Source organism: Wyeomyia smithii, chromosome 3, assembly GCF_029784165.1.
Source record: "Wyeomyia smithii strain HCP4-BCI-WySm-NY-G18 chromosome 3, ASM2978416v1, whole genome shotgun sequence".
In the NCBI taxonomy this organism is placed as follows: Eukaryota; Metazoa; Arthropoda; class Insecta; order Diptera; family Culicidae; genus Wyeomyia; species Wyeomyia smithii.
In genome coordinates, this window is record NC_073696.1 from 132,344,018 (window position 1) to 132,488,196 (window position 144,179).

A 144,179-nucleotide genomic window follows, 5' to 3' on the forward strand; every position below is an offset into this window, starting at 1 on the left:
AAATATAACATTGTGTGTTCCAAAAGTCTTGAAAAATCATACCAAATCTGTTTGTCCCATCGATGATTTTCTACACATATTTGTCCCACTAGATTTTTTCTATTCTAATCAATCCTAATAATCACTTATTCCCATATTTACAACTTGGGAAGTGCTACAGAGCAATAAAAACTTCTCCTTACAACGTTTGGCTACATTACGGGTGTCAGAAATTCGGTACCGAAAATCACTTTGCTTGATTATTCAAATGCGTACCGTTCATATCTTTGTTCGGAATACCTAAACCTTGTGTTTTGGTTTGTAATCTGAATGCCTTTCCTTTTCGAGCATAAGAAGATAAACGCATGAGATTTATACTAATTTAAAGTTATAAGAACTGTCTTTTGTGTGTAGCCAAAAGGGTGAAAGCCTAACAACGTTCAAATATGGGCAATCTGGAAAAAACAATTCCACTTTGTAATTGTAAGTCATCTGATACTTATTCAATTAACTAAACTTTCATCTCGACTATCTACACCTGCTTATAAAGACAACACGATTAGCGTCATCATTTTCGTGAAAAACTGAACAGCCTTGTATCCCCAAAACGAACTTTGTATTCGGAAACTTCGAATGCACGTGGTGGGACTGATATGCGTAGATATTACCTATTGGAAGGAAAATTTCTCGGCATTATTGTCCCAGTGGGTATTTTTATGGAAAAGAGTGTTGAACCGCAAAACATTCAACTAGATTTATTCAACACAGTCTATTGCAAGGTAAAGCTGCTTAAAAACCCATGGCTGCATTTGTTACATTGGCGCAATACTTAAATGCATTGTAAAACTTTAGCATCGTTTTTCTCGTTTGCATGATTTGGAACATGGGACAAATATGCGTAGAACGGCAGAGTAGTGAAGTGTTCACTAGCCTAATACATGCTAATGTCTTGATGGCAGGGTGCGGTACTAGATCGACATAAACTTGATTCACTTTGGCATATATGGGGAAAGAGTCGTTTGAGAACTTTTGTTCATAACACGACAAATCGCGTGCGAAAGTAGAGAATGCTATGAATAAAAGCTCTCAAACGACAAGTTTCCTATATATGCCGATGTGAATTTAAGTTTATGATGAACCCTATCGTCATAGTTCTAACGATACGATCTACGACTGAGTAATATCCACGAGAAGTCGTTCTGTAAACTGCCTAAAGCTTTTGTCAATTATGTTTTCAATAATCGAGATTGGGGTTCATTCATAATTTGGGTTCCCATTTTTTAAATGCTGGACCTCCGTCCTTCAAGGCTTTTCTTCAGACAAATATTAAAAAAATGAATAAAATATAAAAACCTCGTCTTTGCAAAAAATTACGCAGTTTTTAAACGGCACAATCAATGAATGCCTTGTCACAGTGCAGTTCCGCAAAAAATGTCGCAGTTTTAATATTTATTTTGAATTGTCATTTTTGATTTGACTGAAACTTTGCATAGACGTTTCTATAGGCAAAGATGCCAATTTGTGCTATTGGTTCAATTTTTTTGACGTGGGACTACGTCTTTGTTTACTATACTGGGATGCATTCTGTAAAATTGGAAATGAAACTGGCAAATGTTGCGTCAGATTTCAAACGTTAATAACAGCATAACCACATGATGGATAACCAATAACCAATGTAAAGAGATGTTAAATAGATAAAATGTATAACAATTTCGTAATATGCTAGTTATCACTCTAATTTCATTGCTAAGTGGTAAAATTGATAAAAAGTTTCAATAACTAATTTACGCGAATAATGAACCAATTACATGCGAGCATTCCTAGCACAGACGACGTGAATGGACACCATCCCTGTGATATTCTCTGTATCAATATCGAAATAAAAATTGACAGAGTCTCCCCGTCCCAATAGGTCAATTTGTTTTTGCTTCCATGAGCTTGTCTCGAAGGTAAAAGTTTTCCAAAAGTTTGAAACAATCCCCATTCTTGAACAATTTCTCAACCTGCTTTCAGAACCTAATAAAAACTGATGTCTTGAAAGAAAACATGCCGATAAATGCAACAGTACCAGTGGAGTAAAGAACCGCAGGTCTCTCGTCGTCTATGATTGCAGCGGTACTCTTCTATTCGTACATTTCAGCGGTACACTTCTATTTGTACTGTAGCGGTACTATTCGTATTGCAGTGGTACACTTTTGTTCGTACATTTCTATACGTGTGCAATCGAGGAAAAACTGCAACGCTGCTGTTGATGGTGATTGAAAGTTTATGTCATAAATATGATTACCATAAATTAATCAACAAGAATTGTAAATTTTTGCAACGGATATTTATTTAATTTTATCTTCGATATTCACTAAATAATCGTGACCGGATAGTATCGAAAGAGTAAATTCCTAAATATATACATTTATAGAAGAGTAAGAGCCTGCAGATGTTTGTGAATTTTTTGTTTACTTACTAAGATTCATTCAGAATCTGTTTTTACATTCTGTAACTTCTGCTGTTTTACATTCTGTAAAATCATCGGTCTCTTTTTTCGTTTTCTTGATAGTTTTATTTGTTACTAGCTGACCCGGCTAACTTCGTCCCGCCCATTTTTGTGTTTAATTTAGAGATGCACTGAATAGTACTATTCGGCCTTTGGCCGAATACCGAATAACCTTTTTTCCATTATTCGGTGAGACGAATATTCGGCCGTATATTCGGCTGAACACAACGTTGATCGTATGATAACAAAATAACCAAATGGTCATTGTTTGAAGTTTAAATTGTTTCTTTCGCTTTTCATCTGTTCATGTACCTACGAAAATGATTGCACAATAAATAATTAATTTTGCGCCTATGGAATAAGACACGCCAATCCGCACCTACTTTTGTTCTTGTTTGAGTTGTCGTTTAAAAATAATGTTTTTGAAGATTTTGGTTAACACAATTTAAAAGTTTGTGTTACAACTACATCTGGAGTGTTTTTGCAAAGCAAGCAGTGCATGCAATTGTATAAAATGCGAAGAATGAACGAGAACTGAGGATGTAGGGTAAGGAACGGCTTAAGCAGTAGCGCCTATTTTAATCAGTCGCAGAAAACAGACCTCAAACTCCTGCTTTTTTATCAATATCGACAATTTCAATGATGGAAACGAAAACTTTGATTGTCTAGCTGTCTTACGAATATAAAAAATACCGTTAATCACATAGAAATCTGTGAACAAACAGCATTTGAAACAAATCGACCTATATTGCAGCCATTCAGGAGCCACTTCGGGTGCTGCAAAAAAACGCCTGCAAAACAGATAGAAACTGCTTAAAATAGGTTCGGTGTGATTGGAATAGTGTCCCTCGATTGGGAACTTCAACTGATTATTGTTTAAGTTTGCTAACTTAGTTTTACAATCTGAAAACAGGTTCTGACATAGAAAACGATAAAGAACAGATTGATATACTACTGTTTGAATTTCACCCAACGCATTTCGAGTATTTCGTCTGAATACACAGGCGGTTCCTAAAGCTGCTTAGAATATGTTCTCTACCCTAACTTTGGCTCAGAAAAAATATACCTCATCCAGACGAGACATGAATTATTGTGTGGAGATTGCGGCTCGAGTTCCGTCTTAATGAGATATATTCCTTTCTAAGCCTAAAGCAGGTATTAGACGAAGCAAATATTTGCTATTTTTGGTACGATTTTTATTTGCACAAAATTAAATCTGTATTGAAAAAAAGCAAATATTTGCTTCGTCTAATACCTGCTTAAGTCAATCCTCAGTTTTCGTTTCGGGGGTAAAAATAAAACTTTGCACTGTACTTTTATATTATTTTCTGATAATTAATGGCCACTATTCGGCTTATTCGGCCGAATAATAAATTTACTATTCGGCGAGCCGAATATTCGACAAAATCCAATTTTTGCTGATATTCGGCCCGAATATTCGGCCGGCCGAATATTCGGTGCATCTCTAGTTTAATTAAATAATTTTAATCATTCCAAATTCATTGGTTCCTTGCGATTTGTTTATAGTCTGCAAATGCACGACGAATCGGCGATAGAATATGATCAAAATTAAAAGACAAATCGTTTGGAATGATTGTTTTTTTTCTATTTTATTTAATTTCATTACAGTCTACAGACAATGTGTTTACTCCAAAGAGCCTTACTAATAATAACAGCCAAAACTAACACAAAATTCGCTTTAAACTACATTTGTTCGCTTCGCGAGACACATTAAATTAAAAAACATGGCAACAGCTATTAAACACACGAGACATCTTACGCATTGGTTCATGATGGCCATAATCAGTCCTTGCCCGGGAGGTTCTCAGGAACGGGTGCGATCGGAAGTTGCGGCGGCGTATGTTGACGTTCAAAGAGCTAAGTAGCGAAGAGCAGTCAATATTGCCCTGAAGAAGGTCAGCTATAAAGCACGCTTTAAACAGGTTGCGTCTATCCTCCAACAGTTCTAACCTAAACAGCAAGCAACGACTTTCATAACAGGGTAGGTGACGTGGACTTGCCCACCTGAGATGGCGTAAAGCGAAGCGGACGAATCTTCGTTGAACATCCTCAAGGCGGTTCTCCCCATCCTGATTATAGGGTGCCCAAACCACAGACGCGTATTCCAACAACGGTTGAACAGTTGTACAGTATAAAGCTTTCAGGCAGTAAACGTAAACTTCTTGGCAAAGCGAAACAGGACTTCTAGCTGCGACGAGGCTTTCGAAACGATGTATGCAACATGATTTTTGAAGTTCAGTTTGGTATCGAGCAGTGTTCCCAGGTCCTTCACCGTCGATGGATACGTTCAACTACATCCTGTTGAGCTGATACCAGTCAGCGAAGGCTTCCAACTGCTGTTGCAGGTACTGTGCGTCCTCTGGCTGTTTCATCGTGTAATATAACTTCAAATCATCGGCGTAGGAAAGCTTAGAGCACGTAAGAGTAAGGTTGACATTGTTCATGTACAGCCAAAACAGGATTGGTCCAAGATGACTTCCCTGAGGAACACCGGACCACACGGGAAATAAATCGGTGTAAATAGCATCGACCATTTTCTAATTGACGAATTACAAACTATGTGAAGCAGGTCAAGTTAGTCGTTGTCGAACGTTTAGACATAAAACCGTGCTGATCCGGTGATATATACTGTACATATCTCTGAGCCAGCAAGCGAAGCACTATCAACTCAAACAAAGCAGAGGTTAGAGGTAGCACTCAACGCGGCTATTTTATTTTACGATGTCTTACGAGGGAGGGTGAGGGGTTTGAAAAAGTGGAAAAATATGCTTACGTAATTATTGAACGGCCCCTTAGACACTTGTTTGCGCGTGATGCTTTCATCCCTGAGCATTTTGTCTAAATCTTGGGTGTTTTTTACGTTCGGCCACAGAATGATAATGCCGGTTTTGGAGGTCCGAATCCATTTCTCAGACACCACCGAGAGTTTCCTTTGTCTCAAGCCGTTGGTCGTTACGACTACGGCTAACAGCATATCTATTGATCGTAAAAGTTTTTATCGATTTTGAACATTTATCATATTTTGTATATACTGCTTACCAGAATAAATTTTCAATAAACGTTTGGAAGGGAAATATTGCGTACACAACCCTTTTCAATTACATTACCAACAAACTGCAGTAAAATCAAAACAAACTAGAGAACTGTCAGACTTCAGTTCACATTGCGTTCCGCCTGTACATTTTCTGAACTTTCAAGCTGAAAGAGAGACTCGGTATGTTCCTAGCTTTGAACGTGTAGGTAACGAAGAGGAGTTAGCACATCGAGTAAAATCGATGCTGATCTCATATAGCGGGAACGAAGAATCTAGGCTTCAGAGAGGGAGAACTCGAGCTCGAAGCTTGTGTAGTAAGTTGCAAAAAAATATGAAATTTATTAATAAATGAAGCCAGGCATTATTCTTCTGATCTAGATTTCTCCAGTAAATGATTATCATGGGATTATACCAAAACGAATGATGAATGAGGGAATTGAAAAATTTCAAATTGATTTTTATTTTAAGTTTTTTGAAGTTTGCTTTTCAAGCTGAACAGCGCTCTGTTAGCGACCAATCCGATCTTAATGTGAACATTCTAGTTCGGTTTAGAAGCTGCTTTGCATGCTACTCGGAGTTTATTCAACAAATGCGAACTTGAAAGTACGGTTAATTACTTTAAAATTGAGCTGAATAGAATTCTATTCATGATCGGTAGATTGGCTGATTAGTCTATGAATTCTAATTTTATCCGAACTTTTGGTTACTTGGGTAACGAACATGATTTGTATCTCGAGCGAACAGCGAGTAAAACGCCACCTCCAGAGCTTTTGTTGCTTTTCATACACGACCGGTCCTGGCGATAAACGAAGTATGAGTCATTGAGTAATTGATTCGATATCGTGTTAGCGGTGAGCCACGTTTCCGTCAAAGCATAGACGTCGAAGCCACCGTCGCTGAATGCCAGTTGGTACTCCGAAAGAGAACTGTTGATCCCATCGACGTTCTGGTAGTACATCAGGGTTTTAGACAATGCTGTGGCGGTTTTTCTAATGGGATGTTCAGTGCTACACGCAAAAGTTCAAGCTTCAATCATCCAAAGAGTCCTTTCAATTCGCACAGATTTTGCTCTGACTTCGCACAACCAATGCGTGATATGCATAACGCAAAAGTTGTACAAGGAATACATTGACAGAGATCAAAATCAGAATATGTATCATATACACAAAAATCGTAATGTCTCGGTAAACTTCGGCTTCGGGCGAACGATCAGTTTCGAGGCGCTCAAAAAACCGTTCTTTACTTTCGCGAGCCGGTGCGTATCAACGGCTCGTGCATCCCTGAAAATCGTCAGCAACCGAAACAGCCAATAGCGAGCCTTGTTGCCGCGGAAGTTATTGACGCTGGTGCCAGTAACACAGAACCGAATGCATGTGAATGAAACCAGAGTCATAATTAAATGCAAAATGTTTTGGACTAATCTCATGTGTTGTTTATTGTTAATGATTGAATGATGTTTTCAAATGACCTGATTCATGAAAGTGAATCGATCAGGCAATAATTTATTCAATGGAGTCAGTACCCAACTTATCAGTATTGATTGCTGGTTGCACTGTTTTAACGATGCCAACCTTCTGAACATCGGCTGATGCTTTATAAGTGTAGTGGTTTGGAGCTGCGCAATACATTCAAAATACGCTAGAGCATTAAATGCGTTATGCCTAACGCACATGCGTTGTACTAGTTCCAATTTTAATCAGTAAATGCGCTAACTTCGCTCATAAATAATCTGGTTACGCACACTCCAACTTTTGCGTGTAGAAGGTGAAGGGGGAGTTGTTATCGATATGATACTTGCCATGATAGGCCGTCTGGAAGATCGCATCTTTAGCACTAGACTCAGAGCCGGGACGACTTGAACAGCAGGAACGAGACAACACCGTTGGATCGATAACAGCAGGAAGCACGACTGAGCTAGAAAGATAAGGATCTTCCATAGGGCTTTGTTGTATGCGTCCCGGGTCGAACAGCGGTGAAATCGGTAGCCTTGAAGTGCGGTTCGAAGCAGAAAATGTTGGTATGCAATAACTAGGAGCGTCAATAAGCGGACTGGCTCTGGAAACGGAAGGGTCATCAGGGAGCGAAAGGTCAACATAATGAAAATACTTGCCTGAAAAAGCAGACTGTAGGGCATCGGCTACAGAATCGACAACAGGATATGGCCGGACTGTTCCGATCTGAGCAGAGGGCTCCATAGTGTTTTTAAGTATGCGTCGCGGTATCCTCAGTCCTTGCACCTGTTCGACAGTGACGTCACGAGATATGAGGGAGAGAGACAGTCAGAATTTCTGGTTGGGCGCAGCAGCAACAAAATTACCGAGCAATAGAGATAGCGATTTAGCAGTACCAGGCAAGATTGGTTGAGGTTGCGGCTTTTTGACATTACGCTTCCCAAATAGTTAACGGCGTCTAACCGAGATCAGATCCGAAGCAGAACGCTTAGATGATCTAGGTGTCATCGCGCTAGAGTTGATGAGCGCTGAGAAATTGGATTTGATTTCGGCTTTCAATTCATTGAGTATCTCATGCTTCAGGGTTTTCAACTATTTCGGTGTGGGCGGTAAGCACATTTTCCTGTCCGGATTCATATGCGACATGTACAGCTTTTTTCAAGCGTATGTTATTCATAAGAGTAGTGCACGATTTGCACATCCAGAACAGTTGAGAGTTCTTCAGCACTTCGTGGAAGGCAGGTGTAGTAATCCCGACAAATCCACGACAATTCACGTTCGAGCTCGAAATGGCAGTATCACATGAAGGGTAGATCGAGGTCATGATGCTTTCTCAAAAGCTTTTACCCAAAGCAGTGCACAGTGGTCCAATAATGCAAAAAGTGGAACTTAATTCCATATCGCCTTTTAACTTCATCCTAGCTTAATAGTGTCTTCGGAGCAATTGTTTGTATAAATGACCCGCATAATTGCAAATTGTAAAAAAATATTAAAAGTTTACTATACTAAAAATAAAAAAATTAACTTTTTTGTGTTAAGAGATAGAAGAATAGTTTATTCAGCAAAGTTGTTGAAAATTCAAAAATATGAAACTTTGTTGAACAAATGAAAATCCTATCTTTTTTCGGTACAAAGTTATGAAGTACATTACATGGAACTTATTTAAAAGTTAGTTTTTTGTACTTAACTTTAGTTAGTTGCATTTTACACGAAAGTGTAGTTGGGAGGAATTGTTAGGGCACACAAAACAAACATTTTTGCCGAAGACTATATATCTCCAGGAGTTTTCCTTACAAAGTTATATCATATTTTAGCTTATTTTTTCGATAACTTCAAGAATGTATAGGTTAAAAAGGGGCAAGTGGAATCATGATGTCAATAGTTTTTCTTGAAGTTAAGCTGAAGTACTATAAACTTCTTTAGGTTCCATTTGTCCCAATCCACCCATTTTAGAGTACAGCGAACATATGTCACAGTAGGTTTTCATATATCAAAAATACTAACTTTTTTGTGTTAAGAGATAGAGGAATGGTCTTTTCGGCAAAGTTTTAGAACGTGCAAAAATATGAAACTTTGGTGAACAAACAAAATTTCTATCTTCATTGGGAACAGAGTTACAGAGAATTTCATGTAAAAGTTACTTAAAAGTTAGTTTTTTGTACTTAACTTTTGTTAGTTACATTTTACAAGAAAACTTTGTTCTGAAGAAGCATTTGGGCATACAAAACACACGTTTTTGTTGAAGGCTACACAAATCCAGGACTTTTCCTTATAAAGATATAGCACATTTCAGCATATTTTTTCGATAACTTTAACAACGTATAGAATAAAGATTAGGTGGATTGGGACGGATGGAACTTATAGCAGTTTTGAGCACTTGAGCTGAACTTTGAGAAAAAAAATTGACATCATGATTCCACTTGCCCCTTTTTCCTTTATACGTTCTTAAAGTTATCGAAAAAATATGCTGAATTATGCTATATCTTTGTAAGGAAAAGTTCTGGAGATTTGTAGCCTTCAACAAAAACGTGTATTTTGTATGCCAAAATCCTTTTGTAGAACAACGTTTTTTTGTAAAATGTAACTAACAGAAGTTTAGTACAAAAAACTAACTTTTCAGTAACTTTTACATGAAATACTCTGTAACTCTGTTCCCAATGAAGATAGAAATTTTGTTTGTTCAGCAAAGTTTCATATTTTTGCACGTTCTAAAACTTTGCTGAAAAGACCATTCCTCTATCTCTTAACACAAAAAAGTTAGTATTTTTGATATATGAAAACCTACTGTGACATATGTTCGCCGTACTCTAAAATGGGTGGATTGGGACAAATGGAACCTAAAGAAGTTTATAGTACTTCAGCTTAACTTCAAGAAAAACTATTGACATCATAATTCCACTTGCCCCTTTTTAACCTTTACATTCTTGAAGTTATCGAAAAAATAAGCTAAAATATGATATAACTTTGTAAAGAAAACTCCTGGAGATATATAGTCTTCGGCAAAAATGTTTGTTTTGTGTGCCCTAACAATTCCTCCGAACTACACTTTCGTGTAAAATGCAACTAACTAAAGTTAAGTACAAAAAACTAACTTTTAAATAAGTTCCATGTAATGTACTTCATAACTTTGTACCGAAAAAAGATAGGATTTTCATTTGTTCAACAAAGTTTCATATTTTTGAATTTTCTACAACTTTGCTGAATAAACTATTCTTCTATCTCTTAACACAAAAAAGTTAATTTTTTTATTTTTAGTATAGTAAACTTTTAATATTTTTTTACAATTTGCAATTATGCGGGTCATTCATACAAACAATTGCTCCGAAGACACTATTAAGCTAGGATGAAGTTAAAAGGCGCTATGGAATTAAGTTCCACTTTTTGCCTTATTGGACCACTGTGCAGTGGTGAGATAAATGTTAGCAAAACGCCAGTAGATAGGCAACAGCGAGGCAGAGCGACTTGTATGCAAAATTAGTTCACGTTGTTTCTCAAGAACAGCGTTCAGAAATACTTTTCAGCACTTTAAGGTGGAGTAACAACCTTCCCGCAGTTGCACTGTTTATTTTTAAAACTCCAGCTTTTTTTCCTATTTTCTACACGAGTTTAAACCAAAATTTGCCTACAGTCATGTTTCAACGAACAAACACAAGCTGCGACGGTGCATAGACCTTTTTACGAACTGACAGGTGTCACGGATCCTGCTGATGTTGATGTTGCTTTTGCGTGCATTATGTCAGCGGTTCCGAGCTTTCTGTCAGAATTTCATTCATGAATTCAGTTCAGAAACGTCTCGTAAATTGGTCTATAGTGATCCGTACCGAACAAAACAATACCGCTCGTTAATTTATACAGGGCAACATTAGAAACTCACTACACTTGGTCGTTTTTCGCACTTTGGGTACCAATTTTTGTGAAAACTTTACGATGTGCACTATAGAGCGCACTATGTCTACTTACTGAAACGATTATACCTTGAAACATCCGCTAAATACCACAAGAAAAAACATTCGAAAGATTTAAGCAACACGGCACTGATAATGCGAGGTACAATGGGCCAGTCACTGACAACATCCTCGACGTTTGGCTTCTGTACATCACCTCTATTCTGAAAATATCCATATTGGGTGCTATTCAATAATTTTCAGCTGTTTTTCTGGCATCAATCTGATTCCGGGAATACCTGTATTGAGAGGTTTTCAGTTATTTTGGTTGTTTTCCAGAAACTGAAAGCGGCCATCTTTGAATTCAAAATGGTGTCCAGAGTCAATGCTTGGCTTCTACGCATCATCTCAATTACGGAAATATCCATATTGAGTAGGATTTGGTCATTCTCGGCTGTTTACCAGAAGTTGCCATCTTACAATTCGAAATGGTGTCATAAGTCAATTTTTAGCTCCTTGCATCATTCTGGTTCCGGAGATACTCATATTGGGTGGTATTTGGTCACTTTAGGCAGTTTTTCAGAAATAGAGTCGCTGTTTTTGCAGCGATATAACACTGTTTTTGTGAGGTTTGTGTATTTTGTTTTAAAATCAACACTAAAACAAACAAATTTATCGCAAATATAAACTGAGATTGAATAAAATTGTCGATTATGTACAAATTACGGCTGCCCAAAACTTCTACAAAAGAAACGGCAACGCTTCTTATTGCAATAATATCGATAAGAGCTGGAAAACTATCGATTTTATCGAATCATTGACCACTAAGTGTTCTTAGTGCCACCTTACTGCGTATTGCGACCGTAGCGTCTTTTTTAAACATAAAGCAAAATTAGCTTGGATGTCTGTTATCTGTGTTAGAAGGTATTTGGTCACTTAAGGCTGTTTTCCAGAAATCGAAAGTCGTTATCTTGGACTTCAAAAAGGCATGTGAAATCAATTTCTGACCTCTGGGCGTCATTCTGGTTCCGTAAACATTCTTATTAAAGGGTATTTGGTCATTTTTGGCAGTTTTCACGCCGATCGGTTCAGTAGTTTCCAAGCTTATATGGATCAGACAGACAGCCAGAGCTGCATTTTTATATGTTTAGATTTTCAAACTTTACAACCCTCACGCCATTTTGCAAAATTGTGGTCTATGATAGTTACTCTCAAAACTGTCATTCCAAACATTTAACGTCAAGCCGTATCGCCCGCAAAAATTTTAAGCAATGTTTGTCTAGAATCAGATAAAACAGGTTTTTTTGAAGTCCTCTTGCCTCCCTTATAATTCTATGAAGTTGGCGCCTATGACTACAATACGTAATTCATTGCAGGAAAATTATAATATCCCCTAGACATCGTAACGTGTTTTGATATTATAATTACGGAAAAACCCCCCTCAGTCTGTTGCCACTCGCAACAGGCGGATTAAGTAGTACGTGGTTGCTGCAAAAGGCCAAAATGCTTGAAAATCTGCCCGGCATAACCAGACCAGACCATAACCAGAAAATAAGAATCATCTGCAACTGGTACCTTTTGGTGCCCCAAAGAGTTGTAATTGAAGTGGATAGTTGAATTTTCTCTTTTGTAAAACGTTGCTGATAGCTGGGAAAGTCGTGCAAATAGGCATATAATCAAATTCTCGCTATTTTTCTTAGTGTTCATTTTTCGACAGTGGCCAGTGCAGCTTTCAAAAATGTTTTATTTTTTTTTTAAAGCTATGTTGTAAGACTTCCCCTTTATGTTCAGTTCTTCCAGTTTGTCCCAGTTTCGTTATGCGAATGCACAAAATATTAATTTCATTTAGTGTTGGCAGCCAACGGAGTGATAGAGCTATCGCACACGCAACATGATACCTAAGGCTCAATATTGTCTTAAATAAAAACGTCGAATTAGAGAGAACCAGAAGCACTTAGAAAGAAACAAATACGAAATGAATTGTTTTTTGAAAACTTAACTGCAATTTTCTCCCTGAAACGTGTAAACATGGATTTTGTTGTTGACTAAATTGGATATCGAAGTCTACTGTACAAGTTGTTCTGTGACACCAAGCATCTAACTCTTCTAGTTTAGCTGCTATTCCACTTTAAAAGCAATAAGCTGCGCCTTCATTTAGTGTTGTAAGATTCACAAGTAGAAGGATTTTTTCTGGAGAAACACCGCAAGCCAGCGTGTGCTCTCTAGGCCCAATCCTCCGCCCCTCTCCGTCGTTAACAAGAAACAGCATCAACGAAGCAGAACGTCACCACACAACAGCGACGACCCACCCATAGCAGCGGCAGTAGCGTCAACCGACAGCAGCAGTAAGTACCGATCAACCACCATTCAATGAATTCCGTAGAATTCCCGCCAAAAATAGTTACCTTCAATAAAGTTAATTTAATAAAGTTTAAATAATAAGTTGCTTTTATCACACAACAAGTTGCATTTTGCATACGAATTGGAATATAACGATAACCTGAAGATCAAGGTAAAAATATCGTGCAAAATTGATCGCGAAGCTCCGCTGATTCCACAGTATTAAGCCGATCCTGGGACTATAGTCACAGGATCTCTTGCTACTGAGCTTCCCCGGTACAGACAGTAAATAATAAGTCAGTTATAGACCTCGGAACAAAACATGTTATTGAGGAGTTATGATGATGATAAGCTCCATGATTACGAAACGACTTAAGCTTATACCAAATTACATTCGTTATAATGATAATTATTGAAATACGCAATTATGGCTCCATAGTTGCTTGAATAAAAATTATTTTCTCGATGTTTTTAGCACTTTCAATTTTCAATAAAAGTGCATTATTATTTGCAGAGCGGGTTACAGGTGAAAAGGAAGGCCAAATTTTTTTTTTATATAAAGGGGGGGGGGGGGGGAATGTTTGTTATGATTTATTTATGTACTAATATCTATTCAGAATTAGTATTGTGTGTTCTGCCACAAATGGTGACATATCAACACTATTATATATATATTTGTACGCTATTTTATATTATTAAATGTTATTTTTATATTATTAAATGTTATTAGGAATAAAACAAAACTTAAAATAAACTTAAAACTATCTTACTGACTATAAAGTGAGCTAATCGTTGCAATTGAGGACTGCAACGATTTTTGTCGGAATTTGTTGATAATTTGGCTTGACATATATTCTAATGTTTCTACAGTGAGCCTATGTAGCTCGTTCGTGCTAAACCAGGGAGGACGCTTCAAAATCATTTTCGAAAGTTTATTCTGAATCCTTTGAAGTGTCTTCTTCCTGGTTGCACAACAACTTGTCCAGATGGGTATTATAACTTCCAGACCGGGAAAACTGGCAGCGGACAAAGTAAAGGCAGATCCTAACGGGATGTCTTCAATGGATAAATGTAAAGATGTTAGGTTGTTGCTCGTTCACTTGGCGTATCAACACTGACAAACTCTATCAGATCGACAGCCTATTAATTAGAGTGACACTTCAGAAAGTGCACGCTTATTCAGTTTACGTGATAATGAGTAAACAATACTCATGTTTTTATATTTTCTTAATCAACGCTGAAAGGTAGATTTAAATTACGTAATAGGGATATTACAGCTCTTCCTCCTTAAGATATAACAATGTTTGATTGTATAAATTATATTTATAATTTTACAAACTAGATAACAAAATTCGAAAATGTACAAATCATTACTCAATATCATATACAAAGTTTTGATCTCGTTTCGGAATTTTTCTTCTTTCTGATCTCCTGACGGGAGATAATATATCGATGAGCTTTCTCTTTCGACTGTTCTCTCCAGGTTGTTTCGTGATCCCAGTCATTCTGGCTGGAAAAGCTACATTTGGACGAAGTAACCGGTCCGACTCCACCATCCTAAGCTGATTCCTGTGGGCGCTTATTGGAACGCTTCCAATTTCCACCTGGAAGACGTTTTTAGAAAGTTGTCTTAGAAAAGTTGCTTTTATCCATCTGGCATGGTTTTGTGGGCTATGGTTTTTATACCACACCACATTACCAGCCATCAGATTATTTAAAGAATCCGCTACATCTATAGCATTATTATTCTTAGTGCTAAATTCATCATCTGGTGGTTCAAGTGGTTCATGCTTTGTTAGTTGTGTTAAGTATTGTTTGTAGTTTTTTTTGGATTGATTAGATCTATTAGTGTTTTAGGTGTTAAAGAAAAAATCCTTTCTGATGGAAATTGTCCATCAACTGTCGAACAATTACGATAATTAAATAAAAATAAATTAATCTGGTCCTCTAAATTCAACTCGGCAACTTCCGGCTCAAGCAAAAACTTCTTTAATACCTCTTTAACCGTCCTTACAAGTCGCTCCGCCTGACCATTGCTGGCAGGATTATATGGAGGACTCTTGCAAACATGAATGCCTTGTCTTTCAAGAAAATTTGTAAAAGCCTGCGAGTTGAACGGAGGTCCACCGTCTGAAACCAGAACATCAGGCAAACCATATCGAGCAAAATATGCTAGTAGTTTTCTCAAAGTGTTACCCTTGTCTGTTCCCTTCTTCATCCATTCTATTTCCACCCACTTTGAGAAACTATCGACGATAATTCAAAAAGTGTGGTGTTGGAAATAAAAGAAATCTATATGTATTCGACTAAAGGGTCTTGTAGTAGGGATCCATTGAGACTGTACTTTTGATTTGGGAACTATCGCCATACCGTTGCATGCATCACAACTAGCGACAAATTTTTCTATGTCCCCATTGATACCCCACCAATATATGTATCGTCTTGCCAATTGCTTCATTTTTACTATGCGTGATTGGCGTGTAAAAGTTTCAAAACATCGCTCTGCATTGCTGTTGGTATGATTACCCTGTCTTTATAAAGTAAGCATTCGTCAAATAATTCCAAATCCTGCTGATTTGAAAATATATTAGCATAGCGCTTGTCAAGCCGTTTAGGCCAACCACGTTTCATATAAATAACTATTTGCTGCAGAAATTTATCGTTCCTTGTCTCTGAAGCAATTTTCTTGTAGTCGATAGGCAAACTACCACCAAAACTAATGCTTTTGATATATTCTTTATCGTATTCACTAGGAACTGTCTGTTCTAATGGGAACCTAGAACAGAAGTCCGCGTTACCCATCTGAGCAGACGGCCTATACCTTATTTCAAAATTATAAATTGAAAGTTCCAAAATATATCTTTGCAATCTGGTCACATATATTGAATGTTTACCTGCCTTCCCAAAAATTCCTACTAAAGGCTTATGGTCTGTATATACATAAAAAAATTTCCCGTATAAATATTTATGAAACATCTTAATAGTTGACACTAAAGCCAAAGCTTCAAGATGAAGAATAGGGTAGTTCTTTTGCGCTGAATTGAGAGAAAACGAAGTAAAACATATAGGTTTTTCAACCTCGTCAATAATATGAGCTATTACTCCTCCCAAACCGTAGCCTGAAGCATCCGAAACAATTGCTATGGGTTTATTTGGATCATAAAACTCTAAAATATTTGCATTTAATAAAGCTTTTTTACTTTCCTCAAAAGCTTTGTTACAGTTATCAGTCCAGACAAATTTTACGTCGTTTTTCAAAAGATTATACAAATCATACAATTTTGAAGATAAATGAGGAATGAATTTATTGTAGTAATTTATCAGACCCAAAAATGATTTGACTTCTGAAACATTTTTTGGTATTTTTGCCTTCTGAATTGTGGCAATTTTGTCTGGGCAAGGCATCAGCCCATCTTTGCTTATAATATGTCCTAAATATGGAAGAACTGTAACAAAAAATTTGCATTTGTCGAAATTTATTTTAATATTTGCATTACTCAGTCTTTTCAAAACTTCAAAAAGCTTTTCTTTACAATCTTCCAAGTTAGCTCCAGCGACTAATACGTCATCTAAGTAGCAATAAACATGTTCTAAACCTTTTAAAACCTGATCCATCACTTGCTGAAATATAGACGCACTGGATGAAGCACCCTGCGGCAGTCTATTATAGGTGAATAAACCCTTTATAGTGTTTATCACCATAAACTTTCTCGACTTTTGTGTAAGGGATAACTGGGCATATGCTCCCTAAGTCTAAAGCACAAAAAACCTTACACCCAGCTAACCCAGCAAAAAGATCCTGTGCTGTAGGTAATGGATAGGTGTTTGGAATCATTAATTTATTTATAGAAACCTTGCAATCTATTACAAGTCTAATATCATTTTTTTTTTGCTACTAGAATTACTGGAGATGCCCATTCACTGGTTTGTATAGGAGTAATAACTTTCTCACGCTCCAGTTTGTCCAAATACAACAAAATTTTATCCCTCAAGCGATAGGGAACGTCATAAGCTTTTTTAAAAATTGGTCTGTCAGTCTTCACTTCTAAATCCGCCTCAAAGCCGATAATCGGTTTAGAAAAATCTTTCTTAACAAATGACTATAATTTTGTTTAATTTCTAGAATAATTAAACAAGCGCTTCTATCCGTCACATTGTTTACTTGAAGAAAATCTGAGAAAAAAATTCTCCAATTAGGTATAAAAGCATCCAACCATGGTCTGCCTAATAGGGGGATAAATTTGTTTTCACAATTCAATACTAGAAGTTTTAATAATTCAGTTTTTCCCTTAAAAGTAACCAAAACCTTGGTTTCTCCCTCAATAATTAATTCAGCACCATTGACAACAATCAATTGCTTAGTCGATTTTTGTAAAGAATTTGTGAAAAGAGAGAAATACTGTGTTTTATTTATAACCGAAACAGAGGAACCACAGTCAACCTCCATTTCTAATAATTTATTCTCAACTAAAACAGATACAAGACATGGTTCACTTATTTTGTTAATTGAGGATATATTCCTACACTCCAAATTACCTTCGTCCGAATCACTGTCGGTCTCTTCCGATCGCCTGGTGTTTATGAAGTCAGCCAGACTTTGGGTTCCTGAAGTTCCTGGTTTCATTTGATCTACTAAGTGGATAGCTTCCCTTTTTAAATCTTTACGCTTAAAGCATCGCCGCTTGATATGTCCTCTTATTCCGCAAAAATCACAAACCCGAAAATCTTTATAGACTTCCCTAAACCCAGCTGGTTTGAAATTTGTAGAATTCCAGCGCTTATCGGACTGAAAACGTTTTTGATCGGTATATGCTTTGTTGTTACTCCATTTTCTATTTGGCCCATGGAAACCTAATCTTTGTTTAACTGGCAATTTATCCTTCTCTTCTTGCTCTTTTATCAGTTTATTCAAGTTTAAAATTCTTTTCATAGCTGGGCCGACTGGATCACCAGGTCTATGCATGGCTGCTACCTGTTCTATAGACATAGCAGAACTAATTCCCGATGACAAACTTTGTACATTATTCTTTGCTGCTTCCCAAGTTTGAATTATTCTCTCAGCCGACTCAAGCGACTGATCCGCTTCACCGAGAATCTTCTGTTTAAGAGGAACTTCTCTCAAACCTGCCAACAATCTATCACGTATTGCTGTATCTTTAAATAAACCGTAAGAGCAAAGCTCTGCCTGGAGCTTTAGTGCTAATAAAAAATCTTCAGCTGATTCATCAGCTTTTTGTACCCGCTGATTGAAAGAAATACGCTGACATATACCAGAAGCCGTTTTATCTATTCGCATTTCAAGTTTCTCCACCATTGTTGCTAGCGGGATATCTACTAAATTTCCAGTGGGAAATAAAAGTTTCAGTTCCGCATATATATGAGGTCCTCCCAATGTGATGAAATGAGCTTTGCGATCTTCTTCTGGAGTTTTGTGAGCCATGAAGAAAAAATCCAATCTTTCTACCCAATGCGTGAAAGAAGTGCCTTTCCGATAAGGCTCTATCATTGTAGATAAGGTTGAAGACATTTTGCAATTCAATTTCAAAAATTGTAAAAAAAAATAATTCGAAAAATTCAGCAAATTTAAAAAAAAATGTTCCACGAAGTTCAACAAAATTTAAATTTGATAAAACAATTAAGAACCAAATTATTTTGCATTCACTTTTTCAAAAATATCAAACGAAAAAAAATTATCCAAAATTAACCAACACAATTTGTCACTATTCTTTTTTTTTTAAATCGTGACAAAAATCGGTACAAATATAATTACGAGCAAGGGAAAAAAACAAAATAATATTTGTCAACGTTTGCTCATGTAATTTATAAAAAAAAAGAAATGAAATGACTCACCAGCTTATCCGTGGCAAAAGGGATTTATTATTTGCAAATTACTTCTTGATTCTTTTCGGGTCGTCACTACTTTTGCCTTCGAATTACTAACCGCAGCTGCCGGTATGTCCACCAGCTTTCCTTTCGGTATTCAAAGTTTGATGCCGACAATGGCCTTTTGTTCGCTTTTAATCCTCGTCGCCACTTATTATAACTTCCAAACCGGGGAAACTGGCAGCGGACAAAGTAAAGGCAGATCCCAACGGGATGTCTTCGATGGATAAATGTAAAGATGTTAAGTTGTTGCTCGTTCACTTGGCGTATCCACTGACAAACTCTATCAGATCGACAGCCTATTTATTAGAGTGACACTTCAGAAAGTGCACGCTTATTCAGTTTACGTGATAATGAGTAAACAATACTCATGTTTTTATATTTTCTTAATCAACGCTGAAAGGTAGATTTAAATTACGTAATAGGGATATTACAATTCTTGAGTCAAAATCTAGAATTCCTGTTGATAAGAGAGTGTAAACATTTGATATACTTATTGCACTTTGACTGGATATTTTCAATGTACTCCTTGAAAGTAAGATTGTTATCATAAATTAGCCCTAAGTATTTAACTTGATCAGACCAATTTAAGACCACACCGTTCATCTAAATAACGTGTTTATTGGTGGGTTTGAGAAATGAAACTCTTGGCTTACGAGGAAAAATAATTAACTGTCTTTTAGCAGCATTAGGGGAAACCTTCCATTTCTGCAAGTATGAAAAAAAAATCTAAACTTTTTTGTAGCCGACTGCATACAACACGAAGGCTTTTTCCTTTTGCGGAAATGCTTGTATCGTCACAAAACAGAGATTTCTCACAACCTGGTGGTAAATCAGGAAGATCAGAAGTAAAAATGTTATATAAGATTGGGCCCAAGATACTCCCCTGAGGCACACCAGCTCTAACAGGCAGTCAATTAGATTTACCATTTGGATAGTTAACCTGAAGAGCGCGATCAGTTAAATTACTTTGTATCATTTTTGTAAGGTAAAGCGGAAAACTGAAATTTGACATTTTAGCTATTAAACCTTTATGCCAAACACTGTCGAATGCCTTTTCTATATCTAAAAGAGCAGCTCCAGTCGAATAGCCTTCAGATTTACTAGTTCGAATCATATTTGTTACTCTAAGTAACTGATGAGTAGTGGAATTGGCGAAAACCAAACTGCTCATTTGCAAAAATTGAGTTCTCATTAATATGTGTTATCATTCTATTAAGAACTATTCTTTCAAAAAGTTTGCTAATAGAGGAAAGAAAACTAATTGGTCGATAACTTGATGCCTCAGCTGGATTCTTTTCGGGTTTCAAAATTGGAGTGACTTTGGCATTTTTCCATTTCGTAGGAAAACGTGCTAGTGCAAAGCATCTGTTAAAAATTTTTTACCAAGAAATTTAAAGAGTTTTCGGGAAGTCTTTTGATGAGGATATAGAAAATCCCATCATCTCCTGGTGCTTTCATGTTTTTGAATTTTTTGAGAATAGTTCGCACCTCATTCAGGTTTGTTTCCAATACCTCTTCAGAAAGAAATTCTTGGGTGGTGATCTGATCATACTTTTGGTTCACTTCATTTTCAAAAGAACTTACTACGTTCAAATTGGAGTTATGAACACTCTCAAACTGCTGAGCAAGTTTTTGAGATTTCTGTTCATTCGTTAGAAAAATTCAATCACCATCTTTAAGGACTGGAATGGGCTTCGAAGGTTTCTTAAGAACCTTCGAAAGCTTCCAGAAAGGTTTTGAATAAGGTTTTAGTTGTTCAACTTCTTTCATGAAATTCTCATTTCGCAAGAGAGTGAGTCTGTCAACATCTGTGAGTGAGTCAACATCAATTCTGTCAAGCCTATGAACCATATAATTTGGGTTCTTTTTTAGTTTAATATTTGGCTTTAAAAGCGTTTCAGTCACAACTGCAATATGCACATCGTGGACTGTTAAAAAATTGAAAAATTCATCCTCTTTCGCTTTCAAAGAGCGAGCATTCCAATTTAGAAAATTTACAGCATTATTTAAAATCATTGCTGAATTTCAGTTTCATAACAATATTAGTTGTAAATTTCATACCTACTTGAACAGCCTCATACATTGAGTTACAGTTCAACAAAGCGGACATTAACTGCAGCATGGATTGTTGTAGGTAATCAATCTTTTCTGGTGTTGGAATACCTAAATCAATACTGGCTGACTTTTTAGCACCAAACACGAATGGTTTGTTACTGTTTGAATTTGAAATGTTACCTGAAAGGACACTGGCATATGAACAGCCTGGTGTTGCCTGAACAGGATTATTTGTCTGAAATTTGTTATCTGAATTTAAATTATTACCTACAGACACACCTGCTAATGAAAGTGCTGGTGATGTCTGAACAGTATTGAAAGTCTTTTGATTACCCACATTGACAACAGGTTGTCTAGAATTCCTACGTTGTTTGGAAGCAATAATTTTGGACCTTACAGGACAATTTAAGAAATTAGATTTGTGATTTCTCCCACAATTTACACATTTGAAACTATTAGTGGTCTCTTTCACGGGGCAGATATCTTTCGTGTGACCAGTGTCACCACAAATCATACATTTTGCTGCCATATGGCAGTTTCGAGTTCCATGACCATAGGCTTGACAATTCCGACATTGAGTAAGATTATGGATTTCTCCATGTCTCTTGAAATTTTCCCACTTTATTCGCACGTTGAATAAAACACGTGCTTTTTCCAAACATTTCAAATTATTTACTTTGGTACGATCAAAATGTACTAAGTAAGTTTCCTGGTGTATTCCAGTTTGATTAATTTTGGCATTTGCCTTTCGTTTCATCAAAATTACTTGGTTGAGGCAAAACCAAGTGATTCTGACAAACAATCTTTAATTTCATCAATAGTTAGATCATTTGAAAGACCTTTCAAAACAGCCTTAAACGGTCTCTCGTTTTTGGCATCAAAAGAATAAAATTTATACATTTTTTCAGTCAAATACTGTAAAAGATGTTTATAAAAGATGGTCATCAAAAGATTCGGCCAAAATACGAATTTCGCCTTTGCGGCCAATTTGAAAATTAACTTTCACATCCGACAGAAATGATGAAAGTTCTGATCGAAATGCTTTAAAATTTGCTACAAATACCACAATAGGTGGAACTTTAACCTTCTTCGTGGGACTACGTCTTTGTTTACTATACTGGGATGCATTCTGTAAAATTGGAAATGAAACTGGCAAATGTTGCGTCAGATTTCAATCGTTAATAACAGCATAACCACATGATGGATAACAATAACCAACATGTTGATGGATAGATAAAATGTGTAACAATTTTTTTAAAACGCTAGTTATCATTATTACTTCACTGCTCAACGGTGAAAATTGATAAAAAGTTACAGGGAAACTAACGCGAACAATGAACCATTTACATTCGCGCATCCCTAGCACAGACGACGTGAATGGACACCATTCGTTCCCCGTGATATTCTCTGTATCAATATCGATATAAAAATTGACAGTCTCCCCGTCCCAATAGGTTAATTTATTTTTGCTTCAATGAGCTTAGACTAAAATGATTTCTCGAAGGTAAAATTTTTCCGAAAAGTTTGAAACAATCTCCATTCTTGCTATCCTGCTATCAAAACCTCATAAAAACTGAAGTCTTGAAAGAAAACATGCCGGTGAAAGCAACAGTACCAGTGGAGTAAAGAACCGCAGGTCTCTCGTCGTGCTATCCTGCTATCAAAACCTCATAAAAACTGAAGTCTTGAAAGAAAACATGCCGGTGAAAGCAACAGTACCAGTGGAGTAAAGAACCGCAGGTCTCTCGTCGTCTATGATTGCAGCGGTACTCTTCTATTCGTACATTTCAGCGGTACACTTCTATTCGTATGATGATTGTGCCTTGTCAAATACATGTTTTTTGCACAAAAGAATACTACAGGCTAATACTAATATCGCCAAATATATACGATATTCTTTCTAGTGTTGTTGAATATATTCAAAAAATTGATTTCCAGGGGAGGCTGAAAATAAAAATACGTACAGTCGCTGAGCAAACACCTAATTACAGTGTTTAGTCCCACGCAAGGGGATGGCAGCCCTATCTTAACTCTACACGTTTGACAGTAGGCAACATTTCGGGGCTTTATTTAAAAATAAAGCCCCGAGGCAGGCGCTCAGCAAAAGTTTTATATACTTTTCACTTTAGTCGGGAAGACTCTTCACTCATTAAACATCGAAAGAGATAGCATGTTGCCATCACCCTGGTCCCACGTCACCATTTCATACAACCCTAGGGCTGTATACCTTGTAGTATTTATTCTTTCAGGCATAACTGGAAAACTTCACTCCACTTTCACTTCACTATAGAATTTAAGTAGAAATATCTCAAACCAAATTTACTCACTAAACACTCGTTAACGTTAAAAACAAATTTATTACTTTGCGTTTCAACAGGTATTCTTTTTAAAAGGATTGCCTGTTGAAAGCGAAAAACAAAAATTTCAATATCTCTCGGTGGTCTAAGACTTAGCCTCGAGCTGTTGGTAAAATGCGATCGTACTGTAGGACAGTTTAAGTCGATCTCCGAAGGCCAAACTTAAACACTCCGTTTAAATTGTTAGCGATGAGCTGTCATGCGAAATTTTTTATAAGTTCGCTATTTTGTCTTCTGTTGTAAAGATTTTTTTTTGTTTTGAACTTTCTTTTAATTAAATAAATGCAAAAAATCTCTGTGTCGCGTTTTCACCCAAAAAGACTCCCTCGAAAAGGGTCAATAGATTACAACAGCTAGTATTTCACAAAGGTACTGAGAACAAGAATAAGTCTTAAAATCCTATATGTATTAAAATCTGTTCTACCTGGTTTTAATTATTAAACTTATTGATAAATTTGCCACAAAAAAGACCCGCTATAGGAGTACATAGTTTTACCTACTTCGTAAGCTCATCGCGCTAACTGCAATTCTGCAGCGCGCGAATCAAACGATTGCCGCAAAGAACTTGCCTGTGCACGGGCCAAAGATCATCTATGCTAAAGTAAAAGTGGGGAAAACCTTATATTAAACGTAACGGACTGTTGATTTGGTTTAGTCTATATTAGAAAATTGTTGATACGTGTGGATAACGCTGCATAACCGGCGCGAGCCCGAAAATTGTGTAACGTGAAAAGTGTTGAAGAAGAAAAAGCATGGTGATTGAACTAGTGAAAACTTGTGCTGCCGTTTTCGAATCATCAACAACGAATCGCCAGGAATAACAATTTTAACGGACGTTTACGGTTAATACTAACTGGAGTCAAAATCCTAAATATGTAAGATTTTTTTGTGTTAGGAAACATTATAAAAATAGGAACTAGCTACAAAAAATTTTCCTTAGCAATTCAAAAGACCGCTCTTTTTAAAAATTGTACTCCTAAGGAATGTCTTCATTTTCAATATTGCTTCAATAATTTCATTGCGATTGATAGAATGTATCAATTGAAATATATTATTATTAGGTTCGATAGCAAAATCATAGCTTTAAATTTTTTGTGGTACGAAATCAATTAACTTACAATAAATCATCTAATTGAAATCCAAATCGTGATATCAGTTAATCTTTCAAATTTCCACGATGGGCATACATCATGATTTCAAAATTATAAGGCATAGATATAGTAAAATTATCAAAGTTCGTAAATTAAACATATTTTGAATAGTTTTAAATATTACATAGTACCTCAGAAGAAGTTTTAAATATGTACTGATATTCCATCAATTATTCAATCACTTCTGTAAAATATCAATTAGATGTATGGATACAGATACTGCTTTAGCACACACATATGCGGATTTACCCACAACTTTGGCCAAAAAGTGGATTTTTCGTGCAAAACTATAACCTTTTATGCGCGCAAAGATTGTTTATATGCGCCTTTCTTTATTCAACCGTTTATTAGTGCACCCAAGCCCGGTGTGTACCTGTAGCAATCGTGAATGCATCGAGCGCGCAACTTCAGTTGCAAAACTTGTTTTTGAGAAATTAACTCATTCATGCCATGCCATTGCATCTCTTGCATAATGACTTGCGGATTAAACTCATACGAGTCACTGAAGAGGATAATAAACGGTATGTCTGGTGATTGTTGAGAGTATGAGATTCATTCTAAGTCGCACGCACCGTGCTTGATTACATTTAGTAACTAATGAGTCATCATAGGCATTTTAACTTTTAAAATTTCCAGAAGAGCTTTCCCTGACAGTTTGTTTCCAAAATCTGATAATAACATCCATCCATTCTTCTGTTCACTGTAATACTCAATGATAGGAGTATGCATGTTTCGATAGTCTATCAGGGTACGTTAATGAAAAGGTATTCTGGACTGTTAGCTTTGCATATTGCATGGAGTTGTATAGAAAATTTGACTGAATTGGTTTATTTTTGTTCTATTTTAGTTCAATGTACATACTTGTTCAATGCAGCCTAAAGGAATTCTATCTTGGGCTTTTTTTTCATCAACACCTTGGGTTATTTAGAGTGCGTAGACATAATCTAAATCTCCCAGAAACCGTAACTGATTCTGGCTAATTTTACTTAAGTCTTGTGTACACTACTTATTTAAAAAACTCGATGAGCTTTTGTTTAATTTTAAGTAGTGCTCTGATGTATGTGTATTTAAACCACACAGACTTGACCGGTCCCATCTTCATGGACTTCTGCCCATACACTGTTTTGAAAATTTAACTAGAGCGTAGATTCTAAAAGCGTCTCTAACTTCCTATATGTCAACGTTCACGAAAACATTGTCTCATGAACAGGCCCGGATTTGAAGGGGGGCAAAGGGGGCAACAGCCCCGGGTCTTCCGATTCAAGGCCCCTCCTAGTCCTGGTGCGACTTTTTTTGCTCGTCACCTTCCAGAACGTTACCTCTAAATGTTTTAAGAAAAGAGGGCCTCTCAAACAAATTTGCCCGGGGCCCCCAGCGCCCACATCCGGCCTTGCTCATAAATTTACCTACTGGATAATAACAACAATCTATGTCCCTTCTTTTCATCTGAAATGTTAGTATGGGGCCGTTCAAAAATTATGTAAGCAAAAAAGGGGGGAAGGGGGTGTGTGCAATTTTCTTACGTTATCTTACAAGGGAGGCAGGGGGGAGGGGAGCAGCATTATTAATGCTGCTGTTCAAATAACCATGTTCATGAAAGTGTGAATGGTAGAATTAATTAAAAGGACGATTAACTCGAATAAGGACCGAAGGGGAAACGAAGTATTGTACTTGCTTCAGGATGATAAAACTAAAGTAAGAATCTAAATATGCTGGCAATAAGATCTTACTACGAGGGAGGGAGAGGAGTTTGAAAAAGTGGAAAAATATGCTTACGTAATTATTGAACGGCCCCTATCATAGTTTAGCCTATGGATATTCCGTCGCAGTTGCAGGATCAGTTCAAACACGCTGTTTGTTTTAGCTTTAAAGGTATACTAAACGCAATAAACTACGTTCAACTGGAGTACTATCGAGAAAAAAGTAGCAAAGAAAGTAGTGTTTGCAGCAAAAAAATACTTTTGTTATGAATCGCTATGTATTTGCCGTTCTTTATCAAAGCTAACACGCCAAAGCTAAGAGTGTATGTGTGAATTGTTTATCGACACACTTCGAGTCCAGAATACCTGTCCATTAACGTACCCTGGTAGCCTATAGACTATTTGGATGTTTTAAAAGTCAATTCATTCATGAAATTTTAACAGGAATTTCTGAACCACTGACGCATGTAAAAGCGACATTAAAATCAGCAGATTCCGTTGCACCTGTCTGTTAATAAAATTGTATATTATGACCTTTTGTCTTCTTGGCTTGGCATTTCCCGATATTACAATCCTTTTTACGAAAATATGTCTATTCTAACGAAATTGAGCATTTATCACTAGCCGTCGTATTTTTTAGCCCAGTTGTAACCTTACTTATACGATTGAAATGATTCAAATTTGTAAATGTCATTAAAAATAATAATCTTGCTCGGTGCATTAAGCGAAGTGGTCTGTAATTGTAATTATGTTATATTTTGCGGTGTACAATTGTGGGTTAGTCCATATTTTAGCTTTTTTGTTACTTTTGCACAATAATGCATCAAGACTGAATGAATTAACTTTTTGTCAAGCCGTTACAAAAATAAAATAACACTTGTGATGGATTATGAGGAACTAAATGATCTTGAATGTCAAAGTGACCCATAGTTGTGTCTTTTGCTATGTAATAATTTTACACACATCAGATGCAGTGAAACTAACTGCTGATCGAAAGTACACATTAGAACACAAAAATAGACAGTATAACATTGATAGTTGATTGTATATTATGATATTCTGTCCTTTTTGTCTTTTTGGCTTGGCATTTCCCGATATTAAAACCTTGCTGTTCATAGCTTAACTATCGAAGTTACAATCGTGCTTGGTGTGTTCACTTTTTAAAAACCTACCCGATTGGAGTTGCTAAACAGAACTAAACTTTATTACTTCAATTATATTTCGCGATCCCACGATCGCACCTAAAATATGCTAACCTAGCAATACCTTAATACCTGGCTGATGCCCTGACTGCTGCAGAAAATGTGCCTTGTGCACTGGGTCGCGACATCGGTCCGGTGCAGGTGCAGGCCTTCGTCGTAACTACTCTCCCCCTAGTGTTGAGCCTCCTGGTTCGACGGTCAAATTCTAGGTTGATAAAATCCAATTGGTTGGCTATTTTTGTCCTCCTTTGGATGGTGAGTCTGAGATTCATTAATGATTACTGTGGCGGCATGTCGTCTGATCTTGAATAAGACCTAAAAGATAAACAAAAGGATTATGGTGAATGAGGATGAAAATCCTCCGATGAAGGTCCAATGATGTGTTGATGAAGTCGCTAGACGTTTCAGGTTTCTGTGGTGTAGCTCCTTCAGCGTGTGGATATCTGCGGGTTATTCAATGTTGTTTTGAGCTACTTGTAATCCTAGAGTAGGTGAATATATCGGTTGCTGTACTGTTTCAATCACTTCATTTGTGAATGAGAGATTACTAATTGTTATTGAGCAATTTTCGTAGGTGATCAAATATGAACCTAATAGCAAAGATGACTAAAACAAGATACCTGACTCTTGCGGAATTCATCGGACATGATTGTCGCTGCGCGTGAGCAAAAGTCGAACTAATTTATACACTGTTAATATGATGTATACTTAACGTCAAAATCAATTGACGACAAGGCCAAGACATGACTGCTGAAAGGTGAAACAATTTTTTCAGTATCCATGGACGACTGTACGGTGCTGCCATCCGAAAAATGATAATAATGTGAACGAATGTTTAGTTCTCAAACATGAAACTTTGCGGAAGAATCAAGAATAATCAGCGCATCATTTGAAATTGAGCCTACCATCAGAAATTCCTGATAATCGCTATGAGCACGCTCTACAGCCAAGTTTTCCACTTTTGCCGAGGTTAACAGAGCAAAAATCGGGTGCCGGGGTGAACCTGTCCATACGCACAATGGTGCTGACACCTGGCTTGCGGCATATCAAACTTTAAGTTTTGGTAGAATAGGACCTAAAATTAATATAACCCCTCAATATAAACCCCCACTCCGACAGTCAATTTCACACTTTTCTTTCGTACTTTGAATGTGCAAAAAACATGGCAATAGCATTAAGGGCAAAAAATGGTAATAACATTAATCTGCATGTTATCTTAAGCGTCGAGCTTACCGAACTGCTACACCTTTTTCATATACAATAATGAACAGCTCAACGATCGATGACGGACTATGCACGATAAATCGGTTTTGCTCATAGTGACAATTTTATGAGAATTTAAGTCATCAGATGGCAGCACTAACCGTCGGAAATCAGTCGTATTCAAAATGTATGGAAAATATGGAAGTTAGGTATCTTGTTCTAGTTATTTGTTAAATAGTAGACAGTAAGCTCACATGGTGGTGCATAAGTGTAACCCGAAACCCGACTATATCAAATAAGCATTTTTATAAGATAATGATGTCTAATTTCATGCAACTGTAAAAATCACTAACATCTTAATACCATTCGAGACTCAAAGCTTCAGGGCAGCCTCAAATTGGTTTAAAAATCGACCTCGAAAAAAATATCGGGTTCAAGTCGGGCTCGGGTTTCACAGCTTCAAGTTCGGGTTTCCCAAAAATAAAATGTTCGGGTTCGGGTTTGACCGGAAAAAAAATTCGGGTTTGGGTCGGGTTCGGGTTGCAACCAAAAAAAAATCTCGGGTACGGGTTTGAAAAAAGCCAAACCCGACCATCTCTAGAACAAGGGCGAGAATTTTTCATTGAAAAGGTACGTCTGTTTGTATGTGGTTTTGGCATATGATGCACAGTTGAGTAAGTCTGCTAACATAATCGAAATTTCGAAGTTACAGAGTCATAGACGAGCATTTAACACTTCAAAATTTAGTGTTTTAGATTTACATGAGGGCCTATATCCAATAAAGGTATATTCAATCTTTGGGTTCTAAAATATTGATGTTGTAATTGAAGTATAACATATGAAATTTGACGTAATGTTAGTGCTTAAGAAATAGGGAAATAAAAGAAATGACTCTTAATTTCGAACAATTTAATCACGAGCGATACCGAGAACGTTCAAATAGTACGATACCACATTTAAATTAGGTTGAGGCCACGTACATTGATTTAAGCAGGTCTAGTTTTGCATAGTCTTTGAATTTATTTTCTTTCCATAACTTTTGAACCACATATCAAATTGTTATAAAGTTTGTTATTTGTAGGTTTGAGAGATGACTCGTTCGTATGACACTAGTTTTGTTCAAATAAGTCGTGTAATATTTAAAAAACGTGGAAAAATATGCTTACGTAATTATTGAACGGCCCCTAACCCTTAACTACCCCGTTCATCTGATATCAATATTGTTCAAATCGGTTTTGTAGTTTCTGAGATAATGAATTTTCGTGTTTTTCACATTTCAATACATTACAGACTAAGTTACTGTCCGATTACAGTAAAATTCAATAGGGTGTTATGAGGCAGCTAGACTTTTTATTTTACACTAATTTTGTAAAAATCGGGTCAGCCATCTCTGAAACAAGTGAGTTCAAGTAGTCTACGAAATATGTTCCTTTTCATTGCTGGATTTCACATTTTTAAACATAACAGGCAAAGTAATAGTCCGATTGCAAAACGAATCAATAGGGTCTTATGGGGCAACTAGACCTTCTATTTGACACTAATTTTATGAAAATCGGATCAGCCACTTTGAGAAACATGAGTGAGATTAAACAGTCTCCAGAACACGTTTTTTTTAAGGGTATTTTAGGTAGCCCGTTTATTTGAAACTAATTTTGTTCAAAACGGTTGTGTAGTTTCTGAGATAATGATGTTTTATGATTTTTACATTTTGATACATAACCTCTAAACTAAAAATCCAATTACAATAAAATTGAATAGGGTTTTATGGCACAACTAGACCTTTCATTTGCAATTAATTTCATGAAAATCGGACCAGCCATCTCTGAGAAAAGTGAGTGAGAATAAAAAGTTGCACATACACACACACATGCAGAAAACGCTCAGCTCGTCGAACTGAGTCGAGTGATATATGCCATTCGGCCCTTCGGAGCACTTTTATATCTTCGGTTTTGCCAGTGATTCCTATACCTTTCTAGGAGAAAGGCAGAAATACACAGCACAACTATACCGAACATTTAAAACCCAACATTTATTTTTCTTATCGTAGCATACTCGAAACGTAACTGTACTCATATAAAGGTCGGAATCGATTATACATATTTATATCTAAAGTTAAAATGTCGTAAGGAAATGTCCATAAAATACATAACGCTTGAGGAGAAGGGAGAGAGGGCTATCTGACAAAGTGTTGCCACCTATGCGAAGAACTTTTTAGATCTATACAATAAAAGAGGGTTTCTAAAATATTTATTTTTGTTGTAAATCCCAGTGCCGCCTTTAGACGGGCTTCAGTTCAATCTCTACGCACTTGAGGGTTAATGGACGTTCCCTAAATGATTAATTCAGGTTAGCGACTACCGGGAAAAACCGGGAGAATCAGGGAATATCAGGGATTTAATTTTTCGATCAGGGAAATCAGGGAATATCAGGTAATTAATAATGTCATCAGGAAAAATTTTTGAATTGGATTTATTTCAATGCATTCGATGTGGACGCTCACCCTACATCAACACTCTATAATAATTAGGTTACCATGGGACGGGGTGAAATTGATCAATTTTTATAATAATTTCCAATTAACTAGCTTCATGTACATTTTTCCCGAAATAGTATAATTGATCGGCGTGCGACCAGATGGAACCGAGCGCCAAAAACATAATTTCGAGTAATCGGCGATCAAAGTTTAAGCACCCCGTATGTTTCCTGCAAGCTGCAGCAGAGAGTTTATGTTATAATATTATTATAAACTGTTCAAATCATTTCATTTTTTTTCTTGAAAGGTAGATTATCAGTTTTGACATCTACTGGCGTTAAAAACTCAATTTTCAAAAAATTGGCGCTCGGTTCGATCTGGTCGCACGCCGACCAATTTTAAAACAAGTACTGGTGTAGGCTCTAGAAAACCTCTATGGCTATTGGTGAAATTTCTATCGTCTACCTCATGAAATAAATTCGAGAATTTTATAAGGTACTATGAGATAAATCGGGAAATTGATCACCCTTGAAATCCATTCATTCTATTGGAAATGTGCTTTTTTCGATATGTTCATTATAAATGATGATTTCTGAACTGAGAAATATCAATCACAGCCAAGGATGGAAAAAATTGTATCGCATAAAAATCATTCGGATATCATTTCTGAGCGTGCTATTTATATGCTTTCAATCCCAGTAAACCATCGCTATTAAAAATTACACATTCTCATTAGTCAGCCTTTACACCAGAGATACGCCGAGACACTCACCGTTAAGGCAATTGTCAACATCAAAACGGGTGAGCTGTATAATTTTGCATTGCCGTTATCCGTTTTGATGTTGCCAGTTGCCTTAACGGTGAGTGTCTTGTCATTTCTCTAATATACAGATTCCCTAATTCTCATGCATGCAACAGACAACTTAGAGCACAGAAATATATGGTGGCTTTCTTTGATGATTTTGTTCCAGTATTGCCTGCTTTATGCGGAGAGAGCTACATATAGCGAGTGTATCACGAAAAAATCGTAAGCGATTGCACTCGGGAGATCGCAACGATTCTTTCAAATGTTGGTTGCTTAAAAGCGGAACTCAGCTACTCCACGTCGTGCTTTCACCGTGATATACCTCGATGATTTTTGATTATTTTAAATATCACATGTTAATGCACCATGCTACAATTTCCGTAAGCATTGATGATACCTACTTGCTCCGGTAAGCAAACAGTTGAACGCAATCTACAATTCATTTTGATTCATAATTTTGTGTCACTGGCGATAATCTCTCAAAGATTCTCGCGAAACTGTTGAATGCAAGTGAACTTGAATACAATAAATCTAATCGTGTTTGAATCATTCATACTCCAAGACGTGACAAGTGGCTTCTAGTTATTCGTCTTTTAGGTTTTTATTAACCCTCATGAAACATCTGCCTTTCTCGGTACGACGCTTACTAGTGTTGCCAAAAATATTTAATAAAATATATTTTACATCTATGTTGTACGAATATTGGAATTTATTATCAAGTAATTCGTTAGATAACAGTTCTGCCGGTACCCGCATAACTGTCCCATACTGATTTTGGTCACTTTTGAGTTATCATCGGGAATCGACTTAACTGTTATCATATTTTCTGTAAAAAAATTAAAATTGATACTTTTGTATGGAAAAACATGGAAAAAATATCAAGTTGTTTTTGTCCCATATTGAAAGTACCCGCATTACAGTCCCGCTGCATAGTGGTGCAAACTTCAAACATATAATTTTGCTCCAGATTAGTGTATATCGGATTATTTTAGGCATATAGAAGTGTGTCATTTAATTAACTAGACTAGTGTTGTTTTGACGTAGGACTACGTCTAACCGCACTATATCGAGATACATTCTGAGGAAACTAAAAACCAAGATGTAACATCAGAATGAAAGATTTCAAACGGTAATACTGATGTAACCACATGATGGATCACAATAATCAATATGTCGTTGGATTGATAAAATGATGGACAATTTTGTGATTCTTCATATATTATTGTTGCTTAATTGTTAAACAGTGAAAATTGATGAAAAATTTCAAGGTCGTATTTTCACTAACAATGTACCAATCACATGCGAGCACTCCTGGCACAGACTTCATGAGTAGACACCAACTGCGTGCTATGACAACCTCTATATCAGTGGCAAAAAAAATTTGACAGAATCTCCCCGTCCCAACAGGTCAACTAATATTTGCTTCTATGAACCTAGACTATTTTGATGTCTTGAAAGTGAGGCTTTTTCGGAAAGTTCGTAACAACCTCCTTTATCAGACAACTAAATGATCTGCTGCGAGAATGTTATTAAAACTGATGTCTTGAAGGAAAAGATGCTGGCACAGGCAACAGTACTGCACCAAGCCATGTATGAGAAGACCGTCGCTCGTCGTCAGTGCAGTAGCACTCGATTACCGTTTGTGTGCAGTCAAGCCAAGTGGAAACAATGTAGCTGCTGTCGACGTACAGTGGTGCGTGTTTGCACACTACGCTGTGCGGCCGGGGATAAAATAATTCTGTACGCAACAGTATATCACGATGTTGGATGTTGCATACAATATGTGATTACAACTGAACAAATTTTGACCACCAATGCTCTGATCGAACGACGACGGTTGCTAAAGCATATGATATAATAATTGGCATATCATTGTACATTGTACATTGAACAGTAAATTAGTAAAAACTTCAGTTGAAATCCATTTTTTCTAGTTCAGTTTCACAGCTTCAAACAATCACGAGCTCGCTTTATATAGCTGCAACAGATGTTTTCTCATCGTTTTAAAGTGCTTACCCCTGAACAGATTTCAAATACCGATGTCTTAATCGAAATATAATAATTAAAATATCTTTTCAACAAAAGTTGTGTTAAAAATCCTGGACATTCTACTAATCAGAAGCTGCAACCGTAGTGATTTTCAGATCCATGTTTAATGATAAAAACTTCTTTCAAATTCCTAAAATTTGAAGTTGCATTGGGTTGCTGTCTTTTGGAATTCTACATTCTGTTTTTCTCAGATTTATTTAAATGACCAACTATTTAAAAGCCCAGCTATTTAGAAGACAATAGAAAACCAATATGCTTCGCAAAGATTTTCAAACAGATAGTTCAGATAGCTCGTTTAAGCTGTACTGATGGTTATATTTTTCCAGTTAAATAAAGTAAATTCAATATGACAATCCTAGTTGCATTACGCGGTTGTGGCATAGAGAAAAACCAAATTATATGCATCTTGACGTTAGGTTTCAAACATTCGTATTTTTCAATTACAAAAATATTACATCAGCATCTGCAAGAAACTTTTTAGATACTAAACATATTAACATAACCTGTCATTGCCGGACTTGTAATTGAACAACATTATGCAAACATCAATTGGAGAGGTTAATGTTGTTTATCAAACCGAGCTAGGTTTATTTTTGAAGGAAACAGACAGATGACTTTTAAAAAAGGCGTTTTGTTGCTTGTTTTTTTTATTGGTATCTTAAAACTGATTAATTTTTTTTATGGTTCTGCTTGATGAATCAATATTTCAATTGGCATAAAATAAAACAAAAATGAATGTTAACATGTTCATAAATTTCAATGTCAATTTCAAAATTTTTGTAAATCTAGATTTTCCACTAAAAACTGCAACTCTTTATCGTTACTTTTCCAACGAACTTGTAAATGCAGGATTTTTCTATGTGACATCTTTGCTGAGCAGTTGTAAGAAACTGACAACGATGCTGCTTTGGAATCGGCGAGTGAGCCATCTTTCACTAGCGCATTTGAAGACGAAAGAAAGTTTACTTTCTACTAAATCGTTCTTAAATAAGACCTATATAAGAAATGGCCTTTTCGCGTGTTGAAGAAAATTGACTGCATTAGGATGAAAGGTATTAATCAATGTTAAAAACAGTATTTTTTTCTTATTGAATATATGTTTGCAAATAAATAACCAGATTTTTTTCTGTTGTCAAAATCGGACCATGTTAGAAATGAACGCTTTTCTTTTTATGACTTTCTGGTGGCATATGACCTTAACAATACATGGCCACCAATGAACTAGTTTTAGGATTGTAAGTCGTTAGAGGTGTCGCTTGATGAATTTAGGCTCAATAATCTGGAAGTATCCGGAACGCAACGGGGACAGCCTTTAACGACCTAGACACTTGATATGCCCCTTCCGAGTAATTAAAGGTATAGCACGGTACTAAGTACTGCCTTGATTATGTCTATTAGATTACTGGAACTTGTTCCGGTCATATCTCAAGAACCGTCTTACTGATTCCGGTATTTCATTTTGGCAACATAATGGACAAAAGCCTTTATTTTGGTGGTTGTTGAGCTTGAATTGGTTAAAAGCAAAACAAGAAAACTATAAATTATGTTTGAATATTACCGCTCGTGTTTGGCCTATGTGTGCCAAAGTCGAACCGTGCCAAAACTGAACCGTGTCGAAAGTGAAACGTGGTCCAATCGAACAAAGTCTGAATTCTCTAAATGAAATATAAAACTTTCGTAGTCCTACGTCAAATATGCGGTCGTGTCTTGGATACCACCATCGTACTATTTCTGTAGTACAATCTACGTTGCCAATGATACTGCCGGTTGCTGGTTGAATTTATATGTGATGGGACAAAATATGCGAGTACTTTCGAAATGTACCCGCATATTTTGTCCCATTTTGTCTTTTTTTTCAAGTTATATAACGTAAAACCAGTTCCATCCATGGTTTTTTGTTCTCAATGATAAACTTGTGCTGCCATGAAACTGTTATGGTCGTTGGTTCTGAATGTAATTGCTGGAAATCCGAAAATTCAAGGATAATATTAAATCGCCATTTTCTCAACATGTTGTTTTTCATTATGGGACAGTTATGCCGGGTACCGGCAGAGTTGTTCATTAAAGTTTGAATGATTGGTTTTAAAAAAATGTATTGGAATTGTTTGTCATAATTCAAACGCATATATATTCAGTTATTTTCAGATGTGTCAAATAATTATCGGATTGCTGATTACGACAGCATACCGCGCAGTCATGCTTTCTCTTGCGAGATTTTCTATTTTGTCCAGTTTTCAAACGAAAGACTACGAATTTTTTAATTGGAGCTTCTTAAAATCTTGGCAGTGAAACAATTCAGCTGGCAATAGACTCATTTCAGCAATAATCTTACTTTGTTGTAATACAGTATCTCGTTTCATCGATCTCTTATAATTTCTTAGCAGCAATTCCAACACTTTGAACGTGTTAAATCGGTTTTCGGAAACGAAATGGTAACTTTGAGCTGTCCTTGCGCGTAGATTCGAAAACTTGGAAAAATGGGTGTTGGGACATTCTTTAGAAAAAAACATTTGAACACATACTGAGCAAATTGTTCTGCGTTGGCTCAATTTTCCAATGATATACCCAGCAATGTGATATAATGTGTACATCTCTGCCCTGTCGAAACTTTCCTCGGAATCTTGTAGAACACCAGCATAATCAAAGTTGATATTATTGTTCTCGTCTTGTATGATTTCTTGTGTAACTGAGCAATCTTCGTTAGGAGCCAGTATTCTTTTCTCAGCTATTCGCTCTGCTTTCCGATTCTTTAACAAGTCTGTTAAACCCAATAAATGTTCTTGATCATCGAAATCGTAGGATGAATTGGGAACAGCTTGCATATACTAAGATAAGCAAATGTTCTTCAGGTTTCGTGTAAATTGAAGTGGCGTGGGGCGAAGTTGCTTAGAGCGAATTACTGAAAACAGACTTTCTATGCAGTCTTGAACGAAACGAGATGTAATTATGCATTTATGTCCAAAATCGATGAGTCGTTTCGATAATCGAATAATTCCTTTCGTGCACATGGCTAAACCTGATTTCTATGGTTTCCATCGACCTGTATCACCAACTTTTAATTCCAAAACTAATTTAACCATATCTTCCAATTTCGAAATTTTGAAGGCAAATTCATCGTTAGATGTTTTGCTTAATCCGTCTTCCTTATTTCGGTTATTGATAACGTTAAACCAGTTTGCAATATCTTCAATTACGCGTGCTGTAGAGTTAAGCGCAAATTGACCAGTCTCAGATGCAACAACGCGAAGTGCAGCGGCTACTGCTGTGTTGCAAAATTTAGTAGCGTTACAGACTTTCATTTTATCAACTGATGAAATCGGGTTTTCGAAATTCACATCATCCTCAGTCAACCTGTAATGAATGAGTAAATCTATGAACATTATAATCGCGAACACAGACGGAACACGACGAGTGATCAGACAAGACACTTATTGCTCTTACAGATATAAAAGGATAATATAATAATTACCTTTCGTCTACCGGTTTCGGGCTACATATTGCCCATCGACAGGACGAGATCCCATGTCCAATGTTGGACATGGGATTTCGTCCTGTCGATGGGCAATATGTAGCCCGAAACCGGTAGACGAAAGGTAATTATTATATTATCCTTTTATATCTGTAAGAGCAATAAGTGTCTTGTCTGATCACTCGTCGTGTTCCGTCTGTGTTCGCGATTATTGTGCTAGTTCTTACGTTAGCGTTAAATCATTGTACTATGAACATTCCCTCATGTACGATGTTCGTATGTCACGCTATAACTCAAGGTGTTTGCTTAATCCACTACACGCATATTGATAACTGAGCCGTTGCGAATTAGAGTGGTCAATGTAATGTGTAACATGTTACATGTTGAACGTTACATGTTACACATTACATTTCACATGCAACATAGTATGTTACACGTTACAAGTATACTAAAGTCTCTTTTTACGCGGAGGATACGCGCCACGTAAAAGGAAACCGCGTAGATTCCGGAATCCGCAAAAAAACGCGTAAATTCCAGAATCCGCGTAAAAAAACCTCTAGGCTCTAGTTTTAAATAAGGAAAAGAAAAGGCAATACGAACCTGTGACACATTCGTAGTTGGTTTCCTTTTTCAAAATTCACCAGCGTTCTTAAATGGTCTCGAAGCATTTCATTCGAGGTGAGTCCATTCTTGGCAACGTACCAGTCAGGAAGAGTCATAAATTTATTATTAATCCATCCATGAGCCAGATTTTTAAATACGTGCACGGGGTCTGGAATTATTTCCAGTTCTCGATTTTTGTCCATTAGATGCGGAATAGATTGATCCCATTTGGCAGCTTCTTTGCCAAAGTTGACGCCAAGGTCGCTCCACATCCGCTGGTTTTCTGCACCTGAATCGGACGTCAGAAAATGCACCCGTAAACCAATTGTTTCGGCATTATGGATTGTCTCAATTACTAGCTGTTTCAAGCAATTTCTTGGAAAGGAACTAGAAGTGAACTCGAATCCAACCACTTGCTTCGATCTGTCTGATATGCCAACTAACATGAGCACCAAACCTTTGGTTGCTAAGTGGCATGAACTAGGTAAAGTCGTCGTTCCAACCAGTTGCTTTGTATTCTGGCAATACTCTTGGCATTCATCGAGACTCATTTCGTCCATAACCAAGCCACAATCTTTTTGCAGGCCAGACATTGTACTAACTTTTCGTTCTAGTAGCTTAACAATATCCATCAAAATACCTTTAAAAGTTTACATTTTAAATATAAGCTTTTAATACTGTTTCTGATAGTTTACCTGGCTTGAAATGCACGCTCTCTATTTGTCGAAGTAGGGTTCTTTTAGAGGGGAATGGATATCCAAATTGTATAAGCTGATCATAACCTTTCTGACAAGCAAACCGAATTTGCAAACTAGTCATAATGGTTTCTTCTGACCATTTTTTAACTCGCTGTTCTCTACCACACAGAACTTGTATCTGGTCTTCATGGAAAATTTTTCCTAAAGCTTCGTCACAGTCCTTTTTTTAGTCTTCAAATTACAATACATAGTCTTCCATCGATTACAAGTATTTAAAATGAAGAAATACGGGTAATTAGTTTTCACGTTTGTAGAATGCATGAACTAGGCCTTCATTAACTGTGCCAGTTCTGCATTTTTATTGCACATATATTAGCAAAAAATACAAATGGGTATGTCATACTAGAATAATTAATGTTAGAGCGATTGAAGAGTAATGTAGGTCAGTGATATTTTGAAACGGTTTCTGGGGTACCCAGAATAAAAAAAGTGCAGCTTCTTGAAACTACCTTGGGATTTACATCATTTAAGCCCAAGCCAACAGCAAAACTTCAAGTTAATAGTTCCCAGCTTTATCTTAGACTATTAGAACGAAACATAAAATATCATCGCCGTGAAGTATCAGAAAACAAACCGTAAAATGCAAGTAATCTACCATGCACCAAATACATTGTATAAATATCTCTCCATGTTTATTCTTTTTATAAAATTATAATTAATTAATCGACTGAAATTATCGAAATTAACCTTTTCTTTTCCTGTATGGGCTTCCTCTCTGCGACCAGAATCGAAGATCTATTGTGAGATATGCCTGGGTGTCTGCTGTATCCCGCACTTTTGTTAATAGCAATACCTCTATTGAGAAGTGGCATGCTTATTATTATTGTTCATCAGTGCTTGTGTGTGATGTGCTACTCTTCCTTACACGCTTACTGTTCTACTATACCGATACTCGTTCCTCTTGCCAAATATCACCAATTATAATTCCCTGGAGAAGTTTCGTCGTACGTCCTTCTGGCAAATTAAACTGGCTTATTTTTTGTTGAGAGGAAGTCACGCAAAGGTATTTGTAGATTTCAGCGTAAAGGAAGGGTAACTGGTGGGGAGCCTGAGAATAAACCCATGCTTAAAAGTCCTTTTTGACATCGGATGGCCTGGTTCTACTAAGATTCGAACCCACGACCATCCGCTTGACAAAGCGGACTCTGTAACCTTGCGGCTACGCAGCTCCCAGAACCTTATAATTAGAGATGCACCGAATAGCACTATTCGGCCTTCGGCGGAATACCGAATAACCTTTTTTACATTGTTCGGTGAGACGAATATTCGGCTGAACACAACGTTGATCGTATGATAACAAAATAACCAAATGGTCATTGTTTGAAGTTTAAATTGTTTCTTTCGCTTTCCAACTGTTCATGTACGAAAACGATTGAAAATTGTCCGAACTATTGCGCAAGAAATAATTCATCATGCACCTATGGAATAAGGCACGCTAATCCGTGGCGCACCTAGTTTTGTTCTTATTTGAGTTGTCGTTTAAAAATAACGTTTTTGAGGATTATGGTTAACACAATTTAAAAGTTTGTGTTACAACTACATTTTGAGTGTTTTTGAAAAAAAAAGGGGGGAAATAAACGAGAACTGAGGATGTGACTTTGGCTCAGAAAAAATATACCTCATCCAGACAAGACATGAAAGAGATGTGTGGAGATTGCGGTTCGTGTTCCGTTTAATGAGATGTATTCCTTTCTAAGCCCAAGTTCCATCTTCAGTTTTCGTTTACCCCCGTTCATAGAACTTTGCACTATACTTTTTATTATTTTCGGATAATCATTGGCCAATATTCGGCTTATTCGGCATATTCGGCCGAATAATAAACTTACTATTCGGCGAGCCGAATATTCGACAAAATCCAATTTTTGCTGATATTCGGCCCGAATATTCGGCGACCGAATATTCGGTGCATCTCTACTTATAATATATCTTAATTTATTTGAAGTGTTATCTTAAAGATAAACTAAAATTGCTTTATTGAATTTCGTTTTTTTGTATAACACAAAATAATATATGGTACGCATATATTAACCTATATTTAATACTTATTAAAAATTGCAAATTATCGCCAAAATTAAATTTCGATCGATTCGATTTCGTATGCAAAATATACTGGAATATCAGTTTGTATAAGTTGTAAATCAGTTTGTATAGTGTTTGTAGTCCAAATACATAATTATAGGTCTCCAATGTTTATGGGAAACAAGGTACCTACTTCTTATTTCATATTTATATATGTCTAGAACTATCGTTATCTTATTTAAACAATATCATTCAGCCGAGAACGTTGTCACTGTGCCAGAGCAAGGGCTACGTCTATTAGCGCGACTGCTATGTGCGGATCAACACATACGTTGTCGGAAGATGTTTTGACGCCCAAGTGTTATCTTCCAGACGAAGCTTTCCATCTGGCACATACACTATGTAATCTGGTAAAAAATCATTTTAATCTAACGTTGCCTTCCGGCTGATTTTTCTCTATGTACCAATGTGCTTTTTTATTTATCAAAATAAATCAAAACTTCACTTCACTATTCACTTCCTTCCTTCCTTAAACGGAAAATCTCTTCGCGCTGCGACACAAATGAACCATTTGTATCATTATCCGGGGTGTCTAAAATCGTGTCATTATATCCGACATTCCCAGCCAAGTCACTGTCTTCAAGCAAGTTTTCCCACTGGTCTCCTGGCACATTTTCGTACGGAATATTCCAGGAGCCATCCGAATTCCTCTTGCCTTTCGGAAAATGAATCTGAAATTTTTCATCAAACGTAGATATAAGAATTTCATAAGCAAAGCAAATGTTTCTACATACGCTGCACAATCTGGTGTTTGAAAAAATTTTGAACGATGGTATTTCACGCTCGTCCACCACACAAAATTCAATCCATTTTCGTTGCGAAATCGGATCCTTGGGAAAGCGATAGAAATGTAATTCCGGATAAAGCTTATTGCTGCGGCCACAACCTATACCTTGGCACTTCATTTTGCACAAAATGTTCACGCAAAATTAAAGAAAATCAGTTAAATTTGTAGGAACGCAATTGCACGTTTACAGGGCCGGATTCACGATTGTGGGGGCCCGGGGCCCAGTTATAGTGGGGGGCCCAAAATAAAACAAAACTGTTTTTTATCGTACGAGTTAAAAGCATTTATTTGCTATTGAAAAATTACCAGAAATTTGTTAGAATTTTTTCTTAAGTTCTATTTAGAGTTCCAAGCGAAGTGAAAATCTCATACAACATGTTCATTTTTTCACGCTCGTGAAAAATGCAACCTGCAAAAAATTTCACTTCGCTTGGAACTGTAAACAAATTCGAGCCAGCGAAATCGATGGTTGTGGATCTCATCTTTTTCACTGGGGTTATTTCTTTCACGCATGCAAGCGCTAGTGAAAAAAGGAGCAGCAAGCGAAAACTTGCGTGCGTTTCTATTCTGTCAGTTGCAGCCAATTTTCACTTCGCTCGGAGTTTAAACTCGTGAGTTTCACTTCACTTAAACTGTAAACTGCAGGGTGGTGAAATACCTGCGTGTTCCACAAACGGGTTTTCACGACAGATTTCGCAAGCGAAAATTTACGCTTTTTCACTTGTCAAATTTTTCACTTCGCTTGGAACTGTAAACTATGCTTTACGAGTTTTTTGCAGAAAACTTATTAATTAAATAATCAACATTCAACTTCTTCAGTATACTCGTACTCGAAACTTAATAATGCTAAGTTTGACTGCCTTTCATTCTTCACAGTCGCACGCAACCTATTTTTAATAAGTTTCATCTTCAAGTTTTTTTCTTGATACCTGAAAAAAAAAAAACTACCGCAATTTGAAAAAAAAAATGCGATCCACAGGCAAAAATTTGCACACAATTTGAGAAAGACGGCGCAAATATAAGACGACTCTGACAATAATAGAAACTAGGAAAAAACTACACACATCTGCAGGTCAATAAAATCTGCACACGAGCTCAGAAAATCTGCATTTTGAAAAGCACATCTGGTATCCCTGATTCGGACAAGTAATCAAAAGCAATGCATTAAAAAAACTTGTGGGTTATTTTCTTTCTTTGCTTTACCTCCCATGCGCGCTAAAGCTCTAGAGTTAAAGTTTGGCCGACTGTCACTTAAAAGTTCCAATCAAACAGTCAACAGTTTTTTCATCATAGTTTTAACATTGCTGATGTTCGATTGGAACGAGTTTTGACAGTTCGATTGGCGCTTTTAGTGACAGTCGGCTAAACTTTAACTCTAGGCGTTTAATGCGCGCTGGTTCGATTCAAATGGTGTGTTAATGTGTGTCATTCCAAGAGAATCCAAGGTGAACTCTTATTGATGTAGTTGTGATATTGGCGCTCGCGAAAAAATAACACTGAAGGAAAGTGTCAGATTGAAATGGTCTGTTCAAATTTTCTTACTGTAAATCGAACTTTTGATTAAATCTCATTTTTAAAGAGAAAAATCTTTTTGTCGATTTGTGGGGGCCCTAAAAATGTGGGGGCCCGGGGCCCGGGCCCCCTTGGGCCCCCCCATAACTCCGGCTCTGCATGTTTATCCACTTCGTAAAAATAAGCAATGAAAACGGGATTGTTTTTGCAGCACGGCCAACCGTACCTTGTGATAAAAAAATTCAACAGTGCGCTAAATAAAATCGATCAATCAGAGAGGGCCGTCAGTTTGACAGAGCTTTGGGTGATTTTTGGTTTCTCTTGTCACGTCCTGTCCTAGCTTCTATGGTATTCAGAACACTTAGAAGCGACAAACAATCAGCAGCGTTTCTATGGAAAACTTGTACGCGAGTGAAAATAATTGAACGATACATGATGAATCAAAGAACACATTTGCATGGAATATTGCTAGTGAGTGAATATTTCCATGCTTGATCACAGCTAGTTTGGAAACGAAAATAACGATATTTCAAGTTAAAATTTATTCATTTTGATTCACGAGCTGCTTTTTGCTAAATTTGCTCTCATTTGATCATCTTTAGACCGATTTCAATTCGGTTTGTCGCAAGAGCTCAAATACTAGCTTTGTAATTAAAATATTTGTGGTTTCCTGCGAATTCATCGGTATTACTTTAATGGCATGGAATAATTATTGTTAAAAATTACATTTTTTGAGCTTTTATCAAACTTATCTCACTTCTCCAAATTTAACGTAATTACCCCTTATTTAAGATTGCTTTAAGTAAATTCAATACTTTTTTCTTTGTTATTTGTAAACTTGTTTGATCAAATTTGATTGAGTGTTGACTGAGTTAGAAGAATTTTTCGAACATATGGAAAATTGCACCGGGCATTGCATTGCATGGTCGACAACACAGGTATGTGAATCATGCAAAAGTTGCATTTTAGAACACGTAAACATTGCCTAGTGTTGTAAGATCAGTATCTTTTGATTAAAATTTTTTATCATGAATTTCCAGGTGAACAACTTCACTTCACTGACCAATTTCACCACATTCCATGGTACTTAATTTGCTTTTTCCGATGCGAAAACGAAAGAATTAATCAATGCCAAATGAAATGAAAAAAACAAAAAAATAATCGATCTTTTTCAAATTGACTGAAACTACGCACTCGTACTTGACTCAGCAAACTACGTATTTGCTCCAGGTAGAAGATTTTTTCTGAAAAGTAATTTTTCAGAAGAACGTATCCATTTTAGTAAGGCTTTATTCAACCCTATCCCCGTGGAGGGACAGAGTTTTTCTCGATAAATGACCTTCAAACTCTTCTTACTCACCAACCACATGCACGATTTGCAGAAACTCTATTGTAAATTAAAGATTGATCTGTTCTCCAGCGTTTCAAATAGTTCCATCGTTAAAAATTTCGAGTATATTTGTTGAACTGCAATTAAAGCTTAACTTTCAGTTGAAATATCGCGGAAATGGATTATAGCATTGCAGCACTGCAACTTTTTGTTGTGCAGTAAAACTTTCTGAGAATGAATTGCATGGAACTGATGAAACCTTGTACAGGGCTCGTCTAACCATTGATAATAAATATATAATATATAATAATAAATTGACCGTTGATAATGCTACAGTAGTGACTTTAGTGACTAAAATATTAAGAAATAGTGACTAAATTTTTTTTAAAGTATCCAAATAGGTACTAAAAAGTCATCAAGTAGTGCGCGCATTTTATGCTAATTATTACGCTTTTTTATAAAAACCAGTGGTTAGACGAGATTTTTTTTTTGGTTTCTTATTTATTAAACCTAATTTATTTATTATTAAACCTACTCGTCAAGGAAAAAAAGGAATAAAACAAAACTTAAAATAAACTTGAAACTATCTTGCTAACTATAAAGTGAGCTAATCGTTGCAACTGAGGATTGCAACGATTTTTGTCGGAATTTGTTGATAATTTGGCTTCTCTATTTATTTGTTCTTCTCTATTTATTTGGTATATTCACCAACAGGCAGGCAGGTGCCCAAATGGTGTAACTTAAAGCTAACAATTAAAATATCTTCAGAGACTCAATACAATATTACATATTACAAACAATATAACATTTGAACTAGTCAGATCTTGAAAAAAATAAACGATATCGCCGACGAAGAAGCGTTCGAGGTAAATTAAAGTCGAATAGAGCAGATACTCTGTTGAACAACCTTTGGAGACCAACCATTGCGCCAAAAATGCTGTAGTTAGTTCGTTGAGCAGGCAGTCGTAGCATCGAATTGTTTCGCAGAGCACGAGGTCGCACGTTTATATTTACTTGTTCCAAAAGAGCGGGACAGTCTATGCGGCCTTGTAAAAGGTCAGTGGTGAACAATGCCCTGGCTGTGTCTCTACGGACAGACAGAAGCTCTAAACGAATTAATAAGCAGCGACTTTCATAGCTTGGTAGACGGAAGCGATCCGTCCATGGCAGTTTACGAAGAGCGAATCTCAAAAAGCGCCGTTGAACTGATTCTATTCTTTCCACGCCATTGTTGTAATGAGGAGTCCAGACAACCGAGCAGTACTCCAGTATAGAGCGAGATAATGCGCAATACAATGATTTAAGGCAGTAGATATTCGTGAAGTCTTTAGCGATCCTGAAGATGAATCCCAGAACTCTAGAGGCTTTGTCGACAGTGAACGAAATGTGAGGCTTGAAAGTGAGCTGGGAATCCAAAATTACCCCCAAGTCTTTAACTTGGTTTACGCGCTCGATCTCAGTTCCTAGCAAAGCGTATTTGTAATGTATAGTCTGTTTTTTTCGCGAAAATGATATAATCGAGCACTTGGATGGATTAACGTCCATACGGTTCAGATGGCACCAATCGGCAAAAACATCTAGCTGATGTTGAAGAAAGTGACAGTCTTCAATTGTGTGGACTTGAAGATAGAGTTTGAGGTCATCCGCGTAAGACAACCGTGGTCCTATAATAACTAGGTTCACGTCATTAAAATAGAGCAGGAAGATTAGCGGTCCTAAGTGACTTCCCTGCGGTATTCCAGACGTAGCGTCAAAATAAGAGGATTGGCAATCCCTAATAGCAACGGTTAGACGGCGACCGGTAAGGTACGATTGAAACCATAGTAAAAGATTCCCGTTGACTCCAAGATTGTCAAGTTTTGCAACGGCTATGCGATGATTCAGTTTATCGAAGGCAGCTGTCAAGTCAGTGTAAATGACATCCGTCTGGGCACGTTTCGCCATACTGTCACTGATGTACGAAGTGAGGCAAAGTAAATTAGTGGCGGTGGAGCGACCGGCTGTGAATCCATGTTGGTCAGTGCTTATGAAAGCTTTGCAGTGAGCGAGCAAAGGCTCCATGATAACAAGCTCGAACAGTTTGGCAACAGCACAGAGCGATGTGATGCCACGATAATTGCTCACATCGTTTTTGTTTCCCTTCTTGTGTACTGGAAACATGTACGCCGATTTCCAGCAGGACGGGAAGACACCGAAAGCGACAGATAGCTGGAAAACATGCAGAAGCGGAGATATTAGGTTGTCAATCTGCGTTTTAAGAAACGTCGACGGAATCCCGTCAGGACCTGGGTTTAATGATCCTTTTAGTTTGCAGCAGGCTCTAGAAATCATTGTCGCGTCTAAATGAAAAGTGTTCAAAGTTTGACCGGACCGTGGGGTATTACTGGCGGCACGTTCGACGTGATGATCGCTCAGTGTCTCGTCAGCTGGCAAATTTCTCGGAGAAAAGCTGACAGATGTCCTGCGGGGTGGTTGCCTCCTTACCGTTGAATGTCATAGAAGAGGGTATACCACCTTCATGTCGTTGTTGATTGGCGAACCGCCAAAACTGCTTGGGACGAGACTTGAGCTTTCTCTGTAAATCTTCATGATATCGGAGAAAGCATCGTTTCGCAACACTTTTGTAGGTGTGGTTGATTCTCACGTAATGACGTTTTAGGGACAGTGTACGATGCTTAGTAAATTTTTTCAAGGCAGCTCTCTTCTGGGATTTCAACTGCCGAAGTTCTCTCGTTCTCTCAGTTCTCTCGGCCACGGCTGTCGGGGAGCAGAATTCTGGCACTTCTTTGGGACGTATCGATCGATGGCGTAGGCCAATACGTTGGAGAAAGTTTGAGCGGCGACATCGGCATCGACGGAGTCAAAAATAGAGTTTCAGTCGAGCTCGGAGAAAAACTCAGCGATTTTCTGGTGATCAGCCTTGCGGAAGTCGTAAGATACAGAAGCAGATGCAGTGTCAAGGTCGCGTTTCAATTCGGCGTTTATAGTCACTAATAATGGTAGGTGGTGGGGGACTATTCTAACCAATGAAGCAGGGGCCTCGCATAAATATGGGGCCGCGAGCGGGGGCCTAGTGTGGTTGGTAACGTCTCCGCCAACCACGCTCGACGCCTGGGTTCGAATCCCACCGCCGACATAGGTGTCGATGGTTGTGAGGTGGCGTGATCCACTCACAACCAACCCAACTGGTCTAGATTCAATCCTAGCCGACACCGGGAGATTTTCTGAGGCGAAAAATCTCTGGGATCACACCTTCCATCGCATGAGAAAGTAAAGCCGTTGGCGCCGGTCCGTTAATAAACGGGTCGTGAGTTAGGGTCCTGGGTGTGGAGTCGCCTCCCTGGGCGTCGGTGATTGGCCACAACAGTGGCGGAACTAGACCGACGGAAAATAAGCGAGATTAAAAAAAAAATATGGGGCCGTGTCTAAAATGCGGTTGTTCTGGTTGGTGATATGGTTAATTTGAGTGGATGTGGCTGAGCTATAGCAATCCAAAAGTAGAGCTGCGTTAGGATGGATGCTCGAATGATCCAAGTCCGGAAAGAGAAACCCGTCTCGAAATTCTCTCCATGAAATCCGGGGAAGATTGAAATCGCCGAACACCATAACTTCGTCTGTTGGTTTTGCAGTTTCCAACACTGAGAAGACTGATTGACAATGAGCAACAACCAATTCACGCTCATGTACTCGATCCGGAGGTATGTACAGAGCGCAGAGAAACAACTTAGGATCGCCCAGTTTGATCGCTGTCCAAACTTGTTCCAGGCTCAAAGAGGCAGCATCCACTAAAATTTTGGCTTCGAACTTGGAATTAACAGCCACGAGAACGCCACCACCAGTAGATTTGCGACTATTATCGGAGCTCCTATCACAACGGAAAACCTCGTTGTCATTTCCAAACACCTGACATGAAAGTGTGCGGGAATCCAGCCAAGTTTCCGTAAGAACTATGATATCGTAGTAAAGATCCGAGACGGCAACGCGGAAATCATCAACAACGCTGTTCATACCGCCGATATTCTGGTAGTACACGGTGACCTCTTGTTGGCGGCTAGAAAGCAGGCTGCTTGTTGGTCGTGTTGTTGATGTGCTGCTCGAAGTGCCGGAAATGCAACTAAAATGCGAAGCGGTATCAGGCATCGATTGGGACGAGTTGTAATTATACTTGCCTGCTGAAGCAGGTTGGAAGACCCCCGTTCCACATCTGCCCTAAGGACCAAGACGACTGTGGTGAGCGCTGGCTGCAATAGGCGCGACTGGGGCAGAGGAACCGGGGGCTTCCATATTGCTTTCCACATTGCGTCCCGGTTGCAGCTGCATTCCAATATTGAAGGGCTCGTTATCGACGCTGAAATTTAAAAAGGTGTCGGGAAGTAAAGGGCAATCGAAACGCGCCTGAGTCGGATACTTGTTTGAGATAACAGGCTGGAAGACCCCCTCTGTTGCTCTGAACTCAGTACCGGGACGGCTCTGTTGGCGGAAACATTGACGAAGAACGGAGAGATTATCGATTCTCAAAGATGGTAGAACCGAGACAGAGTCAGAGGGGACTTCCATTAAACCTTGTTGCGTGCGTCCCGGTATAGCCATATAAGTCGCTAGCTCGAAGATGGTGGATCGGTCACTGTGACATGGTTGTATAGTTGCGAGGGGGTATTCCAGGTTTAGCTCAATCCCATCATGGGCGTTACTGGAGACGAAGCCTGGGATAGTAATAGCGGTGTCGTTGATTTTTTGGTTTTCAGCGGTACGCGAAATTTTTGTGCCTTATAATCCTCAAATTCGCGAAAGAGAGTACCCTCCGGCCAGGTTTCTGGACCTAGTGCCTTGGCCTTTAGGGATGGATCAACTCCAATTTTAAAGGACACGAATGCTTTACATATTTTCTAATGTTTCTACATTAGTGAGCCTATGTAGCTCGTTCGTGCTAAACCGAGGAGGACGCTTCAAAATCATTTTCAAAAGTTTATTCTGAATCCTTTGAAGTATCTTCTTCCTGGTTGCACAACAGCTTGTCCAGAGGGAAACTGCATATAACTTTGCTGGCCTAAAAATTTGTTTGTAAATTAACAGTTTATGCTTGTATCGTCACAAAACAGAGATTTCTCACAACCTGGTGGTAAATCAGGAAGATCAGAAGTAAAAATGTTATATAAGATACTCCCCTGAGGCACACCAGCTCTAACAGGCAATCTATTAGATTTACCATTTAGATAGTTAACCTGAAGAGTGCGGTCAGCTAAATAACTTTGTACAATTTTTGTGAGGTAAAGCGGAAAACTGAAATTTGACATTTTAGCTAATAAACCTTTATGCCAAATACTGTCGAATGCCTTTTCTATATCTAGAAGAGCAGCTCCAGTCGAAAAGCCTTCAGATTTATTAGTTCGAATCAGATTTGTTACTCTAAGTAACTGATGAGTAGTGGAATGCCCATGGCGAAAACCAAACTGCTCATTTGCAAAAATTGAGTTCTCATTAATATGTGTTATCATTCTATTAAGAATTATTCTTTCAAAAAGTTTGCTAATGGAGGAAAGTAAACTAATTGGTCGATAACTTGATGCCTCAGCTGGATTCTTTTCGGGTTTTAAAATTGGAGTGACTTTGGCATTTTTCCATTTCGTAGGAAAATGTGCTAGTGCAAAGCAACTGTTATAAATTTTTACCAAGAAATTTAAAGAGTTTTCGGGAAGTCTTTTGATGAGGATATAGAAAATCCCATCATCTCCTGGTGCTTTCATGTTTTTGAATTTTTTGAGAATAGTTCGCACCTCATTCAAGTTTGTTTCCAATACCTCTTCAGAAAGAAATTCTTGGGTGGTGATCTGATCATACTTTTGGTTCACTTCATTTTCAATAGGACTTACTACGTTCAAATTGGAGTTATGAACACTCTCAAACTGCTGAGCAAGTTTTTGAGATTTCTGTTCATTCGTTAGAAAAATTCAATCACCATCTTTAAGGACTGGAATGGGCTTCGAAGGTTTCTTAAGAACCTTCGAAAGCTTCCAGAAAGGTTTTGAATAAGGTTTTAGTTGTTCAACTTCTCTCATGAAATTCTCATTTCGCAAGAGAGTGAATCTATGTTTAATTTTCTTTTGTAATTCTTGAAAAATAATTTTCGAAGCAGGATCACGAGATCTTTGATATTGACGTCTCCGTATGTTCTTCAAACGTATAAGAAATTGAAGTTCACTGTAAATAATTGGTGCATTGAATTTCACTCGAGCCTTAGGAACTGATAAATTCCGGGCATTGAGAATTAAGCTGCTAAAATTATCTAATGCTCTGCCAATGTCAGCACTATTTTGTAAAATAAAATCATTATTCAAATTTTCTTCGATCGTAGAACGATATCTATCCCAATTAGTCTTGTGATAATTTAACACAGATCTAGTGGCATTTAAAATAGTTTCATGGGAAATAGAAAATGTAATGGGAAGATGATCAGAATCAAAGTCAGCATGAGTTGATAAATCACTGCATGAATGACTTCGATTTGTTAGTACCAAATCAATTGTAGATGGATTCCTAATAGAAGAATAACATGTAGGACCATTTGGAAATAAAACCGAATAAAATTCAACCGAGCAATCATTAAACAATATTTTTTCATTGGAATTGCTTTGAGCATTATTCCAAGATCGATGTTTCGCATTAAAATCATCGATGATTAAAAATTTCGATTTATTTCTTGTGAGTTTTTGCAAATCTCCCTTGAAATAATTTTTTCGCAGTGCATTGAAAAGGCAAATACACTGTGGCTATAAATAAAATGCCAATACTTGTTCCAATTTCAATTCCCAAACTCTCGATAACTTTGGTTTCAAGATGGGGTAAAACACGATGTTTTATTCGACGGTGGATAACTATTGCAACTCCACCACCGGCAACATCAATTCTGTCAAACCTATGAACCATATAATTTCGGTTCTTTTTTAGTTTAATATTTGGCTTTAAAAGCGTTTCAGTCACAACATACACATCGTGGACTGTTAAAAAATTGAAAAATTCATCCTCTTTCACTTTTAAAGAGCGAGCATTCCAATTTAGAAAATTTACAGCATTATTTAAAATCATTGCTAAATTTCAGTTTCATAACAATATTAGCTGTAAATTTCATACCTACTTGAACAGCCTCATACATTGAGTTACAGTTCAACAAAGCGGACATTAACTGCAGCATGGATTGTTGTAGGTAATCAATCTTTTCGGGAGTTGGATTACCTAAATCAATACTGGCTGACTTTTCAGCACCAAACACGAATGGTTTGTTACTGTTTGAATTTGAAATGTTACCTGAAAGGACACTGGCATATGAACAGCCTGGTGTTGCCTGAACAGGATTATTTGTCTGAAATTTGTTATCTGAATTTAAATTATTACCTACAGACACACCTGCTAATGAAAGTGCTGGAGATGCCTGAACAGTATTGAAAGTCCTTTGATTACCCACATTGACAACAGGTTGTTTAGAATTCCTACGTTGTTTGGAAGCAATAATTTTGGACCTTACAGGACAATTAAAGAAATTAGATTTGTGAGTTGAAATAGTTTATTTGACACGACACGATACAATTTATGTTTAACTGAGCCAAGTACATTTTTGAAGTAGAATACTTCTTTCAGGAAGTTCGGCTACATAGGGATGTGAAATGAAAATCTAAAACCGAAGAAAGTGAAAAATATGTCCAATTTCAAATGCTAATAAATCAGTTAGAATTCGATGGATTTTCTTCGTTCTTGCAGCAATAGATTGGGAAATCTTCTAAGATTCATCCCAAAATAAGATAATTGTAATTCTATTATTCACACTATTGTACTATTGAAAATAGTCAAGCCTTGTTAAAACGAAAAATTCGACCTCTGATTGGTAGTTATATGATTGCTTCCCAAGCACGGTCGACAGAATCATATACCTTGCAATTGAAAACATGCTATTTGGCCTATATAAGAGCCTCAGTTTCAGCCGAAGCCGCTCATAACAGTTCTAGACAGCGACAACAGCAGTCGTCCTTCCTTAGCAGCAGCACTAGCTCTGTGGTTGGTCACCACGTCTCAGGAGCAGCGCGGTTTTTCTCAGCGTGTGTCGCCAGACTGCCATTATTCCCCCTGTGTTGGGGCAGCATGAAGATTGCATTGAATTGAATTTTTGACAACACAAGCAAGCGTTCTGTGTTGGATCCTAGCAATTTAAATCTGTCGCGCCCGTCTAATTCACTGAATGTGAAATAGCTTCCACAGTGCATGTTGTCCGTGTATCTTAATTCCCCCATTGTTAGGGCAGCTCAAAGGCTGCGATCTGCAACCGATTTTGAACCGCAAAATGCCTTTTTGAAGACAAATAAACAAGTAATTGAAGGTTAATAATTTTCTGGTATCAACACAAGCAGACATTCTGTGCGGGATGCAATTAAATTCTGTTGCAGTTGTATAATTTTACCTTAATGAGGTAACCCCCCACTGTAAGGGCAGCGCAAAGGCTGTGATCAGCATAAGCGATTTTGAATAACAAACTGCCCTATTAGAACACCCTCACAAAAGCAGTTAGTTCGACTATGCAGAGCTAATGTGAAGTCGATTCAATCAATCAGCATGAACAAAATTTCGTCGTCTCCCAGCTGCTAAGTTGCAACATGATGCAACACGCAGCAGCGAGCAAACGAAATCGCTTGATGTTACAAGCCGCAATACGGTTAGGGGTTAAATAAAGTATTCTACTTCAACCTTGCGGTCGTGGCTTTGCACACAACCCTCCTGTGATTTTTTTTAAATTCTAAATTAGCAGGCAAAAGAGGGAGGCCTTTTCTTTATTCTCGCGGCCGACTACGAGCTAGTGGGGATTTAAGGTGAGAGGAGGGGTGTAACAATTTTGTTGAGTGATGTTCTATTTGAGCAGTTTTGGTCTGAGGTGTCTGCGTAAACATAGAGATGCCGAGTCTTCGTTTTAGTGTCTCCAGCCGGGTGTATCATTCTCTTTCAGTTTGTGGCAGAAATTGTATTCTAGCAAATAGATAAAAGAAATCAAATTTTAATGCCAGCATTTTTTATAAACCCGTATAGCTGTGTCATGTACTGGAGATCACCGCTTCCCAGAATGTCTCTAACGGGTACGTTCGGTTGTTTTCCTCGGGCCCGAAGGGAATCTATAAGCTCAGACCTAACACCACAGTATTCGGTACACGACCAAACAACATGCTCGATGTCATGGTAGCCATCGCCACAAACGCAGTGATTACTGTCTACAAGCCCTATACGAAAGAGATGCGTGTTTAACGTGTAGTGATTGGACATAAGTCTGGACATCACGCGAATGAAGTCCCGACCTACATCCAACCCCTTGAACCATGCTTTCGTCGATACCTTAGGAAAAATGGAATGTAGCCACCGTCCCAGTTCATCTGAGTTCCATGATGATTGCCAACTGTTGAGTGTTCTCTGACGCAAAATGCTATAAAATCCATCATAAGCAATTGGTCTTTCATAAATATCGCCATCAATAGCACCCACCTTAGCTAAAGAGTTAGCCTTTTCGTTACCCGGAATCGAGCAATGAGAAGGGACCCACGCTAAGGTAACCCGGTAATTTTTATCTGTTAAAGCACTTAAAGACCGCCGTATTTTCCCCAGGAAATACGGGGTGTGCTTCACAGGCTTCATTGATCGCAGAGCCTCAATGGCACTGAGACTATCTGTGAAGATGAAGTAGTGGTCTATGGGTAGGGTTTCGATGATTCCAAGAGAGTACTGAATAGCAGCAAGTTCTGCGACGTACACGGAAGCAGGAGCACCGAGTTTGTAGGAGGTGGTAAAATTTTCGTGGAAAACACCGAAGCCAGTGGACTCATCTAGATTAGATCCGTCAGTGTAAAACCTTTTATCATAACTAACATGTTTAAACTTATTGGAAAAAATCTTAGGGATCTCTTGGGGTCGCAATTGATCCGGGATACCAGAAATGTCTTGTTTCATGGTGGTGTCGAAAAATATAGCATTATTAGAAGTATCTAAAAGTGCGACATTGGAGGAATCGTATGAAGAAGGAATAATATCTTGAGCCATATAGTCAAAATATAAAGTCATAAATCTGGATTGAGATTGAAGGTCGACCAACCTCTCGAAATTTTCAATTACTAATGGGTTCATAACTGTGCATCGAATTAGCAACCGGTAGGACAGATTCCAAAAACGATGTTTCAACGGAAGAATACCCGCTAACACTTCAAGACTCATCGTATGGGTCGACTGCATGCAACCCAAGGCAATAAGCAAACAACGATATTGTATTCTCTCTAATTTTATAATGTGTGTGTTCGCGGCGGAGCGAAAGCAGAAACACCCGTACTCAAGAACTGACAATATCGTTGTTTGGTATAACCTTAGAAGGTCTCCTGGGTGAGCACCCCACCAAGTTCCGGTAATCGTACGAAGAAAATTAATCCTCTGTTGGCATTTTTGTGTCAGATACCTAATATGACAAGCCCAGGTGCATTTAGAGTCGAACCAGACCCCGAGATATTTAGCGACTAAAACCTGAGAGATCGTTTTACCCGTTAGTAGGAGCTGCAGCTGAGCTGGGTTATGCTTCCTAGAAAAAACGACCAGCTCAGTTTTCTCCGGAGAGAATTCGATACCCAGCTTAAGAGCCCATTCAGACAAATTGTCTAAGGTATCTTGCAATGGTCCTTGCAGATCGCTAGCCTCGCTACCAGTAATGGATACAACGCTATCGTCTGCAAGTTGCCTTAGCGTGCATGAATTTGCAAGACATTCATCGATGTCATTGACGTAAAAATTATGTAAGAGAGGACTCAAACATGAGCCCTGGGGGAGGCCCATGTAACTAATTCGGGAAGTTGTCGAATCGCCATGTGAGAAATACATATGCTTTTCTGACAACAAATTGAGCAAAAAGTTATTCAAATTTGGTGAAAGTCCCTGCGAATGATGTTTCGCGCTTAAAACTTCTACAGAGACAGAGTCAAAAGCCCCCTTAATATCCATGAACGCAGAAGCCATTTGCTCTTTTCGAGCAAAGGCTAATTGAATTTCAGTAGAAAGCAACGCTAGGCAACGCAACGTTCGTCCCTTTGCCCCGGCGAAAGCCAAATTGAGTATCTGAAAGTAACTCGTTTGTTTCGACCCATTTGTCTAACCGTAAGAGGATCATTTTCTCCATTAATTTCCGGAGGCAAGAGAGCATCGCAATCGGCCTATATGAATTGTGATCAGAGGCAGGTTTCCCGGGTTTCCGAATAGCAATGACTTTTACCTCCCTCCAGTCATGCGGAACAATATTTAGCTCAAGAAACTTGTTGAACAAATTCAACAAGCGTCTTTTTGCAGAGTCGGGTAGATTCTTCAACAGGTTGAATTTTATTCTATCTAACCCTGGAGCCTTATTGTTGCACGACAAGAGAGCCATTGAAAATTCCAACATCGAAAATGGAGGCTCTTCCGTAGTTACTAATAACGCGTCGCGAAAGGTTTTCTGTTCCGGTACAGAGTCCGGACAGACCTTTTTGGCAAAATCGAGTATCCAGCGATCTGAATACTCCTCACTTTCATTCGAAACGTCACGGTTCCGCATGCGCCTGGCGGTATCCCAAAGAGTGCTCATCGCTGTTTCCCTCGACAACGCGTTTACGAACCGCCGCCAGTACCCGCGTTTTTTCGCCTTTACTAAGCTCTTCATCTGCCTGCCCAGTGCCTCGTACTTTCGAAGCAGGTTGACAGTGCCGTACTCCCGGTAGTCCTTATACGCCGCGGACCTTCGCGCGTACAGCTCAGAGCACTCTTTGTCCCACCATTTGTTGGGAGGGGGCTGTCTAATCGTTACCCCGGGTATCGGTTTCGTCTGAGCTTGAGTCGCGGCGTCGATTATCAAGCCAGCTAAGAACGCGTATTCTTCCTCCGGAGGAAGTTCCTCGTGAGTCTCGATAGATTGCGCTATAATAGACTCATAACACTTCCAATCAATATTACGTGTAAGGTCGTAGGAAATATTGATTGGGTTCGGGGGAGTTGAACCATTAGCAATTGATATAACGATTGGAAGATGATCACTACCGTGGGGATCGTTGATTACTTTCCACTGGCAATCTAGTGCTAGTGATGTCGAGCAGAGGGATAGGTCAAGCACGCTTTCACGTGCTGGAGGATTAGGTACACGTGTCGCTTCCCCAGTATTCAAAACTGTCATATTGAAGTCGTCGATCAAGTTACAGATTAAAGAAGATCGGTTGTCGTCGTACAGCGACCCCCATAGCGAACAGTGAGAATTAAAATCTCCCAATATCAAAAAAGGCGCGGGAAGCAACTCTGCTATATCAGTGAGATGCCTCTGTTCAATCCGCGCGGATGGAGGGATATATAACGAAACAAGGCATAGGTATTTTCCATTCATATTCGTTTGAATGGCAACGACTTCAATATGCGAGATCGAGGGGAGGTCGATTCGGGAGAAGGAATAGCACTTTTTAATCCCTAAAAGTACTCCTCCACCGTGTGAGTCTCGATCTCGACGAATAATGTTAAAATCGTTGATCGTTTGAATTGAGAAAGGTTTCACAGAGCGCAAATGCGTCACAATTGTATGTGTTTATCAAATGAGAAAATAGATCGGATTTGGGGATGATACTTCTGCAATTCCACTGTAATACAGTGATAAAATTCCTAACCTCTTTCGCCGTATTAGTCATCGAAAGATATGATAGCTGAAATGAGGGGCCAAGTTGCTGCTAGTTGCTTCAAAAAGGTTTTCACTGTAGGAAGAAGGGCAAGAAGAATATTTTGTAGGGGATCTGGTATGTTGAATGTTTTAAATATCCAGTCCACAATATCAGAAAATTTTATGAACCCTGTTTCTTTTTTATCTTCTGATCGAGAAATGGGTGCACGAGGAAGCGGTGGGTACTCCTGGTTTGATTTAAAATTAAAACCGGGAGGTAATTGCTTCGATTTTTCTTCACCGCTTCCTTTTTGTGTTGGTTTATTGGTCGTTCCGCTAGGGGTTATCTTGCGACCTTTGCGAGAAAGATTAGGAGAGTTGATCATTCTCCTCTTCCTAGATCCTTCTGGCATGGCATAAGAACACCCTTCGACGGGATCGTCAGATGTACCCTCATCGGTTGGCAAAAAGGAAAAGATGTTTCCTGTCGAGGGTGGTTCAGCACTTTTCAGCATTTCTGCGAAAGAGCACTTTGATCGTTCCTTGAGGGAACGCTTAATTTTTTCCTCGCGCTGTTTGTACGCGGGACACGCCGAAAGGTCATGCCGAGTTCCCTCGCAGTAAAGACACTTTTCAGTATCCTCACTGCAAGCGGTCTCAGCATGATTGCCTTCGCACTTGCTGCAGCGTGCCTTGTTGCAGCAGTAGGTGGCTGTATGACCTAACTGCTTGCAGTTTTGGCAATGCATGACCCGCGGTACGAACAGGCGTACAGGCAGACGAACCCTGTCCAAAGAGATGTAGTTCGGCAGTGCGGATCCGGCGAATGTTGCACGGAAGAAATCCGAAGGGAAGAATTTCTTCTTTCCTTCTTCGATGGATACTGAATGCAATTGCTTGACATCCAGTATCTTTACATCTTGAATCAGGGGGTTCTTGAAGCAGCCAACCCCGTGACGCAAAATGTCATCGACCGTGAAGCTTCCTTCGGTAACCACACCGTCGATCTCCACGTCCTTGGCAGGGATGTACACGCGGTACTCTCTCGTGAAGAGCTCGTAGCTAGCAATTGCGTTTGCTTGCTTCAAGCTACTCACAACAACTTGCAGTTTGTTCGGTCTAACCTTTGTAATTTCGGTTACGTCCGAAAACTGAAGTAAACTACGAACGGACCTTTCGAAGCATCTGGGTAAGCTTTCACCCGTGTTGCCGGTACCCTTGGTACGGGGCTAGGTAGCGGGGAAGGTAGAGGGGAATTGATGGGGGAGATCGCAATCTCTTCCCCATTTGTTTCCACATCCAGGAAAAGTTGCACCTGCATGTCGTCCATTTTGCGGGAGCGTTACGCTCTACCGCACACAAACGATAAATATTCGAATGTGGGGGGGGTCAAGTAGTTGCTATTAAATTTTAAAAACAATTTTTCAAACTACAATGGATCAAAATAAAAAAGGCAGTAATACTAATACTAATAACAATAGTAATAATAATAATAATATTAATAATAATAATAATACTAATAATAATAATAATAATAATAATAATAATAATAATAATAATTATAACAATAACAATAATAATAATACTATTAATAATAATGATAAAAATTCTAAAGTGAATTCTTCACCGAACGTCACGTCACGTCACGACCTCACGTCTGATAGTAGGATTAATCGAGCGTCTCCGCAGAACAAACAATGTCGATCCAGCTTCGTGTTGTGACACAGTGGCCGTATCCTACACGCGACCTTGTAGATGCCACTTGTAGTTGACTTCCACTCGCTCAATCGTATGGTGGTCCGTGCTGCTAGCGGGGTAACAGCGGTGCGGTAGAATTATTCTTGCTGATATGTCAGCTGCGTATCAGATCACTGGCGGGGTAGCCTGCCCCTACCAGTGTGCAGAAGATGTTTCTGCCGATAAACTGCCGGCTATTGTTATCGCGCAGCACAAGAACTAATCGACAAAAAAAAACACCCGTACGATAACTCGTGTATTGTTATTTTGCGAACTCAAACGGAGATAAACAATTTGCGTCTAATCGAGACGAAAGCAAAACAACGAATGAAAATTAGATTTGTGATTTCCCCCACAATTTACACATTTGAAACTATTAGTGGTCTCTTTTACGGGGCAGTTATCTTTCGTGTGACTAGTGTCACCACAAATCATACATTTTGCTGCCATATGGCAGTTTCGAGCTCCATGACCATAGGCTTGACAATTCCGACATTGTGTAAGATTATGGATTCCTCCATGTCTCTTGAAATTTTCCCACTTTACTCGCACGTTAAACAGAACACGTGCTTTTTCCAAACATTTCAAATTATTTACTTTTACCAACAACATTTCAAATTATTTTATTTACCAAGTGATTCTGACAAACAATTTTTAGTTTCATCAATAGTTTGATCATTTGAATGACCTTTCAAAACAGCCTTAAACGGTCTCTCGTTTTTGGCATCAACAGAATAAAATTTATACATCTTTTCAGTAAACTACTGTAAAAGATGTTTATGGCCATCAATAGATTCGGCCAAAATACGAATTTCGCCTCCGATTGAAATGATGAAAGTTCTGATCGAAATGCTTTAAAATTTGCTACAAATACCACAATAGGTGGAACTTTAACCTTCTTCATAACGGCTTTATGCTCAGTATGAGAAGTTTGAAATTCTTGATCCCCAACGAAAGGAAGAATAGCATACCTGTTAGTCGAAATTTCAGTGTCATTTGGAGAGGATGCCTCACGTTTCCTTGAAGCCGCATCAAAGCGAGCTTTTTTATTTCTTTTCTTTTTTATTTTTAGGCATAACTGGAAAACTTCACTTCACTTTCACTTCAGTATAGAATCTAAATAGAAATATCTCAAACCAAATTTACTCACTAAAGACTCGTTAACGTTAAAAACAAATTTATTACTTTGCGTTTCAACAGGTAGTCTTTTAAAAAGATTGCCTGTTGAAAGCGAGAAATAAAATTTCAATATCTCTCGGTAGTCTAAGACTTAGCCTCGAACTGTTGGTAAAATGCGATGTCCTACAGTACGGACAGTTCAAGTCGATCTGACCCGAAAAAAAAACTTATTTTCAAAGAGCACATTGAGAGTATACAAGCCAAGTGCATCAAATATACGAGATATTTATATCCTCTCATTACCAGGATGCTTTATGCTGTACCGATCTGATCAAGTTGCTGTTCAACAAGGAAGAAAACGAAATTCTGAAAATGATTTTGAAACGTCCTCTTTGGTTTGGTACACTCGAATTACATAGACTTACTGGTGTTGAAACATTAGAAGTTATGTCGAATTAAATTATTAACAATTTTCGACAAAAATCGTTGCAATCCTCAATTGCTACGATAAGCTCTCTTTATAGCCAATTAGTTAGCAATTAAGTTAGTTGTAAGTTTACTTTCCCTTTTTTGACGAGTAGGTTTGAATTCATACGAATGATAAATTCTAATTGCGAAAGCAATCAAATCCTAACAATTAAAATTACAAATTTCTAACAGTGTTGAGAAGTCACCATTTGTGATTGGACACACATACTCATTATTTACTAATATTTATCATAAATACTTAAGCTATTAACAAATACCCCCTTTAAAAAAAATAATTGAAAAATTTATACCCCAAAATTTCTACCAGCAGAATTTATTGAAACTAACTTAAATGAGAATTAAGCTATCATTTATATTTTCAAAAGTATAAAAGCACCTCGTGATGATGGGATTTCAAACATTTTATTTAAATTTCTTGAGAAATTCTCAGAAATTGTTATTTCGCCAAATTATTGAAAAACGTCAAAAATACTCGAATTTCAAATCCGGATAAGAAACCAGCTGAGGTTTCAAGTTGTCGACCAATCAATTTATGATGATACGAGCTAATGAATCTGAAGGTTATTCAACTGAAGCTGCTCTTTCATATGTAGAAAAAGCATTCGACAGTGTTTAGCATAAAGGTTTGATTGCGAAAGATATAAAAACAATTTTAAAACAATTATTCAATCAGAATTCCAAATCTGATTGAGTTTCTTCTTAAAGCAGGTGTCTCTCAAAATAGTTATTTGATAACACTGTGTTCCTGTGAATTTTGTTGCCCCTAGGCGTTTCGGAAATGCCGCAAGTCTTCAGAGACTTCAATAAAATTTTCCCGTAGGTAAACGGAAAAAAGACGAATACGGCGAGCAATTACTCTGCGGCCTTTTGACGCACTTCTGCATTTACCAGGGGCACTAAAATTAACAGGTTAAAAAGCTACAATATTTCTAGGGTACTTATTTGAGCTTAAGGACAACTTGTTTTTCGCTTTCGTCGACCAGTGTAATTTTTATTTTCAATTTTATCGAACTGGACATGTTTCTCAACAAAAATATAAGAATATAAAATTTCAGCAGGAACTAGTTTAAGTTTGATCCTCTTTAGTTTTGAGATTTAAGTGGAAAAACCTATGATAGTCGTAACCTAAATCAGTTTAAAATAAATTGGTCAGGTAAAAAAATTGGAACATCAGGGAAAATCAGGAAATATCAGAAAATTTATTTTTGGAAATTGAGTCGCCACCCTGTTCATAGAATAAAAACGAATTTCACTTAAGATTGTTGAAATTAGTCTAGCCTTCTTTGGGAAAACGAGTGAATTTGAAAAGTCAAAGTTTCTTTTCACAACATTTGAACCACATGTTCAATCATTAGAAAATTCATTAGATAACCCTTTACTAGTTCGTTCATTTGATACCAATATTTTTCAAATTGGTTGTGTAGTTTCTGAGATAATGAAGTTTCGTGATCTTGATCACATTTTGATATATTACAGCCAAAGTTTCAGTCCGATTACAATGAAATTAAATAGGGTGTTATGAGGCAGCTGGATCTTTCATTTGGCATTAATTTTGTGAGTGAGTTTAAGTAGTCTTCGAAATATACTTCATTTTATAGCTTGATTTCACATTTTTGAACATAACAGGCAAGTAATGGTCTGATCGCAAAAATCGATAGGGTCTTAAAGGGCAACTAGACCTTCCATATGACATTATTTAATGAAATTGGTCCAGCCATCTCTGAGAAACATGGGTGAGATAAAGCAGTCTCCACAACACGTTTCTTTCCATAACTTTTGAACCACATGTTCAATCTTTATAAAATTCAAAATTTAAGGTTTTTTGAGCAGCCCGTTCAAACCAGTTTTGTTCAAATCGGTTGTGTAGTTTCTGTGATAATGATGTTTCGTGATTTTTACATTTTTGATACTGGAAAACTAATAATCCGATTACAATAAAATTCAACCTTTCATTTGCAATTAATTTCATGGAAATCGGTCCAGCCGTCTCTGAGAAAATCGAGTGAGATTGAAAAGTTGCCCATACACACACATACAGAAAATGCTCACCTTGTCGAACTGAGTCGAGTGATATATAGCATTCGGCCCTTTGAAGCACCTTTATATCTTCGGTTTTGCCAGTGATTGCTATTATACCTTTCTAGGAGAAAAGCAAAAATCATGTCATATCAAATCTAAATTTACAGTTTTGAATCACTTCACTTTTTAATTCTATTACTTTCACTTATCACTACTCAAACACGTATTCTAACACCGAATTGGTGTCATCGTCGGTGCTAATATTGGTAATGAGTCCAATTACATGTTATTTTAATTTCGAATGGTTGAATGTCTGGCCTCCACGAGGCTTCTCAAGTCCGGGGAACCCCCCCCCCCCTTACTCTCAGTGTAGGTCAGTTTTGGACGTAAAATAAATGTGTAAAGCCACATCACTATTTCATCACCATCAATGAGATTAGATAGAAAAGGACAAGACAAGACAAGAAAAAACAAGACAAAACAAGAAAATAAAGCGAGACTATAAGAGATGAGACGTATGAGGTACAATGATATTATATTAGATGAAGTGTAATAAGATAAGAAAAAATGTGATGGAATAAGCTAATACATTGATAATTATATAAAATGAGATAATAATCATATGACAGAAGCTCACAAAGAAAACAAAGTGAAAAAATATATAATAAATATATAATAAATAAATAATGTCTCTATTTTATTACAGATTTTCCTGCCATAATCCAAAATCAATGTTTTGGTATTACTCCGCAATCTTCATAATATTATTTTTGATATTCTTATATCTTGACTGTTGTAAACCAAAAAACTTCCCACCTGGGCCGAAATGGTACCCGATCATTGGATGTGCATTAGAAATAATGAATGGCCGCCATAAGACCGGCATGTTATGTAGAGCAATAAATTTGATAGCTTCGCGGCATAAAAACAACGGAGCAATAGGGTTTAAAGTTGGTAAAGACAAAATAGTTATGGCAATTTCCGGAGATTCGTTACGCGAAATGATGAACAATGAGGATTTAGATGGTCGACCAACTGGACTGTTTTATGAAACTAGAACATGGGGTTTACGGAGAGGCGTCCTGCTTACTGATGAAGAATTTTGGCAAGAGCAACGAAGATTTATTGTACGTCATTTAAAGGAATTCGGCTTTGCTCGTAAAGGAATGGCGGAAATAATTGGCAATGAAGCAGCGAATATGTGTCAAGATTTACGTGCCCTAATAAATGCTGGAAATGGCAATACTTTGGTGCAAATGCAGAGTATTTTTTCAGTGTATATTCTGAACACGCTTTGGTTAATGATGGCTGGGATCAGATACACAAAAGATAATAAGGATCTTAAATACCTGCAATCCTTATTACATGAGTTATTTGCCAATATCGATATGATGGGGGCACTCTTCAGCCATTTCCCTTTCATGAGATATTTTGCGCCAAGCATTTCAGGTTACAATCAGTTTGTTGATATACACAATCAAATGCACACGTTTATTGGTAAAGAGGTAGAAAATCACAAGAAGACTTTCAACATCAATGACGAACCACGTGATTTAATGGATGTGTATCTGAAAATTCTAGAATCCAACTCAGCAAAGCCGGATAGCTTCTCACAAGAACAACTTTTGGCAGTCTGTCTCGATATGTTTATCGCAGGCTCTGAAACAACTACAAAAACTCTGGGATTTGCGTTTCTTTATCTCATTAGACAACCTGAAACTCAGAAAAAAGTACAAGCCGAAATAGACGAAGTAATTGGTCGAGATCGACTCCCGACGTTGGAAGACAGAGCTAAGTGAGATTATTATATAATATATACGTGAATTCTAAAATTTAATCATTTTTATTTTGTCTATTTTTAGTATGCCGTATAGTGAAGCAGTTGTGTTAGAATCACTACGCATGTTCATGTCAAATACTTTTGGTATTCCTCATCGAGCACTGCGAGACACACAATTATGTGGATATGATATTCCAAAAGTAATTTTATGCAGATTTGGTTTGTTTTGATTTGACAATTAGAAACTACTCTTAAATGGGTGAAAACCGTATGCTTCTCCCATTTTTGCGACGGTAGACGATTTCGTTACGCTTGTTTCATCGAACATGTTTCTCATTATCTTGTGCCAGGCGGATTTATGGGTGTTTGCCAAATGTGTACACCGGATTCTCTTTTTGCATGGTCATTTTTAACACGGATTGCTTTCCTCCATACTCAAAAACGGTACAAGATATCGACCTCATTTCAATCACGTTTTCCGTTTTAGGCTACGAGCAAAGATAACTAGAACAAGATACCTAACTTCCATATTTTCCATACATTTTGAATACGACTGATTTCCGACGGTTAGTGCTGCCATCTGATGACTTAAATTCTCATAAAATTGTCACTATGAGCAAAACCGATTTATCGTGCATAGTCCGTCATCGATCGTTGAGCTGTTCAAGTTTGCATATGAAAAAAGTGTAGCAGTTTGGTCAGCTCGACGCTTAAGATAACATGCAGATTAATGATATTACCATTTTGTGCACTTAATGCAATTGCCATGTTTTTTGCACATTCAAAGTACGAAAGAAAAGTGTTAAATTGACTGTCGGAGTGGGGGTTTATATTGAGGGGTTATATTTATTTTCAGGTCCCATTCTACCAAAACTTAAAGTTTGATATGTCGCAAGCCAGGTTTCAGCACCATTGTGCGTATGGACAGGTTCACCGGGGTACCCGATTTTTGCTCTATTAACCTCGGAAAGAGTGGAAAACTTGGCTGTAGAGCGTGCTCTAGCGATTATCAGGAATTTATGATGGTGCGCTCAATTTTAAATGATGCGCTGATTATTCTTATTTCTTCCGGAAAGTTTCATGTTTGAGAACTAAACATTCGTTCACATTATTATCGTTTTTCGGATGGCAGCATCGTACAGTCGTCCATGGATACTGAAAAAATTGTTTCACCTTTCAGCAGTCATGTCTTGGCCTTGTCGTCAGTTGATTTTGACGTTAAGTATACATCATATTAACAGTGTATAAATCAGTTCGACTGTTGCTCACGCGCAGCGACAATCATGTCCGATGAATTCTGCAAGACTCAGGTATCTTTTTTTTTTTTTTTATAGGGGGGAGTTTGTAATGATTTATTTATGTACTAAAATATCTATTCAGAATTAGTATTGTGTGTTCTGCCACAAATGGTGACATTTCAACACTATTATATATATTTGTACGCTTTTTAGTATTATTGAATGTTATTAGCTTTCGCAGTTAAGATAATGTAATTGTAGGAAAATTATTAAACCTACTTGTCAAGAAAAAAAAGGAATAAAAGGAATAAAACGAAACTTAAAATAAACTTAAAATAAACTTAAAACTATCTTACTGACTATAAAGTGAGCTAATCGTTGCAATTGAGGATTGCAACGATTTTTGTCGGAATTTGTTGATAATTTGGCTTGACATATTTTCTAATGTTTCTACATTAGTGAGCCTATGTGGCTCGTTCGTGCTAAACCAGGGAGGACGCTTAAAAATCATTTTCAAAAGTTTATTCTGAATCCTTTGAAGTGTCTTCTTCCTGGTTGCACAACAACTTGACCAGATGGGAACTGCATATAACATTGTTGGTCTAAATATTTGTTTGTAAATTAACAGTTTATTCTTGAGACAAAGTCTAGAATTCCTGTTGATAAGAGGATATAAACATTTGATATACTTATTGCACTTTGACTGGATATTTTCAATGTGCTCCTTGAAAGTAAGATTCTTATTATAAATTAGCCCTAAGTATTTAACTTGATCAGACCAATTTAAGACCACACCGTTCATCTTAATAACGTGGTTATGGGTGGGTTTGAGAAATGAAACTCTTGGCTTATGAGGAAAAATAATTAACTGTGTTTTTGAAGCATTAGGGGAAATCTTCCATTTTTGTAAGTATGAAGAGAATATATCTAAATTTTTTGAAGCCGACTGCATATAACACGAAGGCTTTTTCCTTTTGCGGAAATGCTTGTATCGTCACAAAACAGAGATTTCTCACAACCTGGTGGTAAATCAGGAAGATCAGAAGTAAAAATGTTATATAAGATTGGGCCCAAGATACTCCCCTGAGGCACACCAGCTCTAACAGGCAATCTATTAGATTTACCATTTAGATAGTTAACCTGGAGAGTGCGGTCAGTTAAATAACTTTGTATCATTTTTGTGAGGTAAAGCGGAAAACTGAAATTTGACATTTTAGCTATTAAACCTTTATGCCAAACACTGTCGAATGCCTTTTCTATATCTAGAAGAGCAGCTCCAGTCGAATAGCCTTCAGATTTATTAGTTCGAATCATATTTGTTACTCTAAGCAACTGATGAGTAGTGGAATGCCCATGGCGAAAACCAAACTGCTCATTTGCAAAAATTGAGTTCTCATTAATATATGTTATCATTCTATTAAGAATTATTCTTTCGAAAAGTTTGCTAATGGAGGAAAGTAAACTAATTGGTCGATAACTTGATGCCTCAGCTGGATTCTTTTCGGGTTTTAAAATTGGAGTGACTTTGGCATTTTTCCATTTCGTAGGAAAATGTGCTAGTGCAAAGCATCTGTTAAAATTTTTTTACCAAGAAATTTAAAGAGTTTTCGGGAAGTCTTTTGATGAGGATATAGAAAATCCCATCATCTCCTGGTGCTTTCATGTTTTTGAATTTTTTGAGAATGGTTCGCACCTCATTCAAGTTTGTCTCCAATACCTCTTCGGAAAGAAATTCTTGGGTGGTGATCTGATCATACTTTTGGTTCACTTCATTTTCAATAGGACTTACTACGTTCAAATTGGAGTTATGAACACTCTCAAACTGCTGAGCAAGTTTTTGAGATTTTTGTTCATTCGTTGGAAAAATGCAATCACCATCTTTAAGGACTGGAATTGGCTTCGAGGGTTTCTTAAGAACCTTCGAAAGCTTCCAGAAAGGTTTTGAATAAGGTTTTAGTTGTTCAACTTCTCTCATGAAATTCTCATTTCGCAAGAGAGTGAATCTATGTTTAATTTCCTTTTGTAATTCTTGAAAAATAATTTTCAAAGCAGGATCACGAGATCTTTGGTATTGACGTCTCCGTATGTTCTTCAAACGTATAAAAAGTTGAAGTTCACTGTCAATAATTGGTGCATTAAATTTCACTCTTGCCTTAGGAACTGATAAATTCCGGGCATTGAGTATTAAGCTGCTAAAATTTTCTAATGCTCTGTCAATGTCAGCAATATTTTGTAAAATAATATCATCATTCAAATTTTCCTCGATCGTAGAACGATATCTATCCCAATTAGTCTTGTGATAATTTAACTCAGATCTAGTGGGATTTAAAATAGTTTCATGGGAAATATAAAATGTTATGGGAAGATGATCAGAATCAAAGTCAGCATGAGTTAATAAATCACTGCATGAATGACTTCGATTTGTTAGTACCAAATCAATTGTAGATGGATTTCTAATAGAAGAATAACATGTAGGACCATTTGGAAATAGAACTGAATAAAATCCAGCCGAGCAATCATTAAACAATATTTTTCCATTGGAATTGCTTTCAGCATTATTCCAAGATCGATGTTTCGCATTAAAATCACCGATGATTGAAAATTTAGATTTATTTCTTGTGAGTTTTTGCAAATCTCCCTTGAAATAATTTTTTCGCTCACCAGTGCATTGAAAAGGCAAATACACTGCGGCTATAAATAAAATGCCAATACTTGTTTCAATTTCAATTCCCAAACTCTCGATAACTTTGGTTTTAAGATGGGGTAAAACACGATGTTTTATTCGACGGTGAATAACTATTGCAACTCCACCACCGGCAACATCAATTCTATCAAACCTATGAACTATAAAATTTGGGTTCTTTTTTAGTTTAATATTTGGGTTTAAAAGCGTTTCAGTCACAACTGCAATATGCACATCGTGGACTGTTAAAAAATTGAAAAATTCATCCTCTTTCGCTTTTAAAGAGCGAGCATTCCAATTTAGAAAATTTACAGCATTATTTAAAATCATTGCTGAATTTCAATTTCATAACAATATTAGTTGTAAATTTTATACCTTCTTGAACAGCCTCGTACATCGAGTTACAGTTCAACAAAACGGACATTAGCTGCAGCATGGATTGTTGTAGGTATTCAATCTTTTCGGGAGTTGGATTACCTAAATCAATACTGGCTGACTTTTCAGCACCAAACACGAATGGTTTGTTACTGTTTGAATTTGAAATATTACCTGAAAGGACACTGGCATATGAACAGCCTGGTGTTGCCTGAACAGGATTATTTTTCTGAAATTTGTTATCTGAATTTAAATTATTACCTTCAGACACACCTGCTAATGAAAGTGCTGGTGACGCCTGAACAGTACTGAAAGTCTTTTGATTACCCACATTGACAACAGGTTGTTTAGAATTCCTACGTTGTCTAGAAGCAATAATTTTTGACCTTACAGGACAATTAAAGAAATTAGATTTGTGATTTCCCCCACAATTCACACATTTGAAGCTATTAGTGATCTCTTTCACGGGGCAGATATCTTTCGTGTGACTAGTGTCACCACAAATCATACATTTTGCAGCCATATGGCAGTTTCGAGTTCCATGACCATAGGCTTGACAATTCCGACATTGCGCAAGATTATGGATTCCTCCATGTCTCTTGAAATTTTCCCACTTTATTCGCACGTTGAATAAAACATGTGCTTTTTCCAAACATCGAGTCAGGTATCTTGTTCTAGTCATCTTTGCCACGAGTGATAATGTATCAGTTTTTAAAAAAAAAATCACAATTTTTGGTATAAATACTCAAAATTTAAAATATAGAATTTTGGTCTCTAGATTGACCACTATCATAATCAAACGAGGTTAAAACATTTTAGGACGATTTTCTTCGTTTTATTTGCAACTCAAAAAAGGTCCATAAAAGTTTGCAACGCATCCCCCGTGCAAAAAAAGGATCGGGGGTCTTTGTTTTCAGTGTATTAGATTCTTGCCTGATTACACTGGTCGACAAATGCGAAAAAATACCGTAGAGCTCAAACTGAAAAAATATGCAAGAATATAGCTTTTCACCCGTTACTGTGAATTTTGGTGCCCCTGGTTTGGTTAGAAGTACGTCAAATGGTCGCAGAGTAATTGTGAGTTCGTCGTTTCTAAATTTTCTTATGAAAAAATCTGATTTAAGTCTCTGAAAACTTTACGCACTTTCGACTTGGCTAGCAGCACCAAAATTTAGCAGGACGGTTAAAAAGCTATAATCTTTCATTTTTCCCAGTTTGCTGTATTTCCTTTTCGCATATGCGTGCAACTATAGTTTTCAGGTCTACACAGACGCCTCATCGGTTCATTTATGCCTTATCCCTCACACCGCTGTAAACGTGTCCTACCTTCACAACATAACATTCTGCTTAAACCGACATGTACAATAGAGATGGTCGGGTATGGGAAATTTGTTACCCGTACCCGACTCATCGAAAATTTTCAAACCCGTACCCGACCCGAACCCGAAGTCTGGTTTGTTTAAAATACCCGTACCCGACCCGAACCCGAAAAATATCTATTCTAACTACCCGTACCCGACCCGTACCCGATAGAAAAAAAACGCCGAAATTGCCGGTACCCGACCCGTACCCGACCCGTCCTGGTTTTTTTTTTTTAATTTTTTTTTGTTCAACATGCCTGGGTACCTCGTACATTTTATGCACTGATTGTCATATGTGGTTTCTCGAGATGATGGCCGGAGCCAGGCTAGAACCGAGTGTGCGTGTGAACGAATGATAATGAACCCAGAGTTTCAGGCGGGTGGTCCACTATAAGAAATCGGTCCACTATGAAAAGTGCATGTCTGGTAAAGTTTAAAATAAACGACGAGTTTTATAAACACAATAAAGGGTCAAACGAATTTTAAAAGGTCAAAATTAATATAGTTTATAACTTGAGAAAAATTTGATAATTCACTGCATTTGCCAAAAACCTGTAATTTTGAGTATAGATTCGGTGTCATTGATAAATTCTAAAAATCAGTAAAAAACAGATATTAAATAAATAAATAAATAAATAAATATTTAAGTGCTTAAGTCCAAAATATGGGTGCAATATCATAGAATTTGATTTTTTTATAACTTTTCAAAACTCGGCATACTGACGTTTTTTGACATATTTAAAAATAAATATATCATTACTTTGAAACGCTCTGCAGCTTCAATGATAGCTTGATTTTTTCTGGCCTCGAAGAAAAAGTTGATTTGTAGTTAGTTTTTATTACCTATTATAATATATAATATTGTTTTAATTTTTATAAAAACAATTTTTTTTGCGAAATTTGGTTGATTTGAGGAGTTGTGCAAAAACTACGTAAGCTGTTTTTGTAAAGAGGACGCCCTGTGGCGTTGCTTGTGGTTGAAGATTATATAATTCTGTTCAATAAAAAAGTTAGGGGAGAAGTGCTAAAAAATCATTAAAAATTAAGTCACGTGCTTTATGAACGTCTCCAAATAAAAAGTGGAATGGAGATTCGTGTTCAGCACCCCAAAATTAAGTATATACCATATTTTTGTCGTATTTATCGACACTTTTTTTTACTTGGCAAGCATTTGTATTAAGTCGCCCCACTATGCAATGCTCCGCGGTTTTCCTGACAGTTATGAAAAAAGCCCGACAAAAACTCCATTTAAATCAAAACCGTTGCAGAAAGAACTATTCAATCTAACATTAGAAAGCGATAACATGATGTCATTCCCTTGGTGCATAGGCTGCCGACAACTGTCAGAATAGGTATTGGGCGATCTCTCGTTGAGTGATGATGGGCGATTTTCTCTCCGATCTTACCGATTATCGACATTAAGAAAACACCCAGGCTTGAAATGATAAAAATTTAATTCTCACAATGCACGAAAATTGAATTACCCGTACCCGACCCGTACCCGACTAATTGAGAATTTTTCAAACCCGTACCCGACCCGAACCCGAAGCCTTGGTTTTTTAATTACCCGTACCCGACCCGAACCCGTAGAATATTTTTTGGCGTTACCCGAAACCCGACCCGAACCTGTCGGGTACGGGTCGGGTACGGGTTTCGGGTAAAAATACCCGTACCCGACCATCTCTAATGTACAACTGTGAGGATTACTCGATATGTACCAACGTATGATAGACAGCGGTGGATATTTTGCGTAGCCTTCGAGAATACGAAAGCTGCCTTTGGTACACTTTCGAACAAATATTTTTGTTTATTTTAAAGGTTGCCATATTGGGTTCAGGATTTGATTTGCGCCGGAGCTCGAATCAAAGAGAAAAATGTAGATCAACGCCGTCGGTTTGACACTTACTTCCTGTTACTTCCTGAATGTGTTACTTCCTGAATGAAATCAACCGCTATAGGTGTTTCCTCTTCGACTGCACAAGTTCGATGCTTCTCCTAAGGTGTTTTTTTTAACTTCGCAAACGACGTCTATCAGTTAAAATTTGTGCATTTTGTCGCTGGAAAGACTTGATTTTTTTCAATCATGTCATGTTGTTTTTGATCGAAACTACCGTCTCTGTCAGTAGCTAACGGGAGACAATTGATTGGTTGATAATGATATAGAAAACCCCGAGTGCGTTGAAATTTATCATCAGGCTTACTGTTTTGATTTGGCAGTGTTACTGAGCAACATGTTTATGTTGTTTTGATTTATGTTTTTTTTTTATAATTTCACATGTTATTATTTAATATATTCAAATGAAAATTCAAAACAAAATAAAAGGCGTACAAATATGGGCGTAATAAGAGATCTCTTTTGGATCATCACTTATGTCGAATTCCGAAAGACCGAAAGGTGGGCAAGGAGTGGATATGGTTAAGTGTGAAGAAGAAGAACTACATACCGCTGCGCAATGTCGGAAGTGAATTGTGTAGTGTGAGCTTCAATCCACTTTTGAATGCGTGCTGGATTAAATTTGGAACATATCTGTTGAGGCACTGCTTGTGCGGAGAGTACAATTTAAATTGGTCAATCAGTGGAAGACTAAGTCAGCGCAGATTATCCGGTAACTCTGAGACGGTGAATCTATCGCCTACAGGGGGAATTGTGCATAATGGTTATGAAAAGCATTAAAAACATTCATGCATTTTTCGTGCTAATGGCGTCACTCGCGAAAAATACAACAGGGTTCATCGAGGTGGGTGATGAAGACAAGTAAGGAGCCAGATGTCGCCCCTTAGGTCAGCAGTAGTGGAGAGTTTCCACGTATACTGTTCACTTGAATTTTCTTCAAGTAGACCCTGTGATCGACAGATCACGAATGCATCCCCTATCTAATACGTTCATGCAGTGGCATAGTGTGACTGGGTAACACCCGGGGTGGACTACACCCCCCCCCTCCCCCGTCCCCACCACACCAATGTGTTCATGCAACAACGATACACCTATAGCAACCACTATAGTATCATTTTCAATACTCTCCCGTGGTCGAGGCTCGAGTGTATCAACTACTAGCTGCGTAACTACTATTCTCTTAGTTGATCTTTTTTCAACGAGTAACTATTTCATTGCCAGACATGAAGACAATAGCTGCCAATCAATTCTGTCGCTTAATTTCGTCACACACATACAAACGTTGTCGCAATAGATATTTATTAGAGATTGTCGGGTTCCGGGATTTCAAACTCGACCATTTATTTTTCCATTAGGATGCAATAGTGAAAAAATAAGAAGATCCAAAAATTTAAATCAATCTAAAAATGATGGATTAGTAAGTTTCTAGTTCTGAATTGTGATCTAATCTCTGCGGCATATTCTATGATGCTGTTTCGTGAGGTAATTTTTCAAATGTTACAGATTTTCTGTAATTGTCACCATTCAACTCACAAATAGATAGACCATTTATGTTGGTTCGTCCTTAAAATTGTTGAAAAATCTTAACTAACCAATAAATCTGCAAGAGCATCTCTGGACCCCATGAAACTAAAGTGAGGTGAAATCAGTCTGAGAACTGGGCAGCAAAATATTTTAATCGCAATGAGGTTAACCTTATCGAGTACCTACAAACAATGTCAACCTGTTTAAAGTTTCGTGCAATATACGTATTATGGCAGTCACGCTTACTGAAAGTTCTGTCAAAAAAGGTCTGGAGCTGGAAGTGTAAAAATCAACTAAAATTGTTTCACATCTTGACATATGAATAATCACAAACTAAAAACTTAGCTAGACAGAAGACATTTTTCAAAAACACATTGGCATTTAGTTTGAATGTGATCAATGATTTAACTAACCAACAGTAATTCGCTAACTTTTTAAAATAACAGAAAAAATGTTTCACTTTTGCAGAGCAATCGGAGCATTTTGTGAAGTCAAGACATCTTTCCACGCATATCTTTGAAATTTCCATAAATCGAGAAAAAATATTATTAAATATTATTAAGCTAGAAAAGACTTTTAAAATTTGATGTTTCGAATAAAAAATTGGGCATATGATGTTTACAAAACTATAAGTGTGAAGAACATCTATTGCACGTTTTTTATGAAAGACTATAGAGCTATAGAACATCAAACACTTGAATTTACTCTAATTCTAAGCAGAACAATAATCGCTTGGCAAAAAGCTTCTATATTTCAGATGGATGATTGTAAAAACATTTTTCTTTGATTTCTCATGCTTATTTTAGGACACAATGCTAGTGGGAATGTTCCGTGGTATGATGCTTAGTGATGAATGGAAAACGCCACATTCTTTCATTCCGGAAAGATTTCTCTGCGATGGGAAGATAGTCATTCCACCACAATTTCATCCATTTGGAGTTGGACGTCATCGATGCATGGGTGAAATGATGGGGAAAGCTAACCTTTTCCTATTCATCACCACGCTTTTCCAATCATTCGATTTTCTTGTACCCGAAGGCCATCCCATTCCAACTGACGATCCACTTGATGGAGCAACACCTAGCGTGCGACAGTACTCGGCCTTGGTTGTTCCTAGATAAGTTTACTTTTTTTTGTATCACTATTACAAATAAAACTAATAAATGAACCAAGTTGCTGATGATTCATTGAACGTTTTGCTTATTATGAACAAACATATATCTTATGTACTGATGTATAGTAGAGTTAGTCGGGTATGGGAAATTTGTTACCCGTACCCGACCCGAACCCGATTTTTTTTTCAACTACCCGTACACGAAAAAAAGGTCGATATGGCCGGTACCCGACCCGATCGATGATCGAAACAGATGACACGCACATTCGTCGTTTTTGTTAGCGTGTAACTATCTTCCTGTTGTACCCCGAGCAAGACTCGAACAAAGTTTTTAGTAACATCAGGAATACTAAAAGTGCAAATTTGTCTGTAAAACACAGATTTTTCCGGGTCTTTTTTTCGCGGTTAGAAGCAATTGCAATAATTTTACAATACCTCACTATTTTGTGAAACGAAAATAAACATTCAACCGCGGTGAAGTGTATAGTTCAAAATTGTTACCAAACGACATTTTTCGATACCCGTGTGATAATTACGTAGGAGATATTCCGAAAAGAGTTCACTTGCAAATATTGCTTACACGTTTAAACAACGAAAATACCATTGAAAAAATTGGCAAACTTTCAAAACTTGTATTTAAGGACTGGAATATTATTTTTCAGAAAATTTTGATAATTTCATGCGTGTGTGTATGGATTTTTCAGATAAGTCCACGGTCAAGAAAAATGCAATAATTTTTCCACAAAAATTACAGATGACGTTATCGGTGCAACTTAAAAATTGTTGCTACATAAAACAGAAGTTGGACCTAGAATTTAAAGAGAAAGCCGGCTTGAACCGTAAATCCAGATTATTACTGAAAGTTTATCAAATTTATTACTTTACGTAAAAATAAACCGATACTTCCAAGTTATTACAATACCTGCTGAAGATGCTTTTTTTCTCCTGGTTCAAATTGACGGCTCATTCTGGTTCATTATGACACTTCGACATCTTCGTATCCGTTTCTCCCTCCCAAACCAAGACTATGCTAAAATACCTAGGATTGAAAAGTTAATAATTAAATTCTAATGATACACGGAAATCGAATTACCCGTACCCGACCAGTAAGAACTTTTCAAGCCCGTACCCGACCCGAATCCGAAGCCTTAGTTTTTAAACAACCCGTAATATGAAATATTTTTTGGCGTTAACCAGAACTAGGAATGGACGAACGGCTCACGAGCCGTTCATATGAACCGGTTCTTAGAAAAGAGCGAAAGAACGAACGGCTCACGAAAAAGAGCCACGGTTCTTTGAGCGCACCAGAACTGATGGGTTCGCGCGAACCCGAAGTTCACCGAGAAAACACGAACTGTCAATGCTCGTGAATCATTGTGAACCATGAGCCGTTCATATGAGTTCATAAGAGCCGGTTGAGACGGTGAGTGAGCGGTTCAGAGCCGCTCTTGCAAAAGAGCCGTTTCGCCCACCCCTACCCAAAACCCGATCAGAACCCGTCGGATACGGGTTTCGGGTGAAAATATCCGTACCCGCCCAAGGAACAATATCAATTTTACGATGCACTTGAAGAAGTTTTGATTGCTTGTCCTTTAAAACAGTGTATAAATCTTATTATTCTCACACACTGCTACAAATCAGCCGTAGAATCCTCATAAGATCGAGGAGGCCCATACTAGCAAAGGTGCTCGAAAATAGTTCCTAAAGTTTGCTTAAAACTCTATATTTTTATCGATATGTACTCATAATAGTATTTAGGAGTTACTCACAGCCATGAAATAACTATAACAAATTTCGAGAGTTTTATAAATTAGGTTCGCGATCCTTCTTTTTAGCTTATTTCGCTTGGAACAGAATTTATTTATTATTTACATAGAGCAATTTATGAAACAAACCCCATCGATCTACTCCTTCTTCAAAATGAATGTCATCGTAGTCGTTAAATAAAATAGGTGGGTAAATCTTCACGTATTTTCAATTTCATATATGAGAATTTTTAATTGCCGAGTTCAGTTTATACGTGTTATGTGGCAAAAAAGTTTGTAATTTTCAACGCGCCATAATATTACTGCCAAATAAATAATTTATTTATAAAATAAGAAAAATATCTGAATTTCCGTTAACTTCAGGTTTGCTGGAGTATGGAAAATTTTACCAAACTTTGTGTTCATCATGGTCAACATTCACTACTAAACTGCCAGAATTATTAGTAGCATTGAGAATCACGGTCTTTTATTATCGTTTAATTAAAAATGGCTATTATTTTGACGGAGTCAATAACAGTCTGTTCGCCATATTTGTCGATGGTTTTATATTAATCCCTCATAAGACGGTTTCTAACTCAAACTTCTTGTGCAAGACTAATAAGATTTTTTTAGTATCTCGATAAGCTGGCATTTCTTACTGCATTCTCGGGGAAGAATACTTGGGCTTGAAGAATACTCGAGCTCGTTACTCGGCGTCTCAAAGTGAACATACAATATGAGAGACAATGAAACGGAAGATTTTCGGATCGGTTCATCCATCAATTCAAACGTAGCAACCGAGAAAGTGAAACTCAAAGATAAAAAAATCAATTTCGCTTGGCGGTGCTGACTTTTTTCAAAGTGTTTTTAAACAATATTAATTTCGTTTCTAGAAAAAAAACCTAAAATGAGTTTCGATAGTGGAAGCACAGACTAACAGACATAACACGTCGAACAAATTTTCAATGGAATCATCGTTTGGATGATTCCAGTACTTTACGTTAGTAACACTAGCACCATCTGCTGTCGTGTTCGCGCTGCGTCATGTATTTCGACATCAGCGCCAGCGTTACTGCATGTGTCAAATGGTCAAATGGAACTACAAAATATGTATGAGATTGCATGACAGCGCCCCAGACGACGTTTTCGCGCGATGATTATTATTCGATTGAAAATTTGAAATGAACGTTTTTTGTGGCGATGGAGCTAGGTTCCTGTGTTACGTCTGTTAGTCTGTGGTGGAAGCTTTTTTTGTGATAATGGTGACATCAGAACAAGAAAGCGTAGCGCAGGTATGTTTACTGGTTACAAGTTTTGAACGTTGCTAAAAAGTGCTTTAACATCAAAACCCGTGTTTTAGGAATGCGTACGTTACAGGACATTGCGTTACCGTTCATTGCACGTGATGGAAATGCTGGGCGATGTCAATAGATGTCGAAAGCGGATGCAACCATTTACAAGCGGTTTCGGACGTCGGGAATTTCTTACGTCATTTCCGTACTAAGCATCCTTTCGAAGCGTTTAAACACGGCTTACTCAAGGGAGCCTGAATATTTTTGAATACCAATGGTGTTCAATAAATTGAGTTTCATTTAGACTTGTAATTGTAATATATGGTAAAAGTTAAATAAGAAATATTCATAAAAAATTACGTAATGACTTAGTTGATGAATTTCGATAAATATTATAAATTATAATGGTATGATCGCTGCTATGCTTTTATATGTTTAGAGCTGATGTAAGACAGTCGGTTAAAGATCATTCGCGTGAATCCCGTTACAGGAGAGACTGTCAGTAGGATCATAGTATAGCCTTGTAAATTGTCTTGTTATATAACGGTTGGTTGCAAAGTCTGTGTCAAAAAAAGGTCAAGTTCCGACAGTGGAATGTTAGTATTTAAACTTTGCTTTGCTCTTCGGGATAAACCAGTGCAGAAAACTTTTTTCTTGAAAACATCGTTTAGTAATCATAATAATGCATGCATTCAATCACTTATATTTAGGTATTTGTTTTTATTCAGTTGAATATTTATGATTTATTTATCTATGAATGTCTATCTAGAAGTCGACATTGCTTATTGCATTTGAGTTCAACGCAATTCTAATATGCAGTACAAGTTACGAACAGTAGTATTCGATTTCAGTTCCGTGGAGGTGAAAATGATTTTCAGTTTCGACATCAAACAAACGACAGTGAACTTTGACTAAGGAATGAATACCAACAAATGTGTTCATCGAAAATCAATAGTTTGATCTGTCTAGAGACCGTTGTCATGTTACAATTTATGTTTGTGTATAGAAGAGATATTTGACGTAAAGGTTGCCTTGATATCAGTATGTTTGAGTTTCTAGGTGGTGATTTTTTTCAGCACTGGTTAGTTGCTTGAATGAGCTGAAAAATGTTTGTTTATTTTGAATCTTTTCTTTCACGAATGTTTTCTCTTTCATGAGACAAAATGGGCTTAAAAAATTTTTTTGGCACATTTTCAAGATAGATTCATCCTAAAGATAAGTACCATAAAACTATCGTAAAACTCTCATCAAGTTTTATGGATGTTTCTCATAGGTATTTTAAAAGGGATATTAAGTAGGTTTAAAAACCGCTTCTCAAGTTCATTAGACTTATTCATGAAGGACTCTTCAAGTGTTCGTTAATTACTCTTGGAAACTGCTGATAAATAAAAACCACAACTTCTTAAAAAACCTTGTGATAAAACTCGACACATTGTTGCGTGTTTCTCTTGATGAACCCAAGAACAGTATAGGCCTTTGCGGTTGTAGCTGAAATATGCTGAGCAAAAGTAAACTTGGCATCAAGAAGAATGCCTAAATCCTTCACAGTGTTGTCTCGGTTGATACTGGCTTGTGACATCTTGTAGTCGAACAACGTGACATGCCTTTTTCTGCAGAACGAAACCACGTTACCCTTTCGCATGTTTACATCCATTCCGTTAAGAGCACCCCTTTGGCATCACGCCATGTTTCGAGGGCTAACATCTCAACATATGTGTAAACGAGATAGCATATCACCGCTTCTTTTCATACATCTTTATCTTACTGCTGACAGTGGGCACAAATTATTTTGAGCATAGAACATGAGTTCATTGTCATTCACTGTTACTCGGTATAGAAATGCCAAAGGCTCGGTTAAGAGTTATTAAGAGTTTACTTCCACCAGCTTAACAAGGTGTCAATATCAGATTGGATAGCATAGCAGTCAAGAGTAGACGTAACTATGTAACTCGTAAACCCTTAACTGTAGGCTACCTGCACTCCAGTCTGGGTGTGAATCTCGTTTACTGGTGAACTAATGCTGTCAGTCGGTGCGAACCACCCTGTACAGCCTTCTCGTCGTGAAGAGGAATTAACTCAATCGACTAAAGCCCCAAGCACAATGGATACGTTTGCACTAAGGGGAGACAACTGGGTATAGATTTGCATCCACTTTGGGAATCACTCGCTGATTGGTGGAAATTAAAAACCCCGAGTGCGTTAAAATTTATCATCAGGCTTGCTGGCAGTGTTGCTGAACAACATTGTTCGTTGTTTTGATTTAAGTTTTTTAACGATGTCACCTGTCATAATCTAAAATAATTTCAAGTGAACATTGAAAAAAAGTACAAATACGGGCGTAGTAAGAGATCCGACTTTGATTTTCACTAATATCAATTACCAAAAGATCCAGCGGTTTTGCGTGAAGCATAAGAACAGCATACCGCTGCTCAATGTCGAGAGTAAATAGTGTAGTGTGAGCTTATTTCTACTTTTGGAACCGTTCTGGATTTAGTTTGGAACATACCTGTTGAGGTTTATTGTTTGTGCGGAGAGTACAATTCAGATGGGTTAATGAATGATTCATAATCATTGATGGCATGTGTCGCCGAACGAACCCCAACAAACGGGGGGATTCTCAAAGGCAACGGATGCGACTGTTTCTAGCCAACCGAAAAGACGAGAGGGCTGATAACCGCTTTGCGGGTTTAAGCTAATCGTTGCAATAAGTGTTTTAAGGGCAAAATAGTCACTAAACTAGAATAGACTGCAAGCTAGCTTAAGCCGTGTACGGTCACTATAATTCACGGCAATCATTTGAGTAAGCTCAACATTATGCACAGTCTTAATTCTACCAAGCTCACGACTCTGTTTCTAGAAATAGAAAAAAGGTCCTTTCTGGACCTATTCACTTTTATTAGTGTTTGTGTTGTACATTTATTGTTGTACATTTTAGTTTTTAACATGTGCTAGCCTTAAGCACAGACTAACAGACGTAACACTGGAACCAAGCTCCATCGCCACAAAAAACGTTCATTTCAAATTTTCAATCCAATAACAATCATCGCGCGAAAACATCGTCTGGGGCGCTGTCATGCAATCTCATACATATTTTGTAATTCCCCATTTGACACATGCAGTAACGCTGGCGCTGATGTCGAAATACATGACGCTGCGCGAACACGACAGCAGATGGTGCTAGTGTTACTAACGTAAAGTACTGGGATCATCCAAACGATTTTTTTTTTAAATAGTTTATTTGACACGGCACGATACAATTTATGTTTAACTGAGCCAAGTACATTTTTTTTTAATTCTAAATTAGCAGGGAAAAGAGGGAGGCCTTTTTTTTATTCTCGCGGCCGACTACGAGCTAGTGGGGATTTAAGATGAGAGGAGGGGTGTTACAATTTTGTTTTTAACTATTTTATATTACAGAATGTATTCATTTGTACGTGGCTAACCAGTGATGTTCTTTTTGAGCAGTTTTGGTCTGAGGTGTCTGCGTAAACATAGAGATGCCGAGTCTTCGTTTTAGTGTCTCCAGCCGGGTATATCATTCTCTTTCAGTTTGTGGCAGAAATTGTATTCTAGCAAATAGATAACAGAAATCAAATTTCAATGCCAGCATTTTTTATAAACCCGTATAGCTGTGTCATGTACTGGAGATCACCGCTTCCCAGAATGTCTCTAACGGGTACGTTCGGTTGTTTTCCTCGGGCCCGAAGGGAATCTATAAGCTCAGACCTAACACCACAGTATTCGGTACACGACCAAACAACATGCTCGATGTCATGGTAGCCATCGCCACAAACGCAGTGATTACTGTCTACAAGCCCTATACGAAAGAGATGCGTGTTTAACGTATAGTGATTGGACATAAGTCTGGACATCACGCGAATGAAGTTCCGACCTACATCCAACCCCTTGAACCATGCTTTCGTCGATACCTTAGGAAAAATGGAATGTAGCCACCGTCCCAGTTCATCTGAGTTCCATGATGATTGCCAACTGTTGAGTGTTCTCTGACGCAAAATGCTATAAAATTCATCATAAGCAATTGGTCTTACATAAATATCGCCATCAATAGCACCCACCTTAGCTAAAGCGTCAGCCTTTTCATTGCTCGGAATGGAACAATGAGAAGGGACCCACGCTAAGGTAACCCGGTAATTTTTATCTGTTAAAGCACTTAAAAACCGCCGTATTTTCCCCAGGAAATACGAGGTGTGCTTCACAGTCTTCATCGATCGCAGAGCCTCAATGGCACTGAGACTGTCTGTGAAGATGAAGTAGTGGTCTATGGGCAGGGTTTCGATGATCCCAAGAGAGTACTGAATGGCAGCAAGTTCTGCGACGTACACGGAAGCAGGAGCATCGAGTTTGTAGGAGGCGGTAAAATTTTCGTGGAAAACACCGAAGCCAGTGGACTCATCTAGATTAGATCCGTCAGTGTAAAACCTTTTATCATAACTAACATGTTTAAACTTATTGGAAAAATTTTTAGGGATCTCTTGGGGTCGCAATTGATCCGGGATACCAGAAATGTCTTGTTTCATGGTGGTGTCGAAGAATATAGCATTATTAGAAGTATCTAAAAGTGCGACATTGGAGGAATCGTATGAATAAGGATTAATATCTTGAGCCATATAGTCAAAATATAAAGTCATAAATCTGGATTGAGATTGAAGGTCGACCAACCTCTCGAAATTTTCAATTACTAATGGGTTCATAACTGTGCATCGAATTAGCAACCGGTAAGAGAGATTCCAAGAACGATGTTTCGACGGAAGAATACCCGCTAGCACTTCAAGACTCATCGTATGGGTCGACTGCATGCAACCTAAGGCAATACGCAAACAACGATATTAGGGGGATTCATGTCGAGCTCGTAAACAAATACCCAGCCGTAAAAATACTCACCTCCATTGACGAGTAATGGAAGATACACAGTTTACGGCTCGGTATTCGTATACGAGCTCTATGTGAAGACCCCTATTGTATTCGTTCCAGTTTGATCAAACGTGTGTTTGCTGCGGAGCGGAAGCAGAAACACCCGTACTCAATTACAGACAATATCGTTGTTTGGTAAAGCCTTAGAAGGTCTCCTGGGTGGGATCCCCACCAGGTTCCGGTAATCGTACGAAAAAAATTAATCCTCTGTTGGCATTTTCGTGTCAGATACCTAATATGGCAAGCCCAGGTGCATTTAGAGTCGAACCAGACCCCGAAATATTTAGCTCAGTTTTCTCCGGAGAGAATTCGATACCCAGCTTAAGAGCCCATTCAGACAAATTGCCTAAGGTATCTTGCAATAGACTTGCAGATCGTTAGCCTCGCTTCCAGTAATGGATACAACGCTATCGTCTGCAAGTTGCCGTAGCGTGCATGAATTTGCAAGACATTTATCGATGTCATTGACGTAAAAATTATATAAAAGAGGGCTTAAACATGAGCCCTGGGGAAGGCCCATGTAACTAATTCGGGAAGTTGTCGAATCGCCATGTGAGAAATACATATGCTTTTCTGACAACAAATTGAGCAAAAAGTTATTCAAATTTGGTGAAAGTCCCTGCGAATGAAGTTTCGCGCTTAAAACTTCTACAGAGACAGAGTCAAAAGCCCCCTTAATATCCATGAACGCAGAAGCCATTTGCTCTTTTCGAGCAAAGGCGAGTTGAATTTCAGTAGAAAGCAACGCTAGGCAATCATTCGTCCCTTTGCCCCGGCGAAAGCCAAATTGAGTATCTGAAAGTAAACCGTTTGTTTCGACCCATCTGTCTAACCGTAAGAGGATCATTTTCTCCATTAATTTCCGGAGGCAAGAGAGCATCGCAATCGGCCTATATGAATTGTGATCAGAGGCAGGTTTCCCGGGTTTCCGAATAGCAATGACTTTTACCTCCCTCCAGTCATGCGGAACAATATTTAGCTCAAGAAACTTGTTGAACAAATTCAACAAGCGTCTTTTTGCAGAGTCGGGTAGATTCTTCAACAGGTTGAATTTTATTCTATCTAACCCTGGAGCCTTATTGTTGCACGACAGGAGAGCCATTGAAAATTCCAACATTGAAAATGGGGGCTCTTCCGTAGTTACTAAAAACGCGTCGCGAAAGGTTTTCTGTTCCGGTACAGAGTCCGGACAGACCTTTTTGGCAAAATCGAGTATCCAGCTATCTGAATACTCCTCACTATCATTCGAAACGTCACGGTTTCGCATGCGCCTGGCGGTATCCCAAAGTGTGCTCATCGCTGTTTCCCTCGACAACGCGTTTACGAACCGCCGCCAGTACCCGCGTTTTTTCGCCTTTACTAAGCTCTTCATCTGCCTGCCCAGTGCCTCGTACTTTCGAAGTAGGTTGACAGTGCCGTACTCCTGGTAGTCCTTATACGCCGCGGACCTTCGCGCGTACAGCTCAGAGCACTCTTTGTCCCACCATTTGTTGGGAGGGCGCTGTCTAATCGTTACCCCGGGTATCGGTTTCGTCTGAGCTTGAGTCGCGGCGTCGATTATCAAGCCAGCTAAGAACGCGTATTCTTCCTCCGGAGGAAGTTCCTCGTGATTCTCGATAGATTCCGCTATAATAGACTCATAACGCTTCCAATCAATATTACGTGTAAGGTCGTAGGAAATATTGATTGGGTTCGGGGGAGTTGAACCATTAGCAATTGATATAACGATTGGAAGATGATCACTACCGTGGGGATCGTTGATTACCTTCTACTGGCAATCTAACGCTAGTGATGTCGGGCAGAGGGATAGGTCAAGCACGCTTTCACGTGCTGGAGGATTAGGTACACGTGTCGCTTCCCCAGTATTCAAAAGTGTCATATTGAAGTCGTCGATCAAGTTACAGATTAAAGAAGATCGGTTGTCGTCGTACAGCGACCCCCATAGCGAACAGTGAGAGTTAAAATCTCCCAAAATCAAAAAAGGTGCGGGAAGCAATTCTGCTATATCAAGGAGTTGCGTCTGTTCAATCCGCGCGGATGGGGGAATATATAACGAAACAAGGCAAAGATCTTTTCCATTCATATTCGTTTGAATGGCAACAACTTCAATATTCGAGATCGAGGGGAGGTCGATTCTGAAAAAAGAATAGCACTTTTTGATCCCTAAAAGTACCCCTCCACCGTGTGAGTCTCGATCTCGACGAATGATGTTGAAATCGTGGAAATTAAGTTGGTCATTTGAATTGAGAAAAGTTTCACAGAGCGCGAACGCATCACAATTGTATGTGTTTATCAAATGTGAAAATAAATCGAATTTGGGGATGATACTTCTGCAGTTCCACTGTAACACAGTGACAAAATTCCTAACCTCTTTCGACGTATTAGTCATCGAAAGATACGATAGCTGAAATGAGGGGCCAAGTTGCTGTGAGTTGCTTCAAAAAGGTTTTCACTGTAGGGAGAAGGGCAAGAAGAATGTTTTGAAGGGGATCTGGCATGTTGAAAGTTTTAAATATCCAGTCCACAATATCAGAGAATTTTATGAACCCTGTTTCTTTTATGTCTTCTGATCGAGAAATGGGTGCACGAGGGGTTTTTGGTGCCCCAGGAAGCGGTGGGTACTCCTGGTTTGATTTGAAATTAAAACCGGGTGGTACTTGCTTCGGTTTTTCTTCACCGCTTCCTTTTTGTGTTGTCTTATTGGTCATTCCGCTAGGGGTTATCTTGCGACCTTAGCGAGAAGGATTAGGAGAGTTGAGCATTCTCCTCTTCCTAGATCCTTCTGGCAAGGCATAAGAACACCCTTCGACGGGATTGTCAGATGTACCCTCATCGGTTGGCAAAAAGGAAAAGATGTTTCCTGTCGAGGGTGGCTCAGCCCTCTTAAGCATTTCTGCAAAAGAGCGCTTTGATCGTTCCTTAGGGGAACGCTTAATTTTTTCCTCGCGCTGTTTGTACGCGGGACACGCCGAAAGGTCATGCCGAGTTCCCTCGCAGTAAAGACACTTTTCAGTATCCTCACTGCAAGCGGTCTCAGCATGATTGCCTCCGCACTTGCTGCAGCGTGCCTTGTTGCAGCAGTAGGTGGCTGTATGACCTAACTGCTTGCAGTTTTGGTAATGCAAGACCCGCGGTACGAACAGGCGTACAGGCAGACGAACCCTGTCCAAAGAGATGTAGTTCGGCAGTGTGGATCCGGCGAATGTTACACGGAAGGAGTCCGAAGGGAGGAAATTTCTTCTTCCCTTCTTCGATGGATACTGAATGTAATTGCTTGACATCCAGTATCTTTACATCTTGAATCAGGGGGTTCTTGAAGCAGCCAACCCCGTGACGCAAAATGTCATCGACCGTGAGGCTTTCTTCGGTAACCACACCGTCGATCTCCACGTCCTTGGCAGGGATGTACACGCGGTACTCCCTTGTAAAGAGCTCGTAGCTAGGGATTTCGTTTGCTTGCTTCAAGCTACTCACGACAACTCGCAGTTTGTTCGGCCTCACCTTCGTAATCTCGGTTACGGCCGAAAACTGTTTTGCCAGGTCTTTGCCTATTTGAATTATATTCAAAGGTTTTTTATGGGCCGGATGTAAACAACGTAGGGACCGCTAGCGGCATCTGGGTAAGCTTTTACCCGTATTTCCGGTACCCTTGGTACGGGGCTAGGTAGCGGGGGTGGTACAGGGGAAGGTAAGGGAGAACTGCTGGGGGAAATTTCAATTTCTTCCCCATTTGTTTCCACATGCAGGAAAAGTTGCACCTGCATGTCGTCCATTTTGCGGGAGCGTTACGCTCTACCGCACACAAACGAAAAATATTCGAATGTGGGGGGGGGGGGGGGGGGAACAAGTAGTTGATATTAAATTTTAAAAACAATTTTTCAAACTACAATGGATCAAAATAAAAAAAAAGACAGTAATACTAATACTAATAACAATAGTAATAATATTAATAATGATAATAATAATAATAATTATAATAATTATAATAATAATAATAATAATATTAATAATATTAATATTGATAGTAATATCACAGACTAACAGACGTAACACTGGACTCTAGCTCCATCGCCACAAAAAAACGATCATTTCAAATTTCCAATCGAATAACAATCATCACGCGATAACGCCGTCTGGGGCGCTGTCATGCACTCTCATACATATTTTGTGGTTCCCCATTTGACACATGCAGTAACGCTGGCACTGATGTCGAAATACATGACGCAGCGCGAACACGACAGCAGATGGTGCTAGTGTTACTAACGTAAAGTACTGGAATCATCCGAACGATGAATTTATTGAAAATTTGTTCGAAGTGTTATGTCTGTTAGTCTGTGGTAATATATTAATAATAATGATAAAAAATCTAAAGTGAATACTTCACCGAACGTCTAAGTCACGACCTCACGGCTGATAGTAGGATCAATCGAGCGTCTCCGCAGAACAAACAATGACGATCCAGCTTCGTGTTGTGACACAGTGGCCGTATCTTACACGCGACCTTGTAGATGCCACTTGTAGTTGACTTCCACTCGCTCGATCGTATGGTGGTCCGTGCTGCTAGCGGGGTAACAGCGGTGCGGGAGAATTGTTCTTGCTGATATATCAGCTGCGTATCAGATCACTGGCGGGGTAGCCTGCCCCTACCAGTGTGCAGAAGATGTTTCTGCCGATATATTGCAGACTATTGTTATCGCACAGTGTTACAGTAGTTTTATATGCAGTGTATATTTCATGTTATATTAACCTTGATTCCCAATCCCGATGATCATTACAATAAAGCTCTTTGTTACGAACAGACGCATCAAGGTTTTCACTCTGAACCATACCCGTAACATGGTGTCAGAAGTTTTCGCGGTATAAAGTTCGAGAAACAATTGAAATTGTCGGGCATCGTATAACCCGATATAGCGAGTTAAGAAAGCGATTCAAACTTTCTAAAAGTTAAATAATAAAATGGAGGAGCAATTAGCTATGTTATTAGAAAACCAACATAGAATTTTCGCGCAACTGCTCAATCAGCAGCGCGAGCCTCCTGCAGTAGCACCAGCAACAGTGCCCCAAAATGTTCCACTTCCTCCGCCATTATGTCTCGAGGGAGACATGGACGAAAATTTCTCATTTTTCCAGGACAACTGGCAGAATTACGCCATGGCTGTCGGTATGAACACGTGGCCCAACGCTGAAAACGCAAAAAAAGTGAGTTTCCTTCTCTCTATTGTGGGCACAGAGGCTCTCAAAAGATTTTGCAATTTCGACCTGACAGCCGCCGACCGAATTTCGGCAGATGCGGTGTTAGAAGCCATAAAGAGAAAAGTGACACGTACCAGGAATATCATTGTGGATAGATTAGATTTTTTCACGGCTTATCAGAATATGGGAGAAACCATTGATGACTACGTAGCTCGTCTAAAGTACCTGGTTAAGCCGTGCAAGCTCGCGGCTCTGGAAAATGAAATGATCACCTACAAGCTGGCCACCTCTGACAAATGGCCGCATTTGCGATCCAAGATGCTTACAATGGCAGATCTCACAACAGCGAAGGCAGTGGATTTGTGTCGCGTAGAGGAAATAACGGCAAAACACGTCCAAACGCTTTCTACAGACAATTCGTCGAGAGTCAGCAAGATTAAGGCGTCTTCATCGAAAGCACGTTTGTGCAAATTTTGTGGAGACTGGCATACATTCACAAAAGGTTCATGTCCAGCTTACGGAAAAAAGTGTAAATTATGTCATGGAAAGAACCACTTCGAGAAAGTCTGTCGAAAAAATCTTCCGAGCTCGTCGAAACGGAACCGTGTACGTAGAGTGAAGAAAATTCACGAAGATTCGTCAGATGAGAGTGACTCGGAAAATGAACGCAGTGAGCTTTCCGAAGAATCAGAACTAGAAGGCGAGATTGGCAAGATTTTCGACAATTCGAAGAAAGGAGGAAATGTTCTAGCCGAAGTGTACTTAAAAGTGAACGATAACTGGAAAAAGATAAAATGTGAACTAGATACAGGTGCCAATACCAGTTTGATCGGGTACGACTGGTTATGCAAGCTAACTGGGAAATCGGATCCAGAGTTTCTTCCGTCGCCGTACAAGCTTCAAGCCTTTGGTGGTGGCACAATAAATGTTCTTGGACAGATTAAACTACCATGTAAGTGTCAATCAAGAAAGTATTTACTCGTACTGCAAGTTGTTGACGTCAGCCACAGGCCTCTGCTGTCCTTAAAGGTGTGCACGACGTTTGGACTGATCAAGTTTTGCAAGACCGTCAGCATGGTTCCTGTAACACATACATCAGATGAAAGCGATTCGAATGTGCTGAAAATATATCGTATTGAAGCTGACAAGATTATAAAGAAGTTTAGCGACGTTTTTCAGGGATATGGGAAGATAAACGGAGAAGTTACCTTGGAGATCGATCGCAGTATTACTCCGGTGATCCAGCAGCCACGCCGGGTCCCAATCGCTCTTCGTTCGAAATTGAAAGCAGAATTGGACCAATTAGAAAAAGACGAAATTATTACGAAAGAACATCAGCACACGGAATGGGTGAGTAACATTCTTATTGTTAAACGTGGTACAGCAGGATCCGAGTCGATTCGCATTTGCCTGGATCCCATTCCATTGAACAAAGCATTGAAGAGACCCAATCTCCATGAGATTTTACCGGAGCTAGATCAGGCCAAGGTATTTACAACCGTCGATGCACGTAAGGGTTTCTGGCACGTTATGCTAGATGAGGCAAGCAGCAAATTAACATCTTTTTGGACGCCTTTCGGACGCTACCGTTGGCTCAGACTTCCTTTCGGTATTTCATCGGCACCCGAAATATTTCAGTCAAAATTACTTGAGATAATTCAAGGGTTGAAAGGCGTAGAATGTCTGGCAGACGATCTTTTGATATATGGTCGGGGCTCTACTCGCGAAGAAGCACTCCGTGATCATAACGCCAATCTGAAATCGTTATTAACTCGTTTACAGCAAAACCACGTGAAACTCAATAAATCGAAACTCAAACTTTGTGAATCGTCAGTCAAATTTTTCGGAAGCGTTTTGACTACCGAAGGTCTACAGCCAGATTTCACTAAAATTTCGTCAATCAAGCACTACCCGGTTCCAGCAACACGTACCGAACTACATCGATTTATTGGAATGGTCACGTACCTCAGCCGTTTCATTCCCAATTTAAGTGCAAATTTTTCGAAGTTACGCCGGTTAATTTCAGATAAGGAGCCGTGGAAGTGGACCCAAGAAGAAGACGAAGAATTTGCTAAAATTAAGACTCTTGTATCTAACATAGCTACTCTGCGATATTATGACGTACGTGAACCCTTGACGATTGAATGTGATGCAAGCTGTTTCGGCTTGGGAGTAGCTATATTCCAGAAAAATGGAATTGTAGGCTACGCGTCGAGGACGCTAACGAACACGGAAAAAAACTACGCGCAAATCGAAAAGGAGCTGCTATCGATTTTGTTTGCTTGCGTACGTTTTGACCAATTAGTCGTTGGAAATCCTTGCGTAACCATACGAACTGATCACAAACCGCTAATAAACATATTCAATAAACCATTGCTTACTGCTCCAAAAAGATTGCAACACATGCTGTTGAATTTACAACGCTACCAATTTAAGGTAGAGTTTGTTACTGAAAAGCACAACGTCGTTGCGGATGCGATCTCTCGTGCTCCCCACGATGATTGCACTGATCACGATTATCGGAAATTAAACATCTATAAGATTTTCAAACAACTGGAAGACTGTGACGTAAGCAGTTATTTAAGCATATCTGATAGCTGTTTGGACGAAATCATAAAAGCCACAGAGCAAGATGCTTCTCTTCAAACCGTGATTGACTACATTCGAAACGGTTGGCCGAACACAATCGAACGAGTTCCTGCAGGCGCCAGAACGTATTACAAATATCGAAGTGAATTGTTCACCCAAGGCAAATTGGTTTTCAGGAATGATCGGATTCTGATACCTAGTGCATTACAGCGGATCATGATTGACAAAGTACATGTGAGTCACAATGGCATCGAATCAACTTTGAAGCTAGCACGGGAGAACATTTTCTGGCCGGGTATGAGCGCACAAATTACGGATGTGGTTAAGGAGTGTGCTGTCTGCGCAAAGTATGCCCCGAGTCAACGTAAACCTCCTATGCAGAGTCATGCTATTCCCATCTACCCATGGCAAATAATCTCTATGGATGTATTTTTCATTTCTTTTCACGGTAAAAAACACCAATTCTTAGTAACTGTGGATCATTACTCAGACTACATCGAGCTAGACATTCTCAAAGACATGTCTGCAAAATCTCTAGTTGAGTCCTGCAAGAAGAACTTTTCTCGCCATGGAATTCCGCAAATTGTCAACACCGACAATGGGACAAATTTCGTGAATGAAGACATGAAGCGGATGGCCCGCAACTGGAATTTCAAGCACTCGACCTCTTCTCCTCATCATCAGCAGGGCAATGGTAAGGCCGAAGCGGCAGTTAAAATTGCGAAGCGACTGCTTCAAAAGGCGGATGAAACCGGTCAGGATATTTGGTATGTTTTGCTTCATTGGAGAAACATTCCAAATAAAATTGGAAGTAGTCCAGTAAATAGGCTGTTTTCGCGAAACACAAGATGTGGGGTGCCTGCCTCTTTCGAAAAATACACTCCTCGTGTGGTGCAAAACGTTCCAGAGTCGATTATGGAAAACAAGAAAAAGGTCAAATATTACTACGACCGCAAATCACGCAATTTACCCACACTGCAATCCGGCTCGCCGGTGTACGTCCAGACACATCCAGAAAGCAGCAAATCTTGGGCGCCAGGCTTAGTGCACGAGAAATTGAACGACCGTTCCTACTTAGTGGAAGTAAATGGATCCTGTTACCGAAGAGATCTGACGAATATTAAGCCGCGTAATGAACCAGCAACAAGCTCTCTTGTTTCATTTCCTGAAACTTCACAAAACGACAATAGCACCATCCCAATGAATCAAATGAAGATTGCACCAAAACAAGTGTCGAAACCGCAAGCAACTATTCAGATGGAAACAGTCAAAAATGCAACACCAGTGACAACTGTCGAACCGGTCGAACCAGTGGATGCACCCGATGCGTTTGATGCACCAACACCGATACGTAGAAGTGACAGTCGGTGTAAGTCAGTTACGCCGACCACTAGGCCGAACCAAAGCAGCATACAAGGCACAAGGACCATAGATGTGACGAACAGACCGATACGTACAAGAAAATTACCAAGCAAATTCGATGACTTTGTTATGGATGACTGATTATTTTAAAAAGAAGGGAAGATGTTACAGTAGTTTTATATGCAGTGTATATTTCATGTTATATTAACCTTGATTCCCAATCCCGATGATCATTACAATAAAGCTCTTTGTTACGAACAGACGCATCAAGGTTTTCACTCTGAACCATACCCGTAACACACAGCACAAGAAATAATCGAAAAAAACACCCGTACGATAACTCGTGTATTGTTATTTTGCGAATCACACGGAGATAAACAATTTGCGTCTAATCGAGACGAAAGCAAAACAACGAATGATCCAAACGATGATTTTATTGAAAATTTGTTCGACGTGTTATGTCTGCTAGTCCGTGCCTTAAGTTTTATCACCTTTTTTCGCAGTTAAGTTTTATCAATACTGATATTTTTACCCTTAATATTAAACAATTTACCTTTTTTCCGCAGTGCTTTCAATCTTCCCATTAGTGTAGCGTTACCGTGTGTCGTAGTTACAATGTCTTAGAGCCAGATAACAAATTTAGGAACAATTATACAAATTGTAACTAGTTAGGTAAAGTCTTGACTTAGGTAAAGGCTTTACATTTTATCTTGGTAACACAATTTAACTCTCTTCTGTTCTTTTTAACTTGTTTACTTCTTAAAACTATTCTGCTTTTCTACTATTTTACTCTTCTTCACTTTCCTCCAATTTTAGGTTTAGATTTAATTTCCCATCGCGCACTTCTATTCGCCTTCGCGGTTAAGAACAGAAAAAACGTATCCGGAAAAGGTGCCGAGGGTTCTAGAGGCTAAGATTCTTAGAGAGGGCCAAGATCTGACACCAGTTGTCAAATCTTGACATTCGGCCACATTTGTTCAGCAACGCATTTACAAGAGACATAGCTATTTAATACCCCCTTTTATGCAATCTTTTCGCATACATTCTGGAGTCCGTTTACACTAGGAAACCTATACATTAGAGAAATGACAAGACGCCGATAGGTACATACGCGCTGCGCTCGTTGAGGTACGACGATATCCACTTCGTGAGCCAGTCCGGAAATCCCATTTTCCGTAGCTTTGTTACCAGCAGAAGGTGAGGTACTTTATGGAACACTTTGACAAAGTCAACGTAAATAGCATCGACTTGTTGGCGCTTATCCAATGCAAAGAATCATATGCCATCAGGTTAGTAGGTAGTCGTGGAACGTTACTTGATAAAGCCATGCTACCATTCGGATATAATGTGAACTTTTGGGAAAAGCGAATCGTGGACCAGGCTTTCGAACCCTTCCGGTAAGCAGCTTAGTATTCATGACGTAAAATCGGGAACAATTGCTGCTGATTTCCATGCGAAAAAAAGGATGAGAATAGGTTTGCTGACTCGAGCGTTGTCTCAGCCACGTTGTCATTGTAAAAGACACGTTCGGGAACTCCAGAAAGCTTTTTACGAATTTTCACAAAAGTCCAAAACATTTTTGGATCCTGCTTGAATTTGTCCTCCATACGATGAATGTAGCATCGTAAGCAAAGTACATGCAGTGAGTTATATTCGCTCTCAATGACACGCAGATCAGCTTTGACTGTAGCGAAGACAGTAGCTCGTTATTCCACCAAGGTTGCCGTTTAGCCCGTAATCAAAGATGACTAGAACAGGATACCTGACTTCCAGTTTTTTCATACATTTTATCTACGACACCCTTACAACGGTTATTGCTGCTATCTAATGACTTAAATGCGCATAAAGTTGGTTATTAGCAAAATCAATTTATCGTGCATAATCCGCCAAATGAAAATCAAAACTAGATGGCATCACCGTATAAGGATTTTGAAAATTAGGTGGCCGCACCGAACAAGGATATTTAAAATTAGATGGCAAGACCATACAATAATATTAAAAAATTGCTTCATCTTTCGCTACCTGGCCGTCATCATCAATTTACCAGTATACAAATTAGTTCGACTTTCGTTCACGCACAGCGACAATCATGTCCGCTGCATACTGCAAGAGTCAGGTATCTTGTTTAGTCATCTTTGTATGCCTTCAGCAAAGTATTTTGCTGATCCATGAAGAGGCATTTTGGTGTGTAGCATGTAAAATAACCAAAACATGACAAGTTTTGACCATCAAATAAATTTTAAAACACATTTTACAATTATTCAATTTCGTGACGGTACAACGCACTGTGGTCCAGAAATGAAAAAAGATGGTCAAAAGTCATCTTCTCGTAAATGTTACATTTAAGAGCAATATTGTCTTCGGGAAAGTTTTGGAATAAAAAAGACCCTTCTTTAAACATTAACAGATTTGTGATGAATCCCCCTACAATTGGCAATCACGGTCCAGCAATTAGTGCCCGTTGAATTTGAGAATTGTCCAACCGAACAAAATTTAGATTTTCGCAGAACGGACTTCGACCATTTGAGCTATTAAATTTTTTAAATCGACTGGCAATTTTTCGAAAGTGGACTCTTCCACGATGATGCAGTTGGGTATTTTAATGACACCATCAAGACTACACTTGTTCAGTGTGTTCCTGTTCGCCGGCCAGTACCTAAGCTTCCATGGTCTAACACTCGCTTGCGCCAACTGAAACGACAGCGGTCTTCGGCGCTACGTAAATATTGCAGAACACGGAACTCGTTAAAGAAACAAACATTCAATTATGCTAGTAATTCTTATCGGATTTATAATCGTTACCTTTACAAATGGTATACTTTCCGGATGCAGAGTTGTATCAGACGAAACCCCCGACGTTTTTGGTCGTTTGTTAACAGCAAAAGAAAAGAAGAAGTTCTACCAAAGAACATGTTTTTGAACAATCGTCAAGGTAACACGACATTCGAGAAGTGCGCTTTATTTGCACAACACCTTCAGCAGATCTTCCGCTGCTCTACTGCTACAACTACAGAAATAGGTTCAGCTCTAGATGGTATCCCCAGAGACGTCATTGACTTCAGCTCGTTCACGGTAGCCGATCGCCAAGTGGAAGCTGCAATCGACAAAATGAATTCACCTTTCGCTCCTGGGTCTGATGGCATCTCTTCTTGCGTCCTTAAAAATGCAAAGCTGTATTCATACGCCCACTATGTTTGCTACTTAACTTGTCGCTTCGAAGATGTGTTTTCCCTACCAGTTGGAAAATATCGACCATGTTTCCGGTGCACAAAACAGGCGACAAACGCAACGTGCAGAATTACAGAGGCACAACTTCTCTTTGCGCTTGTTCAAAAGTATTTGAAATCGTTTTATATGATGCACTTTTCGCTAGCTGTAAACACTACACACTTAACTGCATAATGTTTTCTCGGTAAAGTAAAATACCGAACTACTTGAAAACATTTTCGTTTACCGTCGTTTCGTAACAAAATTACTGAGAAATCGGAAACCGAATGTGTTTACCGGAATACTGTAAATTTGTTTGCCGAAAAAATCCGTAAAACAGCAAATTTCCGAGTTCAGTAAACTAAAATACCGAAACTCGGAAGCTTGACATCATTTAACAGAGATCTCGTTGAACCAAAGAAGCTCTTACTGAAATTCCGAAAAATTGAACTGTCAAAACAACGAAAGCTTCACTATCAGTTTTATTCGTGTTTCAGTTTAGATGTAAAAGAAAGAGGTTTTGCGGTTAATCATCATTCCGGAGAAATCTGTTATATTCAGATTAACCTAAAATGTTGAGTAAGTATATAATATTATTTCTCGGATCTTGTTTGTGTTTATTGCAAACATAATACTAAAAGAAAACAATTAATTCTTTCCTTACTTAATTTTGTAGGTTCACGACTTGCTTCGCAGGATGGAAGTTGCAGCGATGGATGTAGTTTTATTTCCAGGAAGTAACACAACTCTGCTGTTTCTACCAATGCTGTACCTAATAAGTTGAATCATTTGACAAAATAATTAATAAAGTTATATACGGATAATTAATCGTTTTCATCATTTCCTGGATTTATCTGAGAAATCGCAAAATGCGTACTTCAGTAAATTTTACCGAAATTTTCGTAATAATTCGACAGTTGAAATTTCCGAGTCCCGGTAAAATATTACCGAGAATTTCGTTAAAGTTTGACAAGTTGTCAATTTTTGATTTTACGGAATCTCGGTATTTTGATGTATTACCGAGATTTTTACCGGAATCTCAGCTGTTGAAATCTCGGTAATTCATTTTACCGTACTCGGTGATATTAGCTAAGTGTGTCGACCATTTGAGCTATTAAATTTTTTAAATCGACTGGCAATTTTTCGAAAGTGGACTCTTCCACGATGATGTAGTTGGGTATTTTAATGACACCATCAAGACTACCATGACCATGTTTCCGGTGCACGAAACAGGCGACAAACGCAACGTGCAGAATTACAGAGGCACAACTTCTCTTTGCGCTTATTCAAAAGTATTTGAAATCGTTTTTTTATGATGCACTTTTCGCTAGCTGTAAACACTATATCTCGATCGATTAGCATGATTTTTATCCAAAACGTTCTACCGCTACTAACCTCGTTCAATTCACCGCAACGTGCCTACAGAATATGACCGAATGAGCCCAAACCGATGCAGTTTATACTGATTTAAAAGCTGCATTTGACAGCGTTGACCATGGTATCCTGCTCGCTAAGATGGAGAAACTTGAAATGGCCCCTGCTCTGGTACAACGGCTGAGGTCCTATTTGGTGAATCGTACACTCCACGTAAAGATTGGATCACATTCTGCGCATTTTTCGAATTTATCAGGCGTTCCGCAGGGCAGTAATTTAGGACCACTGCTCTTTGCGTTGTACATTAATGACGCATCTTTAATGTTGCCAGAAAATTGCCGAATGTTTTTTGCAGACGATGTCAAGTTATTCAAGACAATAAGGATTACTGCAGACGGTCTCGAACTCCAGCGACTAGTCGCCGTTTTTCTAAAGTGGTGCTCCATTAACTGTTGACAGTTAGTACCCAGAAAAAATATTCCGGAAATGTTCAGCTATACTATGCTTGGCCAAACTCTGACAAGGGTTATCCAGGTCCTTCATCGGGAACGCTATCACACTATAATGAGATCATAGCAAAGGCGAACCGACAACTCGGTTTTATTTTCAAGGTAGCCTCGGATTTTCATGATCCATTGTGACTCCGATCATAATTCTACTTTCTGGTGCGATCTGTCCTTGAAACAAACTCCCTAGTGTGGTGTCCATTCAACGCAAACTAGATTGCAAGAATTGTACGGTACGTAGTACGGTACGCTTTACGTTTTCTTCCGTGGCGAGACCCGCAGCAGCTACCGGCGTACTCGGATCGCTGGCAGCGAATTGCTACGATAAGCTCTCTTTATAGCCAATAAGTTAGCAATTAGGTTAGTTGTAAGTTTACTTCCTCTTTTTTGACAAGTAGGTTTAAATCCCTACGAACGATAAGTCCTAATTGCGAAAGCAAACAAATCCTAACAATTAAAATTACAAATTTCTAACAGTGTTGAGAAGTTACTATTTGTGATTGGACACACATACTCATTACTTACTAATATTTATCATAAATACTTAAGCTACTACTTAATACCCCACTTTAAAAAAATCACTTGAAGAATTATACTACGAACCTAACGATGGAAAACTACTTGAAATTCCAGAGAACCAGAACTATTTTGAAAGCAGAAATAAAACGAAAAAAAAATACAATGAGCTCACAGATCTCCTCACGCCAGACATGAACATAAAACAATTATGGACAACAATTAAAATGATAAACGGTGGTTTCCCTAAAAAGAATAACCTAACTTTACTTAACAATGAACAACTATCTGATAAGTTTATGGATCTGAACTTCCCTCAAACCTCCAACCAATTCACTTACTTACTTACTTAAATGGCCGTACGTCCTAAGATATGGACTGCACAACATAATTCCGCCAACTTGATCGATCCATGGCTGCCCGCCTCCAATCTCGCGGGCACTCCGTACTTGCCAGATCATGCCATCTTGCTCTTTGTGCTCCTCTTCGTCTCGTACCAACCGGATTCGAGGTGAGAACCTATTTGGCAGGGTAATTGTCCGTTGTTCTCGCCACGTGCCCTGCCCAACGTATTCGTCCAGATTTGGCCACTTTCTGGATGCTGGGTTTACCGTATAGTTGCGCGAGCCACCAATTCAACTACAGCCCAATTTCTTCTTCTTCGAATTCCAACACAATCAAAATTTCCGTTAACGAAATACAAGATATCTTAATTTCCGAAAAAGGCAGATTAGCACCTGGCCCAGATAATATATCTTATTAATTCACTAAAAATAACTCAAACCAGAACTGATACAAATAATAAATAAAATGTGAAACCAAGTCCTAATAACTAAAATAATACCCGAAAGTTGGATTACCATTGTTACGTATGTGGGTGGTTTCGGAAGCACGAATATCTTGGTTCAAATAACGCGAATATAGCTTTAATTACTTGTATTTTCCATTAATAATAAGACGATTTAATAGATCGAGTACAAACGCGAAACGCGGTTTTATTCTTGGTATATCATAACTGACAGATGTGATAAAGCGTTATACACGCTAAACGTAAGGCGTCGATTTTGGATCAAAGCATACATAACATTTCCTTCCTCCTTTAAGAAATAAATCCTACGGGGAAAACCTGATAGGAGGACGGCGGAATCTTTCTGATCGACGCAAAACAAATGGCGACATTTGTTGACGCTGATCCGGACTGCTAGAAGGTGTTAAAAACTGAGCGTCTTGTGTACTGGAAGCAACGGAAGATCTTCTCGCAGATGAGTCAGATTCTGCATCTGATAGTGTTTCCTGTTTGTCATGTCAACTTGGTGCATGTATCGATATGCACTCATTGCTTTCAAAGTATAGCATCTGATCAACATGACGTTTCAGACGTTTTCCGTTGTAAACAATTTCATAGTGCAAATCGCCCAAACGAGTAACAACAGTACCTGGAATCCATTTGTCTATTCGCGCGTATCCTGATAGAAAATAGCCGTATTGACCAATACTAAATGAACGAAACGATGGGTCAAATGCTGCTCGTTGTTTTTCTGCCAGTTTGGAACTTGCTTCTTGCGGTCTGACGAGATCCAGTCGTGTTCGGATATTTCGACCAAGGAATAATTTCGATGGTGATTCTCCTGTTTCAGTGTGAGGGGCCTTTCGGTATTGCTGCAAGAATTCATTGATGTTCATTTGCAAAGTGTCGTGTGTTGTGTTCATCGCCTTTAGTGCCCTTTTCACTGTTTGGACATAAGACAAAGTTTGTGAAACTTTACTCCACTTTTTGCAAAAAAATTCTGAATTCTTCAGCCGTGAATTGGGGGCCGTTGTCGGACACTATAGTAATCGGTGCTCCGTAAGCAGAGAATACTTCATCGAGAATTCTCACGGTGGCTGCGATTGTCGTCGAGTGGGTCACTTTTACCTCGAACCATTTACTGTAGGCATCGACGATAATTAACAACATTGAACCATAGACGGGTCCGGCGTAATCTATGTGAACGCGCTCCCATGGACCATTTGGGTACTCCCAGTGGTGGCTGCTAAACTTCGATGGTGCTGTTGCATGACTTGCACATTCCGAACATGATTTCGCTGTACGCTCGATGTCGGCGTCTATTCCAGGCCAATAAACGAAAAAACGGGCTAAACCTTTCATTTTTACGACTCCGATGTGTGCCTTATGCAAATCGTTCAGAATTGCTTGTCGAAGAGCTTTTGGTATTACCACTCGATGCTCGAAAAGCAAACAATTAGCGGCTAACTTATATTTTACATCCGGGGCCTTGTAGCCTAGCTGCGTTAGATTGCGGCCTAATTCCAAATCTCGGATAATTTTCCCGGATTGAGAGTCCTTCCGTGTCTCTCGTGCAATATGTTCAGCTCGCACTGGTAGCTCTGGAGTAGTAATCAACATTCGTATTCAGATTATAAATTATGTCGAAGTTAAAATGAGCCAGGTAATCGGCGTAATTGGCCATTCGACTTATACAGAGCGTAGGGAGTGATTTTTCTGGGCTTAAAATCTGCGTGAGAGGCTTATGATCCGTAATCAAAGTGAACTTACGGGCGTATAAATAGTGGAAAAACTTTTTCACTGCCCATACTATGGCAAGAGCCTCTTTTTCGATTTGCGGATATCTTTGCTCTGTTTTTGACATAGTGCAGCTAGCGTACGCAATTGGTCGCTCTGTTCCATTGGATAGACGGTGGGACAATACTGCTCCGAGACCACTTTGGCTAGCATCTGTTGCTAGAATTAACGGTAATGCTGGGTCGTACTGCATCAAGACTTGCGGGGAGATTTGGATCTGGTTTCAAGTTCTGATATGCCTTTTCTGTGCAAGGTGTCCATTTAAACTTATCGGGAAGCAACATATCACGCAAAACTCTTGCTCTAGCAGACAGGTTTGGTATGAATGCACTGTAATAGGTTGTTTTACCTAGAAAAAGCTGCAATTCGGGTTGCTGGACGTGGTGCATCGCGAACGGCTTCGATATGCTGGTCCGACTTGTGTAGGCCGTGACGATCGATTTTGTGCCCTAGACATTCAAGAGATGGCTTAGCAAAGACACATTTTGCCTTGTTGAGTCGCAGTCCATGTTGTTTCAGCCTTTCCATTGTCGCAGAGAGTGACAGTAGCAGATCGTTGAAATTGTTTGCGAAGACGATAATGTCATCATGGAAATTGACGACGTTGTCCAACCCTTGGAATACAGATTCCATACGTCGCTGCCAAATAGCTGGTATATTTGCGGCTCCGTATATTGCTCTCGTGGGACGAATAAGACCGTGTGTCGTAGTATTCAAAGTGAGTACGTGACGGAATTCGTTATCGATAGGCAGATGAGTATATGCATCGGTTACATCCAAATGACAAAACAGGGCAGCGCCTTTAATTTTGTTGAAGATGGTTTAAACTTTCGGTATGGGGTGCTCATCCACTATCATTCTTGGGTTGACGGTTGGTTTATAATTTCCATTGATTCGCAGATTCCCGTTTTTCTTGACGACGATGTGAGTTGGAGATGCCCATTCCGAGTAATCCACTTTTTCGTAAAACCCTGATGCAATTTTTTTGTCGATTTCCGATGCGTACCGATCACGTAGAGCTAGCGGTACATCGCGAGCTTTGGCGAAGATTGGAGGAACATCTGCTTTTAAATGCACTTTTGCTGGCGGTCCTACCAGCTTACCGGGGACGTCACTGAAAATGCAATTGTAGTTGTCCAAGAGTTCCGACAGTTGTGCAGCTTGATCCGGTGTTAGTTCGGTGCTTGTGATTGTTTTAACAGACGTATCGATATTGAAGAGGCGGTTCAAATTTATCTGGTCTGTGAAATGAGCTATCCATTCACGTCCAAATAAAGAGTCAGATTCTCCTGATACAACGTAGAGGTCCAATCTGCGGGTGACTGTTCCGATGCATACGTTAACAGGGATACGACCTAGACAGTTGATTCGATGTCCAGTGTAGCTCGAAAACTGTCTATCAGCTGGGAGTAGCGTATATCTCGGCTTTATGGTTCTCAGTTTCGTTTCACCGATAATTCCACACGGTGCTCCGGTATCTAGCTCCATTTGCAATTGGTTTCCATAAATCTTAACGGTAATCATTTTCTTATCGATAGAAGAGATATCGTCAACCTTGCTTAGCGACTGTACTAAGTCAAGTTCGGAAACTGGATTCTCTTTTGAATACACCTTGTCAGTGGAGGAATTTTGCGATGGCGGTTTACCAGATCTGCATCTGCATCTGCTTCTTCATCCTCGGTTTTTCAAAACCAAGCTTGTTTGTTCCTTCTGGCAACGCTGATGGTAGTCCAGCGTTGACTTCTCGTGCTGTATTACGGGTCGCTTCCAAAAAGTGCGCGATTTCATACGCGGCGGCAAACGTTGCGGGATTCTTCGAAATGATTTCGTCGCAAATATCTCGTGCCTCTAACCCATGTAGTAGTTGCTCGACCAGCATACGGTCTAAAAACTCGCCGTAATCGCAGAAAGCAGCACCTTGCTTCAAACGTAGAACGTACTGTGCGACTGTTTCGCCTTTTTGTTGCACGACCTGTCTGAACTTGATGCTCTCGACGAACTTGTTTTTGGCACGATCGAAATGGTTGACGAGTGTTGTGCGTAAATCCGGGTAGGTAATCACCGCAGGATCACGAGGGGTTACCAGGAATTTGAAAGCGTTGTTTAGCTCACCTCCCATATGAACTCTAGCAAAATTCGCGTACTGGGCTTCAGGTATATGGCTTAACTGCAATGCCCATTCGAACCGTTTAAAATAGTCTGAGACGGACGAACCTTCTGTCGAACGATATTCACTCATCGCAAAAGATGGAACCTTCGGTAGTGGAGCGGCGGCGTCTTCCCGTGGACTGAGTTGACCAACATTGGCGTGCTCGATATCATTTCCTATTGATGATTTGAGCGCTTGGGCGATCATCGCTGATAATGCTTCCATGAATTCGGGATTTGCTTGAGCCATTTTGTTTGCTCGGAAAAATGTGCTCATCGTACGATTATAACCTCAATTTCGAATCGAACGAGATTTTTTCCACCAATCCCACCTCTGACACCAAATTTGTTACGTATGTGGGTGGTCTTCGGAAGCACGAATATCTTGGTTCAAATAACGCGAATATAGCTTTAATTACTTGTATTTTCCATTAATAATAAGACGATTTAATAGATCGAGTACAAACGCGAAACGCGGTTTTATTCTTGGTATATCATAACTGACAGATGTGATAAAGCGTTATACACGCTAAACGTAAGGCGTCGATATTGGATCAAAGCATACATAACAACCATCAAAATCATACCAGTTTTCAAACCAGAGAAGATAAAAATAAACAAGATTCTTATAGACCGATCTGCCTTATCCCTGTAATCCTTAAAACTATAAATTCATTTATTTATTTATTTATTATTTATTTTCTATAATTTATCTGACCCGAGTCTTAATAAATATAACAATGTTTGAGTGTCAAGTTTATAAAATGTTCGTTCTTTTAACTTTCTGCACGAATTTATCCAAGGATTCATTGAAGTCGAATAGATGTTCAACACGAGTAAAAGTTCTAATACAGGCGGTGATGGGCTCATTATAGCCAAACGATGTACGATGGTATGGGGTCTGCAGAAATCCAATTGAGCGCAAAGCGCGTTGTGAAGCTCGAAAGTTCACAAGAGACAAAAGCTTCGGTGAGTCGATTTCTCCACAGAGCAGTTTGGCTATGAACACTGCTTGATGCGATCTCCGTCGGTGCTCGAGAGTATCAATACCAATCAAACGGCAGCGGTCTGGATACGGTGGTAAATTAGCGGGATCACGCCAAGGGAGCTCACGCAATGCAATAAGGACGAATCGTTTCTGGATGCGCTCAATCCGCAGGTTCCAAGTTAGCTGGTAGGGAAACCAAACCAGGTTACAATTCTCAATCAGTGGACGTACTAATGAACAGTACAGGGCCTTTAAGCAGTGTGGATCTTTAAAATCACGGGCGACTTTACAAATGAAGCCGAGCTGGCGTGTAGCTTTTGAAATCATCGCACTGTGATGCAGGTGGAATGTAAGTCTACTGTCAAGTAGAACACCAAGGACCTTTACGTGATCGACCCTCTTCAGTTCCAAACCGTCGATGCGATAGTCGAAGATAATCAATTTTAGGATACGATGGAAAGTTATAACTTCACATTTAGAAATACTAACCACGAGCCAGTTCTTTCAACACCAGTAGGAAAAAACATTCAAAAATTCTTGTAAACGGCGGCAGTCTTCAATAGTCCGAACTTCCGAAAACAATTTCAAATCATCTGCATACACCAGCTTGCAGCCGTCACCTAGCAGCAGTGTCACGTCATTAAAAAACAGTGCAAATAACAAGGGCCCCATGTTGCTTCCTTGGGGAACTCCTGACTTGTTGGTGAATTGCGATGATATACTTGAACCGAGTTTTACGCGTAGAACTCTTCCACGAAGATATGAGAAATACTTGCAGCAAAAGAGTCTGAATATACAGGGGTATGTTAACAAGTTAATGGAGTTACATAAGTTTTTGACCGATAAGCGAGAAAAAATTGTGGAATGGAAAGGCATCGAAAGAAGAGGATGCCAGGCGGAGAAGCGCAGACGCTGTACTGAGCTATAAGGAAGAATTAAGACGAGAAATAATATCATCAATTGACAGGATTATCCAAGGAATCGCCACAAGATCTCAACAGGTTATTGCACTCGCAAAGGAATACGCTCAATACTCGACATTCTTTTGGATCCTGTTGCTGATTCCTAGTGGGCACCGCTAACTGAAAATTTAGTGATTTGATTTTGAATCTGTAATTTCTGATTTTACCAATCAAAAAGCACGGAAAGTAGGTATCTAAATTACCATTATTTCAATTTTGTCGAAAACAAAATAAATAAGCAGAAAAACCTAAATTTTTTGTTTGTCTCAATTCCTTTTATAAAATTAAAAACTGCCCAGTCATTTTCATTGGGGGTTTACATTTTTGTTACCGCACCAGGCCCATCAAAGCATAGCTACGCCACTGCCGAGATGGTTCCGCTGAAGGTTCGATTGACATAGGTTGAGAAATCCATACCATCCACCAATACTGCACTAGCTGCAGGTAAATGGGCTGTAGCGACGGCTGAGTCGACGTCTAAACGTGGTTGATTAAAATCACCACATACAACACAATACCGTTATCACCACTTTTTTCATGCAGCTCGCCGACAGAGGCGATGTGCTTCTCAATGACGTCGACATTGTGACTCCTGTCAGGTGGAATATATACACCGCAAAGTAGTAGCCTCGTGCCTCTTATTGTAGTACTGACACACACTTGCTCTAAACAAACACCATTAACCGTCTCGACCAGTGAACTAGCATGACAGCATGCTACGGCAATCAATACTCCACCGAAGCTAGATTTGTTACTATTTCGGCAGCTCCGGTCACAGCGAAATACGTTGAATGATGTACCAAAAAGCTGCAACGAATTGATTCGATCGTCCAGGCCAGTTTCAGTTAAAATGATGATGTCCAAATTGCAGTCACGGGTGGCTAAGAAAATCTCATCAATTTTTGTACGCAGTCCGCGCACGTTCTGGTACGCGATTTGGATTCCGCTTTCAATGGTGTCGTCGATTTGGATTCCGCTTTCAATGGTGACAAATACTCGCCTCTGGTGGGAACCCGAAGGTCCCACCGTCCACTGAAGTACGCAGTAAATCTATATCATATCCGTTCTGGGTCGCCGATACGAGTTTTTTGGCTGGTCAATAAACTCGCGGAATAGCAAGCCTGCGGGCCACGAAGCTGCATCCAGAACTCGATTTCTTAACTCAGGATCTAAACCAACTTTGAACGAGACGAAGGACAGTGTGGAGGTGTCTTTGTCCTTGGGCACAAGCCGTACAACTTCAACAGAATCAGGAACATCCAAGCAGCGAGAAACAATTTTCTGAATGTCATTATTAGAAGCGAGTGGATTCAATCTCGAAAGATATAGCCAAAAGTTATTCGATGAGGCAACCGGAAGAATAGAAGGAACAGAAAGATCACTTAGGTTTATTTCTTTTGTTCCACAGTCAGAAGCGACCTGGATCGGTGGCACACGCTCATCCTGTCGACGTTTTACGCTGCGTCTTGGCCAAATCGGTGTGTCGCAGAAAGACGGAGTGGCTTGTGGCGGTTTAGGTTTAGTAGCGAAATCGTCAATTTTATTGCTTAATGCCTCAACAACACCACACAGTTGTTGGAACTGCACGGCTAATTCAGACTGTGCGGGAAATTGTGTTTGCGTTTGTATAGTCTCGGTGATGTATAAGCTAATGCTGCGGCCTTTGAGCTCATCCCTGCAGGTGGAGCAAATCAATAGAACTTTCCCAGATGCAAATGCTTCTTTCAGTCCGCGAGCATTAAAACCACAACACTGCTGGTTAATGTGCAGAAAATCCTCGCAGAATCCACAACGCAGAGGCTCGAGGTCATTAATTTCGCACTTGCACTCGCCGCATTGTTTTTTCTCCATTTCGCTTTGTGTGGTAATTCGCTGCTACCGAGAAGTCAGAAGCAAGTAAATGAACTTAACGATGAAGCTGGTGCTAACAGTAACAAAACGCGCCAAAGATTCAGTCGTATCCAAAAACAATCAATTGGCACTATCAAAAGACGCTGTTTAACTCAAACAAAACACCAAAATGTTTGTACTTTACACAAATCTGAATCGCACAGAGCTGAATTTCACGTATCGAGTATTTTCAGCGCGGAATAATTGATAATTCGTTTCGAAAAACTCAATTTTATAGCGCATCAAAACAAACGAACCGTTGTAAAACTGAACGAACGATATGTTTTCATCTATGTTTTCAACGATATGTTTTCATCTATGTTTTCAACGATATGTTTTCATCTAAACATATAAAAATGCAGCTCTGTCTGTCTGTCTGATTCATATAGTTTTAGGGGCCGAGAAAGGTACAATAAAACAGCTAACATAGTCTCTTAAGAAAACAATAAATGTTGGAAATCATACAAAATTTATTTGAATTTATTATGATTGACGACAGGGATCATATTGTTAATATTTTTTCCGGTTTTTGAAGATGCATGGCAGCGCCGTGTTAGTTGTTTTGTAAATTAATGCAACTAATCATTTGTTAAATATTAAACGGGACACAAAAACTTATGGTTTACCTTTTAACCGACCGGTTTCGGGTAAGTTGTTACCCATCTACAGGGCGATGTCAAACTAATTAATAGGAGAGAGTTACAGTTTCAGTTTTTTTTATTTTTTTTAATAGGGGGGGATGTTTTGTGATGAATTAATTATTTACTAATATTTATTCAGAATTTTCATTGTGTGTTCTGCCACAAACGGTGACATATCAACACTATTACATATATTTTGATTTTTTTCATTAAAAGTTTGTAATTGCTTCCGCAGTTAAGTGAATGTGATTGTAGGAAAATTGTAAACCTACTTGTCAAGAAAAAAAGGAGTTTATAATTAAACCTTAATCTAATCTTACACCTATCTTACTGACTATAAAGTGAGCTAATCGTTGTAATTGAGGATTGCAACGATTTTTGTCGGAACTTATTGATAATTTGGTTTGACATATTTTCTAATGTTTCCACATTAGTAAGCCTGTGTAGTTCATTCGTGCTAAACCAGCGAGGAAGCTTCAATATCATTTTCAGAAGTTTATGCTGAATCCTTTGAAGCATCTTCTGTCTGATTGTGCAACAACTTGTCCAGATGGGGACTGCATATAACATTGCTGGTCTAAATATTTCTTTGTAAATTAACAGTTTATTCTTGAGACAACGTCTAGAATTTCTGTTGATAAGAGGATACAAACATTTTATATATTTATTGCACTTTGTTTGGATATTCTCAATGTGCTCCTTGAAGGTAAGAATTTTATCATAAATTAGCCCTAAATATTTAACTTGGTCAGACCAATTTAAGATTGCACCGTTCATCTTAACAACATGACTATTGGTGGGTTTGAGAAAGAAAACTCTCGGTTTATGGGGAAAAATGATTAATTGTGTTTTTGATGCATAAGGAGAAATCTTCCATTTCTGCAAATATGAAGAAAATATATCTAGACTTTTTGCAGCCTACTGCATATGACACGACGTGGTGCCGACCGGGATACGTGTAACCTTAGCGGAGATCGGATAACCTACCCCGGTGGAAACTTTGGTCGTATGATGACCGGGAAGGGTGGACGTACGGAACGGAATAATCGGCATGGACCTAGGCGAACGAAAAAGGACAACGATTATTGGACACTCGGTACTGGGAATGTAAGGACTCTACTTGAACCGGCACGCGCAAGTATCCTGGCTAGAGAGCTGCGGAATGTGAATGTGGAGGTTGCAGCTATCCAAGAGGTGCGGTGGCCGAAATCGGGAGAACGCGAATTCCGAGCAGTAGATCCTATTGCGGACACTTCATTTAAGTACCACATCTACTGTAGCGGCGGCGTGAAAGCAGAAAGAGGAGTCGGTTTCTAATTGGAAAACAGATGAAGCGTGTCATTAAATGGAGTGTGACCGTATATGCGTGTTGAGAATTAAGGGCAAATTCTTCAACTACAGCCTAATCAATGTGTACGCACCGACCAACGAGAAACCCGATGACGAAAAGGAGAAGTTCTATGAGCTCCTGGAAAAGACATACAATGAGTGCCCGAAAACGATATAAAGATTGTCATCCGAGATGCAAATGCACAGGTCGGGCAGGAAGACTTCTTCCGCCCCGTAACTGGTAGGGAAAGCTTTCACTCTACTACGAACGACAATGGCCTGAGGCTTGTTAATTTCGCTGCAGCTAGGGGGATGGCTATCTGTAGCACTTATTTTGCACGCCGGAGCATACGTAAGCACACGTGGATGCAGCCGAATGGAGAGCTTTGCTCTCGAATTGACCACGTTCTGATTGATGGACGGCACTTTTCAGACGTTACAGACGTGAGGTCGTTCAGAGGACCGAACGTTGACTCAGATCACTATCTCGTAGTAGTAAAAATCCGCGCCCGACTGTCCAACGTGTTGAAATCCAAGGCAACGAGGAGGATGCAGTTGAACATCCAGCGGCTATCAACTGAAGGAGTGGCTGCAGAGTACACGCAGAAGGTTGATGAACGGATTGAGGAAAGAGTTGAAGGGAACCTGAATGAACAGTGGAGGCACATTCACAGTTCGATCAGCACTACAGCGCGAGAAGTGTTGGATACAACTGCGGCAGCTGCGTCCAATGAGTGGTTTTACGCTGAGTACCAACGAGTGACGGAGGAGAAGAACCGCGCCAGGGGTCACATGTTGGCCACGGCTCTGACTCGTCAGAGCATGGGTAGATATCGAGATGCAAGAGCCGCTGAAAAGAGACTCCATCGCCGGAAGAAACGACAGCATTGGGAGTGTATTCTTGCGGAGGCGGAAGGTTGCTTCTCCAGGTACGATGCGAGGAGCTTCTACAAGAAGGTCAACGGAATCAGGAATCGAAACGTGTCAGCCCCTGTCATGTGCAAAGGTAGGGAGGGGAACCTGATAACCGATAAAACAGAAGTGGCCAGGCGTTGGAAGGAACACTTCAGTGTGCTGTTAACAATGAGGGAAACAGTGGAATCGAAAGGAACAGGATGACTATTGAGAATGATGGTCAAGCAGTGGATCCACCATCCATGGACGAGGTGAAGAAAGCAGTGAAAGAGCTGAGAAACTGCAAGGCAGCCGGGAAGGACGGCATTCTCGCCGAACTCTTCAAAATCGAGAGCGAACAGCTGTATCGTGCCATCCATCGGATCATGCTGTGAGTGTGGTCTGATGAGGGATTGCCCTCGGACTGGTTGGAGGGTCTCATATGCCCGATCTACAAAAAAGGTCATCGCCTGGACTGTAGCAATTATCGGGGCATAACTCTTCTCAATACCGTGTCCAAAATTCTCTCCCGCATCCTGTTCCACAGACTGAGGCCGTTGCAGGAGACCTTTGTTGGCGAGTACCGATGCGGTTTTCGACGGGGACGCTCCACGACGGACCAAATGTTTACCTTGCGACAAATCCTCGTTACATTTCGAGAATTCAACTCGCAGACGCACCATCTGCTCATAGACTTTAGAACAGCATACGATTCAGTTAAGAGAAATGAGTTATGGCAGATTATGATCGAGCATGGCTTCCAAACAAAGTTGATTAGGCTGATACGTGCCACCCTTGAAGGTTCTACATCAAGCGTCAGGATAGCCGGTGAAATATCCGACTCGTTCGTGACGTTTGAAGCAGGGTGACGGGCTGTCGAACTTATTGTTGAACATCGCATTGGAAGGTGCTATACGGAGGACTGGTGTGCAGAGAAGCGGCACCATCATTACGAAGTCGCACATGTTTCTCGGTTTTGCGGACGATATCGACATCATTGGTATCAACCTTAGAGCTGTGGAAGAGGCCTTCGGACCTCTTCCCTCTCAGGAGGGAAGCTGCGAGATTAGGGCTTGTCATAAACTCTGCCAAAACGAATACATGGTGGCTGGCAGAGTGCGTGGTGGTCCGTCAGAGGTTGGTGCTGCTAGATGGAGACACATTTGAAATAGTCGACGAATTTATTTACCTGGGAACATTAGTGACATGTGACAACGAGGTTAGCCGTGAGATAAAGCAGCAAATCCGTACTAAACTTGCACTCTATAAAACACTGATTCTTCCGGTGGCTCTCTACGGCCATGAATCATGGACGCTGAAAGAGGCTGATCGGCGGGCTCTTGATATTTTTGAGCGTAGGAAATTACGTTCAATCCTTGGCGGCAAACTAGAAAATGATGTTTGGCGCAGACGCATGAACCATGAAGTGTACCAGGCATACAAATCGGCAGATATAGTCAAGCGGATAAAACACGGCAGGCTTCAGTGGGCTGGGTATGTATGCCGGATGAGCGTCAAGCGAAGGCTATATTTAGCAGGAATCCCGATAGAGGTCGTCGACTTCGGGGTAGACCCCGCACACGTTGGATGTGTGCTGTCGACGAGGATGCACGCGAAATAGGTGTTAGGGGCGATTGGAGGATAGCAGCCCAAGACCGAGGGACATGGCGACGTATTCTGGATTCGTCCCTGGATCGATAATCGGTCTGTCGCCTAAAAAGTAAAGTAAAGTAAGCATATGGCACGAAGGCTTTTTTCCTTTTACGAAAATGCTTGTATCGTCACAAAACAGAGATTTCTCACATCCTGGTGGTAAATCAGGAAGATCAGAAGTAAAAATATTATATAAGACTGGGCTCAAGATACTTCCTTGAGGTACACCAGCTCTAACAGGCAATCTAGCAGATTTACTATTCAAATAGTTTACCTGAAGAGTGTGGTCAGTCAAGTAACTTTATATCATTTTTGCGATGTAAATATGATGTGTGTCATCATTCTATTTAGAATCATTCTTTCAAAAAGTTTGCTTATAGAAGAGAGTAAACTTATTGGACGATAACTTGATGCTTCAGCTGGATTTTTTTTTTTCAGGTTTCAAAATTCGAGTGACTTTGGCATTTTTCCGTTTGAGAGAAAATATACTAATTCAAAGCATCTATTGAAAATTCTCACCAAGAAATTTAAAGATAAAGTATTTCATTCAAGTTTGTTTCTAGTACCTCTTCAGGAAGAAATTCTTGATAGGTGATCTGATCAAACTTTTGGTTTACTTTATTTTCAATAGGACTCATTACGTTCAAATTGAAATTATGAACATTCTCGAACTACTGAGCAAGTTTTTGAGCTTTTTGTTCATTTGTAAGAAATATGTGGTCACCATCTTTGAGGACTGGAATGGGCTTTGAAGGTTTCTTAAGAACCTTCGAAAGGTTTGGACTATGGTTTTAATTGTTCAATTTCTCTCATGAAATTTTCATTTCGCAAGAAAGTGAATCTATGTTTGATTTTCGTTCGTAAGTCTTAAAAAATAACTTTCAAAGCAGGATCACGAGTTCTTTGATATTGACGTCTCCGTATGTTCTTCAAACGTATAAGAAGTTGAAGCTCATTGTCAATGATTGGTGTATTAAATTTCACTCTAGCCTTAGGAACTGATAAGTTTCGGGCATTGAGTATTAAACTGCACAAATCACTCAATGCTCCGTCAATGTCAGCACTAATTTGTGAAACAATATCACAATTTAAGCTTTCTTCGATCGTGGTACGATATCGCTCCCAGTTGGCCTTGTGATAATTAAACACAGACCTAGTGGAATTTAAAACAGTGTCACGGGATTAGGAAAAAGTTATAGGAAGATGATCAGAATCAAAATCAGCATGTGTTAACAATTCACTGTATGAATGACTTTGATTTGTTAATACCAAATCAATTGTGGATGAATTCCTCACAGAAGAAAAACATGTAGGAGCATTTGGAAATAAAACTGAATAAAATCCAGCCGAGCAATCGTTAAACAATATTTTTCCATTGGAATTGCTTTGTGCATTATTCCACGATCGATGTTTTGCATTAAAATCACCGATGATTTAAAATTTAGATTTATTTCTCGTGAGTTTTTGTAAATCTCCCTTGGAATGATTTTTCTGCTCGCTTGTGCATTGAACAGGTAAATACACTGCGGCTATAAATAAAATACCAATATCTGTTTCGCTTTCAATTCCCAAACTTTCAATAACCTTCGTTTCAAGATGGGGCATAACACTTTTTTTTGTTCGACGGTGGATAACTATTGCAACTCCACCTCCGACAACATCAATTCTATCGAACCTTTGAAATATATATTTGGGGTTTCTTTTTAGTTTAATGTTATAGGCTTGCACATCATGGACTTTCAAAAAATTAAAAAAATCATCTTCTTTCGCTTCCAAAGAGCGAGCATTCCAATTTAGAAAATTTACAGCATTATTTAAATTCATTGCTGAATTTCAATTTCATAACAATATTAGTTGTAAATTTTATACCTTCTTGAACAGCCTCGTACATCGAGTTACAGCTCAACAAAACGGACATTAGCTGCAGCATGGATTGTTGTAGGTATACAATCTTCTCGGGAGTTGTTTAGTTTAGTTAAGTTTATTGCATTAAATACGACATAAGACAAGTCTTTTTAGTGTCAATAGCGGTGAAAATATCAGTTTCTAAATAAAATATTGTTGAATTTCTAACTACATTTACACTTAAACTACACATTATTGAAATAATCTTTAGCAGCTTTTTTGTACATTGCTTCCGAAACTATTCGTTTTATCCCAATAGGTTGCGCGTTCCAATACACCACACCTCTCACGAAATATGTTTCACCGTACAGTGAAGACCGATGCGAACCATATAATTTCGCGTGCGAGTTCCTTGTAGAGCAGAAAGTTTGTTGTAGAGGTACGCCGGTTTCTGACGTTGGCCAAGCTTATGAAGGAACGTGCATGTTCTAAATTCATAGAACTACGAAAAGGGCATCCTAGTAGAACCTTCTGGAGATGACGAACAGATGTGTAACGGTTAATATTGTATACGTAGCGAGCACAGTCATTTAGAGCCACTTCCATCTTAGACATCAAACTCTGGCCCATACTTAGGTGCACAACATCTCCAAAGATGAAATGAGGTAGTATCAGCGTTTTGAACAGCTTCAATTTGACATGCTGTGGAAGATCAGACGTGGTTTCTCTAAGGGTACGTACACCAGCATAAATTTTACCGCATTGGATTGATATTGCTTTGTCCCAACGAAGGTTACTTTGGAAGATGATACCAAGATTATTCGCATGATCAATAAACTGAATCTGGCGTCCTTCGAGGTCTATATTTAATTCCGATGTACCTGTGCACGTTGGTGTTCCAAACAGAATAGCCTTCGTTTTCGTGTGATTAATACGTAGCGAGTTTCTGGTTGCCCACTGAGTGAGACGTTGAAGATCCTCATTAAGCATTCTCACAGCCACGGACGAGTCGGGATGGATGCAGTACACTTGCACATCGTCTGCAAACATCTGGATACGACAGTGTTGTAGCACACCTGGAAGGTCATCGATGTATAAAGTGAAAAGCAAGGGGCCGAGTACAGATCCTTGTGGCACACCGGACGTTACTGTTATGGTGTCAGACAATGTATAATTACAGTATACGGTTTGTTTCCTATCGGAAGTTACTGTTATGGTGTCAGACAATGTATAATTACAGTATACGGCTTGTTTCCTATCGCTCAGGTATGACTGCACAAGGGACACATCTAACTGCTCGAAAAAGAAACGCTCTCCAAGCTTGTGACAGAGACGACGATGAGAGATCGGGTCAAAAGCCCTACTAAAATCTATCAGCAAAAGAATAACTTTATCTTTTCTATCCACAGCAACAGCAAAATCATCGTAAACCCTTAGCAATGCAGATTTAACTCCTTGTCCTTGTTGAAATCCGGCTTGAAAATCAGAAGTTAGATGAGCAGAAGATAGAAACGAGCTGATTTGCGTCTTCAGTTACTTTTCAAAAACTTTTAACAGCACACATAACAAGCTTATAGGGCGAAGACTAACGATAGAGTTTAAATGCTTCTTTTTGCGTAGGGGCACAATTTTCGCAAATTTCCAAGCATCAGGGAAAACAGAAGTTTTTATAATATTGTTGTACAAATGCACGATGTGGTCAATAACAAGTGGGAATACAATTTTCAGAAATTTTGTCGAGAATTTAACTGATCGAGCAGCGTTCGACTTGATGTCGTTGAAAGCATTGACTACCTCGTGAGCACTAATTGGTAGGAAACGAAAACCATTTCTGTTCCTATTGTTTGTTCGGAGAACGTTTGATTCACTGTCTGTAGTATAGTGGCTTGCGAATTCATTGTTAACTGAATTAGGATCAAAATGACAATCGTCGCAATTTTTCGAACTACCAACTCCAAGACACTTCAATTTTTTTCGAGAGGCTGTTTGGTGACTGCTCAGCAGATAGATTTGTACTGAGATGCTCGATTTTGGCCAAGCGGATAAGAGTGTTGGTTTTGTTTCTTAGTTGCTTGTAATTACGCTTCCTCCGATCTTTCCATTCAACGGGAGCAAATTTCCAGTCTCTGTACGCCATATCCCTCTCAAGCAGAGCCGGATTTAAGGGGGGGCCCAGGGGGCCCGGGCCCTGGGCCCCCACATTTTTGGGGCCCCCACAAAACGAGAAAAAGTTCTTTTCTCTATCAAAAATGAGATTCAATCAAAAGTTCAATTTACAGTAAGAAAATTTGAACAGACCATTTCAATCTGAAACTTTCCTTCAGTGTTATTTTTTCGCGAGCGCTAATATCACAACCACATCCATAAGATTTCACCTTCGATTCTCTTGGAATGACACACATTAACACACCACTTGGATCGAACCAGCGCGCATGGGAGATCAAGCAGGAAAGAAGATAATCCACAAGTTTTTTTAATACATTGCTGTTGATTCCGAAAATAAGTTTACCTGTCCGAATCAGGGATACTAGATTTGCATTGCAAAATGCAGATTTTCAGAGTCCGTGTGCAGATTTTATTGACCTGCAGAAGTGTGTAGTTTTTTCCTAGGTTCTGTAGATTATTGCCAGCGTAGCCTTATATTTGCGCAGTCTTTCTCAAATTGTGTGCAAATTTTTGCTTGCGGATCGCATTTTTTTCGAATTGCGGTAGGTTTTTATTTTTCAGATATCAAGAAAAAAATTCCGGATTTCGAGCAGTTGCATACATTTATTTATTTGAGCCTAATGATCTCGAACGCAACTGGAGAAAGGTCTTTATCGAAGATGAAACTGATTGAAAATAGGTTGCGTACGACTTTGAAGAGTGAAAGGCTGTCAAACTTAGCATTGTTAAGTTGAGAGTACAATATTCTGAAGGAGCTGAATGTTGATTATTCAATCAATAAATTCTCTGCAAAAAAAAAACTCGTAAGTAAAAAATCTAGCAAATTTTTTGTAACTTTTCAATGAGAAATAAGTGTTTTTAACTCGTACGATAAAAAAACGGGTTTGTTTTATTCTGGCCCCCACTGTAAACTGGGCCCCGGGCCCCCACAATCGTAAATCCGGCTCTGCTCTCAAGTATAGCTTTCCCGATATCGTCATGGAACCAAGAGTTATAATGTTGTCGTCGCCGGACTGACCTTAATGGAATGCACGAATCATGGACAGAGAGTAAACTACTGTTGAAGGAATCCAAAAGCTGGTTTGCATCAGTTAACGAGTAGAAATTAGGTCATGTTTCGACAGCCCAGGTACACCAACTTGTACTACCAAAGGTAGTACAGCTGTTCAAACGGTTTGTGATTAGCAGATCCCACTGAGAGCAGCCATTGTCAGGGAAATGAGTTGGTTCACTTCCAACAACCTCCAGCGCATGCGTTATAAGAGTATCTTCCAAGCGTTCTCTCCTTGCACTGCTACGCAACCAGTCGGTATTAAAATCTCCAACAAGCACACAGCGTTCGTACAATGAAAACCCCGAGGCTAATTCGTCCAGAAAAGCAGCCACATCACTTTCTGGTGGATTATATAGTGCCGTCAATAGTACTGCAGCGTTATTAATGTCTAGCACAACAGACACACATTCGGTTTTGTAGCGAGAGGTAGCATTCACTGTTGAAGTGTACACCGTTTTATAGGAAATTTCTTCGCGAATGTAGATGATAATTCCACCGCCTCTTTTATACACTCGATCATTCTGTACCATGCGATAGCCAGGGATAGAGATTGCTCGATCGGGTATCGACTCATTGAGCCAAGTTTCAGTAAAACAAGCAGCGGAGATCTTAGAGTTGACGAGTGGAAGCTTAACTTCCTCAAATTTGCAGAACCGACGAGCGCTAAGGCTCTGCACGTTTGCATGGCATACGTTGAACTTATTTTCATTTAGAACAGTGTCCATTACAACTCGTGGAATAGTGTGTTGTGAGAATGTGGGGTTAACTGATACTGACATCAGGTTATACCAGGGAAACAATGTACACAAACAAGCTGCTTTCAACTAATAATAAAATTAACGTACATTTTGTTACAATTTTCTGGTTTACAAAACATATCACTCATATTAACAAACAATAAAAAGCATACATTACATCTGCATCAGTTGTTCAAGAGAAGTAACAACAATAAAGGGTCCATCAGTTGATTTATGAGCCAGTTCGCGGAGACCGCAACTAGGTCTTGTTTCGAGGTTCTCCGATTGGACTGAAACTTCCAGGGTTTGTTTATCTATATAATAGAACAATTTTTTTGCATAATGTCAGATTTTTTGAAAAGGGGTAAGTGGGGTAAAAAAGCACGTCAAAAATTGATGTCCAAAAGTTGCCAAAAACGTAAAATTGTTATAACTTTGTGTAAACTGAATCGATTGTCCTGAAAATTGGCATGTTTATTCTACTCTATAAAGGCAACAAAATGAGGGTTATTGGAAGTTGCTATCAAGAATACATGATGAGATATCCGCATTTTTCTAAAAAATAAGGTGATTTTAACAGCAGTTTTTCTCTTGCCAACAGATCTAGGATTTAAACCCAAATAATACGTTTTGTAGTGCATATCAAGAGCTTTCATTAGATATATTCAAAAGATGCGCCGTTATAAAGATGACTGAGAAAATCCATTTTTTCTATAACATGATATTGACCATCATATCGAACCCATTGTGCGAGAAGCGAAACTCCAGTTTTGTGTTCTGGTTCTTTAAGGGGTTAGTAGGGTAAACCGGCTCTTCGAAATCCACTATTCAGAAACTGTTCAAACCGTAAAGTCGGCTTATTCCCGAAGTTACACGATGAAATGAGAGGTTATTTTTGGAGCTAACAGAGGTAGAATGAATGCCAACAAAGCCTCGCGATACGTTTTGTTAAACTTTTTTTTAATATGGCCTTTGAATAATTCAATAACCAAGGGGTCGAATGTAGTATAAAACCAATTAAAATCTATATTTCATTATCTTTATTTTAAATCTGTATTATCATGATATAAGCACTCGTCGAGCATATTGGTAATTGCACTCAATGCATTTTCAAAGAATGCATTTTTTCTTTTCCTGGAAAATGATATCCATCATTTAAAAAAATGATTTCCATACATTTTTTTTGTCAACGGCCAGGCCTACTGTGTAGCGCAATATAATACAATATAATCCAAGATCGGGGACAATCCGTACCAACCGATCCGTATGTAAGAAGTAATATACCTAATTCGTTGGGAGTGATAAAGCTAAGAAAGTACACTCCTTTGTTGACCAATCTCCTGGGATGGAACATAGGTATTTCCCCCTTATGTTCGGGTTTCAAAACCAAGGATATAGCGCCTTTACTCGCTTCAGCTGTTACGGTTGGAACTTGAGTACTAACTCTAGTCCTAGCATTTTTGCTTATGGTTATAGCGCCATTACTCGCTCTCTGAAAGGAATATGAATTAGGAAACAAATTTGAGTTCCATTTATACTAAGAAATGGCTTATATCCCAGAAAAATGCAAATATGCATGCCTAATTCCTGCAGAAGGCTGTACTTTCAAAATCATTCCTTTATGAGCATCTTCCGGTGAATTTTTTTTCTAATGGTAATTCAGTTCTTTAAAGGGCACATTAAAAAAAGGCTCAACGAAAAGTATCACGTGGCTTTGTTGACATTCGTTCATTCTCTTGTTGGCTCCAAAAATAACCTCTCATTCCATCGTGTAACTTCGAATGTAAGCCGAGAGTAATTATTTTACGATTTGAGCAGTTTCTAAATATAAGATTTTGAAGAGCCTGTTTACCCCACAAACCCCTTCTCCTTTAAAATTTTGCAAACTATTGCATGAGTGCATAAACAAACATAACCTTAAAATTATAGCTCAATGGAAGAACAATGACACAAAACGGAGTTTCGCTTCTCGCACAATGGGTTCGAAATGATGGCCAATAACATGTTATAGAAAAAATGGATTTTCTTAGGCATCTTTATAACGGCGCATTTTTTTAATATATTTAATGAAAGCTCTTGAGTTGCACTACAAAACGAATTATTTGGATTTTAATCCTAGATCTGTTGGCAAAAGAAAAACTGCTGTGAAAATCACCTTATTTTTTTAGAAAAATGCAAATATCTCATCATGTATTCTCGATAGCAACTTCCAATAACCCTCATTTTGTTGCCTTTATAGAGTAGAATAAACATGCGAATTTTCATGACAATCGATTCAGTTTACACAAAGTTATAACAATTTTACGTTTTTGGCAACTTTTGGACATCAATTTTTGACGTGCTTTTTTACCCCACTTACCCCTTTTCAAAAAATCTGACATTATGCAAAAAATTGTTCTATTATATAGATAAACAAACCACGAAAGTTTCAGTCCGATCGGAGAACCTCGATACAACCTCCTTTGTAAAGGTGGTTGCGGTTCTCGCGAACTGACTCTTATTACCTACAGACACACTAGCTACAGGAAAGGCTGGTCTTGCCTGAACTGTATTGAAAGTCTTTTGATTACCCACATTAATATTATTGACAACAGGTTGTTTTGAATACCTTCTTTGTCTTGAGGAAATAATTTTCGACCTAATGAGACAATCAAAGAGATTTGATTTGTGTTTACCCTCACAATTTACACATTTGAAATTATTAGTGGTCTCTTTCACAGGACAGATGTCCTTTGTGTGGGAAGAGTCACCACAGATCATGCATTTTGTTGTCATATGGTAATTACGAGTTCCGTGAACATAAGCTTGACAATTCCGTCAACCTCCATGTCTCTTAAAGTTCTCCCACTTTACTCGCACATTGAATAAAACACGTGCTTTTTCTAAAAATTTTAAATTACTTACTTTGGTACGATCAAAATGTACCAAGTAATTTTCCTGGTGTATTCCAGTATTGTTAAACTTTGCGTTTGATTTACGTTTCATCAAAATTACTTGGTTGGGGGAAAAACCAAGTAATTCCGTCAAACAATCTTTAATTTCATCAATAGTTTGGTCATTTATAATACCTTTCAAAACAGCCTCAAACGGTCTCTCGTTTTTGGCGTCATATGTATAAACTTGTACATCTTTTCAGTCAAATACAGTCAGGTTTTTTTTTTTTACGCGGGGGATACGTACCTGGTAAAAAAAAACCGCGTAAAAAAACCGCGTTAATTCGAAAATCCGCGTAAAAAAAACCGCGCTAATTCAAAAATCCGCGTAAAAAAACCGCGTTTATTCAAAATCCGCGTAAAAAAAACCACGTTTTTTTTTTTAAATCCGCGTAAAGTAGTCCAGCAAGAAGGGCTTTAGAAAAAACCCTTGACGCTCTAGAACCAGTATTTAAAATTGTCCTCTTTGACGGTTATTCCGGATCTTTCGGTGGGCGGAGAGTATTTTTTGGACTAAGTCTTTTACTAGATAAACATTTAAACGTTTATGGTTCCAACCCACGTTAATTCGGAAATTCGTGAAAATTTTTTTGAATTAGCGCGGTATCGCGTAAAAAAACGCATTAATTCAAAAATCCGCGTAAAAAAAACCGCGTTAATTCAAAAATCCGCGTAAAAAAACCTCGTAAAAAAACCGCGTAAAAAAAATCTGACTGTACTGTAATAGATGTTTATGGCCTTCAAAAGTTTCAGCCAAAATACGAATTTCGCCTCGGCGGCCAACTTGAAAATTAACTTTCACATCAGAAAGAAATGATGAAAGTTCTGAACGAAAAGCTTTAAAATTTGCAATTATTACCACAATAGGTGGAACTTTAGCTTTCTTCATACCGGCATTTTGCTCAGAATGAGAAGCTTCAAATTATTGATCCCCTATAGTGGAAAGAATTTCATACCTATTGCTTTCTGAATCACTCGGAGGAGAAGCCTCACTTTTCCTCGCAGCCGCCTCAAGCGAGCTTTTTTGGTACGTCCTGGAATTTCAGGACAAAATTCACTTAACTTTCACTTTTTACAATTTTTTTTTAACCCAAATTTACACATTAATCACTCGTTAAACGTTAAAAACAAATTCAATACTTTGCGAATCAACAGATACTCTTTAAAAAAGATTACCTGTTGTAAGCGGAAAATTTCCAATATCTCTCGGCAGTCTAAGACAAGCCTCGAGCTGTTCGTAAAATGCGACCGTTCTGCAAGGCAGTTCAAGTCGTACTGTTATTACAGTTTCAGTTTGGTGAGGTGGAAGAGACTTTTCATTAGGTGGAATTTCATCTTTCGCGTTACATAACAGATCCCGTAGTCTGTTTCCACTTTTATAAGTTACGTGGTAGCCGTGTCATTTATGGACATTTTTGATCGGGTTTGTGACTTTTGCGTAGAATGGCATGCTGATTCTTTCTAAGTTTCCTTTTTCTGGTTGCAGAGTGGTGACTTCTCGTTTGTGTTGTTTACGTTCGTGTGTGTGGATAATTTTTCCACAAAATTTTCGTCATATCCGTTTAACCTGGCCGTTTTTTGAATCTTTTCTTTCACCATCGTGTACTCTTCTTTCTCCATCGTTATACTAACAAGGCGATGTGCCACGGAGTGAAATGCCGCTTGTTTTTGGGCTCCACAATGGCTAGAGTCCGAAATAATGTACACGCTGCTCTATTTTAACTCTAATCTGATTAGGATCTACTCAGTTTAGTATTCTTATGCAAAATGTCAAAAAGTGAGTAATCGAGTACTGGACAATTGAGTAACATTAACCCAAATTTTCATAATTACCATGTTTACTCAGTTTTGAGTTATTATCCATGATGTTTACTCACCCTGAGTATATGTATATGTCAAAAGTTTCCAACAGCAATAGCTCGGCGGCCAATTTGAAAATTAACTTTCACATCAGAAAGAAATGATGAAAGTTCTGAACGAAAAGCTTTAAAATTTGCAATTATTACCACAATAGGTGGAACTTTAGCTTTCTTCATACCGGCATTTTGCTCAGAATGAGAAGCTTCAAATTATTGATCCCCTATAGTGGAAAGAATTTCATACCTATTGCTTTCTGAATCACTCGGAGGAGAAGCCTCACTTTTCCTCGCAGCCGCCTCAAGCGAGCTTTTTTGGTACGTCCTGGAATTTCAGGACAAAATTCACTTAACTTTCACTTTTTACAATTTTTTTTAACCCAAATTTACACATTGATCACTCGTTAAACGTTAAAAACAAATTCAATACTTTGCGAATCAACAGATACTCTTTAAAAAAGATTACCTGTTGTAAGCGGAAAATTTCCAATATCTCTCGGCAGTCTAAGACAAGCCTCGAGCTGTTCGTAAAATGCGACCGTTCTGCAAGGCAGTTCAAGTCGTACTGTTATTACAGTTTCAGTTTGGTGAGGTGGAAGAGAGGCGATAATATGGGAGCATCATCCTCGTTCATAAGTGGCTGTTCCGATGTTATGATCAGGGTTGCCACATTTATATCTGTATTTTTCTTCGAAAATATCTGTATATCTGTATCTCGAGCCAAAAAACATGTATTAAAAATCTGTATCGAGCAAACTAAGAATGTTGGATAGAAAAATTGTTACTCACAGAATATATTTAAACAAGCAGGACCAGCTGTTCCTGTTTGTGATGTCTTGGCGAATCGTGACCTACCCTACATGTCCCTTATATACATTTTTCTGAAATTCTCTAGTCCCATTCCTTTCCACCCACATTCAACAAAACGGCAAGAACACGTCGTAGACCTCGATTTCGGAATCAGCAACTGAACTCCACACGAATCCGCCAGAACCCGAGGCCTACCATGATATCTTGGCTCAGCGGCACACACCATATGGCCACTTGAGCACCAGCGATCAACAACAACGAACCATAACCAGCAACTAGACCCCGCACAATACCTCCAGGACGCAAGGATTACAAGCCTCTGTCCCAGCTCATGACTTCGTGGCTCAGCAGAACAAACCCATACATGCTGCATATGCATGGCCATTCGACGATCATCATACGACCATTCATGCAAATGATCTCTAACGGAAACATAAATTTACCATCCCGCCTAGTGGTGTCCAACATCTCAGATCAAGTTAAGTCATTTGTTTCACTGAATCTTTCGTTCAAAAAGTTTGTTTTAAGCGTGCGAAATTCGTTATTCAACCCTTGTCGGTCAGTTGCTGATACGAATTTGGGGAATTGACGCATCAAATCGTTTAAATTTTCCAATTTTATGAACGGTTTAAGATTATTGAAATCGCACCTCTTTGCAATTTGTTTCACGAACTTTGCTTAGAAATCCCGACAAATATTTTTAATCATTAGTTTTCGCGTTGCGTCCAAGTCACATCCCACTTTTTCTGCATCGATACCAACATAATCCTGATGTTTTTTTTTTTTTTACAAAACTTTGACAATCGTATAATCAAATTCTAACTTTGAAATTGATTTCAGTTCGTCGGAATAACAAAAAAATCTGTAAAATCTGTATTTTTGGGAATATTCTGTAATTCTGTAATACAGATACTGTATTGCTTATTTAGTTAAAAAATCTGTAAAATACAGAAAAATCTGTATATGTAGCATCCCTGGTTATGATATGCATCTACTCCCATGCATTAAGTTGCGACGATTTTCTAATACTTATCAAAATTTTCGCGTTATCCCAATCAGCATTGTGTTGGAGATGGATGGAAATAGCATGAATTGCCACACTTGAGTCGATGGTTCGTTTGTTGGCTACAGCTTTTTTATGTTCTTTTAGACGAACTTTGAACTTGCGCCGGGTTTGGCCAATGTACACAGCTGCACAATCCTGGCGTTCTATTTTGTAGATTCCCGACTTTTCATTAGGTGGAATTTCATCTTTCGCGTTACATAACAGATCCCGTAGTCTGTTTCCACTTTTATAAGTTACGTGGTAGCCGTGTCATTTATGGACATTTTTGATCGGGTTTGTGACTTTTGCGTAGAATGGCATGCTGATTCTTTCTAAGTTTCCTTTTTCTGGTTGCAGAGTGGTGACTTCTCGTTTGTGTTGTTTACGTTCGTGTGTGTGGATAATTTTTCCACAAAATTTTCGTCATATCCGTTTAACCTGGCCGTTTTTAAATCTTTTCTTTCACCATCGTGTACTCTTCTTTCTCCATCGTTATACTAACAAGGCGATGTGCCACGGAGTGAAATGCCGCTTGTTTTTTGGGCTCCACAATGGCTAGAGTCCGAAATAATGTACACGCTGCTCTATTTTAACTCTAATCTGATTAGGATCTACTCAGTTTAGTATTCTTATGCAAAATGTCAAAAAGTGAGTAATCGAGTACTGGACAATTGAGTAACATTAACCCAAATTTTCATAATTACCATGTTTACTCAGTTTCGAGTTATTATCCATGATGTTTACTCACCCTGAGTATATGTATATGTCAAAAGTTTCCAACAGCAATATTTTCGGTTTCCGAAGAACAATTGGTGTCGCTTTTTATTTGTTGGCTAGCAGTAAGTATCTGATCTGTCATCAAATCAATAATTTCTTAATCAATTACATTACAAACAACGTATAATATTCCATAATAATTTCAGCCCAACATCAGTATTGCAGAGGATTTGAAAACACATAAAAGATCTCTTCAAAACGAACAACCGCATGTTGTATGTTCTACGATGCCGTTTAAAGCCGGACTTTTATTCGTGATAACAAACGGAAACATTTGTATTGATGTACAGTGCTCAACAATCGATGCAATTTAAAACCTTCGCAGTATTAGGTGACGAATGATGACGGATTATCTGGCACAAAAATGTAAGTCACAGTTCACGGGCAACTGTCAACCAGTTGGGTGCCGCATTCAATGAAGACACGGGAATGATTTAGTAAATTTTCTAATGTTTCGATGAAAAATAAATCTGTGTTTTTGATTGTTCTGAATTTTTTTTTTTATTGAGTCAGATTTAGAAAAACCAGAAATCATTAAATTTCCGTATTTAGGCAAACTGGGTAACTTCCCAAGTAACACACAAAACATGTTAGAAAATAAGTAACAACGAAAGTAGTCATATAAGTGTACTACAAGCGCAATTGAAAACTTGTGTTATTATTTTGTGTTTGAAGTTGCTTTTCATCAGTAATATTACCGCATTTCGGAAACAAGCTCGTTTTTATCTGGTTTTGGAGATGTTTTTAATAACATGAGTGCAAGAATGACAATCACTATCACTTGGTCTTTTCGTAAGACGTTACACCTTCTAATAACAACACTACGTACCTGTAAAATGCTTTTCCTTAGTACAATAGTCGTAGCATTCAACACCCAACTCAAAATTACTTGATCAAATTAATATTTAAATTATATGAACGATTTCTATATTTATTCGAAGCGGGTCGAAACGCGCCATCCAAAGATAAACATAACGCTTGCAGTGTAACCAATATCACTTCAGTTTTTTTGTTATTGTGTATCTAACAACGTTTTCTAGTTTGGTTAGATTTTATATCCAGAATATGTAGAAACTATGCGAAAACAATTTCAATATTCAAGGGAAAGAAACAACTCTTTTTGAAAAGTTGAATATTTTTTTTGTCATCATTTTATAATCAATTAAAACTGCCACTGATAAAAGCAATTGTCGATCTAGTTGCACTGCGCAGACACAACACATTTGCGCATGCGCTTGTTACCAGTTGTCATAGCAACAGATTTGCGCATTGCCGTATTAGTACTCGAGATGTATTTTGCCACTTAGTTATATCAAGTTGGCTTACTTTCGTGCAGTTATCGGTACTAGTTCTACTAGCCTTCATGTTTTGCGCTTTTCTGGTGATATTGATGTCATGGAATAGGTAACGTCAACTATTCTATACCAACGTGTGTTACTTGGGTTGTACTCATTTTCGTTGATTTCTGGTTTGCATGAACAGAGTAGATTCTACTCAGTTTTTGACGTATGACGCCTTTACTCAGAAGTGAGTAACCGTAAAAGTACCCTAATTAGGGTACCTCCACGTTTTTCAAAAATGGGTGATATCTAACTCACTTTAGAGTAACAAAACATGAGCGTGTATGTCCATGTATGTTGGTTTTCGGTAGATGCCAAGTTTTTTTTCGAATTGTCAGATTTCCAAGATATGATCAAATCTTTTTATCCACTTCCTGTTCTACTAGTGTTTGTTCTAAACTTCCTGTTACAGCTCTAGTGTTTGTTCTAAATGACGTTCTTCTACGATGGCAAAAACATTATCGACGTACCGCTTCCACACGCGGGAAATTTTTTTTAATCATTTGTTCAGTTTGCGAGGTCCAATTATCTGGAATTTTTAAAAATGTTTCAATCCGAATAACCAAATTTCGAAAATAACCGTTAGTTTGCTTATAAGAAAATGGTTGTACTCGGTAAATATGGTTACTTAAATATTTGGAAATTTTTTATTAATCGATGTTTGCAATATACGGTAAATGACTATTGCATGACTATTTAGACATCTGTGATAATAATTCATTGCCCAATTTCTTATTTCGCTCTATCAAACTGATACCTCAGTAGCGCAGTGACAGTTTTTTTGGTTGATTGTTTTGTTTTTTATTTGCAACATTAAGTATATATATATTTTTGAGCAGCTTTAGTTGAAATTAAGGTTGAATATCAAAACAAAACTAGTGTCGAATTCGTTTTCGAGTCGTAGCTAGACTTTTTCCCGAGTCTTTGGCATCCCTATACCACCAGTAACAGCAGGCCCGGATTTGAGGGGGGGAGGGGCAAATACCCCGGGCCTCCCAATTCAAGGGGCCCCCCTAGTCCTGGGGCGACCTTATTTTTTTTCTTGTCACCTTCCAGAACGTTACCTTTAAATGTTTTAAGAAAAGAGGGCTTCACAGACAAATTTGCCCCGGGCCTCCCAGCGTCTAAATCCGGCTCTGAGTAACAGTGAATGACAATGAACGGATGTCCTGGGTTCAAATTAATTTGTGCCCACTGTCAGCAGTAAGATAAAGATGTATGAAAAGAAGTAGGGTTTGCAATATTCCCGAGAATAGATTTCCCGGGAAACGGGAATGAAAAATCTCATTTACCGGAAACCGGGAAAGGAAAAAATCCTTAGCAAAAATAAGATTTAAAACAAAGTTTAAAAATAAAAAGTTTAATTTTAAGTTATTAATAAAAGCCTCCCAGCTGGTCTCAAGGTACGATGCTGGCCTAACAAGCCAGTTGTCGTAGGTTCGAGTCTCGGCTCGGGAGAGACTGTTAGTGTTAGTGGGATCGTAGCGCTGGCCCCGCAATTGTCCTGTACACTTAACAGTTGGCTGCGAAGTCTGTGTTTTACAAACAGAAAGTCGAGTTCCGAATCGGAATGTAGCACCAAGGCTTTGCTTTTAATAAAAAGTTTCAAACAATCGTTTACAATTTAATTATCAATTGAAGAACAAAATTTATTCAAGTTCAATCCTGAAATTCTTGAACAATCGTCTATCAATCGCCTCAGTTCCGTTGACAATTTTTCGTTAGGCCCAAATAATGTAGTTCCCTTCTGTAAAACTTTGCTTAAGGTCGCTTAATCACCGCTGGTGTCTGATTTCTAAAATACTTCTGAATCACTGATTCCAGCTCTTGCTACATTTCATTAGAAACTGAAGAGTCTATTACTTTTAGTTTGTTGAAGATAAAACTGAGTGTTTGGCAGCCAGATTTTAGAGCATTTGAATGCCTTCGTAATTAATGTGAAATCGCGGCCACGACCCAAGTAACACTGACTGAGTTTTATTAATTTATTTATCTCTGATCGCATTGATTTACGGGTTTCAATTTTTTTTTATCAATTTACGGGTTTCAAAATTTTTTGTCAATAAACAAAGAAAAAATCAAGCTTAGTAGTAAACTCACTAGCAAAAAAAGACATAAGACGAAGAAAATATTTCTTAATTTATTGTTTACTGAATAAGACAGCATATATTTTTGACAAATAAATTTAGCAAATAATTTGATATTACACGGCAAGCCAAGCAAATATTTGCTTCGTATAATGCACACTATGAAGCTGCTCTACACTTCTACGACGTAAGTTTCGTGTTTTGATACGATATTTAGTTTTATTGCAATATTGTATGGAAAATTTTCCGAGGAGCCCGGGAATCCCGGGATCCCGGGAGTCAATATACCTATTCCCGGGATCCGGGAATCCCGGAAAAAGGCAATTCCCGGGAAATCGTTCCAAGGATTGCAAACCCTAAAAAGAAGCGGTGATATGCTATCTCGTTTATACATATGTTGAGATGTTAGCCCTTGAAACATGACGTGATGCCAAAGGGGTGCTTTTTCCAGACTATACTTTGCAGCTTCAAATAAAACATTTTCAGTGTAGTTGCATTAGTATGCGTCAATTCGTTTTGTTTTGGTCATTATCACCATCGTCATTTTGTCTCGTTTCCATTTCATATGTCCATCTCGCAAATGTGCTGAAAAAAAAAATTACCTGACACTTTACCACGTGGAACGAGAACCAAAACAAACCAGTTTTGACACATACGTGTGAATGTGTTGGTAACTTCCTGCAGTACACTCTGCTTTGGTGTAGTCCGGGACAGAAAAAGGGTAGTCAGAGACAGAAAAAGTGTAGTCCAGGAAGTCAAATAAAACATTAACATAAACGGTGTCAAAAGTGTCGTTTGAGTGTAGCTACACCGCGAAAACGAAAACGACATAAGTGTACATGAGTGATTGGGTGATACTGAGTATCGATACTTTTTCAATTGTCATTGTATCGATACCAGACCTCACGGTTTAAAGTATACTTTATTAATATATAAAGGTATCAAGCGCTGACCATTGCTGGAGTGATGTCTTATTAACCTACTAAGGTAGCAGTCATAATAGAGTATCTTTGTCTATATAATAAAATTTTTCTGTCAAGCGTTTCGATATCGCTAGTATCGATACCCATCATCCATAGAGTTCTCCAAGCGAAAACACACAAACACTACGACACGGCCCGCTTTACACTGTATATTGAAATTTGTGAGAGTGTGAATCAAACTCGGTAGTTTTTTATGCTGTCTTTCAGATGACAGTTCTCACAGGTGACAAAAAATTCTTACAGCTAACAAAAAATAAATCGTAAACATCGCACTGATACAAACGCACCTGGAGAACTCTATAACTGAGCAATTCTCGCTGAAACTAGGCCACTAGGTGCACAAGGTCTTTCAAATTTGATATAAATGCACAAAGTTATTAAAAATAGAGAAGAAATGATAATGCCATTTTTGTTTGATCGAATTTGTTGACCCCTTGGTCATCAAGGGGCGGAACAGTTTTCAGAAAAGTAGAAATTTTTGCAATTCTTGATGTATTATTTGAGCTGTATCTCTAAAATTCGTTATGTAAAGTACTACAAGTAGCACCATTCTGTAAAGAGGAATGATAGAGCTTTCATTTGAAGTGATCAGAATTCAGGCCGCCATCTTGAATTTGGCCGCCATCTTGGACTATATCAGAAAAATACAATTTTGACCGTGTTCGCAACTACCGATTTTCGATCTGAGACCAGCATTGGAAAGCTGAGAAAAAATGCTATAAGATGCAAGAAAAAAATTAGGTGAGCATCAGTGTTAACCCATCGATTGAACCTATTTTCCAAGCTGAGTAATAAAATATTCAACGTATACCGGGCGATCAACGTAGTAACAAGTCTACTGAGACCAAATGGATTCACATGTTATAACCCTACTAGCTCCATGAATCATAATCGATTGATACTACAACTAGTACGCAACTACCGTTTTTTTGAGTTGACTTGCAAATTGCAAAAATTTCAACTTTTCTGAAAACTGTTCCGCCCCTTGGTGATCAAGGGGTCAACAAATTCGATCAAACAAAAATGGCACTATCATTTTTTCTCTATTTCTATTAACTATGTGCATTTATATCAAATTTGAAAGACCTTGTGCACCTAGTGGCCTAGTTTCAGAGAGAATTGCTCAACTGCGGAATCGTGTGCGAGATTCGACTGTGATAATCCTGTATTTCGAGGTAGTCCAAACTGGCGTAAAAGTCGCAATAAATTGTAGCTTTCAATTTATTCATCTTGGAGATAAAAAACGAATTTGCAACCAACAGATTTTATTCAAAAGACGCTTTCTTCAAAGTGTTCTCCTCATAGGTGGTGATTTTCTAGTTTCATTTTCGGGGTGAAAAATGCAATACAGAGAAATGATCTTTTGCATTTGCTTAAAGATAGGTTTGGACATAGGAAAATAATTGTTGATTAAGATCAGTGCGTCTTGAACTGTCCTACAGGTCAGACGTGTTTTCGGTTGCTCGTGGACTGGTCTTTGACTGCCTAAAGCTTCAAAGTTTGTGTTTTGTCAGTGTGTCTTTTAAAGACTACCTGAAAGTTATTTCCCATCAGTCTTTCTCAAGACTACCTACTTTTGAATTTAATATTTGTTTTAACTTTTTCCGTATCACCTGAGATGGCAGGACGAAAAAAGAAACCACGCATCACTGCGGGGAGGAAAAGAGAGGCATCTCTTTCTGACACTTCGAGTGTCTGTAGTGACAACCCTTTTGATATTTTGCCTGAGCAAGAAGCTGGTGAAATGGAAGTTATTAGTAATGAAACTATACAAAATGTAAAATATTTAAAAAAAGAGAAAGTTCCACCTATTGTGGTAACTATTTCTTCTGAATTTAATATTTTCAAAAAGGAACTTTCAACGTTTGTTTCTGACGTTAAAGTTACGTATCAAATTGGTCGTAGAGGCGAATGCCGCTTATTAGCCGACTCTATAAAGGGTCGTAATCGTCTTATTCAGTATTCAACTGAAAAGATGTATAAATTTTTTACATATGATACGAGGAGCGCCAAGCCGTTCAAGGTCGTATTGAAAGGTCTCACCAACGATCAAACCGTTGATGAGATCAAACTTACTTTAACAGAATTACTTAGCATAGCCCCTACAAAAATCACGAGGCGAAAACAGTCAGCGCACTGGAATTTCCCTTGTCTGGAACATTGCCTCATTTGTGGAGACTCCTCTCACAAAAAGGACACATGTCCTGTGAAAGAGAGTAAAAATTTTCGCTGTGCGAATTGTAACGGCAACCATATGTCAAATTTCTACCAATGCCCAGTCCGTTTAGCAATTGTTAAGGCAAGGCAAGGTAAACAAAATTCAATTTCTCAATCAAAACAAAATTCTCCAAGCGTACCAGTAACGCCCACTTCTTCAATCCCTCTGCATACTCGTTTAACACAGGTTACAGGTAGTTCGAACATTCTACCGCCAAATGTTGGTAGTTCGAAAATGACCGCTAATATGGGTAAGCAAAACACGCTAGAAAATAATTGTACACCTATTACCCCAGCTAATATTGCTACCGAAAATATTTTTTCTAATGTCAACTGCCTGGGGCCTATTACGGTAGGTAAACTTTCTTTTCTGCAACAAGCAATGTTCGATCTTATGAACGCCATGTTGCAGGCAAAATCAATGTTTGAAGCCATCCAAATAGGTACAAATTTTACAATTAAAATTGTTTCTAATTTGAAATTTAGCAATGATTTTAAATAAACCAATCAAAATTTTAAATTGGAATGCTCGCTCATTGAAGGCCAATGAGAATGAGCTTTTTAATTTTTTAACAGTAAATAATGTGCATATTGCAATTATTACTGAAACATTTTTGAAACCTATCATAAAATTAAAATATGATCCCAATTACGTGGTTCATAGATATGATAGGATTCAGGGTTCCGGCGGTGGAGTTGCAATTGTTATTCATCGCCGAATCAAACATCGTGCTCTTCCCTATCTTGAGACGAAAGTTATTGAAACTTTGGGAATTGAAGTTCAAACTGAACTTGGGATTTTATTTATTGCCGCAGCATATTTACCATTTCAATGCACACGCGAGCACAAAAATTATTTTAAAGGTGATTCACAAAAACTCACCAGAAATCGTTCGAATTTTTTTATAATCGGCGATTTTAACGCTAAACATCGTTCATGGAATAATTCTCAAAGTAATTCCAATGGCAAAATTTTATTCAATGATTGTTCTTCAGGATACTATTCTATTTTGTCTCCGAATAGTCCTACATGCTTTTCTTCTGTAAGAAACCCATCAACAATTGATTTGGTGCTGACAGATCAAAGTCATGTATGTAGTGAATTGATCACACATGCTGACTTTGATTCTGACCATCTTCCAATAACTTTTTCTTTATCACATGAATCAATTTTAAACCCTATGAGTGCCAAAACAAACCAGTTTTGACACATACGTGTGAATGTGTTGGTAACTTCCTGCAGTACACTCTGCTTTGGTGTAGTCCGGGACAGAAAAAGGGTAGTCAGAGACAGAAAAAGTGTAGTCCAGGAAGTCAAATAAAACATTAACATAAACGGTGTCAAAAGTGTCGTTTGAGTGTAGCTACACCGCGAAAACGAAAACGACATAAGTGTACATGAGTGATTGGGTGATACTGAGTATCGATACTTTTTCAATTGTCATTGTATCGATACCAGACCTCACGGTTTAAAGTATACTTTATTAATATATAAAGGTATCAAGCACTGACCATTGCTGGAGTGATGTCTTATTAACCTACTAAGGTAGCAGTCATAATAGAGTATCTTTGTCTATATAATAAAATTTTTCTGTCAAGCGTTTCGATATCGCTAGTATCGATACCCATCATCCATAGAGTTCTCCAAGCGAAAACACACAAACACTACGACACGGCCCGCTTTACACTGTATATTGAAATTTGTGAGAGTGTGAATCAAACTCGGTAGTTTTTTATGCTGTCTTTCAGATGACAGTTCTCACAGGTGACAAAAAATTCTTACAGCTAACAAAAAATAAATCGTAAACATCGCACTGATACAAACGCACCTGGAGAACTCTATAACTGAGCAATTCTCGCTGAAACTAGGCCACTAGGTGCACAAGGTCTTTCAAATTTGATATAAATGCACAAAGTTATTAAAAATAGAGAAGAAATGATAATGCCATTTTTGTTTGATCGAATTTGTTGACCCCTTGGTCATCAAGGGGCGGAACAGTTTTCAGAAAAGTAGAAATTTTTGCAATTCTTGATGTATTATTTGAGCTGTATCTCTAAAATTCGTTATGTAAAGTACTACAAGTAGCACCATTCTGTAAAGAGGAATGATAGAGCTTTCATTTGAAGTGATCAGAATTCAGGCCGCCATCTTGAATTTGGCCGCCATCTTGGACTATATCAGAAAAATACAATTTTGACCGTGTTCGCAACTACCGATTTTCGATCTGAGACCAGCATTGGAAAGCTGAGAAAAAATGCTATAAGATGCAAGAAAAAAATTAGGTGAGCATCAGTGTTAACCCATCGATTGAACCTATTTTCCAAGCTGAGTAATAAAATATTCAACGTATACCGGGCGATCAACGTAGTAACATGTCTACTGAGACCAAATGGATTCACATGTTATAACCCTACTAGCTCCATGAATCATAATCGATTGATACTACAACTAGTACGCAACTACCGTTTTTTTTGAGTTGACTTGCAAATTGCAAAAATTTCAACTTTTCTGAAAACTGTTCCGCCCCTTGGTGATCAAGGGGTCAACAAATTCGATCAAACAAAAATGGCACTATCATTTTTTCTCTATTTCTATTAACTATGTGCATTTATATCAAATTTGAAAGACCTTGTGCACCTAGTGGCCTAGTTTCAGCGAGAATTGCTCAACTGCGGAATCGTGTGCGAGATTCGACTGTGATAATCCTGTATTTCGAGGTAGTCCAAACTGGCGTAAAAGTCGCAATAAATTGTAGCTTTCAATTTATTCATCTTGGAGATAAAAAACGAATTTGCAACCAACAGATTTTATTCAAAAGACGCTTTCTTCAAAGTGTTCTCCTCATAGGTGGTGATTTTCTAGTTTCATTTTCGGGGTGAAAAATGCAATACAGAGAAATGATCTTTTGCATTTGCTTAAAGATAGGTTTGGACATAGGAAAATAATTGTTGATTAAGATCAGTGCGTCTTGAACTGTCCTACAGGTCAGACGTGTTTTCGGTTGCTCGTGGACTGGTCTTTGACTGCCTAAAGCTTCAAAGTTTGTGTTTTGTCAGTGTGTCTTTTAAAGACTACCTGAAAGTTATTTCCCATCAGTCTTTCTCAAGACTACCTACTTTTGAATTTAATATTTGTTTTAACTTTTTCCGTATCACCTGAGATGGCAGGACGAAAAAAGAAACCACGCATCACTGCGGGGAGGAAAAGAGAGGCATCTCTTTCTGACACTTCGAGTGTCTGTAGTGACAACCCTTTTGATATTTTGCCTGAGCAAGAAGCTGGTGAAATGGAAGTTATTAGTAATGAAACTATACAAAATGTAAAATATTTAAAAAAAGAGAAAGTTCCACCTATTGTGGTAACTATTTCTTCTGAATTTAATATTTTCAAAAAGGAACTTTCAACGTTTGTTTCTGACGTTAAAGTTACGTATCAAATTGGTCGTAGAGGCGAATGCCGCTTATTAGCCGACTCTATAAAGGGTCGTAATCGTCTTATTCAGTATTCAACTGAAAAGATGTATAAATTTTTTACATATGATACGAGGAGCGCCAAGCCGTTCAAGGTCGTATTGAAAGGTCTCACCAACGATCAAACCGTTGATGAGATCAAACTTACTTTAACAGAATTACTTAGCATAGCCCCTACAAAAATCACGAGGCGAAAACAGTCAGCGCACTGGAATTTCCCTTGTCTGGAACATTGCCTCATTTGTGGAGACTCCTCTCACAAAAAGGACACATGTCCTGTGAAAGAGAGTAAAAATTTTCGCTGTGCGAATTGTAACGGCAACCATATGTCAAATTTCTACCAATGCCCAGTCCGTTTAGCAATTGTTAAGGCAAGGCAAGGTAAACAAAATTCAATTTCTCAATCAAAACAAAATTCTCCAAGCGTACCAGTAACGCCCACTTCTTCAATCCCTCTGCATACTCGTTTAACACAGGTTACAGGTAGTTCGAACATTCTACCGCCAAATGTTGGTAGTTCGAAAATGACCGCTAATATGGGTAAGCAAAACACGCTAGAAAATAATTGTACACCTATTACCCCAGCTAATATTGCTACCGAAAATATTTTTTCTAATGTCAACTGCCTGGGGCCTATTACGGTAGGTAAACTTTCTTTTCTGCAACAAGCAATGTTCGATCTTATGAACGCCATGTTGCAGGCAAAATCAATGTTTGAAGCCATCCAAATAGGTACAAATTTTACAATTAAAATTGTTTCTAATTTGAAATTTAGCAATGATTTTAAATAAACCAATCAAAATTTTAAATTGGAATGCTCGCTCATTGAAGGCCAATGAGAATGAGCTTTTTAATTTTTTAACAGTAAATAATGTGCATATTGCAATTATTACTGAAACATTTTTGAAACCTATCATAAAATTAAAATATGATCCCAATTACGTGGTTCATAGATATGATAGGATTCAGGGTTCCGGCGGTGGAGTTGCAATTGTTATTCATCGCCGAATCAAACATCGTGCTCTTCCCTATCTTGAGACGAAAGTTATTGAAACTTTGGGAATTGAAGTTCAAACTGAACTTGGGATTTTATTTATTGCCGCAGCATATTTACCATTTCAATGCACACGCGAGCACAAAAATTATTTTAAAGGTGATTTACAAAAACTCACCAGAAATCGTTCGAATTTTTTTATAATCGGCGATTTTAACGCTAAACATCGTTCATGGAATAATTCTCAAAGTAATTCCAATGGCAAAATTTTATTCAATGATTGTTCTTCAGGATACTATTCTATTTTGTCTCCGAATAGTCCTACATGCTTTTCTTCTGTAAGAAACCCATCAACAATTGATTTGGTGCTGACAGATCAAAGTCATGTATGTAGTGAATTGATCACACATGCTGACTTTGATTCTGACCATCTTCCAATAACTTTTTCTTTATCACATGAATCAGTTTTAAACCCTATGAGCTCTGTTTTTAATTATAACAAGGCTAATTGGGAAAGATACAAAACTCATATTGAGAGGAATTTCAATAATGAGCTTGATTTGCAAAACGAAGTGAATATTGACTCCGCTTTGGAAGCATTAAAATGTGCAATTGTTGATGCCAGGAATTATTCTGTTCCAAAGGCTCAAGTGAAATTTGATTCACCAATAATTGACGAAAATCTTCAACTTCTAATTCGTTTGAAAAATGTCCGCAGACGTCAATATCAACGTTCTCGTGACCCTGTTTTTAAAACTATTTATAAAGATTTACAGAAAGAGATTAAACATAGATTTACTCTTCTGAGAAATCAAAATTTTGAGACTAAAGTTGAAAAATTGAAACCATATTCAAAACCTTTTTGGAAGCTGTCGAAGATTCTTAAAAAACCTTCGAAGCCTATTCCTGTTTTAAAAGATGGTGAACGTTTTCTTGTATCCAATGAACAAAAGGCTCAAAGACTTGCTCAGCAATTTGAGAGTGTTCATAACTCAAATTTGAATTTTGTGAGTCCTATTGAAAATGAAGTCACACGTCAATTTGATTTAATTTCTTCCCAAAATTTTTTACCTGCAGAAATAATTGAAACTAACTTGAATGAGATTAAATCAATTATTAAAAATTTCAAAAATATGAAAGCACCTGATGACGATGGAATCTTTAATATATTAATCAAACATCTCCCTGAGAGCACAATGGAATTTTTAGTGAAAATTTCCAATTGCTGCTTCAAAATTGCATATTTTCCCAAATTATGGAAAAATGCAAAAATTACTCCAATTTTAAAGCCGGATAAGAATCCAGCTGAAGTTTCAAGTTATCGACCAATCAGTTTGCTTTCTTCAATAAGTAAACTGTTTGAGAGAATTATTCTTAACAGAATGATGTCACACATCAACGAAAATTCAATTTTCGCAAATGAACAGTTTGGATTTCGCCATGGGCATTCCACAACTCATCAATTGCTCAGAGTTACTAATATGATACGAGCTAACAAATCTGAAGGTTATTCCACTGGAGCTGCTCTTTAGACATAGAAAAAGCATTCGACAGTGTTTGGCATAAAGGTTTGATTGCGAAATTGCAAACTTTAAATTTTCCAATTTTCCTAATCAAAATTTTAAAAAAATATCTCACTGATCGAACTCTGCAGGTTGTCTATCAGAATTCAAAATCTGATAGATTTCCTGTCAGAGCAGGTGTACCTCAAGGTTCAGTCTTGGGTCCAGTCCTGTACAACATATTCACTTCAGATCTTCCTGATTTGCCTCCAGGATGCACAAAAGGATGCCGTAAAAGGAAAAAGTCTTCGTGTCATATGCAATCGATTGCAGAAAAGTTTAGATATTTTTTCTTCCTACTTGCAAAAGTGGAAAATCTCTCCCAATGCTTCTAAAACACAAATGATAATTTTTCCGCATAAGCCTAGGGCTTCTTTCCTCAAGCCAAACAATAATCACGTTGTCAAGATGAATGGGGTTATTTTAAGTTGGTCTAACAAGGTTAAGTACTTGGGACTAATTTATGATAAAGAACTTATTTTCAAATAGCACATTGAGAGTATTTTTTTTTCCTGTATGGGCTTCCTCACTGCGACCAGAATCGTAGATCTATTGTGAGATATGCCCGGGTGTCTGCTGTATCCCGCACTTCTGTTAATAGCAATACCTCTATTGAGAAGTGGCATGCTTATTATTATTGTTTATCAGTGCTTGTGTGTAATGTGCTACTCTTTCCTTACACGCTTACTGTTCTACTATACCGATACTCGTTCCTCTTGCCAAATATCACCAATTATAATTCCCTGTAGAAGTTTCGTCGTGCATCCTTCTGGCCAGTTTTATTGATAAGAGGGACTTATTTTTTGTTAAGAGGGAGTCACGCAAAGGTATTTGTAGATTTCAGCGTAAAGGAAGGGTAACTGGTGGTGGGGAGCCTGAGAATAAACCCATGCTTAAGTCCTTTTTGACATCGGATGGCCTGGTTCTACTAAGATTCGAACCCACGACCATCCGCTTGACAAAGCGGACTCTGTAACCTTGCGGCTACGCAGCTCCCCTACATTGAGAGTATACAAGCCAAGTGCATCAAATATACGAGATGTTTATATCCTCTCATTAACAGGAATTCTGAACTTTGTTTAAAGAACAAACTTTTGATTTACAAACAAATGTTTAGACCAGCAATGCTTTATGCTGTACCGATCTGGTCAAGTTGCTGTTCAACAAGGAAGAAAACGCTCCAAAGGATTCAGAATAAAATTCTGAAAATGATTTTGAAGCGTCCTCCTTGGTTTGGTACACTCGAATTACATAGACTTACTGGTGTTGAACCATTAGAAGCTATGTCAAATAAAATTATTAACAATTTTCGACAAAAATCGTTGCAATCCTCAATTGCTACGATAAGCTCTCTTTATAGCCAATAAGTTAGCAATTAAGTCAGTTGTAAGTTTACTTCCCCTTTTCTGACAAGTAGGTTTAAATCCCTACGAATGATAAGTCCTAATTTCGAAAGCAAACAAATCCTAACAATTAAAATTACAAATTTCTAACAGTGTTGAGAAGTCACCATTTGTGATTGGACACACATACTCATTATTTACTATTATTTATCATAAATACTTAAGCTACTAACAAATCCCCCCCTTAAAAAAAATGTTGATTAAGGAAAACACCAAATGGCATATTTTAACAATCTTGTGTGCTGGATTGGCGGGCATAAATATAACAAAATAACTTAAGTTATTACACAAAATTACAAAGACAATTAAAGTACATATTAATTTTACCACAGTTGAGAAAAAAATATTTGAACGTTCGTCAATGCTTTTATCGCTAAAAAGTAGCGAACAGAAAGACAGACTTTCACAATGATTATGAATTGCATGATTACGAATTTGTGAATATGTCCGACATTTTGTGTGTTGCTTTTGTCGATATTTTTTTTTCTTAACTCTAAAGTTACGTTTAACCTTTTATAAGGCCGTGAAAACTACACAAGGAATCGGCAGTAACTTCAAAAAAATGTATTCTTTACAGAAGAAACAACACAAATGTAACAAATGTGTGCTTTTATTATCTGCATAAAAATTAAGTTATCGCACAATCAAACCTTAAAAATTATCAAGGTCCAATTATTACAAGCAACTATATTATTGAAAATGGTCAATCCTTGTAGAAGCGCAAAATTCAATTGATCCGATTGGTCGTTAATATGATTGCTTTCCAAGCACGGTCGACAGTATTATAGACCTAGTATTTCGGAATGTACAATTTGGCCTAAATAAGAGTCTGTTTCAGCCGAAACCGCTCATATTAGTTCTAGAGAGCGATTACAACAATCCTTTCCTAACAGCAGCAGCTGTGGCAGCGGATATCATCAGCAGCAGCAGTGGTATCAGCAGCGATATTGGGGCCAGCTGGTGCAGCGGCACTTCCTCTAGTAAAAGCTACCTTTGTGCCATACGCGTAGTGGAAGATTGGACGCACTCCAGCAAACTGGAGCTAGCGCACCATGAGACAGAGATCATCGTTGTAAATATTAGGAAGTCGGAGCAGGATGCATCGATCAGTGCTGGTGCATGCATTATCGCCTCAAATCGTTCCTTGAAGCTTCTGGGAGTTATGATCGATGACGAGCTCACGTTCGGGAGCCACGACGATTATACCTGCAAGAAAGTCTCCATGGCTGTACCGGCATTATCTCGCATGATGGCAAACAGCTTAGATGTAGATGAACACACCGACTCATTCGAGAGTGAGCATGCTGGATTAATAGGCGCCATGGGGAAGTAACCTGCCATCTGACACAGACCCTGTCAGGCCATGGCTGCTTTAGGCAGTACCTGCATAGATTCGAGTGTGCCGAACCCCTACGTGCCCCGCATGTACAGGAGAGAATGAAAACACGGAGCATGTGTTTCAAGTGGATAAGGCACGAAATGTTGGCAATAAGTGGGATGGACACCACGCCAGAGAATATTGTGCGAGAATAGGGAAATATGGAATGCGGCCATCAAGGTTGCATCACAGATCGTAAATGTTTTGCAAGGCACCAATCGACGGGAAACCATCGACATGCCCCAGTCAATAGCTCAGTAGCTAACTAGCAAACTGACTGGCCTGAGTAGGTTGCTCTACTACCCAGAGAGGTAAGTGCATAAAGCACGACTGGCCCTCTCCCTGAAGTAATGCCTAACGGCGGTCCCGGGGAGACCAAGGACTTCAGCTGTCCAGCTTAAGGTTGCTCAGCATGGGTAAAAGCAGCTACCTTTGTATAGTAGCAAGCAGCATCAGTAGTAGGTGCATTAGCCGGCACTTCCTCTAATGAAAGGTTGCCATTTCGACAACACACAAAGTATATAGGTATATAGGTACGTCAACTTTTGAGAGTAAAAACAGCTTTCAACCATGTCATCAGAAAAATGCCTCAATCTCCTCTGTCGGGGTAGCACACAGATGCGATCAACATTAAATCCGATATTAAATTAAACAACAATAATCTTTATAAGTACAGCAAACAAATTATTGAAGATTTAATATTTTCTCGTTTTGCACTGGAATTAAAAGTAAAATATTATTTTAATCTGCATGCACTTTGACTGTTGAAACTTGTTTTCGTTGTATAGTGTTTGTTCCATTCCTGTTCAGTGATGTATGTGAAAATTCAAATTTGGTAGCACTTCAACTCCTCTTTTGCACAAAATTTTAATCATATTCAATATAAGTAATGCAACAAACAACCTTACGTAGTTCTACGTCAACCTTGCGGTCGTGGCTTTGGATACAATTCTTGTGATTTTTTTTTATTTCAGGTGGAGGGGAAATTTGCAATCAAACGCCTTAGGTGACCAACCTCAGGGAGTGTGGGGTTTGTCAGCCAGAGACCACACCCACTAAAACCCTCCAGTCTCCAGCCCATAAAACTCCCCGGAACAACCGCTAGGTATTGCTAGCTGGACGCCATTTTGAAATCTAAGATGGCGACTTCTGGTTTCTGGAAAACAGCCTAGATAACCAAATATTATCCAATATGGCTGTATTTCAGCCTAGAGGTCAGAAACCAACTCCAAACGTAATCATTAATCGAATGACTTCCGGTTTCTGATAAATAGCTTATAATGCAATGACACCATCCAACATAAACATTTCTGGAGCCGGGAACTAACTCAAGACCAGTGATGCGACATTCTCATCTGTATTTCGAAACTCAGAAAATCTTGTCACCTTGGCGAAAAAATCTGTATAAAAATCTGCATATGTACTGGACATGTCTCTCTATATGTATTCTGCCGTGTCAAATAAATGTTGTGTGAACAAAAAAAATGTCTCACTATAAAAAAAACACAATACAGTTTGTTCAATTCTGTATTATTTCTGTATTATTCCCAGAAAAACCCAGAAAATTTGGCTCAGAAAAGTTCTTTCTACTGAGCAAAATCATTTCAAATCGCCTGGAAATACGCGAAAATTTAATCGACCATTTTTGATTTGAATGAAACTTTGCACACGTATTTGGCTTAGCAAACTGAGCATTTTTCACAGGTGGAGACATTTTTTACACCCATGAGTTACATTCTAAAAGGGCGTATGCCTTTTGGCATAGGTTTCATTCGAAGCATTGTGGCCCAGAAACCGTTGGTTGTATAGAAAAACTGTCTGAGAATGAGTTGTAGGGAATTAAAAATACACCATAAAAAAATATACACTGTACAAAAAAAATTTTTTTTTTGACCAAAAAAATTAAAAATAAACATTAAATTACAATTTAAAACAAAGAGTTGAATTTTTTTTTTATTTTTTTGTTATAGAAACCTGACGTTAATACGCAACTTTTAAAAAAAAGTCCGGGAAGGAGAAATGGAAAATATTTTTTTTATGGTAGATTATTTTTTTTATGAAAATTCTAATTCAAACATTTTTCAAAATATTTGTATTCTGATGATTTTAAAAGATGCAGAGAGTCATTTTGAATCAAAAAGCTCTTGGTAGTTAACATTCTAAAGGCATTGGTTTTCGAGTTATTTCTAGTTTAAGCCCGAAAAATTATAATTGTTTAGGAGAATAAACGTTTTTCTTAATTTGTCCATGGTTCTCCAGCAAAAACCATACGTTCATTGGAATTCTTGATCAAAAATATACAATTCATTCTTTGACAACAAAACGATTGGGCGAACGGTTCTCAAGAAAAGAGTTAAATGTTCTAGGTGATACAAATATATATAAGAATCAAATATTTATTTTCGAGTTTTATTATCATAGGAACATATTTTTTTATGACATAGATACTTCATAGAACTAGTTTCACCTTATATTTTATATACATCATAAGTAAATGATTCGTCATCTTTTGAAAACAGCTTCGTTTGTGTTATATTTTAAAGTAATTACACGTGTTGTTCGGGTTAACAAATCCTTTATTCAAAATAGGTCTTAACTACCTGAACGTATGAACGCGAATGATCGCGTGTCTAGCACTTCCTGTTAGCGTTGGCTATCCTGTACAGAATAATTATATTAAAGGTGTGAAAGCTAAAGCAAAAGAGGGGCAGATGTATACTGCGTACTACAACATCCTCTCTGTTTTTTTTTTAAAAAAATCAATACATTGTGTAATCTTTAAATTTTACAGGAATATGCATTTCTCTTTTGGGACGGTTTAAATGTAACGGTGTAACGGGCCGAACCCTCTTCGATTTTGTTTTCGACGATTCTGGTGACACTGCTGCAGGATTTATTTGCGATTCTGTCATCGCAGTAGGCGCCTGCGACGGGAGCAACGGGAACTGATCTGCTTCTGCTGTAGGTGACAGCTCTCGTTCGGTATTCGAGTGTTTGTTCACAATGGCTGGAGTTGGACGGTTTTCAGCTGAAAGCAGATTAGGATTTTCAGGATTTCTTCCACAGGACGACGGATAGCGGTCTGGCAGCGCAATAGGTTCCTTGCGCGGCTTCAAGTGTACTTAAGATCGACGATATTCAGTTCCTCCCACGTCCACCAGATAAGAACGATCATTTAGTCGTTTCGAAATTGTTCCTTTGGTCCACAGTTTAGTTGTTTCAGGATGTAATTGCACGTAAACGGGTGTTCCGATTTGAAGTTCAGGTAAATATTGTGATTTACGATCGTGCTGCATTTGGATCGTTTGCGGTTCGTTTCAATTTTAAGAGATACATCTTTCTCGATCTTTGGGAGAAGTTTGGCTGCTGCTGTTGGTACACCACAGCGGATGGTACGCGATAGTAAGCGGGCAGCTGGACTAGATCCAATTTTGTTCGGAATGTTCCTCCAATGGAGTAAAGCATACCAAAAGTCAATGCCACATTCATCTGATTTTTTCATCAGTTGCTTTGCTATCTTAACTGCTGACTCTGCTTTACCGTTTGCTTGTTGATGGTGTGGTCCAGAAGTGGTTATTTGAAAATCCCAGTCAGAAGTAAACTTAGCCATTTTCTGATTATTAAAATTTGTTGCATTATCCGTTACGACACGTTGTGGGACACCGAAACGTGAGAAATTTTGTTTGCACGCATCGATAACAGATTCTGGACTCAGATCTTTGAGTTGATTGATTTCAAAGAAATCTGAATAATGGTCCACTGTAACCAAGAATTTACGTTTGACACCTTGAAGTTCGCAAAAGAAGACATCCATTGAAATTAACTGAAATGGGTGAATCGGTATTTTGTGAGTTTTCATAACAGGATTTCGTTGAGACACTGCATATTTTGCACAGACATTGCACGCTTTAACTAGGTCTTTAATTTGAGACGACATTCCAGGCCAGAAAAGATTCGCAGGAGCCAGTTTAAGTGTGGCTTCTATGCCGTTATGACTGGCATGGCAGCTAGAAATTAACTTCGTTCGCAGCGCGTAAGGAACTACAATACAGTCACGTCTAAAGATCAACCCGTCTTGAAAAGATAGTTCGTCTCTGAAACTAAAGTATATTTTGACGCTGTCCGGTACTAGGTCGATGGTTTGCGGCCAGCCGTTTTGAAAATAACCAATAACAAGTTGCAGTGACTGGTCTTTTGCAGTTTCACGGATAATTTCGTCAATTCTTGCGCTAGATACCTTTAGGAAATTACTAAGAGAGACGTCTTGAATTTCTTTAAACACTTTTAGGATGCTCTGCTTTTCATATTTGTCGCTATGCTGATTTGGTAAAGGGGCTCGTGAGAGTGCATCTGCGATAACGTTTTCTTTGCCAGTAACATACTCGATTGAAAGATTGTAGCGCTGCAGATTGAGCAACATATGCTGCAATCGGCGTGGCGCTGACAGCAACGGTTTTTTGAACACCGTCAAAAGTGGTTTGTGATCAGTGCGGATTGTTGTTTTGGGATTGCCAACTACCAGTTGATCGAATCTGACACAGGCAAATAGTATAGCGAGGAGCTCTTTTTCGATCTGTGCGTAATTTTTCTCGGTGGCAGTAAGTGATCTCGACGCATAGCCAATAACTCCGTCCTTCTGAAACACAGCGGCCCCGAGACCAATACTGCTAGCATCACATTCTATTATCAGCGGCTAATGCACATCGTAAAAACGTAATGTTTTCATATCGGCAACCAGTGATTTCACTTTATTAAATTCTTTTTCTTCCGTTGAAGTCCATTTCCAGGGTTCTGATTCTGGGATTAATCGACGAAGATTTGCTAAATTTTCGCTAAGGTTTCTGATAAAACGTCCAAGGTAGGTAACCATACCGACAAATCTGTGGACTTCCTTGCGATTCATTGGCCTTGGAAAATTTCTGATCGCTAACACTTTTGACTCGTCTGGCTGCAGACCACGATCGGTAAGAATATGACCGTAGAACTTCACAGATCTTTGGCATAATTTTAACTTGGCCTTATTTAACTTGACGTTGTTTTGTTCTAGCCGGTGAAGCAATTTATCCAAATTTTCATTGTGGTTTATAAGAG

General features: G+C 38.5%; 4 protein-coding genes across 4 annotated transcripts; 1 reads left to right on the plus strand and 3 right to left on the minus strand.

Moving 5' to 3' along the window:
• Window positions 1–14,651: 14,651 nt before the first annotated feature.
• LOC129727016 (uncharacterized) lies at window positions 14,652–18,425 on the minus strand. Its single transcript, XM_055684376.1, has 2 exons — window positions 17,737–18,425; window positions 14,652–14,804 (listed from the first exon to the last, which is right to left on the minus strand). The coding sequence occupies exons 1-2, from the start codon at window positions 18,185–18,187 to the stop codon at window positions 14,758–14,760; spliced, it is 498 nt and encodes a 165-aa protein (XP_055540351.1). The 5' UTR covers window positions 18,188–18,425; the 3' UTR covers window positions 14,652–14,757.
• Window positions 18,426–24,148: 5,723 nt separating this feature from the next.
• LOC129727017 (probable cytochrome P450 303a1) lies at window positions 24,149–74,671 on the plus strand. Its single transcript, XM_055684377.1, has 4 exons — window positions 24,149–24,373; window positions 63,363–64,451; window positions 64,519–64,636; window positions 74,318–74,671. The coding sequence occupies exons 2-4, from the start codon at window positions 63,388–63,390 to the stop codon at window positions 74,630–74,632; spliced, it is 1,497 nt and encodes a 498-aa protein (XP_055540352.1). The 5' UTR covers window positions 24,149–24,373; window positions 63,363–63,387; the 3' UTR covers window positions 74,633–74,671.
• On the minus strand, window positions 36,315–38,746 carry LOC129728565 (uncharacterized). The gene is made up of 2 exons (XM_055687012.1): window positions 38,151–38,746; window positions 36,315–37,432 (listed from the first exon to the last, which is right to left on the minus strand). Exons 1-2 carry the CDS (start codon window positions 38,744–38,746, stop codon window positions 37,105–37,107), a joined length of 924 nt encoding a protein of 307 aa, XP_055542987.1. The 3' UTR covers window positions 36,315–37,104.
• A 24,432-nt stretch (window positions 74,672–99,103) lies between the features above and the next one.
• Window positions 99,104–100,118, minus strand: LOC129728566 (uncharacterized protein K02A2.6-like). Its single transcript, XM_055687013.1, has 2 exons — window positions 99,899–100,118; window positions 99,104–99,729 (listed from the first exon to the last, which is right to left on the minus strand). The coding sequence occupies exons 1-2, from the start codon at window positions 100,116–100,118 to the stop codon at window positions 99,104–99,106; spliced, it is 846 nt and encodes a 281-aa protein (XP_055542988.1).
• Window positions 100,119–144,179: the final 44,061 nt, after the last annotated feature.

Excerpts from the sequence above, each read along its gene's own strand:
- LOC129728566 (XM_055687013.1), bottom strand. The coding sequence starts at position 100,118 with ATGCAGTACGACCCAGCATTACCGTTAATTCTAGCAACAGATGCTAGC. Across the intron at positions 99,730-99,898 it reads TTTCCACTATTTATACGCCC|AGCTACCAGTGCGAGCTGAA; the intron begins GTAAGTTCACTT and ends TTACTACTCCAG.
- LOC129727017 (XM_055684377.1), top strand. The coding sequence starts at position 63,388 with ATGTTTTGGTATTACTCCGCAATCTTCATAATATTATTTTTGATATTC. Across the intron at positions 64,452-64,518 it reads ACGTTGGAAGACAGAGCTAA|TATGCCGTATAGTGAAGCAG; the intron begins GTGAGATTATTA and ends GTCTATTTTTAG. Across the intron at positions 64,637-74,317 it reads GTGGATATGATATTCCAAAA|GACACAATGCTAGTGGGAAT; the intron begins GTAATTTTATGC and ends TGCTTATTTTAG.
- LOC129728565 (XM_055687012.1), bottom strand. The coding sequence starts at position 38,746 with ATGTCTGGCCTGCAAAAAGATTGTGGCTTGGTTATGGACGAAATGAGT. Across the intron at positions 37,433-38,150 it reads CAACTACGAATGTGTCACAG|GTTGACTGAGGATGATGTGA; the intron begins GTTCGTATTGCC and ends CATTCATTACAG.
- LOC129727016 (XM_055684376.1), bottom strand. The coding sequence starts at position 18,187 with ATGTCTATAGAACAGGTAGCAGCCATGCATAGACCTGGTGATCCAGTC. Across the intron at positions 14,805-17,736 it reads CGACAGTGATTCGGACGAAG|GTGGAAATTGGAAGCGTTCC; the intron begins GTAATTTGGAGT and ends AACGTCTTCCAG.